The sequence below is a fragment of the Mytilus californianus genome, unplaced genomic scaffold (assembly GCF_021869535.1).
Source record: "Mytilus californianus isolate M0D057914Y unplaced genomic scaffold, xbMytCali1.0.p SCAF_5, whole genome shotgun sequence".
NCBI lineage: Eukaryota > Metazoa > Mollusca > Bivalvia > Mytilida > Mytilidae > Mytilus > Mytilus californianus.
The window spans coordinates 91,016,497-91,160,675 of record NW_026262701.1 but is presented as its reverse complement, the minus strand read 5'-3'; the positions used below and the strand labels follow the sequence as shown (position 1 = coordinate 91,160,675).

Below are 144,179 nucleotides of genomic sequence, written 5' to 3'. Positions count from 1 at the left end.
TTTGGTCTGTTTTTCTTATACTATATGCAATAGGTTAACTATATTTGGTGTATGGAAATATTTTACGATGTACATGTCAGTCTGGCAGGTTTTATTTGACCTTGACCTCATTTTTACGGTTCATTGCTCAATGTTTAGTTTTTGTGTTTTGGTTGGTTTTTCTAATACTGTATGCAGTAGGTCAACTATATTTGGTGTATGGAAATATTTTACGATGTACATGGCAGTCTGGCAGGTTTTATTTGACCTTGACCTCATTTTTACGGTTCATTGCTCAATGTTTAGTTTTTGTGTTTTGGTTGGTTTTTCTAATAATGTATGCAGTAGGTCAACTATATTTGGTGTATGGAAATATTTTACGATGTTCATGTCAGTTTGGCAGGTGTTATTTGACCTTGACCTCATTTTCACGGTTCATTGCTCAATGTTACGTTTTTATGTTTTGGTCTGTTTTTTTTTTATTGTATGCAGTAGGTCAACTATATTTGGTGTATGGAAATATTTTACGATGTACATGTCAGTCTGGCAGGTTTTATTTGACCTTTTCCTTATTTTCACGGTTTATTGCTCAATGTTAAGTTTTTGTGTTGTGGTCTTTTGTAAGGTGTACATGTCTGTCTGGCAGGTATCATCTGACCTTCACCCCATTTCCATGGTTCATTGGTCAATGTTTAGTTTTCCTGGTTAACTTTGTTTCTTAGATACTATAAGCAATAGGTCAACCATATTCGATGCATGGAATGATTTTAAGGTGTACATGTCTGTATGGCAGGGTTCATCTGAACTTGACTTCATTTTCATGGTTCATTGGTCAATATAGAATTTCCATGGTTTGGTCTGTTTCTTTTATACTATAAGCAATAGGTCATCTATATTCTGCGTATGGAATGATTGTATTAAAGGTGTACATGTATATCCGGCTTGGTTTATCTGACCTTGACCTCATTTTCTTGGATCATAAATGTTAATGTGATACTTGTAGTAAAACTTTATATGTACATGTAGGACTATCAACATAAAATCAATGGTCAATATAGTAGGCGAGACATTTAAGCGTGTGCACTCTTGTTATTATTTGTCTCATTTATCTTCTCCTTGACGTAAACCTGATATCTTTATAATGTGACAGCTGCTTACAAAATTTCAGAATTTTTTATATTTCTAGTTTAGTGTTGAATGTTCAAGCCATACCTTAGATTTGTTAAGAGTTCAGATAAAGGAAAGTCACTATATGAAATCTATTATAATAATTCGGTATATCGACAAATTGTGTGTTCAATTATTTATTTCGACTGCCACTGTCAATTGATAGTGTTTATGTCAAGGTGTATAAAAACTTATCAGTATCTGTGTAAATCAAAAATATTTAATAAAATTGAGAATGGAAATGTTTAAGTTCCATACAAAATGTATATAGCTAAGATAAGAAACCGATCTTGATGGCCGCATTAGATTTATATTGCGTCGACACTAATATAGTTTTGAAGACCATATTTTGGTCTCTAGTTTACTTTTGTTTTTGTTTTTGTTTGTTTGTGTCGTCCATCTAATTGACCGGTTGTAGGATTACAGGCCAGGAATTTATGACCCAAATCTTTGAGTTAGAACAGTACATAGTTATTTAATAGAGAATAGCAGAGAGGCGAAAGATACCAAAGGGACATTCAAAATCATAAGTCGAAAATAAACTGACAACGCAATAGTTAAAACAAAGTCCTACAGACAAAATACAACATAGACTTTAAAGACTGAGCAACACGAACCCAACCAAAAGCTGGGGTGATCTCATGTGCTCTGGAATGGTAAGCAGATCCTTGTCGACATGTGGCACCCGTCGCGTAATAAAATGTAAAATGTTGTTTTATGGTTCTGATGTCTAATTTGTTTTCTCAAGCAGATCAAGGAATTGTGAATAACGAGAGACGTCACAAATACGTTATTTCAGTACAGGGTGGAAATATGTGAGTGTCTCGCCTACATACGTGTAAGGTACATTTATAAATTAAGGCTTGTGGCGTATAACATTGAAAAATAATACATGTAATAAAAATCATTATATTGGCAAAGCCTTGAACAAAGGATATAATACATTATTCATATTCCCACACATAGACTTTGGGCTAAATCACATTCAACTTGTCCATTCGTCTATCCTTCCAACAAAATAAAAGTAAAATGAAAATTGATAGCAAAACTAGATACTAATAGTTCTGTACTAAGTCTAGTACTCTAACATTTGCCTTTCCGAGAAAAAATTAGCTTGCATAACATAGTCGTTAGAATATTGGTTTCTTGCTCCATAAATCAAATTCTTCGACAACATTTCAGCCACCGAGAAAGGTTTGATTACATTGTTATCCTAGCACGGTCAATAACACATACATTTCGACAATAATTCTTAATTAAGAATTCAGATGACAAGTGCAAGTAAGTATCCGAGAAACATACGTATCAGCAAAAAATGGAATACAAATGGCAAAGTAAATCGTGATCAAAGCTTGCCAGCACACACAGTTTACCATTGCATAGTTTCAGAGCTCATCAACGTTGCATTGATGATTATCTTACATTTTCTATTTTATTTAAACAGAAATATACCTAATTTCTGTGGAGTTGTGTTTTAACGATTATTTAAAAAAACAAAATGCCTGTGTTGGTTTTCAGTCAATTTCAAATTACATTTAAGTAAAACGAAATATGTCTAATAATCTATGTATCACAAGTTGTTTCAAATATTACGAGCATAAAAAGCATTTTTACGAATTTTCGATGACTATACATGTACTATGTTTCACTATGTGAAATATTCTGCATTTAAATATTGACATTATCACCCATAAGCAAACAATTGTAAGTTTACAGCAAAAGAAAAAAAATGTCTATTTCGGCATTTTCCATCAAGAGTTGCTGGTAAGTTCAGTTACACGTAGCCAAAAGGAAATCAACTAATGACAATCGTAACTTAGATACACATCTATAGACTATAAGCCATACGCGTTTCGATAATATGACGTGTGACAAAGTTGAAGAGTACGGTACACCTAATCACAAAAAAACAAAAAAGCACATACGCATGAGCATGTAATGGGACCGAGTAAACTTTGTTTTTTGATATCTTCCCTTTTTTCGTAAATCGGAGGTGGGAAAAAGGTAAAGATAAAAGTACAAAATAAAGGATGACCATAACAGAAGAAGAAGCATTAGTTTTATACTCCCACTCTTAAGTGGTTATGATATTGTGCAATATATTAAATGAACTAACAATTTTCGTAACAGATTTCGCTAGTACTATTGAACAGAATAATCTCGTCTACATCTTGACAGTGATCACTCGTAATGTGTAAGCGGTTTTCGGAATCTGTCTAGTTTATCGATACGTTCAGCTAAGTATTGGAGTATGTTTAGTACGACAAAGAGATGTACTGTCTTACTACGAAAATTAGGAGATGAGGTATGATTGCCAATGAGACAACTATCCACCAAAGTTCAAATAAAGTGGATGTAAGCAACTTTAAGCTACAGTACGGCCTTCAACAATGAGAAAAACCCATACCGTAAAGTCGGCTGTAAAAGGCCCCGACATGAAAAATATGAAACAATTCAATTGAGAAAACTAACGGCCTAATTAATAACAAAACAATTTACGAAAAACAAATATGACAGACATGGTCAAACGACAACCATTGAACTACAGGCTCCTGACTTGGGACAGGCACATTAAGAATGTGGCGGGGTTAAACACGTTTGTGAGCGCTCAACCCTTCCCCTAACCTGAGACAGTGGTGTAACAGCACAACATAAGAACAAACTATAAAAATCAGTTGAAAAAGGCTTAACTCATCAGATCGATACAAAACAGAAAAACATTAAACATGAACACAGACCGGACGTGACACGGTATTTATCCATCCATTGCTCATATTCATTTGTTATTAAAACAGAGCATCAACGCACTTCTGAATAAAAAAAACCCCTCAAAATCAACTCAGTAGAAGAATGCCCGTAGTTGTTATACGCAAGCTCATCGTACTAAATATGTTTATAATAAGATTAATATGTCTTATTCAGTTTTTATTTAGGTTACTAACAACAAAACACCAAAACATTGAAAAATAATAATATCATTGCATATTTATGTATCCAGATAAGCTGCGCATCCTGTTTTGAATATCAAGTTCTATGATATATATTCTTTCTGTTTCGTTGTTGGTATTAATTTACCAAAGAAAGGTCTGATTTCCGCTGATTAGTTGACATTTATGGTTATTTTATTAGGTCACCTTAGATGTCCATTAATCTAAATATTCAACTTCCATAATAAGTTTGTTACAAAATAGACATATATAACAAACTAATCTCTTTTTATAGCCTACAGTACGTTAACCAGAGTCAACAAAATATTTTATTGGTTTCGGTATGATTAATTCAGGAGCGACTAGAACATATTAGGTCTTATCCAAAGAATTTCGTCGAGTTTCTGGAGATTGTAAAAAAGATAAGAAGGAATTGACATGATGTTATAATTGATAAAAAGGAAGAAAACCTTTTGAGAATATACGACAAACAGACTATGTATCCTACAGCTTCTTTGGGATGTAAATTTAAAACTGGGAATGAAAGTAGTATATCTATATGGTGATTTCGTTACATATTTATATACCTTCAAATTTGAAAAAAAGATCCAAATGATGTAAGTGTATGAAAAGATTGTTGATTGTTTATTACAGCGATGAATTTATAATAAAAAAGCAAACTGATGAACGGCACTAACATTAAGATATAAAATTATGGTTAAGAATCGTTGGTCTTTTCCAAACAAATTAAATGCCAAACTTCCGGCTTCTAAACCAAATCTGTTTCGTCAACTGACAGACATTTCTGGATTATTTTTAAAACAGATATTAAAATTATAGTTATCTTGTTTTGCTTAACAAGTTTTGTTTTCAGACACCGTGGAATTGCTACTGTCGTTTAAAACTTTACATTCGTTTGACATTAAAATGCAATATTCTCCTCAACGGGAATGTTTTTTTTACAGGGCTATATTTAAGCCTGAACAATTCTAGCACTAAACACTAATTAATCCATATAAAACCCAATTTATCCTGTTTTATGTGTCTTGTTTCTAGACATGACATATATATTCCAGCACTGCATCAAGTGTGTTACGATTTTTCTCCACTCGAGACTGTTAAATTTTTTATATTTAAAGCGCGAAGCTTGCCGAGCGTATTAAATAATTAAAATTTAACTGTTGAGAATGGCGAAATATCGTTATACACGAGTCATAGTGGTGGAATCTCTAATGATTTTTAAAAGTCTATCCTTCCTTTTCAAAGATTTGAAGAACGTTGTGTTCTTTATATGTGACGTCATCAGGCATGGTCGCGTTTTTTCATGACGTCACAATAGGAAATTCAGAAGAAACCAAGAAAACTTGACGACATAAATTTAAAATTTCGACCAATCATTTGCCAAGAACAAATTTTTCTCTAGAGAGGAGAAATATTTTCCTCACACCGATCGAGAAATGTGAAAAAGCATGAAAATTAGAGAAATATTGTTACATGTATAACGTCCTTTGTAGGTTTTATAATAAATTCGGAACTGAAATGGCCGTTCTGAATGAATTCGTTCTGAAACATCTGAACTTGAAATTTCTATTTGGAGTTTAGTATTTAAGTCAATTTTCATACATTTTCACTGCAATACATACAAAATTGTTCTGAAATTTCGCTTGCAATCAATTTAAACCTCATAACTAATCAAAAACCATCAGTAGAAGAAAAGCAGATAACACCATAGTTAAAAGAAACACGACGAAAAGAAATAAGTATTTTACATGTATTTTTTTTATTAATTTTGCATCGCAGAACGTTCAAGACAAAATTTGATTAAGTTGTTTTTGATACATGTACATAGATTACTTCTGATAGACTTGTTGGTTTGATTGTATGTAACAATTATTCTTTTTCACTCAATCTGTCAAAATTGCATGTAGTTCTAAGTCATCTTTTAGTATTATATATAACCTGATAACAGGACTAGAAGTAAGACATAATGATATTGAAACCTACACGTACATACATGAAGCTGTAATAATGGAATTTTGAGTAAATATTTAGATAATTCGACGTAATATTTAAGACGAAATTCGGAGTAGTCATTGGCACCCTTATCATTATCTCAGCCCGGCAAGTTGTACTTGCTGTCTTTCTCTGTTCATATTGCATGATAAAAAAAACCGAAATGGGACACGCACTAGGACATAAAGTGTGTTTAAATATTGAACATTAAAAAGAGGTAAACTCCCATTAAGTAAAACCAGAGTGGACAAAAAATCCAACTAAGATATATTTGTAAAAAAAAACTATGCTATGTATCAAGAATAATATAAGGTAACACGTTTTAAAAAAGTAGTTTGAAAAATGTCTTTGTTGCTATCACAGGAAAAACATATGGAAAGTTGATGAAACATGATTGAATCTTAATATTAAAAATGATATAAAAACATTGTAAAAGATTTTTTAACAGTTTTACTCAAATCCATGCCATTAAACTGTTCATCGCTATGAAGTGATATTGCGGACAATTTTGATGAAAAAATGGATTAAATATCAAGGGGGTAATATGATATCTTTAGTAGAAGAAAACCACATACATGTAATTCAATAGCTAGGGGAAAAACGACGAAAAACAAACAATAAAAAAATAAGAAGATGTGGTATGAGCAAAACCCATTCTGCATATATATACCAAGCAAAAAAAGGCACCGCAATGACAAATGTAAAACAATTCAAACGAGTAAACTAACGGCCTGGATTATTTAAAAAAACAAACATATAAACAAACAAACAATAAACGAAAAGCAAATATGATAAATGTAGCAACAAGTATTTTACATGTAATGTTTTTTTTTTAGAATTTTGCATCGCAGAACATTCGGAAAACAAATAGATTCAATTGTTTTTGAAAAAAAACAATACCTAGATTACTTCCGACGTACTTGTTGCTTTTGGTTTGCAATCTCCTTCTTTTTCATATTCGTCAACTAAATCTGTCAGAATTGCAGTTCTATGTCATCGTTTAGTAAATGTAACCTGGTAACATGACTAGAAGTAAGACATAATGATATTAAATCCTACACGTACACACATGAAGCTGTGATAGTGTGACTTTGAGTTAAGATTAAAATAGGTTTTAAAAATTATTCAGAATATCAGTTTGTCATATCTCGTTAACTGAGTAGAAGAAAACTAATTACCAAAGCCAAAACAAAATGAGGAAAAGACAAGCACGTTTCTAACATGTATTTTGTTTTGATTTTGTATTGTAGATCATTTGGAACTCAAATTCGAAACAAAAATTGATGAAATTTGGTTTGAAAACCAATACCTAGATTACATCCGACAGATTTGTAGGTTTCGTTTGTAATCTTCTTTTTATTTATATTCTTGAACTTAATCTGTCAAAATTGTAGTTTTATGTCATCGTTTAGTATATATATATATATAACCTGGTAATATGACTAGAAGTAAGACATTATGATGTTAAAATCTGCACGTACACACATGAAACTGTGATACTGTGACAAATTGAAGATTAAAAAAGTTAAAATGATTCAGTGGGAGCTTGTTAAACATTTTTGTATCTTGTTTACTGAATTTTCATACAAGCAGTCTTAAAAAAAATTAACGCACACCAAACACGATAAAATAAAAAAATATTAAACACAACAAAACATCAAATAAAAAAAAATAAATAAATATAAGAATGCAAAAAGGAACATCTATGTTAGATTATGGTTTCGGTTTAATTATTTTCAAACAACCATGTAGAAGGTCGAGTAAGAGCCTGAGTTTGAGATAGGATCGATAGCCAATTCATACTTATATACAGCAAGATTCGAATAGTGATACAGGATTCATGATCCGTATGCTGGGGTATCACCTCCATAACAGTCTTGTTAAGTTTCAAGCAGAATTGGCGGCATTCAGAAGGAAACCAATCATGTTTTAAAAATCCGCCACATTCTGTATGACCTTGTCCAAAGTCAGGAGCCTGTTCATGTAATTCAGCGGTTGTCGTTTGTTGCTGTATCATATTTGGTTTCCGTGTATTGTTTTGTACACAAATCAGGCCGTCAGTTTTCTCGTTTGGATTGTTTCACATTTGCCATTTCAGATCCCTTTAAAGCTTGCTATGCGGTATGGGTTAAACCCATTGGCATCATACCACATCTTCCCTTATTCATATACAATCATAACTTTGTCTTTCCGATTTGTTTTTATACTTTTATAAAATGGAGCTTTCAAGAAAGAAGACCAAAGAAGTGATGTCATTTAATGTCACTTATGGTAACGTTTTCTTACACCCAACAATCTAAACTTTTCGAAATGATATCAACAATAATCACAGTTTTCTCGCCTGATTTTTAGACTTATACATTTGAATTTTACAAAACCTGTCATTTCAGTTAAAAAAAATCCATGACAAATGAGATACTTCCAATTTTTAAATTATTATAAAAACAAGAAATGTTTCACCTTAGCGACAATATATCTGATACCATATTCTTGTTCATGGACTATAATTTGTATTGATCGGCTGGTACAATATGCAAGAGCCTGACATTAATAAATTAATAATTTTTGAATCCCTGTCTTACTGCAAGGTTAATGAGTCAATGATTTGTCAAAATATTATTGTATATTCCATAACAAGTTCATTGGAAGGCACATTATATTTATACAAGTAAAAAATAATTCAGTTTCTCTTATGCAAATTATATATGAAGGTATTGATTGCAATGTAAGATATTTTTTAAAGTGTTTCACTGTTTGACTACCGGCATTATTCAATGTTGACCGAGTTGTGATCGATTATGATTTATTCTTTTATTTAAGTCACCAAAGAATATGCAACAAGGAGATTTTTAGAATTTTTTATTAACTTTTATATTCACTTAAGGCTTGTTAAACTGCATCTGAATATGGGAAAAAAATATACGTAGCATTTACACTTCTAGAGATACAATCAATTTAAACTTAAATGTAAGAGTTTAAGATATAAATGTATAGAATGCACGTTAATAGTGACATACATTGTTTTCTCTCTAATTTTCCATTTCTTGAAATTATGTCCTAAGAGAGAGGCGAAAGATAACAGAGGGACATTCAAAGTCATAAGTCGAAAATAACTGACAACGCCATGGCTAAAAAAGAAAAAGACCAACAGACAAACAATACTACACAAAACACAACATAGAAAACTAAAGACTGAGCAACACGAACCCCACCAAAAACGGTGGGCGATCTCAGGTGCTCCGGAAGGGTAAGCAGATCCTGCTCCACATGTGGAGAATTTAAGAATTTTGTTCAGAAATGTTATCTTATTGCTGTGAGCATTTCAATTTTAATGATGATATGAATGGAAAGGAATCGTCATTCAAATTTGTTTAATTTTCAACAAATATATGAAACAACATGGCCCCTAAACATTTTTCAATGTGAATGTACCATACATGTATCTTAAACGTGTCATTCTAAATAATACATATAATACATACGTTTGAAAAATCACAATTTAAAGTGCCAAGGTGCATTTTAGGACACGGTCTATTTTCATTCTGTCACGTCACAATGTGTGAGGAAACGTTATCAAGCTTGCTTTTGTTAAGCGTTGAACTGTCTAAGGTTCGAGGGGAAAAGATCAGTAATTAAACGATAAACAGATTATCGGGTTTCTTACGTATGTATATCTTGAAATATCGACACAATGTGAAACTTTATAGCTGCGCTCACTCGCCAAAAAAGTTCACATTGTGGCTCGCCGCTGATATTTTACAATATCAATGTGTAAAAAACTCGACAATCTATACCTAATGACCTGTTTTATAGCATTTACATAAATCTAGTCTTTAGATTTTAATAATAATTTAATTGCTTTAAACTCATCCCACGTGCATGTCATGTGTTTATCTCCTTTGTGTATGCCAAATCGGCTTCTCGTAGAGGTCGACCTTTTCACTAGTACGCAAGTGATTTTTAGTCTTAACGATAATTTCGATCTCAACATCACCTGAACAGTTCGATCTCAACATCACCTGAAAAGTCTGAACATTAAATCATTAAATCTTTTTCAGTCTTTCACTCAATTTTCAGACTATCAGGTAAATTCAGACAATACATTTGCAGTCATTTTAGTTCTGTACATTATCTTTTCAGACAATTCAGTATGATGTTGACGTGAACAGGTAAATAACAAATACTTAATAGTCTGAACATAGACTGAATAGATCCTAATTGAATGCAAGCGAATTATCTAAAAAGTACTGAATTTATTTTAAATTTTAAGCCTGGTATAAATGATGAGTTTTTATAGTGAATTAAAATATTGCCCAAAATAACTTTGAATATAAGAAAGATCGATCCACATTTTTTTTCAATCAAATAAATGAATGATATAACTTTATTGTAAGCCATGCCAATCACGACTTTTAACATAAACGTAACTATACTTTGACCTCTCGACAAACGTCCGAAACTTAGCAAAATTATAGAATCTACGTTATTATATCTTTAAAATGATTTATTTTAGAAATGTAGCAATATAAAATTATTTCTGTCTTTGATTATTTAATAGGTATCTTTCTCCTATTTTTGTTACTGTTTGCCCTAATCACAAACAACACTAGATTCCAGCACGATAGTACCCGAGACTAACCTACAATATTCCTCTTTAAAAAATCGACCATCATTGCGGCATTGGATTTTTATTTGAGAAAGTGAAAATGATAAAATGATATAGATGTGCACAAGATAAACAGCGACCATTGTCTTTCCTTGATCTCTTTCGTTTTATATAATCAGATCGGAAAACTTTAGTTGTTTTCGGTGTTGCTTGAGTTGACCAGTTCGTTCTTAAATATTATTTCTATGAAGTCTTATAAGTACTATTCTGATATACTTATTAATCATATCTTGTTAACAAACATAATTCAACAGAGAGCACAGAGACAACTTTAAAAATACGTTACATAAAACCGCATCACCTCGTATAACAATGTCATTGGTCGTTGATATGTAACTTCAATATTAAGTTGAGATCAATCTGTTCTTATAAGAATTCATTGCTGTATACTACATCTTCACTAATTCATATGTTATTAGTGAAATAACAATGTAAGTGGTGATCGCATCTTTTGTCGGCATGCTAGTGTACATATAGCGGGAGGATATACAAACCGACAAACACGTGATTATTCTCCTAATTTTTATTATGTTACGAAATAATATAATTTATGACATTAAAAAGTATAAATTATTTTTATCCGTTCCCTGTTCTTTATTTAACATTTAAATAATTGACTTTTAATACCGTGTCAAAAGTACGGCGATGAGACAGCCGTTGTTTCACAATAGTTTTAATCACAATGCGTAGGTGGAGAAACACACATTTTCAATTACGTTAATGATTGAATATTTTTCATCATTGTTCTAAATTGCACGAAGAAACAATGATTAAAGATTGAATTGCTGGTATAAATATGATATCAATGACTGATTATCTTTTATATAGATTGCCGTAGCTGTATTTGGCAAAACATTTCATAATTTTTGGTCATCAATGATCTTCAACTGCGTACTTTATTTGGCCTTCTTAACTTTTTTTATTCGAGCGTTTCTGGTGAGTCTTTTGTCGACGAAACGAGCGTCTGACGTACACAATTTTTAGCCTGGTATGTATGATGAGTTTATTTACATGCTTAGAAGAAATAAAATAAGCCACTACAGTACAGTATTTTTGGCAGACACATACAAACTAACTTTATTAGAGTCCGTTGATCTTGCTATTTTTTTTATATAAACCTTTGAAGTTATAGCAGAAGAAATCTGTCGAGATAGAAAACTGTTACAGCCAATTGAATACAAACTAACACAAATGAATCGAAAGCAATGTACCAGCTTTATTTTTTATCAATTTGTTAAAAAGTCAAAATAAGAAGGTCTTGGTTTTACTGTCGATAGAAATTGAATTTGTCTAATCAACATGCCCTTGAAAAACCAACGAGAAGCAATAAAGCAATTTATTAAAGACAATGTCTTTCCTATATTACCTTTGATTAATATGTTTATTTATTGCTGGTAACATCTCGGTTAGTTGCATTTTAACTACCATTGCCAATCGTCTGTATTCATCTAATATATATATTGTTTTGAAACGTTTTCGACTGTTCTGTTAAACTAAATTAAATTCGACTCAATGCGTTACATGGCAACAAATGACTCTTAAAATAATCAATGAAATTACGACATTTTTAAACAAATATGTATTAATCCCTAAGCAACTATATTGGGTCTTGTTCTAGTTGAAACATAACTCATATCATCAAGCATTGTCGTTTTTTTCTTCTATAATATTTGCAACTTTCCCTACTGATTTATGTAAACAGTAGAAATTCTGGTGACAAAGGGATCTCATCTACAAATTGAACTCTTAAATCTTTAGAACAGTGCTTTCTACTAGTTCAAAATAATCTAAAAACAATTAAAATCGTATTATTATTCTTTGAATACAACAAAGAAAGAAAGAGGAAAGAGTAGGTCATACGAGTTTGTATAAAACAGTTTATAACGTTGTAAATTGAATAACTGACTTTCGCGTTTTCTTTAAAGTTTTCTTTAAATGTTGTCAGATGATTTGATAGATAATCTTGCAATACTGCAATAATGAAAATTATCGCCAAAGTAATCCCTTATTTCAAATAATCTGTATTATCATTAATTTTATTTGCATTACATAGAAGAGAGGCAAAGGTAAACAAGTGTACATTTAATAAAAAGAAGAAAAAAAAAAACAAACTGACAATGCCATGGCAAAAAATAAACAACTATCAAAAGACAACATAGAAAACTAAAGACTGAACAATACGAACTCTACAAAAATCCGGGGTTGATCTCAGGTGCTCTGGAAGGGTAAGCCTTCTCTCCATGTGACACACATCGTGCAACTCCTAAATGATATGTTGATATATAGCTATGAGTTGAAATAGATAATCAGATCGGAACCTCTTGGATAATTCAATTCTTGAATAAGACATGATAATTCTAGTTAATACAATCACATAAAAAATTTTGTTATTCTTTTTATGTCGTGATAACAACCCACTAACCAATGGATTGAACGCTGGTATAGACCGAGGGTTGATGATACACTTTATAGACAAGACAAGATAAGACAAGACAAATACTTTATTAAAGTCTCACCTCATGTACATACATATAAAACATAGACATATATAAACAGCAGCGTATTCATTAGCCACCCTGAAAACAGTTATGAGAGACTGATTAAAACACATATTAATAAAAGAAATGTATATACAAGCATTAAACCTATTTCTTACATCGACATGTATAAAAGGTAAACACCAACTTATACATAAGCCAGTCATGAGAAAAATGATTAAAACATTTGACATTAAAGTAATGTATATACAATCATTAAAAATATAAAACACTTTTTTTTTAATAGTATATAGTTGCAGATTTTGGCAGTGTAAAATTGCATATCATCATTATTAAAAATAAATATAAGTTTTTCATCATCAAGCATATTCATAAAACTGTCGTCAAAGTGACTAGCACGATTAAAAAGGCTATCACGTAAATCTGCATATATTGGACATTAATATATATTAACATGTCATGTCATGATTTTTTTTTATATCCTTCCAATTAGAAAATTATCATTCGATTAAAATTAAGATTTTTATTTCATGAAATATCGACATCAACGACTTAATTAATATCATTATTCTACTGCTAACCAACAATATATGTATCTAAATACATTTAATTATATTCAAGAGATATGAAGTTCTAAGAATAGTAAAATGAACAAGTTGTTTTATCGAAGGCTTCTACGTATTGTTTCTACTTAAAAAAATAGATAAAAGATCCATTTGAATTATCAAAACCTTAATAGGTGAAATATTTGAGACTTTGTGACATTGAGAGCGGCTGAGAACAAAACAGTTTATACGAAGATTTTGCATTTCTTATCATGATTTCTTTGAAAGAGGGTTGCTGCTTACAAGAAAGCTCAAGAGCTCCAAATAGTGAAGTTGTAATTATCAATTCAAAAATTTTACGGACGCCATCACAAGTTGGTTGACCGTTATGGAATATCTGTTTCACAAACGACGACAGATATGTTCCAATTATTGACACCACAATCCGTCCTCTTTTCTTCGTATGAGACCTACTGCATTAGACTTATCACCAAATTTGTTGAGCAACACAACGGGGCCACATGAAGAGCAGAATTTTGCTTACCCTTCTGGACCACCTCAGATCATCCCGGGTTTTTGATGGGTTCGTGGTACTCAGTCTTTAGTTTTTTATGTATGTTTTTTGTACTGTTGTTCGTCTTTTTGTCGTTTTTCGTTTTTTGACATATCATTGTCAGTTTGTTGTCGATGTATGAGTTTTATTATCTTCCGCCTCTTTTTTTAGTGGCGTATACGTTTACCGTTTTGGCATAATATTCCATTAAATTTTGTTTCAATTTGGAATATGATATTTTTTTTCCTAATATTTTGTCTTTTATCCTACTGACTTTCGCGTTTTCATTTAAAATGTTACCTTGAAATCACCGAATTTATCTGGTAGCGACCAAATGATATGAAATAATCCTGCAAACATACGTGTCACAATAACATATCAAACAAATCGAAACAGTTTATAATACTTTCATAATGGTACGATAAGCATATTTTTCGAAAAATATTGAACCCTTTTGAACCTTTTTCCTCTCTTTCAGGTCTAAAACATCCTTTAATCAGTTTAGGTAAAACTATATGATGACACAGTGAATACTGTTGATTTAAGGGAGCTACCATTTGATTTTTATGGGGGGGGGGCTAGGATGAAAAATTTTGTCCTGCCTTTTTATTTTTCCCTCTATTCGGTCCTGCCTTTTTATTTTTCACTCTATTCGGTCCTGCCTTTTTTTTTTTAGTTTATCCTGACTTTTTTTTTTACATAAATTGTCATCCTGCCTTTTTTTTTGCAAATAATCTCATCCTGCCTTTTTTTTTTACTCAAAACTCCTGTCCTGCCTATTTTTTTCAAATTTCATCCTAGCCCCCCATAAAAATCAAATGGTAGCTCCCTAACAGAAGGAACGTGCATAGAATGCATGTATTTTCGAGTAATTGTGGAGAGCTTACGTAGGACAATAGAAGTGACTTTCAATAGAAATATAATAAACAAATATTCAAGTCTTATCTTATTGGTCCAATTATAAAACAGACCATCCTTAGGAGTAAAAACAATCGGAATTATATACATCGATAGCCCTCTCCATCTATGTATACCTCACACGTCGGGCAATTTTAGAGTCATACCAAGAAGTAAGTGTCAAAGACAGAAATATGTAATAGTGGATTTCCTGATAGTTTCAAATAAGCCTCTAACGTTAGTGTTAACTTTTTGAATTTTCTGACATTAAATGATGGACAATCTCATTGCATAACAGCTTTTGTCTGAAGAAACATCTGTTATCATCAATATTCAATACATTTTTTTCGTCTCTAATAAGATTTTAAAAAAGATTGACATATTTTGTAAGATAATAGTATTATTTTTCAATCTTCCCATTTGTAGCTTACAGCATTACAAATGATTTAGTTTTAAAATCCTTTACTGTCAAAGATATATTAATATAGATAAGAAAACCAAGTGCATTAAATACCTTGGAGTACAGAGCATTTGTGCATATATCACATCAAAGAAAAAAATGAGAAATAATTTTAGTGAAGTTAGTACTGCTTAGTACACATTGCATGTGACAGTGCCATTAGAGAAATAAGATCTTATTTAAACCTGGAGCTGATAAATAATAACTAAAATTTCATTAATGTTAATTAATGAGTGATATTGGTCGTTTTAATGAATTCTGACACACGTAATGAATCCTCGTGGACAAAGCTAGCTTTTCAAAATTCAAAATGTTAGGAGGAAGAAATTAAAATTATGTATGCTAGCTGACGGTCCCTATATTTGACGGCCCCCATAACCATGTTAACACGCATATAAAATGTACAGGTAAAATTACAAAAGACCAGTAAGATAAATTAAATGCAGATAAACAATTCCCAACTACGATATTTAATATTTGAAGTTTGAGATTCGAAATGTAAAATCTTAATTCTAAAATGACAATCTAAATTCCAGTAGGGATACTCCAATGACACTTCTTAGGAGAGAATCCTGAACAATCAAAGGTTTATTCAATGTTCATTCTAAATTTTAAACAGAAATGAAGAACTGGGTCTGTTACACTGTACTGCATATGAACATTATACAAGTGTCCTAAAACAGTTATAATGTTTGGAAAGCAAAAGGCTCCTCGAACATCCTTTCTAAATTATTAACACCTATTTGTATCAGCAATCAAAAACGGTTTTCAAAGAAATTGTTCAAACTTCCTACTCTCGGGGAAATGTTCATCAGCTGTGGATACTTATCCAAAAAGATTTTGAATTGCATACAGTATTAACTCTTTTACACTGGTAGTACGAGTTAATAATTTGGTAGCAGATTTAATACAGCAGCTCCTCGTGGCTTGAAGACAGACTGAATAATTTAGTCCAACTTCGTTTCATAAGAAAGAATGGACAACGAAAAAAAAAGATTATTTTTTTCAGGAAGGAATCGTGTTGAAAAAACAACAAAATACAACCCTCCCCAAAAAAAAAAAAAAAAAAAAAAAAAAAAAAAAAAAAAAAAAAAACCCAAAAAAGAACAAAAAAGAAATTGATACAAAGCAATTTTTTTTAGGCGAAACTGACATATTCAATAATCATGATTTTATGACTGACATTATATTTGTCACGTGTAAAGGACGTTTTTTTTAATCAACAAACAATTGGCATTCCTGTGAAAACCGTCTTTGTTCATCTTCTTGAAGCTTGTTCCTTTATTCATAGCAGACGACAGAAGTCATGCAAAAGTTTCTGGGGAAGACTGAAAACATCTAAAATTATTATTTGACTTCATTTTATGCGATATAGATGATGTCCTTTCATTTAATGATGAAAGGATCGGTAAATAAGTTAAACACATCTTTTCAATCGAACTTCAAATAAAGGCTACCACAGGTACAGTTAGGTCTGTCTGATATCTTGATTTATATCTTAAAACTCGAGAAAAGAGATAATTGAACCTTTCCTATTGCAAACTAATAATTTCTATTATGATTATGCATCATCATCAGCGCCTGCATTTGGAGTATATTTTTTTCCAGTTGACACGACCAAGAGCATGCGTTTCCTTTCATAATTTGCTTGACAAAAGGATTGCAACTTATTATGGTTCTATTGAACCATGGGTTTCGAATGGTAAAATTGGAGTTATGAACTTATCGTTTCAAAATGTTGGGGACGCCACGAAAATTTTGGTTGACGGTTACGGAATATCTATCACAGATGCCCGGGGATATGTTCCGATTGTCGTAACCACAATCCTAGGCATGTACTCCTCTTTTATACAATTGTGTGACATTACCGAAGTAAGCATTTCTACGAATGTGTACTTGCCATGACTAATACAATGGGTGCAACATGCCGAGGATGATTTACTTACTCTTTTGGGGCACCTGATATCTCCCAAGTTTTTGAAGGAGTTCGTATTGCTCAGTCTTTAGTTTTCCATGTAGTGTTTAGCGGACGGTTGTTTGTCTTTTTTATCGTTTTTGTTTTTTTCATGGTATTGTCGGACGTTCTTTGTACTTTTTGAGATATAAAAATCGAGAAGTATTAAAAAACGGAACTTTGAAAATTGGTATTTGATACACATGTAAACGAACCAATAAATGATTAATAGCAGAAAAACCTGTCGAAATATGAAACTGTTACCGATTGAATGTTGTTTGTTTTAATCAAATTGGTTTTGATGAAATATTCTTTATAAAGTTATAAAAATGATTGGGAGTCAATGAAACTAATTTATTGCCTTATACAATCAAAAGTCAATTAACAAAAAATGGCGGTTTGCTTGTTATTACAAAGAAACAAGGCCATGCAAATGTTAAGAATACAATTACAATGTTTCAAACGTCAGAACTTCGTAATAGTGAGCTTAAAGTATTTGTTGACACAACCAAAAGAGAGCACAAAGCAAGAAACTAAATGAAATATTCCTTTTTTTTTATACTTTTTCAATTATTGCTATTTTATGGTACAATCAATCGTTGTTATTGTATTCTAAGTCTGTTTTGTCTGCAATAATTTCATTCATATATATCCTGAAACGACTGCGTTTATTTTGTTACAAGATATTGAATTGAAATTGTTGCTTAACCTTTAATCGGAGACTCTTTAGAGTATTGAAAGAATTATAAAGACATTCATTTGTTTTTAAGCAAATATCAAAACAATTTCTCATAACGATTGTGACATGAAAAATAACACAGAAAACTAAAGACTGCGCAACAGGAACCCCGCCAAAAAAGAAACGGGGTTGAACTCTGAAAGGGTGAGCAGATTTGCTCTACATATGGCACCCGTCGTTTTGCTCATGTAAGTATAAATTCAGCGTAGTCTAATTCGACGATGTCACAATCGAAGATCTTTGCAAAACTCTTTCATCGTTTGGTACATTTTTTATCTTATAAATCGTTTCTCCATAAAACATTGATCATATAACGATATACATTTTATTCTGTTGTGTAAATCTTTGTTTTGGGGAAAAGTTTTACGATCAAATTGATATCGTGCCACTAGAATTGATAGGCAGCTTAAACATTTTTGTTAAAAGGTCAACCAAACATGACCCCTTACGCGCTTATATTATATACACATGTAATTTTATATCTACTGAGAGAAGTGAAAGATCTGAATTGTATCAGAGTAATTACCGTGTGTATCACGAGTGTTTCTTGAATAACCTCGCACGGTAACCACAAGATCCTGTTGAAAGTTTGAATGTAAAAAGTATGAAATAGAATAAAATATTAAAGATAAGAGCATCAAAATCGAAAGGGTCTAAAGATAACAACCAAACCCACGTATTATCAACTTTGCATGATGGAGTTTCAAAATATCATTACTTTGTATATACTTAAATATTTTAACCTTGATTGGAAGAAGAGTTTTTTTTTATTGATATCATATCAACACTTATCCACCTTGACAATGAAGATAAGAGATGAATTTGCATAACAAAAATAAAAACAAACAAAAAACAGTAACTGAAAATGGGGTTGCAAAATTGATAATGTCTAAATAAGTAAAGTTAACCAGATACAATGTATATCCAATATGATTGATGCAATCATTATATAAAGAGCCAGGAGTTGTCAAAGCTGAAATTTACTGAACCGACATTTTATGTGTCTCTGTTGAAAATATGTATGATATGCGTTTTTTATAATTTTAAAAACTAGTTTGTACCAATTCGTGATATCAGCATATGTCAATTACGTCCAACAATAATGTACTTTCCACTTTTGTAAAAGCATATAAAACTCTTCCTTTAAACTGTGAATCAGATGTGAAGAGATTTAATTAAATAACAGATGGCAACATTTGTCATTTATTTATTACTAAGCAGATGGTTGCTATATAAGTTTGTATATGTTATTAAAGACTGCAATAATGAAAAATTCTTTTCCAACCAAAGCTTTATTTCAACTAATCTCAAATATCAATAGCTGTATTTTCATTACATAGATACGAGATAGAAATGATTGATTAGATCGAAACCAATATGGAATTACATTCTTACATAAGACGCGATACTTCAGAGTTATTCTGTTCGTCTTGGAGGAGAGTTACATCTAAGTCTTTTATTCAATATGAAAAGATATCATTGCAATATCCAATTTAGTAATCATGCTACGATTATTCTTAGTGTAAAGGGGGAAAATGGTTTATTCTAAATTATGTATAATATAAATATACCGGAAATACTCTCATTGAAGTACAATGTAGGAGATGATTTGGTATTTCAGCACTATTTTTTTCAGAAACAATACTAACAATAATACCGAAATTAATGAAAGTAAGTCATCGGAAAGGGTAAAAATATTAAAGGGAAAGTCAAAATCATAAGTCGAAATCCAACTGACAATGCCATGGCAAAAAACGAAAAGCGACCAAAAGATAAACAACAGTACACAAACACAACATAGAAAACTGAAGACCGAGCAAACCAAAAACCGGTTATGATCTCAGGGGCTCCGGAAATATAAGCAGATCCTGCTCTACAAGTTGCACCCGTCGTGTTGCTCATGTAAGTATAAAACCGGGGATAAATATAATTCGGTAAATTCATATTAGAGGAAAAGAGGACGTGATTGTGCTTACAAAATCATGCCAAACACTCCAAACTGAAACAAAGTATCGTTTAAACCAGTAATTTTATAGGGATGTCGAATAATGTTTCCTATAAGACATCTGTTGTATTAACGAGTGGTCAAAACAAGAAATTACATTATCCAGGTAGAAATCATCTCCAAGTAGTTTTGTTTAATCAACTCGTAATGGTTTTCATATTATGATAAAAGAATACGAGCATGCATCAATGCCTTTCAATGAAATAGTAATAGGATACAAATTGGCCAAATCAAAATCCAATGTTGTGTAGCACAGTGGTCAAAAGAAAAAAGAAGATAAGACGATTAGAACAACAAAAAAAACCACGTAACACTACATTGAAAACTTTAAATTAAGCAACATTAATCAAACGTCAAAAAACGAGAGAAAATGCTGGAATTACTCAGCTAGTGATAATTGTCGTGTTGTAAGGACGAACTCAGTAAGAAGACAAGAATCAAACAATGCAAAACAATTTATCCTCGGGGATTGACGGCCATCAGAAGTACCAAACCTGTTTTCGTTATAAAACTTTTTTTTTTTTGTGTTTCGAAATTGGTGTCTATTTATATATACATATATCGATACTTATAGATGACTAATCGGTTATGATACCAGAGTACTTTTGGTATTGGGTGTAGATTTACGGGATGAGCGATTTTGTTCACCGGAAATCCTTAGCGAGAAACAAAACACCATATTTGTTTTAGAGAAAACACCATATACGTAATAGATACGCAACTAAAAAATAGCATTGTAAGTTGTCAACCTCACAATCAAACATAATATAAAGAGTAGTAAAGATATTTAAAATATATTATCAAATGTCTTCCATCAATTTCAAAATAACTTGAATTAGACCCCCTCCCCCTTAAAAAAAAAAAAAAAAAAAAAACAACACAAAATCAAACAAGCTAACAAATAAAACATAGAAACAAATTAACAAATAAAAAAAAAAAAAAAAAAAAAAAAAACAGAAACAAAACAAAACAAAACTAAACTTTAATATATAAGTCTAGCATTGTCAAGATTCAGTGCAGAAAATATACCAGAACAATCTTAATCTTGTTTCAAACTATAAGTCTGCGGATTGATGTTTATCCCAAAGTTCAGAAGTAATGATTTTAAAATAACAACAGTATACATGTAATTATAACTTTTATAAATAAATCTAAAAGAAAAATAAAAAAGACAGTTCGCAAATGTGTTCGCTTTATGAATGATATTACCGTCAAATTGTCTATTAATCAAATTTAAGACACATTTATAATAACTAGGTCCCTGTTTTATTTACCTTATAATGGGCCGACTGCAGAAAATATATGATTAATTCACTCTCTATATCTTAGAAATCCAAGACTCCCGAAGAATTGCTTTTTTTCTGTAAGTCAAGATAAATTTAGAAAATTTATCATATAAATAGGGCTTACAGGTAAAAATATATCACGTATGCATGATCAATTGAAAGGTAAAAATGTTTGGTAAGGCTTCAATATCTTAAACCTATACTACACTTAAAAAACGATATTGTAAATTCTCACTCAACCATGACTGACGGTGAGAGGCGGTTGTAGATAAAAGAACGCTGATCTCTCTCTCTCTCTCTCTCTCTCTCTCTCTCTCTCTCTCTCTCTCTCGGTTCTAATTATCCCATATCCCAGCATACCTTCTGCTCTTTCGTATTGATTTTGTATATCTCATTTGATACGTTACTTACTTGTATATTCACATTATACGGACTTTTTTTAGCAAGCGTATGCTTCTTACACAAAAATGCTCTAACGGAATTGTGAGTAAGAACGAATACAATCTACACTACGTAAGTTTTACGATCATCATCAAGAATTCATTGACCAATATGATGTGTGTGTGTGTGTGTTTCAACTTACTAACGACATGCTTTAACACTCTTAGATATCTACGTTACAGAATAATTAAAGTATGTTAAAATAAATGTAAGTATTTGTTTTAATTCCAACGTCTACAAATATAATTACAAAGCTCTTATTGACATTGATTGCAGTTCAGTACTCCTTGTAGACTTTATGTTGTAATGTAAAACAACATTGTTCATCACTAATTGAAAAAAGCTATGAAATAGAAACCAATTTATTAGTGGCGATATTTCAAACTGAGCCTTTTTTGGTAATATCACAACAACTTTGGATAATTCTTGTCATCAAATGTTGCATTCGAATCGTACTGTAGTGTATTATTCATACACTATTATTCCTTTATGATTTTTTTTTCATATCTACAATATACGTTTGACTATGCTATAACGAATAAACGAATAAACATCGCACTATCATTTTATTATTTTTTTTTTATTTTTGAAAGATTTTTAGCTCATCATCGAAGCTAATCATTAAGTTGGTTGTTTTTATTGTCTGAATTCTTTTGTTTATGGTTGTTCAATCTTGGACCTTTTGATTGGGATCGTCATGGTTACTTTGCATTATTTAAAATTCCAAAACCTTTGGCGTGATCTTCTTCATGTGTCGAACCTACCTGATCAATGTTATATTAGAAGCACGTGTCTCGAGTTTACCTGATCAAAGTTTTACCGGAAACACGTGTCTCAAGCTTACATAATTCCATTTATACAATCAACACGTGTCCTGCAATCTGATCAAACAGAAAGACGTGTCTTGAGCTTATCTGATCAGGGGTTTACCGGAAACACGTATCTAAGGCTTACCTGAATAAAATCAAAACCAGAACATGTATCATGAGTTTACTTCATTAAATTTATACAAGAAGCAGGTGTCGAGCCTACCTGATCAAACTTACATCTGGAACGCATGTCTCGAGCTTATCGGATCAAACTTATATCCGAACCACGTATCAAGCTTACCGGATCAAAGTTTAACCATAAACACGTTTCTAGAGCTTACATGATTAAAGCTTTTCCAGACACACTTGTCTCGAGCTTACTTGATTAAAGTCATACCAGAAATACGTGATCGCGGTTATACCAAAAACACGTGCCTCGAGCTTACTTGATTAAAGTCATACCAGAAATACGTGTCTCGTTTTTATACCAAAAACACTTGTCTCGTGGCTACCTGATATAAGTTATATCAGAAACACGTGTCCTGCTTATCTTATCAAAGTGATACTAGAAAAGTGTTAACAAACATACTGAACTCAAAGGTAAACTCAAAAGAGAGAAGTTCATAAAACTGACAAAATCAAACGTTAGACTCTACCAACCAACAGAACTCAAACTGTCTTGATCAATGTAATCCAAGACACACGTGTCTTGCACATGTCCTTTTCATTTATTGTTTTACCAGTTTTTTATTTATATTAATATTTTGAGTTATAAACATGATCAAAGTTATGTATTGTCAGCGGATTTTTTTTATGCAACAAAGAACTTCAAAGTTTTGTTTATTGTTCACATGCTGATATGTCCTCTAATTTATAGTATACCAGTCTTTGAAGTTCTCTCTGATATCATATTCTTGTATTATTCTATAGATTGTTAACATTCTGAATTGTTTGTTATACATTTTCTCGATATTCCTGTAATCTTTATTTGTCAAATTTGATAGTATTGCAAGTACAAATGTACTAAGAGCACTTTTAGCAAGATTTAAAATAGTACGAAGAAGTAGAGAACTTAATATTCACTGGAAGTCAAAATAGAAAATTCAATCAATGATTAAAACTAATTGCAAAGACTTCTTAAGAAGGTTCTATTTGAAGTGATCTTCTTCACTTTGTACCACGTTGTAGTCAACATTTCACCAACTTCTCATTTATTCCCCGTCAAAGCTCGTCTGAAAATAATCAAATAAGGTCATGATCAAAGACGATGTCATATCTAACCGATTTGAGACAAAGATATGTAAAAAATCTCTCTATATATAATTAGTTACAGGGATGAAAGTAAACTATAGAATAAGAGATAATGTTAAAAATTGAAATCTCGAAAAAAAAATCATTCTCAGCAATATTTACCAAAGACAAGAAAAAAAAAAAAAAACGAACAGACCATCAATCCTCAAAATATTTAACAGAACATTTAAGACTACTGAGTAAGACGATCCCTACTAAAAACGCAGTGGAAATTAAGTGATCTTGAAGGTAATCGGTACCTGTCAAACTATTTAACACGTTGTATTTGGTAAAATGGTCAATTCAATGACAATTCATATACGAGGAAATGGGGACAGTATTGCAGCTCAGACAAATGACAAATATTTGAGGTTATCTTTGATTCTTGGATAATAAAACCTAAAATACTGTTCTTTAGAAGGAACAACGAATTTCTAAAAATTATTAAGATTTTACTATTCGAGAATTAAAGATGACCTCAAAATATAGTCTACAAGTTGGAATAGAACTTCTAGTTCAGTGAATTGAAAGGTAGACTAAACTTACGCTGTGCGGTCATAGGTCAAACGTGGTCATTAAACTCCTTCTTTGAGACTTTTTACCTCATTGAAAAAATATACCATATACTTAACAATCAATCTGATACTTCTTGCTTCGAGAGGTCGAAACTGATAAAGCCTACATTTTTATCGACAATAATAGATACCAGGAGAATAGTGTCGAATTCGTTACGTTTGACCTCAGTGATGCTAAACTATTGTAACCATGTGGATGTTTTCGATGGTCCGTTCTCTGATTGACGAAAATGTCATTGTCGATGTTCCAGCATACGTTTATTAATATTTTGTTATCACCCATGCGATATTATTTCTAAACCAACAGGTTTTCAGTTCACTGTCATCGCGATCATCAATTATTTATGCCTGTTTATAACGTCTCTACAGGTAAATCTTAGTTTTATACCAGGTTCAGTAAATCTACAATTGAAGCTTTATGAGCTCAAATGCTATACAAATATCATTTGTTGACTCCTTTCAAGTAGATTTGTTACAGACAATTGCAAGTACGTGCGCTCAATTTTCAGACCATTAATGTTAACTTTAGTGCATTTAAATATGACCAAAAGAGTTTGCTCTCATCTTTATACCTTTTTGAAAGATAGTACTTGTTTAAAATAGCATCATTTGTGGTATTTGCAGTTTTTTAAACCTTTCTGTACTACAAGATTGTTATATGCATACTTTTAATTCCACTCAAAGACGTTATTGTATATCAATTGTTGTAACAATTTATCATCTTCTCTTCATGATATTTTCATAAATGAAATGATGCTAGAGGCCGTTCAGTATAAAATTCATTTCTGTGATACTTGATTCTATGCCATTTATAATCTGAGTGTTTTGTTTGTACATGTACAATTAAAAGTATAAAATCGGTGAAAAAATCTTTGATCTTGCTAATCACAGATATTTCAAACTTGTCGCCAAAAGAAAAGAGTAACCAATTTGTAATATTTGCGACCATTGTGACTAAATTTTAAGCACCGGAAATTTGATAGAAAAATATCATTTGAAAATTGATAGCATATGTTTTGCTGGTACTTTTTTTAAGGACTGTTGTTCAAAATTCAAGTTGTTTTCGCATTTGTTTGATGTGTTTGAGCTTTTGAATTTGCCCTTTGATGATGGACTTTCCGTTTTGAATTTTCCTTTGAGTTCGGTATTTTTGTTATTTTACTTTTTGATGGCTTAATATTGAGCATGATATGCAATGGTGACAAAATTTCTTTTTTTTTACATAGAAATTAACTTGATACAATAAATAACATTGTTCATAATTAATTGATAAAAGCTATGAAATAGAAACCAATTTATTAGTGTCGAAATTTTACACTGCTCTGTTGGATTGTTTCACCTCAATTAACCCTTTTCGGTATTTTTCACAATAACTTTGATATTATCAAATGATACAATCGAATCGTGTTGTTATCTTCAAGAACTGTATAGATCCTATTATTCATATATGTAATTCCTTTTTATACCTACAATATACATTGTACAGACAATGCTATGACAAATAAACGAAGTAAACAGTACTTTACCAATTTTGATAAAAAGAAAGATCGAGTTTCTCGTTCTACATAGTTTCCAGTGCATGGGCGAGAATAACAATTAAGTTAGGTGTCTTTAATGCCTGTAGATTTTTGTTTTTGTTTGTTCTATCTTGGATCTTTTGATATTGATGATGACACATACTTTGTATTTTTTAAAGTCCCAAACCATTGATCGCGAGCTTACCTAATCAAAGTTATACCAGAAACACGCGTCAAACTTACCTGATCAAAGTTGTATCAGAAACACGTATATCGAGCTTACCTGATTAACGTTATACGAAAAAACATGTCTCGAGCTTACCCCAATAAAAGTTATACCAGAAACACGCGATGAGCGTACCTGATCAAAGTTATACCAGAAAGACGTGTCGAACCTACCTGATCAAAGTTATACCAGAATCACGTGTCGCGAGCTTACCTGATCAAAATGATATTGGAAAGACATCAAAATTATGCCACAAACACGTTTCCCAAATTTACCTCATCAAAGTTATACTTGAAACACGTGTCTTGCGTTTTTACACATACACATGACATTTTCATTTTTGTTACTAATTTATGTTTTACTTTTATTCTCATTTTGAGTTATTTGCATGATCAAAGGCATGTCCTGTCGTTGTTTTTTTCTGCTAGTATTTTAAGTTTTGTTTGTTGTTTACATGTTGATATGTCCTTTTAATTTATAGTGTGACATTCTTTGGTCTGCTCTGTATTGTATGATTTTATAGATTGTCAATATTCTGATTTGTTTGTAATACATTTTTCTCGGTATTCCTTTAATCTTTACTTTTAAAGTTTCATAGTATTGCAAGTTCTAAAGAACTAAGAACGTTTTTAGCAAAAAAGAATTGTATTCAGAAGAAAACAAAACAATCACTGGAAGTCAAACCAGCAAAAACTATGTGCAATTAAAATTCACTGCAATGATTCCTTATTCAAAAGGGGCGCCATACCATGTTGACCTTCTTCACTTCTACTATACTTTCGTCAAAACTTCAGATACTTGACATTAATTCCCCTACAAGCTCGACTAAAAATAATTAAATCAGGTAATGATCAAAGACGATGTCATATCTTACCAATCTGAGACATAACAAAAAGTAAACATCTTTCGAACGAAAAGTAGTTTTAGGGATAAACGTAAACAATAGGATAACAGATGTTGTTATTAATTGAATTATTGAAAAAAATCATTGTTGAGGTTGTATTGATAGATTTATTGTCATCTTTGATTTGCAAATATTGTAACCTTAAATGTGTTTCTTTAGAAGGAACGACGAATTTCTGAATAGTATACTGTCTAAAAATTAGAACGGAACTTCCAATTCAGTGAAAAAATATGGGGGAGGTCTTAAAATATATATACATTATAAATTCAATTACTTGTCAAAAGATGTGTTATAGATAATCTCCCTTCGGCGTCCGTCCAGTATACGCGCTAAAAGGGTTTTCGTCTCTAATTGTTAAATTTATTCTTGTATAGTTACATGTATCATTGACATTTTTTCCTTGTTTTAAAACCGTTTTCTGTTCAATTGGTTAATATGTTTTAAAATGTATATATCATATGTTTTTTTTTATATTCACAGGCGCTTGTCTCTGATAAAATTCTCTACATAACTTTAAAAAATAATAGTATACTAGTATTTATTTATTTGTTAAAGACAAGTGCATGCGCCCAATTTTCAGAATTGTCAGACCATTGACGTCAACTGTAGTACATTAAAATATGATAAGTAAGTAAGTAAGTAAGTAAGTAAGTAAGTAAGTAAATTTAATTTAAAGTCGGCAAATATATACATAATAACAGACAAAACATGAGCTCTGGTGAGCTCTTTAACCGACTATCACATAAAAGTCATGCAGCATCATGCAAATACTAATAAATAAAAATGAAAAAGCATGCAAATATAATGAAAGCAAATTAATTTTGATTTCTGAGCCTCCAGAGTCAAAGCTCATGCGGCAAGCACCTCTATGTGCATTGAATGGGGGAACCAGCAAATAACTTAAATATCTTAAAATACTAACAAACTAAAAAGCATAAAAGCAAAAAATAAATAAATTATTAAGCACTGGCATTTAATAGCAGGTATATACAATAAATGTATAAAAAAACAGAGCAAAAGACCATAATAAAAAATAAAAAGAAAGAAAGAAATTTCAGCTTTGAGACAGCACTGGATGGAAACGGCATGAACTGCAGTTGCATTTTTGACCCCAACACCAGGGATTTATATAATTCCTAAATTGGTCAAAAAAGGTAATAATTCTAGCCTCATTGGGAAGGGAGTTCCATTCTTGTGCTGCCTCAAATCTAAAGGATTTTTTACCATAACTTGAGGTTCTAGGTCTAGGTACCTCAGCAGTGTTCACATACCTGAAATTATATGAATTGTTTTTTATAACAACTAAATCTTGAATAAATAATGGACATTTTTTATTAATTATTTTAAATGATTTTTTATGATCAAAAGATGTTGCTCCCATCTAAAGATATTTTTTTTTAAATAGCAACATTTGTGGTATTTGTAATTTTAAAAGTCCTTTCTGTGCTACAAGATGGTTATGGATATTTTAAACTCCACTCGAAGACGTAAACGTATATCAATTGTTGTCACCATTTATTGCCTTCTCTTCGTGATATTTAGATAAGTGAACTTTTGCCAGAAGCCGTGCTGTATTAAATGTATTTCCAGGATACTTTATTCGCTGTCCTTTGTAATGTTTTGTTTCTACATGTACAATTAAAGTTGTTTCAAGTAAAATGCAAAATCGGTGAAAAAATAATAAAGCTATCAACTTTAATGTTGCTAATTACAGATATTTTAAACCTTTCGCCAAAAGCGAAGATTTAAGACTTTGAAATATTTTCTATCTGTAAGACCAATTTCAAGCAACGGAAGCGAGATAGAAAAAAAAAACAACATTTGATTAGCTTATAACTTAACCTTTGCTATGCCATTTAAGGACGGTTATCAAAACTTTATGTGGATGGCCGAGTTAGTGAACGTTATATGCAATGGTGACACAGTTTCATTTTTTAAAATTATAATAAACTTGAACAAAATAAACCCTCCAAACTACAAGCGGCAGTACCGAACCAACAAATTATCTATCTAATCTAGCTTCCGGTAGTAGCGAGCATATTTTGATATTGTATTTTAATATAAATTTGAGAAGTGAAATGGGGAATGTGTCAAAGAGACAACAACACGACCATAGAGCAGACAACAGCCAAAGGCCACCAATGGGTCTTCAATGCAGCGAGAAACTCCCGCTTTTTTTTTATCCCCTTTTACAAGTAAGTTACCAGCCTGTTGGTAGCTACTCTGTGCATATTTATATTTGGTTTCTCAGTTTTACGAAACACGTCCTAGATAACTAGGATGATTAGTGACCTGAAGTAAAACTTGTATAACCCTTATACATTTTGTGCCTGTATGAAGTCAGGCTATCTGCATTTGTCTCTGTTTGTATGTAACTATATTATTTTTGGGAGTTGTCAGATGTTGGTGATATGATGTGGTCTGTTGTACTGTCAAGTATTTTTTATTGTTGTGATTTATGTTATTCTTTTTATTATACAATATGAATATGAGTCAATGTTAAAAAAAACAAGTAAATTTTCATACTTTCGACGCAATTTTTTGTTTCCTTTTTATTTTATATATTGAATGCTTGATCAATAGCTCTAAAAATATTACTACATTGCTATAGTTTATTTTAAAAACTACTTTTGACCATTTAAATTGTAATTGCTTCTCTTTAATTATGTATACAAACATTAATTTTGTAAGAAAATAAACAACTTTCTTTGTTAAAAGAAATTGATTCTATTATTAAAAACGATTCAGATGAAATCGTCCCTATCTCTTCCGATCATAAGATGGGTTATGAATAATTGATCAATACATTGTAATGTCGACAGTTATTATCTTCGACTATGATTCCTTGGAATTAAGAGAACAGTAACCTTTTCCTCACAATATTTGCACGATACAAGTAACCAGTACAGCAAATAGATTTGCCTGGTATCAATTAGTTTTATTGTAATTCATCGTAAATATATAGGCTTTAATACTTTGTCTGAAGGCTTTCTTATCTTATTAGTCCTTGCTTAAATTGTATCTCTAGTGTGTAATACGAACAATGATGCGATAATCAGCCTGTTACGTGACATCAATGTATTTTTTGTCCCTGCACATGTTGCTTATATTGATTTACTCTTAATTGCTTTTAATAAAATGGAATGTCTTTTAGATGCACTGTTATAATCTTGTTAGTGAAATTGAGAAAGCGTGTTGAAAAAGATTATACCTTTAGCTCAAAGTACTGTGTTTGTAAGATGTTTAATAGATATAGGAAGATGTGGTATGAGTGCCAATGAGACAACTCTCCATCCAAGTAACAATTTATAAAAGTAAACCATTATTGGTCAAGGTACGGCCTTCAACACGGAGCATTGGCTCACACCGAACAGCAAGCTATAAAGGGCCCCAAAAATTACTAGGTTAAAACCATTCAAACGGGAAAACCAACGGTCTATAAGCACGTGGATAACCTAGAAGTTGTGTTGTTAATAATTTTCTTTCCATTCCGTAAAATCATGATTATTAAATAGGGGTATAGGAAAAATAAAAAAGACCGGAGGTTGCAACATTGAATGAGGGTCACAATTACGGAATAGGAAATAAAAGGCAAAGCAGTAAAAGAAGTCTTACAAAAACTGTTATAAAAGGCCCGACGTAAAGACTTAAGTATTACAAAACTGACATATATAACAAACACAGGGCAAAAACAGAGATAGTAAGAAATCTTAGTAAAACCATAGCAGGGGGCAATAATCAAAAATAGCAGGCGTGGATGAGTATTTATACATCCAAACGCCGTAATATATAATAAACAATTAAGATTTAATACAAAGATAAAATAAACATGTGAAAGCTCTCTCACAGGCAAACAACCCATAATTGAAAAAATATAAGGGCATACACCACAAGCACAGGGACACATTCTACTGCATCCACACAACATTATATGTATATAAAGCAAACAGTTTTCAATCATTTCCCCCTTTAGTTCGTTTTAAAATTTCTTATGCCAAGTTTGAAAGATTCACAACCCCCTACCCTACCCCAACTCTATGTAATACAAGTGTACATGTTAGTCTAATAAAGTGTCACTTGTTATTAACTCAAATGAGATTGCAATATCGAATATAATCTTTCTAGGTAATTAGCAGATGCTTTTATATAAGAAAGAAACATTTAATGCAAAGTATCTTTAGGCCGTTGATTTCTTTGTTTTTGTATATCGGAGTGGACACAAACATTACATATTCATAAACCTGTCAAATTTCACGATCCTCGTCGGGAGTTTTCTTTTGTTTAATCTCGCTGTTTTTAGGGAGACAATTTCATGTTGAAGGCACATCTTCAACAGGTTCTATTTTTTTATTTCTATTCATATTATATGGACCCTGTTAAAGACTGAATATTGCCCTTTAGATGTCTGTTAATGTTGTTTTTTTCAATTTTGTAGCTCTAACATTAAGGTTCATGTAGATACACAAACGCCTTTTCTTATTCATATAAAACAACCAAGCAGTATAACTCTGTCTCAAGCAATGCAAAAACCAAATGAAATGCCTGCTTTTGTTACCTTATCCATTGGGATTGTTACTGAATGATACTTTTTTACTTGCCGGCCAGTGAAAATCATGACGACAATAACAATAACATTGAAGCAGTATTTTTTATTGGTAGTTTCTGTTAAGATGAATGATAAGAAATCTGGTGGAATTTATTTCCCTTTCAACAGGTCACGAATGGACAACTAATTAGTTGATATAAGAGATGTTGAACGTGCTAAATAATACAAATGTTCAAAACAAGGAGCATCGAAAATAGTCACCATTCGGAAAGGAATGAATGCATATTTGCCAATCACAAACAGCTTTTTCCAGTTTAAGTAATGAAAATGTTATTCAGGTTGTAAAAATCCTAGAAGAAATAGTCAGCTTCAAGGCAGTTCATATTTGGAAATAATTGTACACTTGATGGAGTTATATGGAACGCCACAGCTATCTTATGTGGAACTCTGATATTACTTTATGTTGTTTTATTATTACTTGATGATATTTTGTTTTTACTCAATATGGTTTTGACATTACGTAATGATGTTTTGATATAACTCAATATGGAATAATCATTACTTAATGATATTTCGATATTACACGATATGGTTTCGTATTGATTTGATATAGTTTTGTAATTACTCAATATGGTTTTGTCATTACTCGATGTGGTTTCACCATTATTTAATGTGGTTGTGTCATTAGTCAATGTGGTTTTAACATTACTTGATGTGAATGTGACTTAACGTTATGTAGTTGTTTCATTACATGATGTGGTTTTGTTATTTTGTAATGATGATCTGCCTATTATTTATATGGTTTTAACATTACGTAATGATGTTTCAAAACTTGACGATTTTACACTACATGATGTGTTTGTTTCATTATTTAATGTGGTCCTGTCATTCTTTGATGTGGTTATCCCATTACTTGATGAGGTAAAGTCACGTGACCAATTCGGAAAAGCCTGTTCTCTTTTTAGATAGATTTCCATGTTGTATGTGCCTTGTATGAGTGTGGCCATCCATCGAATTAGAGTTCAAATTAAAGTTCGGGTTACTGTTTGAGTTATACTTTGAGTTAGTCTTCGATTTCGAATTCAAGTCATTATTAGAATTAAAGTTTTAGTTAGCATTGAGTTTCGAGTTGGACTTCGAGTTTGAGTCACATTTAAAGGTCGAGTTCTAGTTACAACATTAGATTTGAGTCACTTTTTGAGTTTGAGTTAGATTCGAATTTAAGCTCATTCAGATTGATTAAGTTTTTGAGTTGAAATTCGAGCTATCTTATATGAGTTCGTAATTAAATTTTCTATTGCGGAACAAGGACTTTTGCTCGGGCTTCCGAAAAGAGGGCTCCGGGGTATGCGTACAAAAGATAAACTATGTTACCGTATACAAAACGCAACATAGAAGTTGAAATAAAGTTAGATGTGGTGTGATTGACAATGAGACAACTATCCACCAGAGTTTAAATGCAGTGGGTGTAAGAAATCATATATAGACAACCGTACAGCCTTCAACACACCGTATAGTCAACTACAAAAGGCCACCATGTACCATGTGAAAAAATTCAAACGACAAAACAAACGGTCTTATTTATATTTAAACAATCTACAAACAAAAATGACACACATTTATACAACGACAACAATTGAACTTCATGCTCCTGACTTGGGGCAGGTACATAAAGACCTGTGGCGGAGTTTACCATGTATGTGAGCGCTAAATCCTAACCTTGCATCGGACTGTTACAGTTGTGTAACAGCACAAAACGAGAAAAAAAAGTAAACTAGACAAAGTGATGCCCCCGCACTCAACTCATTTAAATTAACCGCTTATACCCCAAAAATGACAAAAAAAAGATCAATTATCTCCCAAAAGAACAAAAGATAATAAAAATAAAAACCCAGACCACATGCACACCTTTAAAAATTGTACAAACAGCCAGCAGAGTGAAAGCTTCCTAGCATTCAAACTGTAGGAGGAATTATCTGGAAACGCTCTTCTTATGCAAGTAAATTTCCCAAAAAATTACAAAAAAAAGTTCAACTATCTCCCAAAAGAGCAAATATTAATGAACATTAAACCCTGACCACATGCACACCTTCAATATATGTACAAACAGACAGTAAAGAGAAAACTTCCTCGGATTCAAACTGTAGGAGGAGTTATGCGGAATAACTATATATCTATAATGGGACGGACAGACGGACGGACGGACGGGCAGGGGTAAAATAATATGCCCCCAACTTTCAGTTGCGGTGGCATACAAAACAGTTTCATTTGGCTGACTCAATAGATCGGTATGACTGGGTAATATTAATCCATCGGGGTGATCTCGGATGCTCCAGAAAGGCACCCGTCGTGTTATTCGAGAAAGTACAAACCCAGTGATTTGGTTTTATTTGGTAGTTCACATTCAAGGAAAAGATGACAGTATTATGGTTACGACCACTGGAACATGTCCGTCGTCACATGTGAAACAGATATTCCAAAAAGTTTATTTTTCAATTAGTGCGAGGTAGATCAGGGAATTCAATTGATTACAAATAAAAGATTGATATTCATATAAGTTCAAATGATCATTTACGCTAAAAAAAAAATCGGAGAATTCTTATTTTATAGTATTTATGCTTTGTCGCTAAGTCCGAGCCCCCTCCCCCCGTTTCCCTGTAACTTTAGTGTGAGTTGATTTGAAGTGTTTCATTTACTAACAATAAAGTTCAAGTCTTTTGATTTGTGTCGAGCCTGCGACATCAATGTAGCGGCAGTGAGACACAACAAACTTATATTTCGTCGTCGATAGTGGCGTCAGCGTCTCCATCTCCATTTTTTTTTAATTTCTATTGAGTTTAACCTTTCATTATACATGTTACTAAACATGTATGCCATCATAATTTTATACTTTTAGAATATCATACTGTATTTGTTTACCTCAACTATTGTATCTGTATTTATATTGTAACTATGTTTCTCTGTAAACTTGTAATTAGTTTTTTAGAGAATAAAGTATCTATCTATCTATAGATCGTTAGGTTTCTAGTTTTTTACATTTTCCATTTCGGGACCTTTTATAGCTTACTATAGGGTATAGGTTTTGCTTATTGTTGAAAACCATACAGTTTTGTTTTAGTTAAATAAAACCGAATTAACCTGTTTTGACATGATAAATTTGTAAACCTCCATGAAGTGTTTTGAAACTTGTATAGGAATTATTCCTCAATTTCAAGAAAAAACATCTACAGAAAAACATTTCTTTTTTAATTTTGTTTTTACCGATAAATGTACAGCCGATCGACATGACGCTTTTACACTTACAGCAGCAATATCAGGCGAGACACAGGGTTCCGTGGAATATTTTACAAATTTATTACAAAAATACTGCTTCCGTTTGAGAACTTAAGATAATAAAATGCTCCGCTGGGCGCAGCTTGATACGACCGCAGAGATCGAACCCTGAACAGTTTGGGCAAGTATGGACACAACATTCAAGCTCGATACAGCACTGAATTTGGATTGTGATTAAATATTTGACACAGCATAGGTTTCTGACACAGAATGAATGTGGTCTAAGAACTTAAAAAAATTTAATTTACCTATTCAAACTATATCATTATTATTTGCTTTTATATATAAATCAGAAATAACCAATTTAAAATGGCAAATTTTAAAGAAAAAAAAGGAAAAATAATCCCCCTCAAATTTTTTGAACCCCCTTATGATTCATCACCCCCAAACTCAATCCCAGTCTTCCCTTTGTGGTATGGTACCTTGCAGTACAATTTCAGAGAGATCCATACACTTGAACACAAGTTATTGTCTGGAAACTAGAAAAATGCTTGTTTTTTGGCCCCTTTTTGGTCCCAAATTCCTAAACGTTTAGGGCAATTACCCTAAAACTCAAACCCAGCTTTCCCTTTGTGATATGGAACCTTGTAGTACAATTTCATAAAGATCAATACACTAACACAAGTTATGTCTGGAAGTTACAAAAATGCTTAGTTTTGGCCCATTTTTGGCCCCTAATTCCTCAACTGTTGGTACCATAACCCCCAAAATCAATCCCAACCTTCCTTTTGTGGTATTGCACCTTATGGTAAAATTTCATAGAGATCCATTCACTTAAACTAAAGTTAGAGTTCGAAAACCAATGTGTCTTCGGACGACGACGACGACGACGACGCCGGACGACGACGCCGGACGACGACGCCAACGTCATACCAATATACGACCGCAAAATTTTTTTGCGGTCGTATAAAAACAACAAGACCAAGTGGTTTGGAGATATTCCAACTATGTCCGAAATACTGTAAACTTTTTAATACTTTTTTTCTTATTATTGTCTGCCGTTCCCCTTTTTCACACCAAATAACTCTTAACAACCACTCGAACTTTAATTTTAATTTTAACTCAATGGATAGCGATACCCATCCAAAGCACATTAAACAAATGACATATTGAAATCTGTTTAAAAATAGAACATATTTTTTTCCGAATTGGTCACGTGATTTTACCTCATCAAGTAATGGGATAACCACATCAAAGAATGACAGGACCACATCAAATAATGAAACAAACACATCATGTAGTGTAAAATCGTCAAATTTTGAAACATCATTACGTAATGTTAAAACCATATTACGAAATAACAAAACCACATCATGTAATGAAACAACTACATAACGTTAAGTCACATTCACATCAAGTAATGTTAAAACCACATTGACTAATGACACAACCACATCAAATAATGATGAAACCACATCGAGTAATGACAAAACCATATTGAGTAATGACAAAACCATACCAAGTCAATACGAAACCATATCGTGTAATATCGAAATATCATTAAGTAATGACTATTACATATTGAGTTATATCAAAACATCATTACGTAATGTCAAAACCATATTAAGTAAAGACAAAATATCATCAAGTAATAATAAAACAACATAAAGTAATATCAGAGTTCCACATAAGACAGCTGTGGCGTTCCATAAAGTTAGGTTGTATAATTGCTTAATATTTACGTATATGTTTCAATAAGATGCTAATCCGAAACAGTTTTATAAGAAAGGTTGAAATACACGGTTTCCAAATTCATATTTCCCTATTCTAAACTAACAATGAAAACATGATAGATTTATTGTATTAGAAAAACACATGGTCGGGGTCATCCATGTTTAAAAAGAGACTAACTAAAAGACGCGCACGTCATAGTGCTTTCATTTATATATATGTACAACCAGTGACTAAATGTTTAATAACCAACGTTCATTTCAAATTTGATATCTTTTATTCTGAGATTCCCAGTGACTTTGTTGTACCACCTAATGACTACGCCGTTTCAAAGAGAGACGAAAGATACTAAAGGGACATTCAAACTCATAAGTCGAAAATAAACTTACAACGCCATGTCTAAAAAAAGAAAAAAACCAACAGACAAACAACAGTACACAAAACGCAACATAGACAGCTAAAGACGGAGCAATACGAACCCCCCCCCCATCGATCTCATGTGCTCCGGAAAACTGACTTCAGTTGTCATTTAGAGTAACGGCTTTTTATTCATTTTCCCTTCTTACCGTTTAATTCTTATAGCTCCCTTATCAGAGTTTCTCCAAAAGACGATTCAAACGAAGTGATTTTGTTATTTTCTACCTGTGTCTAGACTTCCTGTTATCCGTTATATATGTGACGTTTATTGAACGTTTTTTTTTTTGTCTTCAAATAGTGAATGGAAAGAAAAATGAAAGCCCAATATCATAGTGCGTTTTCAGAGGTAGAAAACCAATAGTTTTGATTCGTAAAGTTGACTAGTTCTATTTCCATTCTCCTTCTTAATTACAATTGTTCCCAAGCCAACACTTTATAACGTGTACACTTTCACAAGTATAGAAACGATTTCTTCAAGTTATTCCCAAATGATACCCTGTGAGCTATTTATCATGTATAAAAATTGAAACGATGAAGTAATGTGAAATTGACTTGAGAACTATATAGAAATGTTTTATTTCTTTAAATATTCAATATAATGCAGGTTTGAACCAATTTTTATTTTTAATGTCTGTATTTGAATTTTAATTGTATTGAACGTTCACATTGTTTTATTGTTCTTGTATCGATTTGCTTAACTTCCAGTGGCAAAAAGCAGTTCGAAAAGATCTCATCAATTGAATATGAATAGAAGGAGAAGCATGGTTAACTTTAAAGAGAGAACAACACTACAAACCAAGTTAAAATGGAGTTTGCCGCTAATATCTTTTCCTCCGTATTAATATGCCGTCGAAATGTACTGTATTTTCTGAATTGAAAAGATGCATACCATAACTCACTGATATAACATGCGACATTTGGAATTATGTTGTTTTGTTTAGTTTTGTTTCAGTCCTCTAATGGACCAGTTAGTTTCATATACAGATCACTTCCGTTTTGATTGTGATACACATACATGCTTGAGTCTTTAAAGATTTAAAAATGTAGATTGAGCGTTATATATTGTATAGAGATTTGCCGGTTTGGGTTTGTGTGCCACTGAGTTGCTGTCTAATTGACTGCTTCATATATTACATTTTATGCTCCTTTTTGTTTGTTTTATCATTCTTGCGACATATGGGACGGATGCCATCTTGAATAACACAATTAAATATAAGAGGAAGACGCATCATATCATCGTCCAAGTACAATATTTTGTAATTTTATAATTTGTTTATAAAATCTGTTCATAAAGGTTAATCCCAATATTAATTACGGCAATTTCGTATCTTAAGAGAGCCAACCTGGATTTCAGATGAACAACAAAATCACATTTTACGAGGACCATCAACATTTATCATATGTGTACAATATAACATCAGTCTATGAATAAATCATTGACAAAGGACTAAAGGTTTAAATTATTTCAGTTAAAGCGACCATCTTTTGTGACAGATCGGTTCCATAATCACATGTGATAGAATTTGCAATATTTTAGTAGTTCTCAAGGATACACTGTGAATACCATTTTCTCGAATGATGGTATACCCGGATTACCACATCTACTTATTTTTGGTATTGCTAATTGCACTAAGGAAATGAAGCGGTGGGTTGAACAAAAAAACTCAACAGTGGCAGCAACTTTTAATTACTGTAAGAAATCAAATTATATCTTTACCATACTATAATATTAATGGACTAGTTTTACCGAATAAAATGTAATTAGTTAACCGATATTTACATAAAAGATGATAGTCGTTTAATAAAATATCATTAAGGATTCGCCAATAGAAAAGAGATTATAGATTATCCCTAAGTCTATCACAGAGACAATTCAGTCATTACTGTTTTTAGTAAAATAGAGGCGAAAGATACCAAAGGGATATTCAAACCTATAAGTTAGCCTGAAACTTGGCACAACGACACGTATAATCCAGATAGATATATATTTATCATATTGCCCATTCTTTAGTTACAAATCAACTAAGTATAATGTTGCGTAATAACAAATGTACCAAACTTATTTGCATATATATAAACATAAAGTTCATTTACGTTTCCGCTTATTGCGGATAAATATCCATGAAGTTGTTTGGGACTTATTTGCCATTGACTGTCATATTTCTGACTTTGAACGGGTACTTTGAAATGAAAGTGGCGACCTGAGTCTGATTTTTCGGCGTACCAGCTACATCTCTTGTTGAACAGTCAATGCTAACACCGCTTTATTGCAAATGCATGCATCTTTGAGAAAACAACCCCTTCTTAAATCAGACTGACAAAAACTGTATATATGCAGAACAGCCAACCACTTATCTATCGCTATTATTTTAACCAATTCATTTTGATGCACCATATTCAGTAATGCGGTACTGCAATAAACATACGGATATTGTGTTATTAAAATTTGCTATAAAACAATTTTGGAAAATATTTTGAATTAAGGAATATATCTCTATCATGCAAGGCTCGATTCCTTGTCCGGCTTTGCCTATACATTTTCATCATTTTTATTTATAAGCTCTTCGTTTTTTTAAGTTTTTGATTTTCAAATCTTTTTGCCTCGAGTATCACTGAAGAGACATTTATGGTCGAAATGCGCATCTGCTCCAGTAAAATTGGCACCGTTAATGTTAAATTCGCATTCTGAAAGTATTGTATCAGTGTTGATGGAGGCCAAATATTCAAAGTAACAGAAGGATGTAATTAACCAAAAATAATGTGAAACGGACACCAGGGTTTCAAGAATGAACATTAAAATATTAACAAACTCTAGCTCAAAAACGGTAGATCAAGTATATCTTGTTACAGGTAATTTTCCGAGAATTGAGCCCAGTAGTAGTGGGAATTCGTGATGTATAATTACTTTGAACATTCAGTCAATCAATTCCCACTTCATAAATGTGCTTTTTTTGTACAAACTAAGTAAGACGAATAATAGACTTGTTTGATCAAATAAACGAACATTGTGAGTATATTTACAGTTTTATTGTTATACAAAATCAATACCCGTTTGATTGTCTCAATAAACATGATGATTTGTACATGGAATATATATATAATTTGATTTTACTACTTTCGTGATCAGTGATTTGAAAATTCTCATTTGTTTACACAAAACACCCATAAAATTCCATAAAAGTCTATATGAATTACCATAGCTCTATATCATTGAACTACACAGGAAAAGGAATCCTTTGTTTTCTCTTGTCAAAGTAAAACATGAAAGAAAATGTTTAAACGTCCAAATTAATTCTAAACATGAAATCTTTTATGTAAAATAAGACAAGATTTTGAAAAATAGAATTAGCAACAATTATATTTACCAGCATAACACTATCAATTTGGAACATAATGCCTAATATAAATGACAATCTGATTTTACATTAAATTTTTTTTTTCTCTCAAGTAGTTTGAATTAAAATATGGAAATTTAAACGAACTTCATATTAAAGAATCTTACTAGGTCACGGCCTACAGGAATCATGTCATTCTGCCGTGACACAATAGTTTGATGATCATTGTAAATGAAAACTGTGCATGACACTACAACCATTAAAAGTCTGAAATGGGCATTTTTTGTACTCGGTACTCGACTGTGCTGAATTGTACCTGACTATTCTGAATTTGTCTAAATTTTACTTGATATTACTCGACAGAAGTCTGGACAATACTAAACAGTCTGAACTTGTATTTGACCCTTATGTTGACCACACTGAACCCATTCTCAACCTGTTCTTGCCCTGTACTTAACCAGTTATCGACCTATTTTCAACGTCGACCAAAGGAGTTAAAAGTCTGAACTATACTCGACCAAAGTATGAACCATACTTGACCAAACAACCTCTACATTATCACTCTTGAATATATGACTATATTTTATTCAACAATACACTACTTTTTTTACATTGTAGTAAAAATACAGGTACATATATAGTACTCTTGGTCAAATTTCAAGCCATGAGAACTCATATAGTAAAAATTGGACTCTTAATAGACTAAAAACAGACAATATTAGGTCGAGGATTGTTAAGGCTTGGTTTAATACGGTTCACACTCTGTCCAGAATGGTTCAAACTTGGTCGAGTATGGATCAGACTTGGGTCGCGTATGATTCAGACTTGGGTCAAATATGATTACGACTCTTTAAAATGGTTAAAGAGTGGTCGAGTACAAGTTCAGACTGTTTAGAATGGTTAAGACTAGAGTTAAATAATATCAAGTAAAATTCAGACCAATTCAGAATGGTCGAGAAAAAATCAGTACAGCCGAGTTACTTATAAACACTGTTAGCAATATGACAAAGTAGTTTACATCAAAACATCATCAAAGCTTGATTTGCTTTTATGTTTCAGGTGAAAAAGTTTGCCCAGCATATCAATGGATCCTTTCAATAAAGAGTCTCTACGTGAGGAGACCACCTTAGGTTTTTCAATATCTGGATTTAGTCTTAACTTGATCTGTTTAAGTATTCCAACAAGTAGTTCATCAACCTTTACATTCAATGTTGCAGAGGTCTCTATATATTTACAATTATATTTTGTTGCTAATTTCCTGGCATCTGAAATATAAAAAATACACTTCTATGTACATGTTTTTGTATTGTTCATGATCACTTGATATTTTTATAATAGTGTGTGTGCGGTCCTTTCTTCCCTGAAACTAACATCTTGTTTATGTAATAAAACAGGGACACTGTTACATCTATGTCAATGTGAGAGTATAAGGAAATATCTTATTTCGTCATAATAAGTAAGGAAAATACTTTTTCACATTTGTTTTTTGAATATAACGTATATATCTGCATTGTTTCTTGCCTCTTTAGTAAAACCATTGTCTCCTTTCATCATCCGACAACTATTGCGACAAAATATATTTTCACAAAATTAAACTAACCTTCATTACTAATTTGTCTTTTTCTTACAAGGTCCACTTTGTTAGCTACAATAATTATTGGTCTATCACTGTCCATGTCATTGCGGATATATTGTATATACTGAACAGCAACTTCATATGTTGACTTCTCGTGGACAGAAAACACAACAATGTAAGCATCGACCTGCTGTTCCTGAGCCTGTCATTAGAAAGTAAAAGAAATTATGCTGGAAGTTTCATATTATGAAACAAATTGATGTGAATGTTTAAATAATGTTTAGATGAATTTGCTTGTCATATAAAACTTTTAAATGAACTAATTTACAACAATGTTTACTACCCGAAATTTAAAAATAAATATGCGCGTTTCCTTTTTTTCTTATATCATACTCATTAACCGACTATCGTTACTTTAGATGCATCTTCAGCTAATACAATCAGTTTAACATGCTAGCAAAATTATTGGTATTGTATTGACAATCGACAGCAGGCAAGCTAAAATCTTGCTGTACAGGAGAGCAATACAATCGAAATCAAAAACACAGATCCTATTGGATCTTCCGTGATGATTAGCGGTAATAGGAAGAAAGAGTCCACGTAACACAAGACCACCAGTGTCTTTTCTCTGATACTTCTATAACTTTCGGTACAGAAATGGTTTGCATTAGTAAAATCTAGCTTCCTAAGTGTCTCTAGTTCAACTAGTAGTTTATGTTTGTACACATACATTTGTATCTAGCATCATTTGTTCTTTTTGTCATTATAATAAAAACAAATATCATTAAAGTGCAGCACTGTTTTGCATAGCTTTGATTCTGCGGATATTATAATGGAAAACATATAAAAATATCCAGGTAAAACATTTTTAGTGACTCATCCTTATCGGTAATTTTCTCAATGAATTCACAATTATTGATTTCCGTAGTGTCACTATTTAAAAAAATCATTACAATGCTATTATTCAGCAAATTAAACGATGAATAATTTATTGACATATTCTGCCTATCAAATAAACTCTAAAAAGCAACACACAAGTGTTTATAAAAGATAATACAAAATTCGCGTCCAAACACTTTTATTACACTGAATTATATGAAATAAATCTTAACTAACTACAGTAGGCAATAAAAAAAAAAAGATGTATAAACATAAAATACTGGCCAAACATATGTATCACAACACAAAATACTCCACAGAAAAAAATGAAGAATTTGTTTACCCTACATATCATAGTAAAGTATACAGTTTTTATTCTACACTAGTTAAAGAAATTCACCTTCTCCTTATCGCCTAAACCTTTGTAGCATATCTATGAACAGGCAATAACGACACAAATTGAAAACGTTATTGAAATCCTTCCAAGAATAAAGAAATCAATTGAAACTAATCACAGCTAAAGCTTGGAGGGATTAAGTAATGAGTATGTGATTGAATTCAATTTTTTTCTCTCTTTCATTTTGCTCTTTTGTTTTCTACACAGTCGTACAATTAGTCGATAAATTGAATAAAGATCTCACCTTGTCCTCTGAGAAATCAACAAATTCTAAAGTGGACTCTTCGTTGTCTATTACTACCGTTAACAAATTGTCTTCAACATCGCCTAAAAGATATATTTTAACATTATTCAAAGATTAAACTTTGAGTAGCAACAAAGTTCCTAACCGATCGATTGGTATATTTATATTATTATAAAATCAAGTGGTCATGCAAACACTTCTAAAACTATATGAAGCTTTTGAAATTTATACATTTACTGAACTGAATCTAAATAAGTTTTTGGACAAAAAATAACTTTTTAACGCAGTTAATTTCTAAAATTTATTAAAAAACAAAATTGACCTATCTTTTATAAATATTTATATACATTTTTTGTGGAATAAAGATTCAGAACATCCGTTCGGGCAAACTTGACTTATCATACGACAAAGAAATGCTGACAGACAGACATACAGACAGAGCGAATATTATGGGACATCCAACGCTAAGTCGTCGGGCCAGCAAAAATAACAGACATCATAATTCACAGCTAAATTTTATCGGAAGTAATACTATAAATTGTCTTTTATATACAAGTGAATTCAGTTAAGTCAGCAATAGAAAATTTAACAAACAAAACGACGACCTCGCCTGTCGAAAAAATGGCTGACATGGCAAAAAAAAGGACATCGGGGTAAATTACAATTTTTGTCTGTTATCTTGAAAACCGCTATAGATAGAGAAAATCTAACAGAATCAAAAATGTTTATAATGATCATATCTACATAATAATTTACATTAAAACTGTCATACGACTTCTTAAAGGAGTTATTGCCCAGAAACGATGAATTTGATCAATTGTTTTCATTTTTGCCTATTATCTCGAAAAATTATAATAGATAGACAGAAACTTTGAATAGCAAAAATGATAAAAGAGACCTAATCTACAATAAGTCAAACATGACCGAAATCTTTAGTCGACTTCTTATTGAAGATTATACTCTTTAAAGACGATTTTCCAAATTTGTTTTGCATTGCTGCCCATTGAAAAATATAATAAAGAGACAGAAATGTTTAGGCAAAAATGACCAGCAAGACAAGATCTACAAACAAATTAGAGACCAAAATCGTTTTTTTGACTTGATATTGGAGTTATTGCCCTTATTTACCACTTTTTAGCCTTTTTTGCCTATAATCTTGAAAACTATAATAGATAAATAGAAATTTAAAAAAGGAAAAATAATCAGCAGGTTAGGGTCTACAATATCGTCAACATGACTGAATTTGTCAGTTAACTCTTAATAGAGTTATTCCCTTCTTATGATGATTTTTACTAAAAAGGCAGGTGAGCGACACAGGCTTTAAAGAACTTCTAGCTTATATAATTGAACCAAAAGTGTGAGGAGAAAATTATTGAGCTTTTATATTTTCCTTCAAAGTGAGCCTCCCTACAAAAAATGATACTTTACGCATAATAATGATCAGATAGCTCATAATAAAATGTACACAGACACGTCGCGCGTCTTCAATAAAATGTGTTTTGTCATTATAAAGTAAAACGCATTTTAATACCTGATGACATAGAAACTCATCAACGAAACTAGTTTTATCATTTGGTAGCAACACTCGCATTTCGTCTACAAAAGACTCACCAGTAGCGCTCAAATTCAAAACAGTTGGAAGGCTAAAAGCGCATCGGACGCATGAATTGAAAAAGTGTATTCAACTTTTTAGAGAGCATTAAAAACCTTAATTCCGAAAGTTGTGCCAAATAAGGCATTGTTCGTTTATTTGTTAATTGTTGTACTTTTCATTTCTCTTTTGTTTGTATATTCGTTGTATTGCATTGTCCCAAAAATACTTCAAATTAAAGAAGAAACAGACAAATAAAACGAAAATACTTACCTATTTCAAAAATATGTGAACACATGAAATCAGAGCTCATAAACTGAGTTGTCAAAGTACGTTTGCCAACAGCATCAGCACCCATCACACAAACCCGATAGTATCCGGACGAAGAGGTTGAGGAACACCCACAACACAGGGAACTGTCCTCTGATGTGTCACTTGATTTTCTTTGTCGGTTAAAGTCTCGAAGTGAAGTAACACTGACATTGCTTTCCCGTCTGTCCCCTTCTGTAGCCTTTGGAACCCCTTTTGATGTCGTTTTAAAAGAACGTATTCTTTTGCACTGTTTCGTTTTTCTATCCGTGTAAGGGTCTGGAAAGATTTTTTCTGTTGAAATTGGTAAACTGTTTCGTCTTCTTTCGTCCTCTTTCAGAATGTTTACTTTTGAATATTTGCGTATTGTCAAAGGTGAGCTCGGTGCTGACTTTGTTTGAATCGGACTCAAAAAACCATCGACAGAAACGAATAACGACTTAGGATCCAGTTTGTCCTCAAAAACAATATTTTTCATACTGATAAAGATCTTACTTTGTTTCCGATCTAATATAACAGTTTAATGTGTAACTTGTATTACAGTTACAAGTCCAATATTGATTTAGCCTTCAGCAGCATTTTATTTATACCAATGTATTGGAAAATCCCTGCATACACACGTGATATTGTTTGTTGCCAGGTACTAATCAACATTGTCATGACTCAGTTAAATTCGATACTTATATTTATGTACGTATATTTCATAATAACGACATTATATGGTAAAAGCGATATAAATAGATACAGAAAAAAATGAGTCAAATACAACGATTGACTAAGAAACTAGTCTGCCATAGAATTCTAAACAGGTCCCATTATTTCATATAACATGTAAAATGTACGGTTCTGTCTTTTTAAGATGTTCTTTATCCTAAGTGATCTGATTTTTGTCAAAGTTTGTACTTTAACATGTTGTGTTCTAACCTTTTTCGGCATACGATTATTCGAAAGACACTTTCACCAAATTATTTCTTAAGTACATGTCTTTACCTGACGGTTTTCGTTTATCTGGATTGCCATCGACTATTGACGGCAGTGTTCCCAAACATAAAATAAATATAAAAAAAACAATTGCTTAGCCTTTATTGAGAGTGAGGAAGGTTACTGTTACCCATTCCGTGTCGTAAAAGATACGTTTTTCATACTTTCTTCCCATTTATACAAGATTATCTGCAATAAAAATTCAGACATACATGACATATTATCTCTATGGTTTAATCGTTGCTCACGTACTGCAAGTTTCATAAAACAAAAATTAAAACACATCTACGAATTCCCTCTATCCTTTTTTTATATTTTAGTATCGAAATTATACATTTTAATTTTCAAAAAGTAGATTTCATTCAATTGCTTTTATTCTCTCTGTAAAATATACACGAAACGGGAAGTTACTTTGCAAATTCAAACACCAGTAAAAAATGAAATCGTTGTTTTTATGTCTTGATATCATTGACGAAAAAAGACGATAGAAACAAAATTCAATTTGTGCACATGTTGACTGAAACAAAATGCCTTTCTCATTTACTGTGACTTGACTGTACGTGTTGCTCTCCCCTATTGCAGTTTATTCAAACGTTTGCCCCATTTGAAATTATGGTTATCAATTCAAACTTTTCAACTGGTCAGAAATTTCAACCAACTGCTGTATAAAACATAAGTCAAGCCAAGTACATATTATTGCAAGGTGATACAATAATGCATACGTACAATCCCTTAATATAAAAAATGAGATGTGGTATGATTGCCAATGACACAAATATCCACCATAGTTTAAATGAAGTAATGTAAGCAATTAAAGGCAACCGTACGGCTTTAAACAATGAGAATAACACATACCGTATAGTCGGCTATGAAAGGCACGACGTTAAAATGTGAAACAGTTAAAACGAGAAAAATAAAGACATAATTTATAAAAAAAAAACATTTACAAAAAACAAACATGACTGACATGAACCAACGACAGCCACTGAACTATATGGTTATGACTTGGGAGGGGGAGGGTTGTCAGGCACATAAAGAATGTGGTGGGGTTAAACATGTTTGTGAGCGCTCAACCCTCCCCTAACAGCACAACATCAGAACAAACTGTAGCAATTGACCTTACTTAAAAGATCGGTACGAGGTACAAAACAACTAAAATAAAAACAATAGACACAGAGCACCGAAATTAGAGTACTTGCAGTTACTGGAAGCTAGTTAAAAGCCAAGTACAACTAATGAATAAATTATGTTCTCCCAGATTTCAGTATCAATAAGTACACATCCAACGAATGTAATAGTGTAAAGACGGCATAAACAGTCTGAAAAACGAATGATCTTGTGCAATGCCAAAATATAAGCCAACAGTATCTACAGGATGTAGGATAATCACATAACTGCACATGTATAGAAATTAATATTTAGTTAGATTTTAATTATTTAAAACCAAGTCAATCTTAGTACCAATAAAAGCAATATTTAAAGATTTTACTACTGTGCTAAATTGATAACCTTTAAGAATAAGTTTATTCAAAGGATCAATTAGTTTACATGGATCATATCTACATCTACGGGCTTATAAACAACATCACCGTAAAAATTAGGGTGAAATCCCGTTTTAGATAAGAACTGTACAGGAACAGCCAAACTTCCCAATCCAAATCTTTGTATCTATGAAAGAATTTGGAAACTTTTTAATTATTTGTGGTAACGAAATCCATGACTTAATAATTTATAAGTTACACATAAATTTCATTCATTAAAATTTAAAACGCGACTACAGGCACGGGCATAACGAACAATTTGTGAAATATACACACCGTAAGAAGGGACATAAGGATCAAAGGGAAAATTGGGAACGAAAAATCGTCTTTTTTGCCGTAATTTGTTTTAAAGATTTTCCTGTGCGAACCTGAAATTTCTAAGTCTTGGAAAGATCGGTAAGTGCTGTCTTTATTAGATTTATTTAAAGCAAGTTCCTTTGGGTATATTTCCGCACAAAAATTAAAAAAATCTTGATAATTCAAAGCAAACATATCATCAAGGTAACAGTAAGTGTTTTTAGATTTATCAACTAAATGTATAATTTGACGGATCTTTACTGAGTTTGGCCATAAACTGTGACTCATAACAAAACAGGACATATCTGACATTAAAGGGGCGTGATTGATACCCATAAGAAATCATACAACCTGTCCATGAACTTCATTGCCGAAACGTAAATAGATGTTGTTAAGAAGAAAATTTAAACCATACATCTCATAGCAGTCCAAGTTAGTATATCTAGCATATTCCTTTTTTTCATTACATAAGACGGCTTTATATGAGTTGCAACAAATTAATCTGTAAGACTTAAGTACCACTAAATTGATATTATGAAAATGAAGCTTTTACTCTTTCACGTCATCTTTATGAAAATGAAGCCCTTGTTCCTGCACCTCACCTATATATAAGGTTTTCATTACCCCATTGGAATCTTCGAACCTTCTCATAATACTGGTTAATAGAGACTCTGGATTATTCAAAGCAATAAAGGCAACAGTATACCGCTATTCAAAATTCATAAATCGATTGAGAAAAAAACAAATCTGGGTTACAAATTAAACTAAAACTGAGGGAAACACATCAAATATAAGAGGAGAACAACGACACAATAGAAACACAACACTAAAATGCAACACACACAGAAACGAACTTTAATATAACAATGGCCATTTTCCTGACTTGGTACAATCATATCCTTAAGTGTTGTAAAACATTTAAACAAAATATTTTTCGTGTAAAAACTGTTTTCAATTCTTTATCTTTTATTTTTTCGTTGTTTTTTTCATATCCCATCACTTTTCGTGTTTAAGAATCGATGCACTTTTTCTTTTATCACTATTATATCATGACAATGACAACATAAAGTGATTACTTGCATTGTTCTCGAAGGATTTTGCTTTTATTGATTGACTTAATTTCAAGAGTTAAAAATTAAAGGAATAAATGAATTGTAAATGTAGACTTAAACTCCTTGTCAATGTTTTTTTCTTTTTTCTTGTTAGAATATTTAAACTATCATGTTTGTTTCATTGATTTGAGTTATCGATGATTCATTACTTATTGCATAATATACACGATTTAAAAAACAATTTTTGTTATGGTATATATATTGATGTTTCAATGCATTCTTTTAAACAAAACAACATATAAATGTGCTCAGTTGCCTACGTTTTTGTGATTATGTGTTCATGATTAAGCATGCAATTATGTACACTTCAATGCCAACTCATCATCCATATTAATTTTATGAATATGTATGATAATGAAAAACTTATAGTAATGTTTAATAAAGATGATATTCAATTTTATACTGTCCAAATCTGCTACGATATATTATCAAAAAGAAAAAGTGTTTTATATGTTTAATGCTTGTCCATATTACATAATAGGTTAAGGTGAAAAAATACATTACTTTTATATTAATCTGTTTTAATCATTTTCTCGTTATTCATTTTAGAGTGGCTTATGTATACGCTATTGTTTACCTTTATACATGTTTATGTAACAAATGGGTTAAATACTTGTCTATATTTCTTTTAAGCAAATGTTGTTTTAATCAGTCTCTCGTAACTCATTTAAAAATGGCTTATAGTATACGCTGTGTTATATATATATATATATGTACATGAGGTGAGACTTTAATAAAGTATTAGTCTTGGCTTGTCTTGTCTGCAAAGAAATAAACGCAATATTTGGATAGTGGATAGGCAGTGACCACCCGAAGGTTTTTTTAACCAAATGTCTTCGGTGCCATGTAAGTCCATATTGCTAAAATACTTAGTCCATAAAAAAGTATAACAAAAATATCAAACTCCAAGGCAAACTCCAAAATGGGAATTCCATAAAAACTGAGAAAAAAAATCAAAAAAAAAAAATCGAACGCTATCAATCAAAGGAACAAGTGAAAAAACAAGTGCTATATTCCTGACTTGGTACAGACATTTTCCGAAGAAAATGGTGGGTTTAACCTTTTTTGAGAGCAAGCTAAACCTCCCACTTATATGACAGTTGTTTATAGTTCCGTTATATTGACAAAATTAGGTGAGCAACCCAACTAGACATAATAGGTTAAGGTGAACATAATTGGGATCCAGCAGCCAAAACTGTGTAAACATTCACCACAGACATACAACACACCTGATTAAAAAATACAGTTTTTTTTTGTACAAACAAACACACAATTTAATCTAACATAGACGCTAACAAAAAAGGTGAATTAGATAGTAAATTTCACAATGACGTCAACAAAAAAGTGTTTGGTAGTACATACTGTATATCATATACTTTCTCAATAAAGTAAACATTAGGTAAATACAAAAACAAGGGTAAATAAAAAAGAAACAAAACTGTAAAAACCCTTTGTATCAGAATCGTACCTCAGGACCCACCTGAATCAGGAATGCTGACATCGGACTCGGACTTCTTTTAAACTGAGTTTTACTGTGCGTATTGCTATGTGTTTCTTTATTCTTCATTAGTTAGAGGTATAGGGAGAGGGTTGAGATCTCACAAAACATTTTTGCGCCTGTCCCAAGTCAGGAGCCTCTGGCCTTTGTTAGTCTTGTATGTTTTTTAATTTTAGTTCATTTATATGTTTTGGAGTTTAGTGTGACGTCCATTTTCACTGAACTAGTACACAATTTTATTTAGGGGCCAGCTGATGACCACCTCCGGGTGCGGGATTTTCTCGCTGCGTTGAAGACATATTGGTGGCCTTCGGCTGTTGTCTTCTCTTTGACATATTCCCCATTTCCATTCTCAATTTTATTCACATCAGAAAGTCAAAAACTGATGGCGGGATGCATAAATACCGAGTCACGTCAAAAGTCATACGACCGCAAAAATCATAATAGCACGAAGACAAGTAACGGGGAAACTAAAGTAAAATAAAAATATACAGAATTTCAGCATGTAAAGTCTATAACTCAAGACCAGCTTGTGTTATATGTAAAGTAAACACTGAATATTTATCTATAAGGTCTTGATACTTTCCGATGAACTTTTTGAGATAAAGGACGAGACGTTCCTTGCAAAAACCTTGCTTACAAATGTTTTGCTCAGACACAGAGGACGTTATACAAAGTATGAGTTGCAGCTGGAAGTTTTGAATACCGTATGAGTTGAGAAATGTATACTCTATACGCGGTTGGTTTATTGCTCCTAAGATGAGGAAAATTTATAATCTAAAAATTGAAAATAACGTTATGATAACTAAAACCACAGCATGGTATAATCACTGATACATAATGATCTTACCAAACAGTATACGAATTTTAACAAATCACAGCTAATATGTAGAACGAAAACACAATACATTGTCTGAAAAAAACATTCAAATCGTCGTATGATCACTAGCCAATCCTCGATAATGTTAAACCCATGCAATCAGATTAGTAACTGGACGCCAAGTTATAATCCAATCATTTAAAAAAAAACCTTTGTAAAACAGTACTACAAAATAATTGCATGATCATTCAAAATCACTCCGCATACGCATATAAATCTATTTGCTAAGTTTCGTGAACCATTTTCCCATTTTCTTCAATACTGGAACAGGCAATTGCGTGAAATACATTTTATGATATGAAATGTAAATAAGGTATCATGTTTAAAGTTGATTTGATATCCCAGAAATTATTCCCAATAGAACATGATACCCGATGGAGAAAAAAAAATACATGAAACCAAGAGATATGAACATACACACAAAATAAAGGAAATGCTAACGATAAAGTAACTTAAAACTAAAATAAATAATGAAGTCATTTAGTAAAGGGTTTTCTTTAAAAATCTGGAAAGCTGCAATAATTAAAAAAATTAAACTAAACAACAAATTTGATATTCCCTCCTGGGTTAAGGGACAGTTGGTAAAAATGTTATGAACGAAAATAATGCGCATTAGATTTCACTTTAACGGGTTTTCGAAGTTGAACATGATTATTTGAAACTTGTATCCTTGAAACATATATAATCAAAGAAATATAAGAAGAAAAAAACAAAAAACAAACCCGGATACCTCATGTTTTAGTTCATTGCAGTAAATTGTATCAAGTAATGGATAATATTTCACACACCGGCCATTAAGAATTTATCAAATGAAGATCCATAAACAGAGGAAATCGTAATTGAAATATAAACATGAAGCCGTTGAATGTTGTAAACTTCCAAGTAAAACATGTATGGTGGAATTGTATATAGTGTATGGTATATTGTTTACTAGTGTATTGTGAAATTATATATTACGTATGGTGCATAAAGAATTACGTATTGTTTAAATTTAACTTCGTTTTAAAAAAGATGTTCCGAAATTTGCAACCAAAAATATCTAACACTGTGGATAAATTTTAATGGAGCAAATAAAATATGATTTAATCTGGAAAGACTAATTGTATATATTGTATACTGTATTCGGTATGATGTAATGGTGTATTGAATAAGGTGTATGGTGTAGGGTGTATGGTGCATGATTGAAGAGTGTACACGAGGGTAGTTTACACATGTTATGACACATTCTTTAATGTGACGGAGTATTACATTATGGAGTTCTATGAAAACCACTAATCAAAATGAAGATAAAAGTTTGAAATAGAATATTGACATCTATGGTTTACAGTAAGACATTATGCAGTCTTTATGAAGATTTATAATGATTATAAGAGGAGGAGAAGATATCAACCGTTACGCGCTAAGTCGTAAATGTGAAATGATTCTATTATCTACAACATACTACAAATGAGTGTATTATATTTTCAGCAACATGTGAATCCTCTACCAAATGAAATACATGTAAATTTACCACACACAATATAGAAATAAATAAAAGTAGTATAACATTAAAGTCACTCAACCAAACAAATATATTAAGGGGGTACCAAACACTATACCCCCCAAAAAAAACCTGTCGTTTAATTTTTCTTGTTTTTCTCCCATTGATAAACTAGGCTAGCTAAACATCTTATAAAATATTCAAAGATTTGAACCATAGGTTTAAAAGATTTGGCAACTCAAATATGTAATCTTTTAAATGCTAATACGGCAAGGCTTGGAAGTTTCAGAAATATGGGTACAGGGGTATATATGTTAATATTTAAAAAAATAATCCTAAATTGACAATATCATAGTTTATAGTGATAACTGAGGCGAATTTTAGTTCACCGATACCCTTAATTGTAAGTTTTTTTCATTCTGGATTTAAATTTTTGTCATAACCAAAAACCAAAAAAAAGAGGGGGGGGGGGGGGCTCAGATTCAGCCGCAAAAGTGAATATGATGGGTCCAGTATTTGAAGAAGAAAAAAAAAATGTGTCGTTTAATTTTTTCAAAAAAACTAACCATTTGTAGTACTATATCAGTCTGTTATTCTTGCAAAAAAATATAAAAATTTAACCACCAGATTTTTTTCTATTAAAGTTTAAAATATACCCCCACCCTGAAATTGGCTCAATAAATAAGAGCAAGATCCATTCTGATAGTAAATAATGGTCATAACTTTTTTGTCTTTTGATCTAGGTCTTAGATATTTGGTATGTGGATGTATCATCATGAGGCTAAGTGTATTGTATCATAATGATCTTCATGTGACCTTCAAATTTGACCTCAGGGTCAACTAAATGAATTTGTTTGCAAGAAACACGACCATGCCATAACTTCTACCTTTTTTTACTTAGGCCTTATATCTTTGGCATGTGGATGTATCATCATGAGTTGGTGTGCCCCCTTACAATTATGACCTTCATGTGCCTTGAACTTTGACCTCGAGGACGATAACTGTATTTTTGGCAAGAAACACTTGAACAGGCCATGACTTGTTGTCTTTTCACCTAGGCCTGCCTGAGATATTTGGCTTGTTAATTCAATTTAATTGAACTCAAGTTTTATTTAGAGTCAATATTTAGTAAACAAATACATTTTACACAAGCTCTAATGGGCTAATCGACAATACAACAATATAGACACACATTATTCCGTGCATACGAAATACATAAAAGTATCTGTTATCAAGACAAAAAATACATGTAGTTACATAAAAATTTTAAAAAGGCCTAGTTCCTATCAAGGCAAAATGTACGTACTTAACTACTCCACAGATTTTTTTTTTAATTTCACAGAAAGAATACATAGGGCAAATCTTAAAAATCGGCAGATATTTTTACATTATCAAGATTTTCTATTTTGTTGGTTCACAGATTTAAAAAAAAAATAAAGATATACGATTCAAAAATGAACGACGAATATTGGTGCAAAGAACCACGGCTCCTGGAAATTAAAACTAGGTGATAGAATAGAGCTGACCGTGCGAGATCCTTATGTATAATCAAGTTTGTTAACATAAAATTTGATATTTCTGATAGTATTTTCTTTCTAGAGGTTACGAAAATTGGATACAATTGGTTTTTAGATTAAAACAAATCAGTCTTTAAAATGCTACCAAAATGTAAGAGTTTAAACTCATTTCACCTCTCATTCTACCAAATATCAAATTGCAGTTACAAATGTCACATTATTTTGTTAGACCCACTTATACTTTATTCAGTCATAATCTTGCGTTTAGACTTGAGAAGAAAAACTTTACTTCAAAATTGCATTCACTACTTCAGAAAGATACACAAAAGCACAATAAAAGAAATCAAATTTCGCTTTCACTTCGAAATTAGAATTTGATAATTTAAAAGCAAAAATAACATGTTCTTTTTTTAACACACATGTGTAGTTTAATTTTCAATCATGGATAAAATTTAGATTCTACTTTCCCCAAAAATTGCGGACTGAATAGAAGACACCTGTTTATTTTCTACACATGTCAGGATAAAGGTTGAAAACTGAGAGTTGAATGACATAGTTTTTTCTAATTGAGATATATGTTAGAGTGCTCAATTCTTAATTTCTGTGTAATATTTTGTGGACTGAATCTAAAGTTTTTTTTGTTGTTGTTGTCTTTGTTCATCGATGTGTAAATGATGAACTAGTGGTTGATTATCCCCTTGGTATCTTCTTACTTTTTATATGAATATAAATCATGTTCTAAAATTTTCAATTGCATAAAAAACGAACGTGCCAGCGTTTTTCAACACAAATTCACATGTCATATATAAATTATTCGTAACCTACAATTTAACGCGACTAAGTGTATTTCATTCAAAACTACGGTTTTCAAAAAAAGTATTGTGGGGTCAATTCTGGTTTGATTTTTATCAATTTGGTACGAATAGAAGCAGAATTGTGCTTGGTTTATTTATCTATTTGGTTATAATTTTATTGATAGGCGTTTTTACTTTCTGTGATATAAACATGAGTCGTATTATGTACCCTCTCTGCGTATCTAAAACAAAAACGTAATAGAGTCAGACTAACTATAACAATAAGATACTCAGATTTCTGATTGGAGTCATTCTGATAATTTCAAAGAAGTTTTAAAACATCACAGGAATACGTTTTGGATTCGTTATAGACCGCAAGAAGTCATTTCTCTTTCGTGAGCCGATTTTTCCTTTCTAGGAGTAAGGGATATCATTAATACGCCGCTAAGCCCAAATAACTTTTCCCCTACTGATAGGTGGAGAGGGGAATTGCAAATACAAAAGTACAGGCCTGCTGCAAGCAGGTCTAGTTCAACTATTCTTCTCCCCTCAACCTTGGACTGTGGTTTCCTATAAAGGAGACCAACAACCCCAGTCTCTGCTGCTATATCAATGTAGTTATGAATATAGTTGTAGTGGTCATTAAAGTCAATAAAAATGCCAAAAGATGTCTGGGTCCTTCTGTTTCCCTTCATTTACCATTTGAAAAAATCTAACCTCCTGCTTTTCTTTCTTAAATTTATTTTGCTTTGAAATTTTTCTGTTTGGTCTCTTTGAAGATTTATTAATGGAAAATATGTTACTATAAATGGATTAAAAGATTAAACGAATAACAATAGGTGTACACCTGCTCTTAGCAACAATGTAAACATTCTGATCTGGATCTTTTAAATTCTTGCATATTGCATGTGATTTTAAAACGCTGCAATGATACAGACTATGAGTAAGAGTTATCTTTCTTAGGTGTTCTGTACCCCCTTAAGTAGAATAAGACAAGCATGCACCGTCATTATCGTGAGACATTGATTGAAGCGTGATTTACATCAATGAATTATCATATACATGTACTATGTATTTCATAAAGAAAATAGCGAAAGTGTCAATAGATGTAGCAACTGAGAAGTGCACGAAATGAGCGTTCTAACATCATATTTGTTAGGATGGATGGTTGTTTTTTAAGTGGCAAATATTGTGTTGAGTATTCACAACAGTTTAAACTTCTCTTCAAGCCCAACCATATATATTTGTGCGCTGTCAAGAATCTCACCAGCTATTTTCAATGACACTTTTGTTTTGTTTTCGTATCCCTATTGTATTGGGTCGTATACTGACTCGACATAAACAATTAAGATCTTAGTACATTTCAATGAAAGGAGATTTTGGTTAAACGTCAACGGGACGGCAACTCAAACACACATTTGGGACTCATGTGTCGGTTAGGGCAATGTTTAAACATGCGTGACATTATACAGTGAATATTTGTATTATAAAATAGCTGTTTTGAACGTGTTGATAATAAAGGCGAGTAATGGCTAAAAACTCAAGAACGTCTTCAATATTTCGTATGCTTTACTTGGAGTCAATGCTATACAAGGACGTCGGCAAGTGACGACGCTGCGGGCCTATTGTTACGTAAAATGGCACTAAAACTAAGAACTATTCTCTCGTGATAATCATCTTCTTGTGGTAGACGTGACGGTGATAGCGGTTCTGGATCTCGGATGTCGGACGACACATACTTAATCGGACGATCGTTGATTACACGTTCGATTTCTATCAAAATTGTTTGTAATACGTCAGAACTGACTTGTGATTTTCCGAGCACCTTTTTCAATGTCGTTTCGAAATTCCAACTTGTTTCTCCTAGCAACCACCGTACCCCGGTGCTGCTTTCGAAATAAATTTCCAATTAATGTGAATGTTCATTTCATTCGGAATGTCAGGTGAAGAGGAAACGAAGGTTGGCGCATTGTCGGAATACACAGTAATAGAAACTCTTCTTCTAATAACGAATCGTCTAAACGCTAATTTAACTGACTCGATTGTAAATATCTGTAACAAGTTCTCGATGTACGGCACAAGTATGCACACATGTGAATAGGCAAATATACGTTTTCGTCATAAGTCATTTTCCTTAACGAAGAGTGGTCCAGCGAAATAAACACCAGTTGTCGTAAACGGAATCATGTCGGTGACTCTATCCTTCGTCAGCGGAGGTGAAATTTGCTTTGGAAACGCTTTTACAGTCACTTTTCGGCACGTTACACATTTTGTACATTGTGGTTCACGCACTATCTAATAGACGGTATCCAATATGATTGGCGGATTTGCGTAATTGTCTGTCCAGCTCCTGAATGTAAGATCTGCAGATGCGCGTTCAATATGATTAAGTCTGTAAATTCTTTTTTTTTTCGGTAACAACACTGGAAATTTCGCTGAGTCGTCTAGCGGTGAATTGTGTATGCGCCCGGTGCATCGAATGACACCTTCTGTGTCTATAAACAAGCGCAATTTTCTTACTGAAGGTAGATTATATGTCCTTTGACTGGTTCGCGAGTTGCACCTTTTCACTACTGAATTTTTCATTCTGAATGTCTATAATCCATGTACGAGTTGCGCACTCGATTTCATCTTTCGTAATATATTTTTCGTGTCTAGAATTTTTCTTCAGATTATATGGTCGCTTTCCTTTACATTGATTCACAAATTTCAACACGTAGCATGTAACTCGTCGTAACTTCTTCAATAACGAGAATCTTGATAAATTGATTATTTTAGAAATTCCATTCAGTACACACGGTTTCATCTTTTCGCTGTCATCTGCTGTCGTCTACAAAAGAGTCTCTTGTTTCACGTGCGGGGTCCAAGTAGGCCAACTGTTCTCATCAGATATCCATGGCAGTCCTTGCATCCACAGAGTTGAATCTTTGAATTGTGTGGATGATATTCTTTGAGTTTGCAGATCGGCTGGATTTGAATCAGTTGGTAAGTATTTCTAGTCATAGTTTTGTGTCGTTTCTTTAATCTCTAACACACGATTTTGAACAAATCTTCCAAATGTTTTTGAAGATGATATCCAATGCAGTACGATCTGAATGTCACTCGGAATACTGTGCGTTGTAGTTCTAGGGTTTTTGTGAGTTGTTTAGCCATTTGAGCTCCTTTCACTGCGGCCATCAATTCTAGCTTTGGTAATGTTATTCTGGCGAACGGAGCAATCCGGTTTTTCAAAATTACGAGAGAAGAAGTGTTTCCTTTCCCCAAGTAGCCACTGGCTCTATAAGTAACTTAGCTCTTACAGTCACTGGTCCAAGAATTCCGAGTGGGTCGTAAATTGACGACGGTTTTCGCAAAACTTCTTCCTTTGTCGCTTGTGAGCAAATGTCAATCTGTCTGACTTCGCATCCCAACGCATTCCAAGAATTTTCGTCTCCCTATCCTTATCAAGTACGTTAGCCTTTGTAGCTTCATTGCTAAGTTGATTGCTATTAGATTTCCATGTTTTCAAATTGAATCCTGCATTTGTCACGAGTTCTCTAGATTCTTAAAAAAAATTTAAGGCGGCTTCTTCCGTATCAACACTTGTAAGTACGTTGTCTACATACCAATCACGCTTCAGTATTTCAGCAGTAGTACTTTTAACCTTCGATAAATGTTTCAATAATGTAGCGTTAAGAACAAATGGCGAACATGTAGCTCCGAATAGAATTACCTTGAATATATAAGTCTCAAGTCCACTCTTGGGGTTGCTTGGATCTCTAAGCCAGAAAAATCAGGTGAAATCGCGATCTTCTTCGTCTCGGTTGTCAGTGCGTATTTCCCGTAGCGGAATCTTGTAAGTATATTCAAGCTGTGGAGGAGTAAAAGAAAGTTCTCATTTAAGCTGGGCGATTCTGAATTTTGGCGACAACTGCAATCGTGAACTATACGTATCGGTGTAGTCGATGAATCTTTTTTCACTGGGTGGTGCGGAATATAATGGACTCCGTTTGTGTTGATAATAAAGGCGAGTAATGGCTATAAACTCAAGAACATCTTCAATATTTCGTATGCTTTACTTGGAGTCAATGCTATACAAGAACGTCGGCAAGTGACGACGTTGCGGGCCTATTGTTACGTAAAATGGCGCTAAAACGTCAACCAAATAAAAAAAGTATAAAATAGACTGAACTGAAACTTAACTAATTCACAACATTAGCCATCCAGATTTCCTGCTATTTCTATACAAACTCCCTTTAGTAAAGTTCACCTCATACAAATTGGGAGGTTGTTTATCTATTGTTCTTTTTGTTGTGTTGCTCTCAATAAATATTTTACCGGTTAATCCGAAAAAAACTTCCGCAAAATAGACACTTTCCCTAAGTTGACAAACATAAATCGGTACAACTGCTGCTTGCTGTTAGTCAACAAAAATACGACTAGTAGCAAATTTTTCAGAACAGGTTGCGATATAATAACATTCAATTAATATATTTTCAGTTGATAAATTTTATAATCGATGTTAAACCTGTTTTCAATTTTTCCATTCAATATTCGCTTGATGTTTTTTAATATCAAATTATGTTATTAATTAATCAGACCTCTCGAACTTATACATTTTACTGACGTTCAGTTTTGACTTGTATTTCAATTGGTGCCACATGTGGAGCAGGATCTGCGAACCCTTACGGAACACAAGAGGTCTGCCCCTGTTTTTGGTGGGTTTCATGTTGCTAAGACTTTAGTTTCCCATGTTGTGTTTTTTGTACTATTTTTAGTCTCTTGATCGTTTTTTGTTTTTTGTCATAGCATTGTCAGTTGGTTGTTTTCGACTTTAAATATCCCTATGGTCTCTTTCGCCTCTCTTTTTCAAAGAAGCAAATGTTCTATGATTCATTGTCAAAACTCAAATAGAATTAGTATAAACAAAGAAAATACAAAAAGTAGGACGAATTTCCCTTGTACTTGTTCTCTCTAAGTGTAAAAATTACAAAGTTGCATAAACCAATTCTACCTAATTTATTCAATTTTCTATTTATACAGATCTTTTGTTGTATTGGCACGCATTATAACATACGTCAAACGTATATTCGAATTGTCTTATACTTTGACATTTAAATTAGATGTCGATTAAAACTAAGTTAAATTATTTTTTTATGTCAAATCTTAAGTCTCAATTATCAATTGTGCGAACCAACAAAAACAAATGAAGCTTCTTTTAAGAACTCATGAAATACAAAGTTGGTTATTTCAATCTTACATCTTGCGTCATTCAAGTCCCATTTGGCATCCACAATATTTTAAATACGTTCCTTTTGTTCATCTTAAATGCAAGTCAATTTCTTTGAATTAAAATAAAAATTACAGAGACGTCAATAGACAAGAAAGGCATTTTATCAAAGAAAAATATTTCAGATTTATTACATGAAAACAATGTCATTCTTTTTATTTATATTCCTGAAATGATATCATACTGCCCATGCGGTATTTGCGCGGTCAAGATACATTGCGTTCGTGATCCAGTCTTTGACTTATGCTGTGTTAATAATGTTTTTTGTCTCGTTTTATCTTGTCGTCATGAAATGAACAATTTCGCAGAATGTTATGTCATTCGTTCCAAATTTATAATTAACATGTTCTTGGATTAATTTGCACTTCTCATGAGTGCAAATTGGAACCACACTTTTTTTAATCGTAGAATCATCAGATTTGGCAATAATGTACCTCTGGGGATAGGTAACACAATACAAAACATTTTTTGGTGTGGTTTGGTATGAAATCCTATAGGATAAAGTCATAATCCCATAGGATATTTTTAATATCCTATGGGATATTTAAATCCTATCGGATTTATTTATCCTATAGGAAATTTTATCTCCTATGGGATAAAATTAATATCCTACGGGATTTAAAATCCTTGGGATTTTCAAAAAAGTGTTAAATCCGATAGTTTTTTTTTATCCTATAGGATTATCATGAACGGCTTTTTGTCAGAAACAAATGTCCCTTAGGATTATTTTTTCTCCTAAGGGATTTATTTTGTCCTGTGGGATGTTTTCTCTCCCATAGGATATTTTTTCTCCTACCGGATTTTATTTCTCTCCCTTAGGATAAATTTTGTCCTGTAGGATACTTTGTTCTCCCTTAGGATAAACTTTGTCCTATAGGATAAATTTTTTCTCCCATAGGATTAAATTTGGATACGTTTTGTCATCTAAGATGGTTTTGTCAGTTTTGTTGGTATTTTACAAACGTTTACAATACGATTGTCAATGCAAATAATTGTGTGGTCCAGACTAAGGAGCATCACAAATCAATAGGAAAGATATTAAGACAATAAATACTGTTAAGCTTGTATTGTTGGATAGCAGTCTCATATATATCATAGCGATTCCGAAATGATTTACTTATATCAAATCATTATTTTTTTCATTCTGATTGGTGAATCGTACTAAACAAAATGAATGACATTTCAATATCATATAAAATTATCGTTAATGCAATGGCTATTTTCGGTAATTTCCGTTTCATGTATGGATTTTTTTTATTGATATCTACTGGACGTTCAGTGGCAAATATTTCATGCATGTTATTGACGACCTTGAAATCTTATAAAGACCAGACCATACGAAAACAGTTAAGTAAATCTCGCCAACAATTAAAAATTAAAACAGATTGTAACACAACTTCTAATCAAACAGACCTAGATGCACATGGTCCTTAAGAATATTCAGATAAATATAAATAAGAAGATGTGGTATGATTGCCAATGAGACAACTCTCCACTAGAGACCAAATGACACAGAAATTAACAACTATAGGTCACAGTACGGCCTTCAACAATGAGCAAAACCCATACCGCACAGTCAGCTATAAAAGGCCCCGAAATAACAATGTAAAACAATCAAACGAGAAAACTAACGGCCTAATTTATGTACAAAAAATGAACGAAAAACAAATATGTAACACATAAACAAACGACAACCACTGAATTACAGGCTCCTCTCATCAGATGGATGAAAATACAAATACTACAAATACAAATGGACGTGGCCGGGTACTTGTACATTCAAACAACAAAAAGACACTAAGTACAGATCTGAGAGTACTCGCAGTTACTGACAGCTAGTTCAAAGCCACTAACAACTAATAAAAAAAAATCATGCATCTAAGACTAAATTATCAATCCATACCCATCCAACATCCAATGGATTTAGTGTAAAGACGTCGTAAACAGTCAGAGAAAAACATGACCTTGTGCAATGCCAATATACAGGTATCGACAGATTGTAGATCCATGAATGTGTATATGTATATAACAATAATATTTAGTTTGCTTTTAATTTACTGATAACAAAATCAATATTAGTACCAATAAAAACAATATTTAATGATCTAATTACAGTGTTGAATTGGTAACCTTTTAGAATAAGTTTATTTAAAGGATCGATAAGTTTACCAGGATCGTTTCTAAATTTCCGGTTTTGATTATGTTCTTTTAAACCCGCTGCATTTGTTTGCACCTGTCCTAAGTCAGGAATCTGATGTTCAGTAGTTGTCGTTTGTTGATGTGGTTCATAAGTGTTTCTCGTTTCTCTTTTTTTTATATAGATTAGACCGGTGGTTTTCCCGTTTGAATGGTTTTACACTAGTAATTTTTGGGGCCCTTTATAGCTTACTGTTCGGTGTGAGCCAAGGCTCCGTGTTGAAGACCGTACTTTGACCTATAATGGTTTACTTTTTTAAATTTTGACTTGTATGGAGAGTTGTTTCATTGGCACTCATACCACATCTTCTTATATCTATTTGCCTGTACTACGTGACATGCAAGTGCAACAAGTAATAAATGTTCTCTGTCAAGTCCGATTGATAAATAAATATTGTTTTGTTTGTTTGTCTTAATTCAAACTGTGCCTGTTAACTTCAATGAATAAGATCGTATTGAAAAGGCCTAATTGTAATATATTTAGAATCAAGTAATGTAGGTTTGAGAGGCTCGCTCAAGACTGGTATAGATGAGATATTTTGGCAAGATTGACAATCGTTCTTAAATTGAAATACAATGTATTACATGAAAATAAACACTACTATTTTAGTTTTCCGTCATTTCCTTGACACGTCTTTACTAAGAAATCATCCCTTGAAAATCTATTCTTACATGTCTTAGTTCCATAATGAATTGACATAATCTCATATGATAGATCGTGAACAGTAGATCTAAGAACGAAAGAATTTTTTTTAAAAAAGAAGTTGATATTACTGTTTATCAATGTAGTGGTTTTCAAAGAGATACCTGAAAAAGGTCGTTAAAGTTTCCATAATTATCGAAACGGATACATGGAAATATTGCTTTATAGCATTGTGCAAATCTTGCCTGCGTATATTGTTTACATGGAATTATTTATGAGTTTGTTTGATAAAAGTTGTTTGTTTTACGTCCTGTGGCAAATATTTCATGTATGTTCATAACGAGAACACATTAATTATAAATACAATATGTAGGTCTTTTATAGCAAATATAAAAGGTCGACTGAGAGGATGGACATGGAACTTGGAATGCCACTAAAAAATTAGGGTATATTGGATTAAAACAGATATTTAGCCTTGCAACAGCTGGTCACACACGGATCCCTCAATTAATTGCTGCAAGAGTACCTAATGTGCAGGCAGCGTTCGTGCATGAAATCTACTCTGAAGTCGACCATCTTCATTCAAATGAAGTTTTCAATGATATCAATTGGTTAAATACTTTTTGTTGGCTTAGATAAAAGGGAGAGTTCTTTGAGATTGGATTATTTATTGCATTTTAGTTTTTTGTATGAAATTCTATTTTTCTGACAGCTTCGGATATCTCGTGGTTATGTTTTTGCCTCTAGTGTGGGAGGTCGTGGGTTCAAACCCCGGCCGGGCCAAACCAAAGACGTCAAAATTTGAACTTGCTGTTCCTCCGCTAAGCAAATGGCATTGATAATTAAAAAAAAAAAAAACTGGTATGCCCGAGTGGCTAACATGTCTAATGCGGACTGTTACCTTGTGAACTAGCACGTTAAAAATCTTTCTCACCGTATCGGTCTAGAACAGGGTTTATATTCAGATAACATTTGTATGTTCTCGTCCGGAACATGAATTTGTCGCTGGACATAAGGCATCATCCACGTTCATCGTCTACTCTACCGTTAATATATAGTGAAGTATTTTTCTTGTACTGATTTTTATTTCATGTACCTGCTTTGATTTCCACTGATTGAGATTATAAAAATGGTATGGTTAAACTTTTCATCCACACAAAATATTTCTGTGCCTTTTGGGATATCTTCAATGATACATGTAGGTAATATTAAATTAGATCCTTACTTTATTTATACATGGGACGGTTTTAAGCTTGATATTTTGTATAGGGTTCTCTCTATTATAAAAAAAACTGCATGTTGACTCTTAATGTCTTGATTGTCTGTGTGGTTGGGTTGTTGTCTCATCAATATTTACCCTTATCCCCTTTTTTTCGAACCCAAAGGATTGAATTGAGTATAGAAATATTGTCCACTCTTGACTTTTCCCGCTCGACTGTAAGCCTTGCTGAAAAAGTTACGTCTGTTTGAATAAGATTGATCTAATACAAGGATAAAAGTCACTAGAATACAGTTGAACCATGAATAAAACCTTACAGTAAGCTATTACCACTCTAATCCATCCTTTTTTCATTTCAACGGTAGACGAATGCCACCCACCCCTCCCCCCAAAAAAAAATTGAAAATGAGTTAACAGGCTATAACGGCCACTTTAAGTAAATGCTTTATGTTGTGTTTTTTTTTTAAATCAATGCCTATTGCAACTATAATTTTCCGGTTTTGGACAGAATAAAAAGAAGGAGATGTGGTACGATTGACAATGAGACAACTATTACACTATTACTATCCACCAAAGTTCAGATGAAGCTCATGTAAGCAAATATAAAAAAGAAGATGTGGTATGATTGCCAATGAGACACCTCTCCACAAGAGACCAAATGGCATAGAAATTAACAACTATAGGTCACCGTACGTCCTTCAACAATGATCAAAGCACATACCGCATAGTCAGCTATAAAAGGCCCCGAAATGACAAATGTAAAACAATTCAAACGAGAAAACCAATTAACGGCCTAATTTATGTACAAACATTCGTAAGGGTTCCGCGGAACCCAGTGTCTCGCCTACTTTTGCTGCTAGTTACAGTCTCAACAAAAATGGGGAAAAAATTATTAAAAATTTTCCTATAGATACTATCTTTTGATTGTAAGAAGCTTCTGTCCAAGTTTGGTAAAAATCCAGAATGGTTTATGAATCTAATAAATGTTTTAAAAACTTTAACTACAGACTGTATGTAATGTTAACTGGAAGAAAAACTAAGTCTATTTATAAGTTATGTAAGGAAAAACAGGAAATAATTTTTTACAAAATTCCCTTCTAGATACTAGCTTATGATCATAAACAAACTTCTGTCCAAGTTTGGTTCAAATCCAGGATAGTTTAATAAAGTTATTAAAAATTTTAAAACATTAACCACAGAGTGAATGTAATGTTAACTGGAAGAAAAACTAAGCCCATTTATAAGTAATATACGGAAAAACAGGAAATATATTTTTACAAAATTTCCTTCTAGATACAAGCTTTTGATCATAAACAAGCTTCTGTCCAAGTTTGGTACAAATCCAGGATAGTTTAAGAAAGTTATTAAAATTTTCAAAACTTTAACCACAGAGTGAATGTAATGTTAACTGGCAGAAAAATTAAGTCCATTTATAAGTAAAATACGGGAAAACAGGATTTTTTTTTTACAAAATTTACTTCTGGATACTATCTTATGATCATAAACAAGCTTCTGTCCAAGTTTGGTAGAAATCCAGGATAGTTTAAGAAAGTTATTAAAATTTCAAAAACTTTAACCACAGGGTGAATATTTGTGGACGCCACCGACGACGACGCCGACGGAATGTAGGATCGCTATGTCTCGGTTTTACGACAAAAGTCGCAGGTTCGACAACGAAAAACAAATATGTAACACATCAACAAACGAAAACCACTGAATTACAGTCTCCTGACTTGGGACAGGCACATACATACAGAATGTGGCGGGGTTAAACATGTTAGCGGGGTCCCAACCCTCCCCCTAACCTGGGACAGTGGTGTAGCAGTACAACATAAGGGCGAACTATAAAAATCAGTTGAAAAAGGCTTAACCGTCATCAGATGGATACAAATAAAGAACACAGAGTGGAAGTGGCCTGGTACTTGTATACCCAACAACAAAAAGACAAAAGAGTACAACAAAGTCTGGATTTGTACTCTGATACCGTCAGATTAACGATATAACCGGAAATAATCGAACAAAAGCACTTTAAATGTTTGAAATTAAGATATTTCACTTGCCTGTTTTTTCCCGATCCTATTTTGGACCCCCTGCATCTAGTATATTATATGTCTCTGGTGGTATAATACTTCATGAAATTTAAAATTAGATCCTTTTTTTTTCATTAATAGGCTATAGCAATAAAGATATAAGCTTAATTAAATAATTATTTCAGATTTTCACTCGTTCAAGAAATGTAATACTGGACAAGAATGAGTTTAATGGCGAAATACATTTTTTAAACAAAATTTGCATGTGTAAGCTGTTTTTATAATGTTCAACTCTATCAGGAGTTTCCAAAAAAGAGGGTAATAAAAACGATTAAAGACTATGCAAAAAACAGTCTAACTTGCGAAGCTCTCTTTGGTATTCAATTTTACAAAAATAGTGATTCTTTTGTAGATTTAGAATTTTGAACACAATAAAATGTCTGTTGAAATTGGTAGATGGCAAAATAATCAGAGAGAACATTTTATCTATTATACTTTATGTATAATTCCGGTGAAATTGAGGACGAGTTTCATGTTCGGCAACAGGCAAAAGTAGACTAACGCTGTTAAAACGGGGTTTTGATCCCTAAGGACGCCACATTTTTTTAATGAATTCGATCTATATTTGTTTAACTTTTTTCAAAAGAAATAAATTGAATGAAAAATTTTCCGACTTTTTGAAGATTTCTCAATTGGCTTCAACTATTACAAAGTTTAAACAAAACGAAAAATTTATTTAACGTTTTTGCAAAAACAATTTGTTTATTATTTTTATGTGTTTATTACCATCCCTAATCACAGTGACACACCTAATCATTTAATATCAAACGACCTTATCAACACGATAATTGGTAGTGAATATGATCATCGGTCGTGCATAACAAATCCAAAATGTCGGCGCGTGCCGATAAAAACTTTGAAATAGCTTCTCAAATATTGAATCGATTTTATCAAAACAAAAAAATTAAGATCAAAAATTAAATTTTCTATCGAATGCATACCTACTTCATATCCTGGGTGTACTTTTTATGAGTGCACCCAGTAAGTCCTGGGCGGTTTTTAGACGTACCGATCCTCAATATCTGACCCACATTGGCAAGAAAGATCATTTATAATATAAGCTCGAAAAAGTTCATAATTTTAGAATGAAGCTGAGCATCGCAATTGTGTTAAGATAATATTCAATTTCCTCGGGCCGTTCAAATAAAACGTTTCAACTTTACTTAGTAGACTATTGTTTTTCAATTCTTTCTTACATTTAGAAATAGAGTCTACACTGAGAATTTTTGGATCAAGTTTATTTCACTCACAAATTGTAGAGGGAATAAACGATTCAGGGAAAATGGAACCCTAATTCATGACTAAGTCAAAATACAGTATTTAAGGTGCATCTTATAATTCTTTATCTTTAATCTTTACAAATTCTATAGAAATAATAAATTATAACTACCCGATATTTCTCAACCATATAATAAATTTCTACTCTATTAAACCAAGGATTTGTATAGTATTTGCGAAAGAAATTTGTCTATACATGATTTACATGTATGATGCGGGAAAAACCACAAATGTTTGATATTAGTAGGATAAAAGTCACAAAAAATATCATCCAATAGTACACGTTGGGAAAAATCTGTTTAACATCTTCATATTTTTATTTATATTTAATCTCAATTACCAGATTAAAATTTCACACCTACTTAAACATCGAAGGTGTACGCTTACCACCATGTGTATATACCCAGAAACTGTTAGGTGTGAAAATAAAATAGATGTAAGAAATATGTGTCAATTTTATGAGGGTCTATATAGGGGTCCTTCAACACTGTATTCTATCATTTTTCAGTCTTTTTCTGTATTCTTTATATATTAGCACTTCGTCATTCTCTATTCGTTATTTTTTTTCGATTTTTCTGTATTCATTATTTATTTGCCTTTATTCGGCACTTTTTATTATTATAGCCATGTTTCTCTATTCCGTAAACCCCATCCAGACCCTCTTTTTTAATGAATCGTTAGAAAAAAAACCATCTTGGATGTGACATTAGCTTGAATTTACCTCTACACCAACCACAGGTGTTGTTTATAATCTTTTGTTGTAAATAACAGAGTGTCAGCTAAGATGTGACAAGTGAAATTATTACAAAACATTATTTTTTACAGGAACTTATTTTTACCACACATTATTTTGTTTTACTAAATATTTAAAAAAAAAAAACCGACTCCGCGTAACAGTGTGTAGTTTACTAGAAATACCGCAAAGGACTTAGTTTTATAAGTGCATTGAGAACAGAGTTTTTCCGCTAAGGTCACTTGAACGGTGTTTTAGGAGCACAACTAACATGGATAAAAGAAGATATAAGCATCTAAACAATACATATGAAATTTCGTATCAATAGATATTTTGATTTCAAGTGCAGTTAAATGACTTTTTAATCAGCGCGTGCCAACCGGGATGTGACACACGATAAAGTACAAATTTCAAATCGTCGTGTTGAATTAATCGATTACCCTATCTGGGACTATTATTCTCTATGACAACGCCAAGGCTAAAAAAGAAAAAAACAAGCATACAAACAATAGTACACAAAGCACAACAAAGAAAAATAAAGACGGAACATGAACCCCACCAAAAACTAGGCGTGCTCTCAGGTGCTCCGATTTGGTAAGCAGATCCTGCTCCACAAATATGATATATCTCATTCGATTCAAAATTGAAATAAATTCTCAAATATTTAGTTTGAAAATTGAAATAATTAAAATGTTTTGGGTCATACAGCAGCTGAAGTCTTATATGACATGCACGAACAATATATATTGCTAATTTGTTAATTCGACAGTCAATATATAGAGGGCAGTTAAAGATGAAATGGATTTGTATTTGTTTTCAACTGTTACAAAATATCATAGTCTTTTATGTAGAGTTACGTTTGAATGCCTTCGAGTCTAGAAAAGCTAAGTTTGACCGCTCAAGTTTACTCAACGTAATTATCATTTTTTTAGACAGTTTTATCAGTACTATATGTTCACAGTGTTAAAACTTTTTGTATCGTTGCAAATAGGCATGCATGATGAGTGGAGCCCTTTTCGACTGATTTTTATAGTTTGTTCGTAGGTTGTACTGTTACACCACTATCCAAGGTCAGGGGAGGTTTTGCGCGACATCAAACTAGTTTAGCTCAAATGCTCCTGTTATAGGGGATCGCCTTTGATTTATAAACTAGAATCAATATACTAATAAATTTTAAAGATCATGTATATTTTTTACAATTTCGTTTGTCCGTATTTTACCGATAAATGGATTCAGGTTTTTTTTCGCAGTATTAATTAACATTATATAGAATAGTACGTATAAAGTGATCAAAATTTTGTCAAACTTTTTTGGAATTTGTGAAGCTTTTTATGATAAATTATAGAGTATTTTTGTTTTATTTTCGATTGATCTTATCCATAATTTTATTTTATAAACCAAATACAAAACACGTGCTGAAATAGCATATACATGCTCAAACTGTATGTAAACACGTGCGTTATAAACTGTCCCTGGCTGAATGATCATGAATTTCAATCGATTACACAGATGACAATCAATATTGAACGTGGCGCGTGTCGATAAAACATTAAATAAATTCGTAATTTTTAAAGATGTATTATAAAATGTTGAATTATTTATTTTAAAATAGTTTACTTCTATATTTCATGTCCTTTGTGCCAATTATATCATATCATCTGGTCCCTTATACTTATCGCATTTTATTCAAGTTTTCATCAGAATCTTTCGACAATTTCGATCACAAAGATAAAATATCATTTTCACGAGTCAAGCAGATGCTTTCTTTATCATTTTCTACGCATGCGAGAACGTATTTTAAAAAATCTCATAGACACAAAAAACGTAAAATACGAAATCATTCAGTATAAAATTAAACGAGAGACACAAATATATTTCTTACTGAGCAACTTAATTCAAAAATGGATAATTCCCGCCTTTTTATTAAATTCCAATCTGTATATGAATCTGGATTCATTCTAAAGTTATCCCTTTCACTTCCTGATTTCATTTCGTTCAAAAATCGAAAGTAAACATTATCTATTCTTGATATTAAATTAAATATACTGTTAACGTGAACCTCTATACGTAAGACCTCATATGGGACGACATTTTATCATCTATGGGTAACATGTATGTAGCTCTGTAACACCCGTAAATATCAAAGTGAATCACTACCTATACAGAATGTACCGTGTCAACGAAACTCTCCCGATTTTAAAGCATGACCATTCATGATTTAAGAGGGGTCTTAGCATATATCACTTAACTGAAAAGAAAACAAATTTATAACATCCATGAAATTCATAGAATACTCCCTAATATCGGCTTCAGTTCTTAGTGGACAAGCCGTATTATTTTTTTTTAAATTTCAATGAATTAATATATAGTAACAACACCGAAATCAATTTGATAGTCAAAATTGTTTCCTTTAAAAATTACATATCCTCATTGACATTTGGTCTGAAAATTAAATGTGAATTTTGGAATACAGAACATGCAGAATGGTGAATGTAATAAAACCTTATTATCACGAGTAGATACTGAACACCAATATAAATATAAACCAGTAGATACGTGGAACTTCATTGGAGAGTACCTTACCATATACAGGTATTATACATGTAACTCTGCTGTAATACCCAAACATGTCAAAGTAAATCACTACCTATACAGAATATACCATGTCTCAGAAATGATCACGTTTGTAAAGCATCACCAGTCATCTTTTAAGATGTGTCCTAGGTGGGATAAATGTTATAAATTCTTACTCAACTTTAATAACTAAAATAAATATAATGAAATTACACCCAGGAACTATTTTTATTTGTAAATTTACGTTTTTATCTGTAACTTTCGATAAAGGTGTGTTTTTTTTTAATTCCCCTTTGGAACAATGCTTTTTATTTTCAGAAAAATTGCAATCATAAAGTAACTCTCCGTTTTAACAATACATACCCCATGCACCCCTCCACCCCCTAAAAAAACATGGAAAAAAATGTACAGTAAGTCACACCAAATTCAAATATTGAAAAAAAAATTTGTTGTTAACCAGGTATATATATCTCTTCAAGTTAACATATAACAAAAATATGTCCATAATCACGGACTAACATTTTCTATGTTTGTTGGACCGTGAAATTGGGATCAAAACTTTAATTTGGCATCAAATTAGAAAGATCATATTATCATAGGGAAAATGAGTATTACTAGTAAGTCTTAGATGCATGATTTTTTTATTAGTTGTTAGTGGCTTTGAACTAGCTGTCAGTAACTGCGAGTACTCTCAGATCTGTACTTAGTGTCTTTTTCTTGTTGGGATGTACAAGTACTCGGCCACGTCCACTTGTATTTGTAGTATTGGTATTTTTATCCATCATTTTTTGTACATAAATTAGGCCGTTAGTTTTCTCGTTTGAATTGTTTGACATTGTCATTTTGGGGCCTTTTATAGCTGACTATGCGGTATGGGCTTTGCTCATTGTTGCCCAGTGAAGGCCGTACGGTGACCTATATTTGTTAATTTCTGTGTCCTTTGGTCTTTTGTGGAGAGTTGGGGCTATAATTTCGAGACCGAGGCCTAACAGACAACGACCAGCAAACAGTGGATACAACACTTGATATGTATGGAAGACGACGACGTACACAAAACGAATTCAGTATATGTTTACTGTACAAACAGACAACAGACAACAAGTGATGGATACAATTCAGGTTTATATTGTTTAATTAATTATTAAAGCAAAATTTGATAGGTCGATTGTTGGTTGCTCAACGTTCAGTGGCAAACATTTCATGCATATTCAGGACGAGAAGTCGTTTCAGAAATAAATTTTGAAAAATTATATCTTTTGCTCTAAATTAACTAATACGGTTCTGGTAATATTAAGAACATTGTAACTTAGTCTCGGGAGTTATTCGTAAATTAAGGCTTTTAAACATGTAAACCCACTGTATTTGTTTGCACCTGTCCTAAGTCAGAAACCTGTTGTTCAGTAGTTGTCGTTTGCTAATGTATAGTTCATAAGTGTTTCTCGTTTCTCGTATAGATTAGACCGTTGCTTTTCCTGTTTGAACGGTTGTACACTAGTCATTTTGAGGCTCTCTTTAGACAAGGCTCCGTGTTGAATGCCGTTCTTTGACCTATATTTTTTTTTAATAGTCCTCAACTTTTAACAAAATTCCGCGTAGGTGACCATAACTTGGAAGTTGAAATAGGTCGATATAAAAAAAAATTCAAAGAGAACACAGAGTGTGTAAAGTTTGTAAAATTTTCGGTGAAGAGGAACACTTTTTCCTCTATTGCCAAATCAACTGTAATTTTAGCACTCATACCACATATTTTTATATCTATTTAGAGCATAGAATATCAAAGTTTGTTATTGTCGACATTTCTATTACTTTTTTCTTGATAAAACTTTTTAATACATAAACATTTTAACAAGCTGATCATATTCTAACTTAAGAGTTGACGCACATCAAAGCCATGCACACAATAAAGTTTATCGGAAGAGAAATAAAACAGAAGCAAAATGATTTGTTCTTTTAATATTTGTAAATAAGTACAAAATATTTGATTGTACATATTTAGCACTAGTCTTTACAATTGTTTATTACTTAAAATAAGAAAGATTATGTTTTTTTCATCAGTTGTTATGTAAGTTGGCTATCAACCGTTTACTGATTTGCGGCACGTTCCTAAATATTGTTCAATTGCTGATTTATTTGTTGTTCTTTTTCTATAAAAAATGAAAAGTATGTATTAAATATCAATCTTTACCAAAATATGAAAACAATGTACATGTAACAGCACCCTTTCTAGTCCTAAGTGGTATATCACAAGTCTTTAGTGCACTAAGGAGTTCTTAGCAGTGTTTAGACGTACCGGCCCCCTATATGTATACTATCGTAAGCGAACAACAATAATGACAGAAATAAACTGGAAATATATTTATGGTGTGTACAAAGCAAATGCGGCTATGCAGATTTTCTAGGAAGTTGAATAACTACTACTAACCACAGCGTACATGTACATTTTTTAAATGACTCCTTCCACTATTCAACCAAAAATTACAATTATGAAATGCTATAGTTGATGAGATGTTATTCCTATAATATGTGTGTATTCATTGTCTTTATATTTATAAACCAAATTATTTGTGTATTTACCCTTACAACATTTAAGAAAATTTCGTATACCCGTTCCTATTATGTACAGAAATATGTTAAATGTATGCAATTTATATGATTATTTTCTCTCTTATTTTTAACATATATTTTAAATTGTAACTATCTATAATAGTAAATTTCTATCTGTATAAACCAATGATCAACAAGTACATACATTTGTGTGTGAAATTATCAGCAATAATAATTAAAAAAAAAGAAAGTTTTAGTCACGAATAATATTCTAGTCTAACATGTTGATGTGTCTGTTGTCGGAGATGCACATAGATCTAGGTGAACAACACACTCTCTTTAGAACATCTAGTTTTTAGTTTCATAAAATTTGGATTATTATCGAATTCTGTTTTATGATTTATTGCTGTAAGTTAATGTAAATGTTCAGTTGCAAATACTACATGCATATTGAGGACAAAATCGAAGAAATATAGTAACTGGCAAAACTATTCAGACATTTCAACCTTAAATAAATCTTCATGGAATGCTACATATACTTAATAAAAAAAACCCACTTATATACGATTTTCAAAGGTTTTTGTTTATGTAATTGTAGTGTATTGGATAGATCTGTTGGACGCATATTTCCGTCTTGCCATTACTTTTAATAAAGAGCTGGTGGTATTCTTAGCCCAAACACCATGTGTTGTTTGAAATTGCTTCTCATTTTTTTCACAGTTTTGGTTTAGATGATAAAATGTAATTTATGACTTTTGGTATCTCAACCTGCCCCTGTTCCTTTAGCAAATGAGGAATAAACAACCATACTGCATAAAACAGGAGAAAACTCAATTTAAAAGAAGTCAGAGTCCGATGTTAGTATAGGTAACATAAGAAACTACGCAAATGGCAATAATAAACATAGAATAACAAAGGACCAGTAGCAGTAACTGAATGCAAGCTCCATGCTTGAAGTACAATTATCGGGAATTTGTGTCATTGGTAGTAAAATTTACATTTCTTGAACAATGAAATCTGGGGATATTTGGTCAAATAAAATAATACCTTTACTTACTACAAGAACATATAAAAACATTCTCTTTGGTTTTGTTCCAAAATAGATTTTTTCTCCCATAGGATATTTCTTTCTCCCATAGGATATTTATTTCTCCCATAGGAGATTTCTATCTCCCATAGGATTTTTTTCTCTCTTATGATTTGCTTTAATCTCCCATAGGATTTTTATTCTCCCTTAGGATTTATTTATAACCTTTAGGATTTTTTTTTATCCCACAGGATATTTTTTCTGTAATGAAATCCCTTAAGATTTTTATTAATCCTATCGGATATTTTTTATCCCACGGGATTATTTTATTAGACAAATATCCTATAGGATAAAAAATATTCTGTAGGAAATGATTTATTTTTCCTAAGGGATTTTTTTAGTCCTAAGGGAGAAAATATATCCTATAGGATATTTTTATTCTCCTAAGGGATTTAAATATCCTGTATGATATACAAAAATATCCTATGGGATTATGACTTTATCCTATAGGATTTCTCAAAATCCTGTAGGATTTTTAAAAATCCTATGGGAATAAAAAATATCCTACAGGATTTTGTCACTGTTTTCACTCCAGTTGCCGAACCAGGTGAGCCACACCAAATTTTTTTTTGTATTCTGTTACCTATCCCCAGAGGTACATAATTGCCAAATTTGATGATTCTACGTTAAAAAAAAGTGTGGTTCTAATTTGCACTCATGAGAAGTGCAAATTAATCCAAGAACATGTTAATTGTTGATTTTAACCGAAAAATTTCACTTGGAACAGTTTTAAAGATTGCAGTATACATTTAACAAAACAACGATGCATTGTATCTAATCAATTTTAAATCGATCTCGGCTCGAAACAGGATAGAAATGTTCGGCAATGCTACACATTCTACCTGTTTCAACGCCTTGTACAAGATTATATATTTTTATATAATTTACATTTTTTCTTTATGCTAACCATTACAATCTACCTGATATCTCATACGTTTCTGTATGTTTTTTGATTGTCACAAATTCATCAATTATTGATGTTTGTTGGTTTGATAAACTCATGCTTTTTTAAACTACTTATTGTGATTTCGTGTTGTATATATGCATATGTTATCGGAAAATTAATAAATAAATCAAGAAAAGCATTTTTTTTATCTGTGGCAACGTTACACAAACAACTTTAAGACAAACAAATGAACAAAACACTTACTAATTGAGTGCGTCCAAATTAAAGCTCTTCCCTAGATATACCTTCATTAAGGACCACACAAACCTATAAGAATTAAAATCCAGCGATGTAAAAGTACTTCAATACGAGTACAGCTATAAATATAACCAAAAAAGGACAGCAAAAAAGTTGTTCGGGTTACTCGGAATTCTGACCATAAGAAGTTACGAAGAAAAGCGAAATGAAATAACTGATCCATTCTGTATAAATCAACAATATTTCAAAACTCATTAAATATAACAAGGTGACAATGTGTTAACGCCAGACGGCGCGTTTCTGTTTACCGATGTTAAAATCTCATATATAAACTAAACTATTCTAATCAGGGTACCAAACAAAAATTAATGGATCGCATAAAAAAAAAAACTCCAAAAAGGATCGTGATCGGGTGTGTCGACAGGGTAATCGTTTCCTGCTATGCATGCATCAATCCACATGAGAGTCCATCCTCAGTTAATTGATATCATCGGGAATACAACACAATCGGTAAAATACCGAATCAAATGACTATTTGTGTATCTAAAGATCTAAGACATAGATACGTCGTATCGGTTCATACCAACACATTTTCTAACAAATTTAAAGAAAATGAATAAATTGAATGAAACGTCAGGTTGGGCATATACACACTAGCCTTCTGGACTGCACCCTACAAATGGCCACTCGGTCACACATACAGAAATAGAAGAATATACTGGTTATGCATATGCAGCAGTGACTTCTAATGACATGACAAATGACGTTATTTTCCCCAATCAGACCGAAAAATTGAGGTCAAATGTACATATATGGTTTTTTGTCATGAACCACTATTCTATTCCTTCTTTTTCTCAACTGTCCATTAAACAAAATTCTAGTAAACAACATTAGAAAACGGAGGCGGACTATACCAAAGGGATTGTCAACTCATAAGTCGAAAACAAACAGTCACATCGTAAATACGAGTTTTCCTTTTTATCAAATAGTGGAATACCTTGATGTACATTAACCGACAGAGACTTGATATTGCGTAGTATTGTGGGGGCATTTCTTTGCTTTTTCATCATTTCAGAGAGAGCACTATTTAAGAAAAGGAAAATAACGCTTTATACAGTTCGTGCGTACGAAGCGCTTTCTGAATTTAACTGCACCAGTAATGCTGTAATCTACATATTTGAAAGCCAGAAAATGTATAAAAGTGATAACTTTACTTGCGTTGACACGAACAAAAGCATAGGGAAAGTATGCTAATAAAGATAAACATCATTATAATTAACTATAAAAGGTGTATTAACATCAAATTATTAATAAAGGTGATCATTCAATGTTGAAAACAAGTTATATTGTATTATTATTTTAATATTTTTTTTCATCAACATTTTTATCACAACCTTATATTCTAGGGCATTTCATTAACATGCAGAGAAGACGAGTCTAATCTCGGTACATACAAACTTTAAATGAGTTTCTTCTTTTTGTTTACCACATATACAAATAAAGGTTCGACAAAAAATAGGACAATCGGTAATTTTACAGTAAACCGATTAAACATGTATAATAATAAAAGTGTCTTCGCCAAATCATGACAGGCGTTATAAAATAAAAATAAATTGAAGATAAACGAAGAAAATAAATCTAAAATATATATGAATATTGACTTTGATTCTACAGTTAATTGATAAATTTTGACCATATGCCAATAATCACTTCCAGCTGGGATAAACAGAGCTCTGTGTCGTACACTTTAATTCCGAACACGACAAAGGTAAGTAAAATATACCTATTTTCTCTTTTATTTTCATTTTCAATTAAAAGGTAAAAGTCTTTTCGCGTTCAATATCGTTTCTGGTGTTCTCTTTTAACCTATGCCATTTTAAAATTTAGACATAGAAATGAATTGACGTATGCTGAATATAATACATACAGATTTTAATCGTGTTATGAAAACTGAGTGTAATTAGGAGCTTATGAATTAATAATTTGCTAAAACTTAAAATTGAAGTTTTCTACTAATGTCAATGATATTGTTACATAAAACAGGTCAAAGGCAAGTATTATCATGTGTAATTGCTTTCATTAAAGTATTATTAACTTGAAAAATTGTGACAAAATTAATATTTTCTTATATGATCGATATGAAAAAGCATTCTAAAATGTTAAGCAATTCCATTTTGAAATCATAAGATACATGTTGAAATATTTAAATGATAATCTCAGATGGTTCTTTGAAGTAAAAGTACACATGAAAACACTTAATATAAAATGTACACATTCCAATCTGATATACAGTCATGTATTCACAAAAAGTACTTGTGCAACAATTTTGTGAATGAAAACCAAATAAATAAATCTTGATCTGACATGTAAACTTCCAAGGCCCGTCGATATAAAGCCTTTATTTATGGACTGTTTGAAATTAGAGGTTTGATATATTTTTCTCAATCTAGTTTTTATTTATGTAAGAAAGAAAAATACGAATATTAGGTAGATGTGATTACCATTAACAACTGTAAGATACAACCGTTTCGAACTTAATGAAAACAAGAACTCAATACATTGAAAATGATACATTGTAATAAACTGTGATTATTTGTACATCTGTAATAGTACACTCGACCACATACCAAGGTGTAAAGGTCCCGAAACTATGCACAATCCCGCGTACGTTTGGCCTGTATTTATTTTTTTTTAGATTTTACACAGCTCTTTTTCCCTTTTGTCCTTTTTGGATATAAGTAATGAAGTGTCATTTTGCAACAGTATCTGAAAAAATTGTATTCAATACACACGTCCTCCCATGGTCTTAACATTCTCCTCCCCCTGACACAACAGGGGTACTTTTTTCATAGAAAATGTTTTCAAATTTACGAATGTATCTCTCTTATGTATAGCTCTGATTCAATATCATTGAATTTGCTATATTTCAAACTTTGTACACAATGAATATGGTTTTAGTTTTAGTTTTGGAGCACAAATGAAGAGACATTCATTGTTTAAATCCACATCTGGCACAGTAAAATTGATAGCATTAGTTGAATATTTATATGAGAATTAAACACTTGTATTAAAAATAATAACTATTTTCTTTAAAATATTGGCACAAGCTACGATTAATTTGTCATGATATAAGCAATTATATGACTCTCAATGTATTATCTACACTGTAAATTAAAAATTTTGGTATAGGTTGAAGACATTGTTTCTCGTGTTACTTAAATTGGAGCGCTGAAAACCAAGTGTAATGAAGACAAAGCAGGAGCTATAAAAGAAATATGGGCTACTAATAATAGACAATAGGGATGGCTAAATTCTTGATGTTGACAAATCATTACTTGCACAAACGATCATCGAAAAAACCTATGTTTTTGAATATTAGTAAGTTGACGATGATCTAAAACAGTGTATTTCCCAAGTTCACTAAATTATTTTTAACTAACGTTTTTACTTACACCTCACTTACATTTTTTCTATTTTAAATTGTCCTTTTATAAATTAAGAAATTAGTAAGAACCTAATGTGTCCACCCCCTCAGGCAAAGTTGACCTTAAACACTATTAAATGCATTTGGCTATTATTTTTATGTCGGAAGCTTGAAATTTATAAAGTGCTTTCATTTTTTTGCAAGGGAAATAAAATTAAAAAATAATATATTATCATTAGACTATATGCATTTAACAATCTTTACTTTCAGAATAAAAGTTATGATTGCAGGTTTAATATTGCTTACTTTCTTGAGCAGTGTTAATTCTCGTAAGTTGTCTTATATATTATACAATATTTTTATTTTGTTAAAAGTTATAATATATTCAATTTCTATTGAATTGATTATCATATACTTTTAATGAGTTTAAATAAAATTAATATTAATCATCAGCAAAAACGACCTAAAACAGTTTGTTTATTATTCTACATGCCATGGTTCCTAAGTTATAATATGAAATAGAAAACATATGATTTATTTGAAAGTCAAGTTCTATGAAATCAAGTTTGTTTGTCTCATATGACGTGCACCTTAAAATTGTAGTTTATAGTTTGTAAGCGGCTTAATCGAATGATTAATGAACTGTTTGTTATTAACTATGTAAGAATGTTAACTATTATTTCGAATAATCCAAGTAAAATTAAATATATGATAATTTAACAAGTTTATTATTGCAGTTGCATAATCAATGTGTATTACCTACTGTCTTTTATATTGTATGTAATTTAGGTTTACACATATAAAACAGATGTACTTTAACTACGGATTTAACATTTGCATATGATTTTTTGTCAATTCTTTCTTTTGCGATGAAATAATGTATTTAAGGTATTAGCTCCTGATACCATTTTTTTATTGACAATAAACATATTTATAACAATAGCAAGCTTTTGTCTACATACTGTGTAGGTGGATGTTCTTCGACAGAAAATTATCTGCTATTTCATAACAGTACTATCATGAATTTTCATATGATTCATTTGATAAAACTCGACTACCAATTGTAATATTGTCTTCATTTCACTCAGAGTCATGTACATACGACGAATTGACATTGGCTGACGGTGATACACATACAGACAAATCAGCATGTAAAGAAATCACCTGTTCAGACGGAAAAGCGTCGGAAAAATTCATAGGTTTGTTTTTTGATATTTTCAATGTATTTAAACAAGATTTTTGGTTTCCACATCCAACCAGATCATCTCTTAAGTAAGTAGTTTCACAGAGGTTATTCTGGAATCCTGTTTTGATTAATGATAGAATGGATGTGAAAATGTGGTTTGTTAGAAAGGAACGAATTGTACTTTGTAAAAAAAAACCTGCCACTTCGATTCGAACAAAAAATCTCTGAAATTTGCATAAGATAGCTGCTTGAGTTTTTATTGACAACTCCTTTTTTTACGTTTTGATAAAGTCTTATTATACAAACAGTCGTTATTCATATGGATGGCAAAAAAAAAAAAAGAAAACGACTAAAAGACAAACAACAGAAACAAAAGACAAATCAAAACACAACATAGAAAACTAAAAACTGAGCAACACAAACCCCATTAAAAACCGGGGTGATCTCAGGTGCTCCGGAAAGGTAGACAGATCCTGCTCCACATGTGGCATCCGTCGTGTTTCTCATGTAAGTACAAACCCGGTGATAAGTCTAATTCGATAGTCACATTCGGGGAGAAGAAGGACGGGATTGTGGTTACGACGGTTGAAACATTCGTCGTCATCTATGAAAAGATATTCTATAACGATCTACCAATTCGTGATGGCGACCATAAAATTTTCGAATGGATGATTTTAACTTCACTACTCCGAACTCTTGGTTTAATAACTTCCCTGTGGAAGCAACCTTCTATTAATGAAATTATGATAGGAAACGTAAGACCTGGAATATCGTATCACCTGGAAGATATGTATATATTCCATATGTAGGCTCTGCTGGAAAGTTGCTACATACAAAAGGAAAGTTCACAATTTTAAAGCTGAAATCATCTCTTTTGTCGTAAATCTATGTTCTGAACCGACCCCTATTGTCAATTTCTAGATGTAAGTCAAGATATGAGGCAGACTTAACTGTATCTGTTGTATCCTTTATTTCAAGTTCGATGGGGAAAAAACGGGCACCACACTTTTTTAATTATTTAGTGAGAGGACATTATATATATAGCAAAGAGTGAAGCTAAGGATAAAGCTAGCTTCTTTTTATTCTTCTTAAGAAACTCCTGTATGAAGTCAGCCTCATATGAATTAAGAAACAAGTCAGAAAGAAGAGGAGCATAATTGGTTCCGATTGTTGAAAAACACGTCCTCTAAACGTACATTTTAACAAATATGTTGTCAATCAAGAAATCAAGCATCTTGATAATAAAGTTTTAGAGAATCTTTTGTTTGAATCAGAGTGTTTTTTTTTATGAAGTACGATTTATCCCTTTCTAAGACAAGATACTTGTATCTTCGTTGGTAATTTTTTTTAATAAAACAAAGCAGTACCAACTCTTTCAATTTGTCTCTTAGTTTGGAATTGGGAATTCGTGTGTAAAGTGTAGAAAAAGTCAAAATTTTAATACTTTTGCAAGACGCAAGAGTCTTGGATTGTATGTAATCTAACAGATATTTGGAAATTTTTAGTATACTCATCTGATTCACGCCGACTCTAGGATAGGTAGTTTCAAAATAATTTGAAGCCCGGCTTCGATTGCTGGTAAAATTGATGTTAATTATTTAGAAAGGGGTTTCGTGAAGCACTTGGAAGACCCAACAATATAACGTTGTTTGTAAGGACACTTTTGTAATTTATGTATCCAATATACTGAAGGAAAATCCAGTTCTTCATCGTTGGTTGAAATTCCTAAGTAACATAGAACAGACCTATGATTGTAACTGATTATGCCTTCATTCCTTTTTTTTTTTTTATCTCAGCACATTGAAAACAAGCTATATAACACACACATTTTCTCGGGTTTAGTTCAATGTCAACTAGATACAGACAGGTATTATCTTTGTTATCTGATGTGATATTTAATTATTACTATGACTTATACTTTGACAATGTTTTATGTCTTGAAATGCTCAAAAGACATGAAATACTAATTTAAGTGTGCTTCATTAATTCTATGGAGCTTACAATAGATACTTTATTTCTTCTCCCATCTGAAACATTTTCTATTTAGATTACAACCTTGATTAGTTTTGACCAGAAAACTTAGTGATGCATTCACTTGACATATACAACAATGATAAAATGATAATTCGGATATTTAGAATTATTACAGTTGGGCTATAATTATCAACATGCCAGATTTTACCGTTAAGAAGCCCTCTCCCTTTAAAACCTTAAATTCGTCAAAGTGGATTCACTGTTAGTTCCACTCAGGAAATGTTTTTTTTTCAAATTGATTTATCTAGTTACAGTCAAGTGAATTACGATTCTAGAGAAAATATAAAAAGGCACCTTAAGCTTGTATTATGTCTGTCGAGATTTCAAAATTATTTTTTGGTGTGTTTCGGAAGAATGCTGTATGTAACTTAGAGTAAAATAGGGGTTAACAGACAGAAGAATATGAAGTTGACAATATCTCAATGCCTATAGCTATTTCCTTTTTCTTTATTTGGCTCTCAAATAAGTTTTACTTCGCCGATGGAAGAACAGAATTGGAAAAAATGGCTTATGAAATATATTATAAAATGTATATTCCACTTTTTTTCTTTTTTCTTTTTTTTTCTTTCTTTCTCTATTTTAAGGGCGTTTGTTTGCTTATTAAATGCAAAATCCTAAAGAATACAAACACATTTCTCGTCTTTAATACACCTTTTCTTGTCACCTCCCCAAATTTTGAAGCATCTTTCGTCGCCAACGGAGAGCATGCGTTCGATAATTCACAACATACTAAATGATGTTTTTGCACAAACAAATAACTGTATCTAGCTGAAGTGACTGACTATGGGTAAGAGAGAATGTTTATACATTATATAGCCTTCATCAGATTTGGAAGTATTATTTTTATCCGCAAATCCAATACATTCCACAAATTCCATTGCACTGTCCAAAACATTCAAAAATGTCACATTCAAATAGTTTAGAACATATTATGTATTGGGTTATGAGAAATATGTCCACGACAACTGATATCATAAAATGATGCAAGCAGTATTTTGGCATGTATGATTGAAGGAATATACTGGTATATGTCAAGGAGAGTGCAATATAACCATATCAATAATCAAACGATATATGGAAACAGCATGCAGTTTTATACAATAGATAACAGTCTATTTAATATGAACAGTTCAAAATCATCCAATTCTATAAAAGATGACAATTAATTAGATAGAAACTATTAAAGATCTACAGTTCTTTTATTGTATTTGGTAGGGATCGTATTTCTCAGTCTATAGCTTTTTATGTTGTGTTTGTCTTTTGGTCGTTTTATGGGTTTTGTTATGGCGTTGTCAGTTTTTCTCTGACTTTTGAGTTTGAACATGTTTGGTATATTCCGCCTCTCTTTTATAATCGTCATTTATGACATTTTCCTTTTACCAGGAATTTAGTGAACTCTTTCATTAATCATAATGAAGCTGCAGAGAATATATCAGGTTCGAATACCGCATTTAGATATACTTTACTCCAAGGGTTTACTAAGTTATAACAGTATGGTCAACTCTCGACTTCTCCCGTTTAGGCAGTAAAACCTTTGTTAAGCTACAGTTAGGCATCGTTTATTTGTGTGGGATGAATAAATTCGTAGCCCATCTAGTCGGAATTGGGACATTGTATCCCATGTCTTGTTTAGAATGAGTGTGACGCCTTATGACATAGGCTATATATGTCAAAGAAACTTGCAACAACTATCCGAGGGATCCAAAGATGACCTGTTGCAATGCAAATGTCTGACTCGTATTTTCCTGTGGCATTCAAAGTTTCCCGCCTTTTATCCTGATGGTCCCACCTTGCAGAACCTACTATTATTTTAATTCGTAATTTGTTCTCGTCCTTAATATATATTTAATTAATGCCATTGGACTTTAAGCAAGTAAGAATCAATATATATAAATACTTACTGCAAAAGTGATGAGATGATCGGAGCGATTACATTTTCTCCTTGCCTTTTTAAAGCAAACATGTTCCTTTATTGCTATATATGGATCACGCTTTGAGGTCAAACTCAGTTGAGATCTGTCTAGTTAAAAAATAACACTTACAATTATCTTGGTTGTTTTGGCTTAAATTAATCATTAATCAAAAGAGCTTGGTGCATATTGAGTAGAGTTTATGTTATATGGGTTTTGATCAAACTTAAATTGCATTATGATGACTTTAACAGCTGACCATGTTTATTGAATAGTTGAAACCAGACAAATTATACTTTATTTGTTGTTCAGGGTGTTTAATTGAAGGCACATGTTTACAGTTTGGCGAATATAGAGATGATATTGAGACATGCAAGAAAACAACATGTCAACAGAAAGGAAACGGATATACATTTAATACAACATTATACGGTAAGAAGGTTAATATCAATTGTAAACAAAAATTACATCTGGCTTATTTTCACACTGACCAATATTATTTCAATATCGTTGTAAGAGTCATTAGTCAGTATAAGCAGAGGTATATTGACAAATCTTCCTGCAGTTTGGTTTGTTACTTAGGTCTTCTTAAGCTAGCGTTAGCTATGACATTAAAATATCCCCTTAGGATGTTAACTATCCGTGAATCAATTCAACCACGAACTGATTTTGATTGAAAAATAAGAAGATAAGTTTGAAGGCTTAAAGGGGACAAAACAATGATACATTGTAAACTAAAGACAAACATGCAGTATGAATACTTAGGGTAAAGAAAGAGGAAACGAGAAAAAATTAACAAATCATGTTAGCCGTGTCGACTTACTAAATATAAGATTAAAGAAACAGAAATGAGTTATAGATGATCAGAACTCTGTAACAATTTATAAATATTTCTGAAGGTTATGGTTATTGATGCCGATTAATATTGAAGCAAGTATTCATATCTTAATATAGAGTAAAAGTAGAGTTATCTTTCTTTCGCAATAGACTTCATTACGATATAAACCAAAGGCCCTTTACAAGAAACACTTTTGGAAATAGTTTGAATAGCAGTTTAGACGTACACGAAAAGATTTGTTAAAAGCAGATAAACTACTTTTATTCGAAAAATTTTGAAAGTCAGTAGAGATGTTTAAATACTAAATACTAACCTAAACATCAATCACACGTTTTATTTTGCTGCTACAGTACATTGCAAATTAATATGATAGATAGTAGACATTTGTTTTATCAACACTTACAATTCAATTTGATGGCGGTATAAGAATGAAATAGTTAAAGATCAGTATTTCAAAATTTTAACAAACGTTGGACAATTTGTAATGAAAGGTATGGTATCTGTTTTTTTTTAGCCAGTATCCCCAGGTAACATCTGTTTTGAAAACTTTTGAAATTCTTTATTTATTTATCTTATTTCCTAATACAGGCTGTACAGACAAGAACAATGTGTGTCATCCAGGCGGAACAACGTGGGAATGGAATGCCTGTTTTACTATAGGTTGTAGAGTCACGAGCGAACACACGGCAGAGGAATATCTAGTCAAAGCAGGTAATAACTTGACTGTGAGTTAGTCATTTTACGTGTAAAAAGTAAAATAACAAAAATACCGAACTCCAGGGGGAAATTTAAAACGGAAAGTCCTTTATAAAATCGCAAAATCAAAGGTTCAAACACATCTAACGACTGGAAAACAACTGTCATATTCCTGACTTGGTACAGGCATTTCATAATGTAGAAAATGGTGGATTAAACCTGGTTTTATAGCTAGCAAAACCTCTCACTTGTATGACAGTCGCATAGAATTCCATTAAAACTGTTTATATTTTGCATGGGTTTCTGTTTGATATGTGTTTTATTTTGTCGATACTTATTTCTGAGTGGTACATTAAAATATGTAACTATATTCTGTATACAGTAAACTAAAACAGTCAATTCAGGTTTGAATAATGTAACATTTTGTCATGACGAGCGTTTTATGGCTTGCTATGCGGTATGGATATTGCTCATTGTTGAAGGCCGTAAGGTGACCTATAATTGTCATGTCGGGGTCTTTTATAGCTAGTTATGTGGTATGAATTTTGCTCATTGTTGAAGGCCGTATAATGACACGTAGTTGCTAACATCCAGTACGTCATTTGGTTTCTGGTGGGTAGTTGTCTCAATGACATCATACCACATCTCCTATTCTATACATTAATAACAATACTGTTGTTGAAATGATTATGTAATGACAATCATCAGAATGGCATTTTATCATACACTATAACAGACTAACGGCTAAACGGAATATAATGGTGGCGCTACAAGTAAGGAATTACAAAAGTCCACAAACTTAAAGTGGTTTATCTTTGCGATTTTTAGTTTCAAACTTGTTTTTTTTAATGTTTTTCTTCGCCTAATGCTGGTTTGTCTTAAAAATCAACTTAGTTCGAGAATAATATTTTCGCGAATTATTCGCGATCGTTAACGTGAAATACGTGACATTATTGAAGTTAAGCCCCCATGGCGAGCATTCCCACTCCAATGTAAATAACTGAACTGAGCGAAAATAAAATATTAAGAAAGAAGTCCATGTTTTCAGGTTATTTGTTTACCATTTGTATTTCAGGTTGCCTCTACAATGGAAATTGTATAGATATTGGTCAACCGTTTAAGAGCAGCAAGTCGGAGTGTCTCACTTATGAATGCACGGAGACAAACAATACATATGGATTAAAATTAGTTGACGAAAGTAAGTCGGCCTTTCCCCCAAATCATACACAAGTTGATGGCTTCATGCGAAATAACCACTTGCATATTATTCTGTTTTTTTTTTATATAATATATCTCTACTTTCTATAATGTTTAAAATATATAATGATGCAAGGGTATATCCAAAACTTAATGATCTTTTCTGCACTTGAAAAAAAAGATTGATAATCCAAAATCATATTGTCAGTACTTACCGTACTTGTATTTTCATTACAAATCCAGCCTTTTTCGACAAACGTTAAAGTTTGTTTTAATGTTGTGCTGTAACACCGCTGTCTCATGTTAGGAGAGGGCGTAGCTGTCACAAACATGTTTATCCCTGCCATATTTTGTATATGCATGTCCAAAACCAGGAGCCTGTAAGTCAGTAGTTGTCGTTGGTGGCTGTCTGCAAAATTTGTTTTTCGTTTATTGGTTTAAAATAATCAGGCCGGTTTTTTAATAGTTAAATTGTTTTATATTTTGCTTTGTCGAAATTTTTTACAGCTTCCTTCGCGGTATGAGTTTTGTTCATTGTTGAAGGACTTACGGTGACCTCTAGTTGCTCACATTCACTGTCTGATAGTTGTTCTTGTTGGCAATTATACTAAAACACCTTATTTTTCAAATAATATTAGAAAAGAACTAATTTTATCAGTCTCAATTCAACAATCAATAACCGGTATTACTGATATACTATCCGAATAAGAAACAGCTCAGACAATACAAGTTTTCACAGTTTTTCTCTTTCTGTGTCAATGCACAGTACTGTATGGTCTAAGCTCATGTTTAGCGTTGAAAGCGTAATGCCAAATAAAAGCTATAGTGCATGCACTATACGATTTTAGGAATATTCAATGGTAAACAGCAAGCAATATATTTAGTCAGAGAAAATGTGAAATAAAGAAATGAACTGATGAAGATTCATTCAATAACAAGGCAAAATGTCGTAGCATAAACGACAAAAGTCTAATGATGGAACCATTTTCACAAACTTGATAACATTATAGATACTATGTCAGTGAACCAAAACCTCATGCAAGTTTCTTTGTACATAATGTATAGCTACAAGAAATTTGAAAGTGCCAAAAATAGCGAAATTGTGACCATGTGAAACAAGAAACATAGTCTTTTGTAGTCTATTATTATTCAAAAATGGTAAAAAGATTAAACATTTATCTTATAGATTTTGACACTGTTAGAAGTTTCGTGCCTTTATCACATTTCCAACATGTCATGCTCTGAATCATTAGTTTATGACAATTGCGCTAGTTTGTTTTTATGTAATTTGACAAGGTCTTTGTCTTTTAAAGAATGTCAAATCAACGGAACCTGTTATGAGGTTGGAAAAGAATTTGAAGTTGATTGTTTCAAGTATAAGTGCTTAAAAGTCGATGGTAACCACACGGCAGAACTTTTAGATGCAGGTAAATGCATATCCAGGTCTACTTATTGAATTTATAGGAATATACATAACACCTATAATCCAGGAAAGACAACTCTATTTTACAGTACTGTTGATCATGGTATTCGTACTATATAATTGAAAATGTGCATACTGTATGTTGACAAACTCGTATGATTTAGTATCGAATAGTTCACAAAGAAATGAAATGTCGAAGGCATTTAACGATGTTTACAATTTCAAATTCATAAACACTAGACGAAGTGAAACCTTGTCCGTCGATAGAGAAATCGTCTCCTCCTATATCATGTCATGGGAATCCATACTCTACCAAACATTTCAACATAGATCGATAGGGTACAATCAAAAAGAATGTTACAGATTAGACGGCTTTTCGGGTGTCTGGATCTTGAGATCTAAATATAAAAATAAGAAGATTTGGTATAATTGTCAATAAACTCTCCAGCAGAAACCAAATGACATAGAAGTTAACAGCTATAGGTCACCGTACAGCCTTCAACAATGAGCAAAATACATACCGCATAGTCAGCTATAAAAGGCTCCGAAATGACAAATGTAAAACAATCCAAACTTGAAAACTAACAGCCTGATTATGTAATGAACCAAATACAAATACGATATACAGCAACAAACGACAACCACTGAATTACAGGCTCCTGACTTGGGACAGGTACATGCAGAATGTGACAGTGGTTAAAACCACAAAGACAAGTCTCACGTGAAGCGATACAAATTGGTACATTCATAGATCAATCAGACGACTATTCGGATCCGCGAAAAATAATTCATGAAATTAATCGTAATAAATGCGAAGTATTGATCCATTGTGCATTTCTTCGAGAAAAAAAATAGTCTTCGATGAGAAAAATAACGTCTACCCAGCGTAGATTTCGGGCAACTTTGCTAAGCGTACACGGGCTATTTATATAAAACTATCTATATATTAAGGAGATGTGGTATGATTGCCAATGAGACAACTATCCACCAAAGTTCAAGTAAAGTGGATGTAAGCAATTATAGGTAACCGTACGGCCTTCAACAATGAAAAAAATCCATACCGAATGCAGATAAATAATAAACTACCTGAAGGACCAATCTTAAATTCTGCGTTCTGAAATATAAAGAATAAGCTTGGTAGATTCAAAAAGCTTGTAACACGTCAAATAAATCAGCATGATTTAAAAATCATTCATTATAAAAATCTTTATATTTATATTCAAAGGTTGCAATATCAATGGTCAATGTAAGCCATCTGGTCAAACATGGACAGAGGAGTGTACAAAATATACATGTGATAAAGGAACCATGGACGTGTTGGAACAGAGTAAATATATATAAAATATACGGTTTTGTATGTCATTTGAATTAATTTCGTATTGGCATGCAGTACATTATGAAAAAGATAAAATACGGAGGCAGATCAAAATTTTTCGATGAAAAATAGTAGAATGACAAAATATGAAATTAAACTTACTTTTATAGTCTACATTTAACAACTGATTGTGAAAAAGATTTTATTAGAAATTGTAAATGTTATTTAACGTGAAAGTCTGGGTTTAAAACAACTAAAACAATAAAAGGTAATGAATAGTTTTGTAAACTTGTTTAGTTCATTCTCTTCCTAGATACATATTACAAAATATGTTCGACTTCCTCTTTTTTACCATATTTTGTTTTCCTTTTTCGACTTATAAATTTTATCGGTTGATTGTTGTATTTTAAACGTCCTGTGGCAAATTTTCATGCATATTCGGAACGGGAACCAATAAACAAGAAATCCATAAGGTAGGTTCTGCAAAGGTTGTCGACAGAGATGAAGGAGGAAAGTTTTGACTGCCAATAGAAAATACGAGAGTGAGTTGAATAGATTAAGAACTTTGATTTTGTTTTCTTGAAAACTGTAATAATTATCAGAAGCAACAGGCGAAGATCTATAAAAAAGTTAATTAACTCTCTCAAAAAATTGCTGACCTTGAATGCATACGTGTGACCAATTATAGTATTTTACCGAATATCTTTACAAAAATAATTGATAGAAAATATTTGAAATGGAAAATTTTACGATATTTTAATGTGTTGGAATTTAGGCACAGCAGATCAAAAACATTTTTCTAAGCATTTTTAACACCTTATACCCGTGTTTTAGGAATAAAACTTCGCTGGAGTATATTATTGAGTAACAAGCTCACAATAGCATTGCAATGTTTCTTCTTGTCTAATTTCCATCGTCCTGAACATGCATGAAATATTTGACACTGGACGTTAAACAATCAACAATCTAATTTCCTACTACAAGTCCAAACAACATAACTTGAGTATTGAACAATATTGAGTCAACTTGATTTCAGGGAGGGTTGAGAGCTCACATACTTGTTTACCCCACCACCTTCTGTATGTGACTGTCTAAAGTCAGGATCTAGTGGTTCAATGTTTGTCATTGGCTGGTTACTGTCATACTGATTTTTCGTATAATATTTTGCGCAAGTCGGATGATGTTATTTTCTTAATTACAATTTGTCTTACCGTGGCCTTTTATAGCTTACTTTAGAGCAAAACAAACATTAAGTGTTAATAACAAATTCGAGCATGTTCTTTTCTACTGCTTCGTGTGTTTTTCCATCCTAAAAGGTGTGTTTTATTAATGATAACCTACACATGCATGCTGTGACAAAGAAACACCAGCAACAAATAAAAATAATAATAATTTTGATAAATTTTAACTATGATAATAAAAATAAAAATAATACAAAAAAATATAACTATAACAGTTCGTAACATAGCCTGCCTTAAAGATAATTAATGAAACATTCATGCATAAATTCTTTCAAATAATCTTACCAATCTTGCTTATATAAGCCCTAATCCAGATGTAAATTTGATAAACATCTTCAATTCGATTTTATATAGCTAATAACGTGTAAAACTTTTGATGATACTGTTTTACTATTATTGTTACAATGATGTGTAACCAAAGAAAAGTCCGGATTTCAGATTTTACCTTTCTGACCCTGAGTTATATTTTAGAGCTACAAATGGAATAAATATGATCCATTGGTGCGTTGCATTTTTATGAATAATTTGAGTTCATTTCATTCATAGTTTAATCCGTATGGATACCGATAAAGTTGTTGAATATTTCAAAATCCACCCAACCCCACCCCCGGGTATCTTCAACTTTCTCTTTTGAATAGGTTGTACTGTTCTCTCATACACAATGCTATTGATGTAATTGATATATTTTAGAATGCCAAAACGGGGATACATGTTACGCTGAAGGAGAGACTTGGACAGAGGGTGACTATAGGTACACATGTTCTATAAATGAAACACATTCTAAAATTTCTGGAGTGAAAGTGTCTTCTCCATCGACAACAGGTAAGTTAAAAGGGAATTGATGTGAAATTGACAATTACATGCTCTTCTTGCTATCATTATTTGCCATATTATTGACCAAAAAGGTGTATCAATCATTTTTTCAAACAGTATTTTCAGAATCGTTTAATACATATACATATAAAGTGACATTGGGATCCGTTACGTATTATTCACATGATTGATCACGGATGGACATTCCTTTACGTTAACATATATTATGTTACAATAAATAAATGATAGCATGCTAGCGCACATGTTACTTGTCCAGGGACAATACTTTGCATGCAAAACACAGACCGAAAGATTAAGAAGCCAATTAGACTAAAAATGCAACTCGGAGGACGAAATCATTCGCCAAAGATTGTCTTATAGTTTCATTGATTAGTTTTAGGAGAATGTAAACATAAGGGTTCTTAAGATTTTGTTTATAGTGTCATATTTTTTCTTGGAGATATTAAAAACATAAGGTTTGAAAAATTTCTTTTTATAGTTCATTGAAATGTTTCAGGAGGATGTAAACATAACGGTATAGACAGGAAGGTCGGTGAAATATGGAAAGAAAACTGCATTACAATGACGTGTAACCAAAACCACAGTATGACATTACCAGAAGGTAAGAACCTCTCCGTTATATTAAAAAGCACTGCAATCTACTGAAATGTTTTGTCAAATTTGAAAGACTAGACACATATTGCATAAACAATTGGTTTAATATGATTTTTGTTGGCACAAACGAACCATATTTCAAAACCAATATTTTCAATACAAAACTCCGTGTAATAGAAAATTACAGGGTAGATATACTGTTAAATGTTATTGTACAGACTGATCAGACACCAAATACATGCACTTATTCGTGCAAAACACAATTTGTGGTAGAAAGAGCGATGAGATATAAAGGGGCAAATCAAATCATAGACCAAATAGAAACATCATGGCCAATAAGAACAAAATTAATACTTTAGAATTTAAAAAAAAAAAATTGATCAACATAGTCTCTTCCTGAAAAAATTGCTTGAACGAAAGTCCTCTAAAAAGTTAGGCATCTTTTTTGCTCCAAAGTACAATTCTACGTTTAACTCGTCGCAAACAGAAATACGTTGACAATTACAAATGAATTAGCATTCGTTTTTCACAGTCGAAGATGAGAGGATGGAGATTGTTTGAACGATGAGTTGAGCATATTTGTTCTCATCTGTAACATCCATACTCTGTAATGGTCACCATTTCAAGATTGGGTTTTTGACACTTTTTAATTGATGGCTTTAATTTTATCTAAAATTCAAGAAGAAATATCAGTAAAATTTTAACACATATACCCATGCGTGTTTCACTGCATGCATACCTGTTAATAACGTTTTTACACAAAACAGGCTTCAGTTGTAAATCATCTTTTTTCAAAATTCCTAATGAAATATAACATGTATAATATTTCATAGAAAAATCTTACAGAAACGTAATATTTCAAATAAAAAGGGGATAGACATATAAAATGTTCATCCGAAAACAGAAGTTGCAATAAGATAGACAATACTTAACGACAACAGATCAAACACCAGTCCAAAGAGCACTTCGTACAAAACTAAATATGAGGCAACCACTTGTGATAACTATATTGGTGAGGAATTACATATACAAAATGAGTCTACACATACTGAAAGAGGATAAACACACTTACTTTTCCGAAATTGATAACACAGTAAAAATATTTGTTTCACACTTATTTCAGGGTGTCAAGATCAGAGTGAGAGCTGTATGCCTGTCGGTCAAACGAAATATTCAGTTGCATTAACAGACATCAGTAAGATTTTTTAGTCGTATCTATTATATCTTTGAATGATCATAACCCCACAACCAACATGTGAAGTTTACAAGAAATGTGATGATTTCGATGAATATATGTTAAAACAAAGTTTTAATGGTTTATACAAACGATCTTGAAAGTAATAATTCTAAGCAAAAACAAATGATGAGTCAAAGAATGAATCTGTGACAATAACTGTTTTCCGATAAATAATTGTCAAGATTGCGAATCGTCTATTTAATTTCGTTAAAATAAATAAAGTTATAACTTCGAAACTTTTACGAACATCAATTTGATGTGGAATAGCTGCGTCAGACAGATCTATGGAAATAATCCATTTGTGTTAGTCACAATTCTGTTTTTCTGTTCATATCGATGACTTTTACAAAATGCGACTTATCAATTGATATTTAGTTACGCGGAACACAACTAATGTCTTTAGTTTAGCAGGAAAAATCTTATGTATCTAAATACACCTTTGACATTCTGTTTTGTTTGCTTTGCTTAAGATTAACCTTCTGTTTGGGGGTGGTATGTGAATGATTGCTTTTTTTATGCTGTTTTTTTAGAGCAATGATGATGTTTGTCTTTTGCCGAGTGATATCGTTAAATAGCCGTGTTCTGTCTTTTCATTGTTACGTTGAAAATACGACAAATCATGTGTCTCGTATATAGGAGGCTTCATAATATTTTCACATAAACATGTTTTTTCTTGTGAGTCAATGTTTTTATAACTCTAATTGCTGTGTAAAATTAGATTTTCTTACGGACTAAAATTATAAAAGATATTTTACAAACATCTAAATGTCACATCAGAACTATGTATAAAGTCCCTAATGCATATATCCTACAAAATTATATTTAAAATTGAGAATGGAAATGGGGAATGTGTCAAAGAGACAACAACCCGACCATAGAGCAGACAACAGCCGAAGGCCACCAATGGGTCTTCAATGCAGCGAGAAACTCCCGCACCCGGAGGCGTCCTTCAGCTGGCCCCTAAACAAATATGTATACTAGTTCAGTGATAATGGACGTCATACTAAACTCCAAATTATATACAAGAAACTAAAATTAAAAATGATACAAGACTAACAAAGGCCAGAGGCTCCTGACTTGGGACAGGCGGCGTAGCTAATATAAAAAAGAAGATGTGGTATGATTGCCAATGAGACAACTCTCCACAAGAGACCAAATGACACAGAAGTTAACAACCATCCGATTCCCGAACATTTAACGTCAAATACTCTATTTACAACCCGTGTCCCCACATTTCTGAGTAAGCACGTTATTAAAACAAGTTAAACTTGTATGATTTTGCCTTAACAACTGCATAAAAGACTAAAATTTCAAATCTTATATTGAAGGCATCAAATTAATGCATTTTGCAATTTACGTCAAAATAAGGTTGGCCTTAATATTTCTGCTTTTTTCAAAGACACTTCATTTTCTGATATTAGACAATTATTTAATTTCTTTCATTCACAAGTAAAATTTGTGAATAACTGTAAAAATGTCAACGAAATTTCGTAGTATGTAAACATCAAATCTGGGCATCCCAAATATATAGTTGCTAGTCCAGATAAGCTCTGTAACTTTACAAATACATATAAAATGTGCATTACTGCTTTTTTCTCTGCCTGAAATTTTCATTTTATATAAAGTCATTGCTCTTCAGTTTAACGGATATATTTCACCATTGTCGCTTTCATGTTTTATGTGTCAAATTCATCATATTACAATATAATAATTCCTGTTAAAACCCGTTTCTAGAGTGTAATTATCAAAAGGACGGAAAAGACGAATGTGTTGACGATGGTTGGAAAACAAAGGAAGGATGTGCCATCAAAACATGTAAAGTGGATAAAGATACCAACAGCTGGAAATTTGAGTCGAGTTTGCGTAAATATACCTTCATATAATTGTCTTCGGTTTAGTTCATCGAACTGTATGATTTTGATGTGAAGTGTGTTTTTTGTTTGTTTTCTATTTTAATTTTCTAGATACATATTAATGTTTAAATTAAGATATGAGCCAAGTTTTTTCAAAAAATATTTTTCCTACAAAAGTTAGTTTTCAAAAAAGACGGGGAAGATACCAAGAAAACATTAAAAACTTTGAAGTCGTACAGAAACTAAAAACGCCATGACTAAACAAGAAAGGGGACGACGATAAGAAACAAACAAACCCACCATACACCCAAAGACACTAAAGACTGAGCAACACAAAACCATCAAAAACTGTAATGATCTCATGTGCTCCTGAAGAGTAAGCAGATCATGCTCCACTAGGGTCACCCGTCATGTTGATCATGGTAAGTACAAGTACTAGGATGTTTATGCAAGTTAAATCTTCTTTTATGGTTAGTTAATAGCTCATGCCTATTATATTTCAAACATTTAGTTAGTGCAACATTGACATTTAAAGTCTGCTATGTCAATTTTGACATGTTTATAACATCAAACATGTAGTGATATCACAAGAGCCCTGGCTTGCTGTACTATAAACTCCAGATTATATCAACCTGTTCACTTAATACAAAATTAATAAACTTGCTGGAATAAGTTGACTATCTTCTTAACACTTTGTTTGCAGTTGACCATACACACTCATTTATATATTACACATAAGTATGCCTGGTTTACGCTTGGTTTACCTCTGAACATAGTTTCCGAAATATTTCTCTGATGCTTGTTTATGGTATTAATTCTACTACTGGGTTCCATGTGATTCACAGGGTCACATATCATACAGACTCGTAGCAATCATCTTTTTGAATTTTAGAATATTTAACAGACAACTGTAATTAAGGCACAAATAACAAAAACAATTTAAGATTTTAATCAGCTTAATTGATTTTTGTTTATTTTATATGGTAGAATGTCGTTGGAAAGGTGATGAATGTGTACCAGAAGGAGAAATTAGGCTGGTTAAATCATGTATGCAATATCAATGTGAAATCTTTAAGAAAAATGGGAAGGACACTTCACAGATGAAGAAAAAAGGAAAAATAGGTTAAACATAATTTATAAAATGTTAATTATACATACTGTTTTATGTTCGTTCACATTAGTTTGATTTATTCTGTTCACTTGAGCAATATACTATATAATAAAGAGATATGACTGATTTATATTTTTTAATTGCAAACGTAAAATATAATTCCGCCGGGTAGTGTAATAGTTTAAGACAGGGCTTAATTATCATTTATTTAAAATCATTTTCTTTCTTTTTTCACTTTGTGTGTTCTTTAGAACAGAAGTTTTACAATCATATGATCCTGCAAATAAACACAAAAGATGATTTTTTTATATACTTGAAGGCTATGTTTTAATACATAACACAAATAGTACATAGACTTTATGAAAGAAAATGCCTTATTTATCCAATTTGTAGAAATATAGTCATTGCTTTATTGTCTTTCCATATTCGAATTCACAGCCAGCTTTTTGTATACAATGACCTATAACCACGACATTCTCGTTAAAATTCGGCAATGTCAAAGCGCAAAAGCGAAGGAAAAACATGTGACGAAAGAAAAAGTAAAAAGACATTGAAAGAAGATAGTATTAACCGATTCTGAAAGTAAAATTGATAATAAACCACACTGAAAACTGTAATGACAATATTTAGTTACCAAATGTGAACGCATAAACAAATATAACAAAACAAATAAATATCGTTCTATCATCTCACTTGTTTTTTGTGTGCTCCATGATTCTGCGTTGATTGTTTAATTATTTATAAAAGTCACGATCGGAAAACGTCGACAGCAAAACCACGATAGCTCATTTGTACTCAAAGTTTTCGAACAATAATCACCGAACGAAATATTTTTGTCGACTATATCTTACAAATTTATAGTAATAAAATGTAGAATACGTCCATCGAGATCTAAGTTTAGAATATATTTTGTTTCATATGATTTAAATATATAATAGTATGTTTTAAAAATTTAGGCTGTAGTATAAAAGGTGGTGAACTGTTAAAGATCGATAATGTGGAGAACAAAAAACTTGATTACTGCGTTGGAGATGGAAGCTATTTTACAATTCGCAAAAAGAAGAAATGCAAGGTTTTTAAGTGCAATTTAAAAGGAAACAACAAATGGCAAAAAGAAAAATTGAAAAATAATGGTATGTAACTGATATGATTAAAATTATCACAAAAACAACAAACCACCCAATACACTATGAATATGATAAAAGATAATAACTTAAGAAATGACTTTTTTTCGGATAAAAGGAGGTGTAGTGTATATGTAAACGAGACATCAACCAACCGACCAACATAAACAAAAGACTACTCTAAAATATAAACATGATTTAGTGTCAGAAGCACATCCTGCGAATGATATGAACACGATCGAGATTTACGTATTAATTAATAATGTATAAACGAGATACTATGGGCACAGGGTATGTTACCGGCGCACCTGAGATCACCCTCGGTTTTGGGTTCGTGTTGGTCAGTTTTTAGATTCTATCTTGACTATTGTAGACTGTTCTTTGTCTTGTCGTTGTTTTTCGTATTTTGCCATGGGGTTGTCAGTTTGTCTTCAAATTATCAGTCTGAAAATCAGTTTGCAATATTCCTCATCTCCAGAGCTTGAGCGTTACTGTTGAAAGTAAATCCAGGCTAGCGAAGACGCGCGACAATTATTTTTGTTTTTCATTTTCCAGTTTGTAGTGCATTATTTGTTAGTTTCATTGTTGATTGACATTCAATATGTAAATCCCATACCACTTGTATTTATAATTTAAAAGTTAATATTTGGACGTGTCGCGTTTATCTTTATTTCTGAAGGATTTTGCTTTTACAATTTCTTTTCTATTAGATATCATACAGAAATAAAATGCTGTTAAAGTATAACAAAAATACCGAAGTCCAAGGTAACTTCAAAAATTGAGAAGTCCATAAAAACTGACAAAATCAAACGTTATCAACCAGCGGAACAAGTAAAAACAACTGTCATATTCCAGACTTAGTACAGACAAGGGTAGTTTTAATATGACGATATGTTACAAAGACACGAAAGCTGAAGTCTATAACTGCCTGAAGCTGTTTCAAATTGCTTAATTTGATTGATTGACTGATAGGTGTTTAACGCCACTTTCAGCACTATTGTGTTATTTCGTGACGGTCACTTTTTATTGGGGAAGAAAGCCGGACTGCCCGGAGAGAACCACCGACCTTCGGTAGGAAAACTGACAATCCTAGTCGATCGAGATTGGAGTCGAGCGCACCTGTCACGTGCTGGATAGTGATACAGAAGTTCGACTACTTAAACCACTCGGCCATCGAGCCCACCTCAAATTGCTTAAAATGATCGCAATACAAATAAATGCCTTACGTGATATGTGAAATAGTTGTTTATAGGTTGTATGCTACAATGATGATAACCATTTTTCTCTTTTCTTTTTCAGAGGTTTCGGATCTTCAGACTTTGATAAATGGGGACATTAATTGCTAGTGTTTTTGTAATGAATCGTCAACACTTAAACTTGATTAATGAAAAAAAATTTATCAGAATATTGAATATTTTAAATAATCATATAGCAGGGAGAGGCAATACATGTAGTTTTTTTTAACCTTTAGTCTCTCTTTGTTTATCTAGGATTTTAGTTCACTATAACTTAGAGACTCTCGTTTTTATTTGAGGACACATATACATGTAGTATGTCTATTTAAAGTAAAAACATGTAATTTTTAAGAAGAAATTGTATGATTTCAATTTAGACAACTATCCATCAGACATTAAATGAACGAGAATGTAAACTTCTTTATGTCACCTTATAGCCTTCAACAATGAGCAACCCTGATACCGGCATACCAAAATGTCAAATAATTCAAAGAGAATGTAAACTTCTTTATGTCACCTTATAGCCTTCAACAATGAGCAACCCTGATACCGGCATACCAAAATGTCAAATAATTCAAATGGAGAAAAAAACATTGAAAGTACTTATTCGTGAAAACATAATAAAACAAAAACAAAAACGTAATGACAAACTCCTACCAACGACAACCACTTTATTAAAAAGCATATGACCTAGGACATTCATAAAAAGAAAATGGCTGGGCTTGACATGTGTGTGAGGGCTAAAGTGTTGTCCTAATCTGGGACAGTGGGAAAATATAAATAAACAATGCAAAAATTAATTGAAGTGTGCTCGACAACAACAAAAAGAACAAGCAGACACAATCATACAGTGCTTGTATAAAAGTACTCGCAGCTATTAAAAGCTATTTAAAATCTAATTTCAACCAATAAATAAACCCTTTTTTTCAAGTATAAAATTATAAAAAGAAAACTCCAACGAATTTAAGCAATTCATATTTAATTATTTTTAATGTTTTAGTATGGTGTATAAAAATAAAGAGATGTGGTATGACTGCCAATGAGAGAACTTTCACCAGAGTTCAAATTTGACCTGTCTTCCTAGCTGTCACAAGTCCTATTAACCATTTCAACTATATACAACCAAATGAAATTTGTTTTTCAAAAGTAATAGTTAACTTAAAACAATGTTTTTGTCAATGTGAACGGTGTGTTACTTGATCGACTACATGATGAACTTGTATACATATGATGGAAAACAATTCAGTAACCATCTCATCTAATTACAGTTTTATCTTCGGTCTAAACTTGAAAAGCTTGATTTGTTATGCATGATCTTTAGTCATCATTGATATCGATTCGACATTGTCGATATCAATGATTTTGACCCCTGGTTTGTCATGGATATGTCATGGGTGTAAAGTTTATCATCGATACTGTGTCGATATTTTCGATATCAACGGTATCAATATCTTGATTAGTCTTGGATACATGTTTTTTTTTAATTAGTTGTTATTCATGTTATTGGCTTTGAACTAGCTGTCAGTAACTGCGAGTACTCTCAGATCTGTACTTAGTGTCATTATTGTTGTTAGGGATGAGGCATGGATAAATACCCTGCCACGTCCGCTCTGTGTTTATGTTTGATGTTTTTCTGCTTTGTATCGATCTGATGAGTTAAGCCTTTTTCAACTGAATTTATAGTTAGTTCTTATGTTGTTCTGTTAAACCACTGTCCCAGGTTAGGGGAGGGTTGGGCGCTCACAAACATGTTCAACCCCACCACATTCTTTATGTGCCTGTCCCAAGTCAAGAGCCTGTAGTTCAGTGGTTGTCGTTGGTTCATGTGTCATATTTGTTTTTCGTTAATTGTTTTGTTATAAATTAGACCGTAAGTTTTCTCAATTGAATTGTTTCATATTTTTCATGTTGGGGCCTTTTATAGTCGACTATACGGTATTGGTTTATTTCTTTGTTGAAGGCCGTACGATTGCCTATAATGGCTTACATCCACTCTATTTGAACTTTGGTGGATAGTCGTCCCATTGGCAATCAAACCTTATTTCCTTATTTTTATATTGGACATGTACATATATGACGTCAGCATTCAAATGAGAAATGAGAAGACTATTTATGATGCTGATTATCGTAGTTGTAATACGAAAAACGATTGTATATTTTTAAGGAAAAATATACATGTATATTACCTTAAGAAGATTTGGAATTATTTCCTTTGAAACATTTATCGCTAAAAGACCAAACCAAAATAAATAACGATCAACCGCTTTATTACAATTACAGGTCACCGTAGGGCTACACAAAATATTAAAACTCGTACTGTAAAATAAACTATGAAATGCTCCGGAATGAAAAAAGAAAAAAAAAAAACCCAACACAGTGTAGTTTATATTACAACATTAAAAGAACAATAACAACGAGCAACAACCGCGACAACCAATATCAGGACATATTACTTTGACTCCGAACCGATCAGTCATTGCTCTTACTTCTAAATGCAACATGATTAGGGTAGATGCAGCGAATAATAATTTGTAAGTCTTTGATTTGTCCCGACAGTGGATCAAACTTACGACTTCCACGCATTCAAGACAAGCACAATACCACAAGAACTATGTGGCATTTTCAACAGCCAAAAAGTATACCTGATGCAAGGAAAAGTTTCAGCGCTAGTCTTACATGCTCTCCTGTTCGTAATGCAATTCCTGTCCATTAGCATTTGCATGGTGTCGCTTTGTCAAAAAAATGAAAAATACAGCGGTCGCTCAAAGGATTCAAACGTGTTTGTCTAATAAAATACAAGTGTTTGTGTTAGTATGTGATCGTCTTTGTTTAATTCATTCATAAATTGTCTTGACTCGATCAATTTGTTGACTGTTGCTTGATGAGGGCGTTTGTATAAAACATGTGTAAAATGAACATCCTTGAAATTTTTAGATCTAATTAACTTTCTTTACTCCTTTTCAACCGGAATTGTTGTTATTTTGGTTCCTATCTAATTGTCGTTTTCACCGCTTTAACTTTTCGTTATTTTAAATGATGGAAATATATCAAATATTTTAAGAAAATATGTATGTAATTGTTTATTTATATATTAATCAAATAACAAAAATATACCTTTAAATAGAATATATCTCCAAAAATAAATATATGATAATTTCATGATAATGTGCATGGAAAGTATTTCACTATTTCCATTTCCTTATATTCTTCAGTTTCAATCAACACGCTTAAAATGATTAGATATAATATCTAGTAATAATAGTACATAACATTGGATAATAGGTATCGCCAAATGTACCACACTGTTCAACAGGCCACATCATCCACCAACAAGCATCAAGCCATTTTGAATTTTGATTAAAACATTGAAATTACATAGTTTTCAATACAAAATCATGTTGTGACATTTAGTTCAGAATGCTTCATTGACATAAACTTTTTCCGTTTGTCCTGAAAGATATCGAATAATTCATTGATCATGAGTATTAACTAAATGTGTTTTTTTTTTTATCATTGAAGACTTTATAAAGTCCAACAATAAATATATGCTACATAGTACCATATCGCTGGAGAGGATGTGTTCAATTTGTATTTTCTGATATGTTGTGTTAATTATTGCAGTTAAGTATATTTATTGGTACTATATTCATATTGATTTCAACATTTAAAAATCAACTTTCTGCCTTATATACTTATTTGTTTATTTCTAAACAGTTTTCCAATAAATTAAGTAAAATTTAGTTGATTATTATTCAGTATGAAGTAAATAAGGCAAGTCTTTACCGATCTGTTCTCATATGATACAGATTTTCAAATGAAATGATAAATCAATTAGGTGAGTTCTGCCATGTATTTAAATTTGGACTGTCAGACGAGTGTAAAATTTGGTTTATTTATTGGTTGAAATTAGATTTTAAATAGCTTTAAACAGCTGCGAGTACTTTTGTACCAGTATTAATATTGTGTGTTTGTGGGCCACGTTCAAAGTTGCGAGATGAGTACCTTCAATTGCAGGCACTATGGCACTTTGTATAGGATTTAACTTTAACTTTAACTGAAAATATGTGTTTTTATGTATCCTTCAAAGCAAAACGGAATTTGACTGCATTTTCATTGTTAATAATGTTTGGCATTAGAAACAATGCAACCGAAAAGTATTATTAACTTTACCAAATTTGTATTTGAATGTCTTCGTTTTCCTACATGAAACATGCTAAACCAATGCATGTAATTATATCAATCAAACTTCAATTTTGATTTAGGAGGCCTTTCTTCAAGTTCAATTTACCATTCGACCCTTTTTATAACAGAAATATTATCTTATTTTAATAAATGCTCACATTTAATTTATATATAATTAAACAATAAAAACAACTGTCATTATCTGATCTCGCGCTGTAAAGACATTTAAGTTATCAATTTGAATATGAAAGAAGTTCAGTTTGTAATAAGAGAGATTCTGAATAAATAAAAGGAATATGGTTTCAAATTTAAACATCTAACATTATTTGTTTTTGTATCTTACAAATAATAAACTACCTTTCTCATTTTCTAATTCCTCATACAAGTTTGGTTTATCTTGAGCACTCAATGCTTCATAATGGTCCCCTGAACTAATACAAATAAAATTGAGATTGACAAAAAGAGATGCCATATATTTAGAAAAGCAGCACACATCTTTCCACAGTAATAATTGTACTAAATCACAAACTCATGGTCTCGAGCATTTCTATTGACGGTTATTTTACGAATGGGTCCGTGTATATTTGCGTCCATTTGTTTTTCATTTTGAAATATCAAAGACAAAAAACAAAAAACGAGAGTGTTTTCGTTTTTCGTTTTTGATTTCTCTAAAACCAAAACGGAAAACGAAAGTGTTTTCATTTTTTGTTTTAGATTTTTTAAAACCAAAATGAAAATCAGAAGTGTTTCCGTTTTTCGTTTTTGATTTCACTAATTTAAAAAATGAATTTTGAATGTAATTTTAATTATTCTCGTTTTATATTGTACAATGTTTACCTTTCTTGTTTCACAGTCATTGGTAGTAAATAATGCCAATGTAAACACCCTCGGTGTTCTTTCAACATAATGTAGACAAAATAGACCGCCTGACTTATGAATAGAACTACGGTGATAAATGAATCAACGCCTTTCAAATTACCTTGTTTATATCTTTACTAAAAAAAATATTATATCTAAATATTAAACGAATCATATATTTAAATTGTACAATATAATATTATATAATTATAAAAGATGGTACAAGTAGATAGATTGATTACAACATCACATTAACAAGGGAGGTTACTACTTTCAAAACAGATAAGAAAACTAGCCCAGTCGTTAAAGGAAGTATACATGCACAGCGGTTATCAGATCTATAGTATTTAAATCGAAGTTAATGTCGACGGATGCAAAAGTCTTTATCAATCTGAACAATAAGGGTGCGGGATCTTTACTTTTAAGTTTAGAAAGGTTGATCTAAGATGATAAGACAGGGCCGTAACAAGCCTCTATTACAAATGAAGCAAAATATATTTTGGTCGAGGGGTCTAAGGCTCAAGGCCCCCAAAAGATCTGGAAAAAATGACGCAAAATCGTGCATTCTGAACGTTTCTTTCGGACCCTTTCTTAATCTAAAACGTTTTGCTTTATTTATTTTTTCGACAATATATCAAAATATATAGATTCAGTGTAAGACTTTTAGTATTTAGGGACAACATAAAAAGACATATGTAGGATAATGCAAAACATTGTAATCTACATAGTCAGTTGTGTGTCTGCTGTTTTTAGGGTATGAATGGTTCGTTGCCTCGTTGAAGACCCTCCGGCTACTTTCAAGATGAAGAACAGGAATAAAAGCCCTGTTCATTGATAATTTTCATTTTTTCTATGTATTGTGTGCGATGTTGTCCCATGCACATTTACTCCACATCTCTTTATTTTCTATTTTAGGGCCTAAACAAGGCTCAATGCAAGTTTAGCCCTTCAATGTTAAATTTTAAGGTCATATGTTACACTGTTGTTTCGGGTAAGGGTGAATTTGGTACCTATTAAAACGTTTAAACCCGCTGCATTTGTTTGCACCTGTCCTAAGTCGGGAACCTGATCTTCAGTAGTTGTCGTTTGTTGATGTGGTTCATAAGTGTTTTCGTTTCTCGTTTAGTATATAGATTAGACCGTTGGTTTTACTCTAGTCATTTTGGGGCCCTTTGTAGTTTGCTGTTCGGTGTAAGCCAAGGCTCCGTGTTGAAGACCGTACTTTGACCTTTAATGGTTTTTCTTTTACAAATTGTGACTTGGATGGAGAGTTGTCTCGTTGGCACTCATACCACATCTCTTATATCTATATATGGTCTTTTTAAATGAATTAATGTCGGGAGATTGGGATTTCTAGCTTTAGTTTAACCCATGTCAGCTATTTATTTGTATTTACAGAAAAGAGAGCCAGTTTTTTATTCTTTAATATACTGTAACAGTTTAATTTTCCATGAAAAAGGGACAGTTTTTTCTATGTCCGGTAGCAACGTACCATATCTAGACATCGGTAGGCATATAAAATTGCAAAACCACACATGACCGTTCATTAGTCTTCGTAGATCTATTCCAAGGCTTACTAAGTCTACACAAAGCAGAAAATGCACTTTTACAACAAGAAATATTACACAAATGAAGCCATAGTCATAAAGATCGATTGACTGATTGGTGTTCCTATAACGTCGCCGCAGAACAAAAAAATATTATCTGATATTCATTCTCAACATCTTCAATCTCTGTTGTTCCCAAGGAAGCAACCATTTGATTCTCTGTGGTGGGGCAGGGATATGTACCCGAAGTTAATACTTTTTTTTAACCCAGACCATAAAACATGCCTTTATCCACGGCCACTCACAAACACAACTAGATATCATTGAGATGGGAGCCATCTCTGTGGGCCTCGCTGTGAATAATGTGCATTAAAAAATTTGTATCTTTACCATAGGACATAGGGTTGTCAACTGAAAACAAAGTTTTTGACCTTGACCTTTGACCTAGGAAGTTGTACATAAATTATGACACACCCTCTGGTGTTGGTTTATATACATATCAAGTATAAACTTTGAAATCATAACGGTTCTCAAGATATAGAGCGGACACGATCTTTACCATAGGACAAGGGGTTCTCAGCTGAAACAAAGTTTTTGACCTTGACCTTTGACCTAGGAATTTGTACATACATTATGACACACCCTCTGGTGTTGGTTGATATATATGTCAAGTATAAACTTTGAAATCTTAACGGTTCTCTAGATATAGAGTGGACACAATTTGTTACGGACGGACGGATGGACGGACAGACTGATCACCGAATGGCAGCGCCCTAATAATATTTTCAACATTTATTAAAAACTTTTTTTTACACTTTCATATTTTTTGTTGTCTTAAATTATTAATTTGACTTAAATTTATACGAGTTTACTAGATATACATGTTTATACCAAGCCAAGTCAGTTTATATCTTGTTTCTCGCCTGACTATACAAAAGCCTAGGAGAGCTTTGGCCATCATTTGTCGTCTTTGATAGATAAGGTTGACTTATAAGCTGTCTATACAAAGTAATGGGACAATGGCATGAAGACATCACCAAATCACCATATGCAATACACAAAAAGACACCTAGAGCTCACAATATGGTCTTCAACTACCCATCCTCAGTCAGTAAGCTCTGGTTGGCTCTAAACGCAAATCCAAGGGTTCAGCAAAATATGAAAATATCCAATTAAAACTGGGTGACCGTGGAGGAAAACATTGGAACTTTCCTAAGAAATACAAATTTCAACCCCCTCAACATTTTTTAAAAAGGAGATGTGGTATGATTGCCTATGTGACAACTATCCCCAAAGTTCAAATGAAGTGGATGTAAGCAGTTATATATATATACAATGTAGGCAACCGTACTACCTTCAACAATGAGAAAAAAACCATACAGTATAGTCAGGTTTACTAGGCCCTCACATGAAAAATATGAAAGAGTTCAATAAAAAAAAAAAATAACGGCCTAATTAATAACACAATAAAACAAAAAAACAAATATGACAGACATCAACAAACGACAACGACTGAACTACAGGCTCCTAACTTGGGACAGGCACATACAGTATGTGGCGGGGTTAAACATGTTTGTGAGCGCTCAACCCTCCCCTTAACCTAGGACAGTTTTGTTACAGCACAACATAAGAACAAACTATAAAAATCAATTGAAAAGGGCTTAACATATCAGATCGACAAAAACAGAAAAAAAACATCTAACAAAAGCACAGACCGGACGTGGCAGGGTATTTATACATCCTTAACAAACAAAAAGGGACACAAAGTACAGATCTGAGAGTAATCGCAGTACTGACAGCTAGTTTAAAGCCAATAAAACCTAATACAAAAATCATGTATCTAAGACTAAAATATCAATCAGTACACATCCAACATCCAATGGACTTAGTGTAAAGACGTTATTAACAGTCAGAAAAAGACATGACCTTGTGCAATGCCAAATCAAAGGTATCAACAGATTGTAGTACCTTGGTGTGTATAACAATAATATGTAGTATGGTTTTAAGTTAGTGATAACAAAGTAATATTTATACCAATTAAAACAATATTCAAAGATCTATTTACAGTGTTCAATTGGTAACCTTTTAAAATAAGTTTATTTAAAGGATTTATAAGTTTACACTGATCGTTTTTAATTTACATGCATACAATTTCTATTTATATTATTATTGATAAATACAATATTGCAGAAGTAGTGGAAATAGATCTCAGGTGGGGGAAGTTGTCTTTGACTTCAGGGAACTTTATTTGGATATGCCTGTTATGGTCTTATTGAGATTTACCAGACCTTCATTCAATTTCAGTACTTTTTTTATGTTCCATTTATGGACATTATGTTTTTCGGTTTGTGCGTCCGTTCGTTCTTCTGTTCATCCGTCTTTTCCGCTTCAGGTTAATGTTTTTGGTCAAGGTAGTTTTTGATGAAGTTGCAGTCCAATCAACTTGAAACTCAGTACACATGTTTCATATGATATGACCTTTCTAATTTTAATGCCAAGTTAAAGTTCTGACCGCAAATTCACGGTCCACTGGACATAGAAAATGATAGTGCGAGTGGGGCATTCATGTACTATGGACACATTCTTGTTCAAATCCTTTTAAAGAAGTTAGTAAATTTACTCCAGATAAAAATACTTAATTAGACGAACCAATCTAATTACAAGATAAATCTCTGATTTCGTTATACTTATATATATGAGCACGTTAATATACGTATGAATTTTAATAATATTACTGGACAAACGCGTTCAATCTTCGGATTTAATTCTTAACAATTTTGCCGAGCGGAGCGAGGCGAAAAACATTGACGTCTTTCAAGCTAAATTTTATATGTTTACTATACACACAAATATGTTTTTTAAACTTGGTAGTTAATTAATCTAAAATACAGTCCTAGATAATCAAAAAATCATGAAATATTTGGTCTAGTAATCAAATAATCACACACAAAAAAAAAAAACAGCCAAGTAATCACATAATCAAAAACTCCATGAGGAGGCTCATTAAAGATGACATATTTTGGTATTAATATTTATTCACTTATAGGGTTTTTGCATCGGTAATAACCACATTAGTTCCAAAACCAGTTGTTGGCATTATACGAGTCATTTTCTTCTCATATATTTTATGACGGTATGATACTCAACCCCTCACAGGATGGATTGTGCTTGATTTACATGTGATGAAGACATAATCTTTCAATCGGTTTAATTGAGGTCTGGAGCTGGCATGTCAGTTACTGCTAGTAATCCTTTGTTAAGTTATGAATCATTGTCATTTTGTTTAGTTTCTTTTGTTACTTATTCTGACATCGGACTCGGACTTCTTTTAAACTGAGTTTTACTGTGCGTATTGCTGTGTGTTTGTTAATTCTACATTGGTAGGCTATAGTGGTATAGGGGGAGGGTTGAGATCTCACAAAACATGTTTAACCCCGCCGCATTTTTGCGCCTGTCCCAAGTCAGGAGCCTCTGGACTTTGTTAGTCTTGTATGTTTTTTTTTAATTTTTAGTTTAGTGTGACGTCCATTTTTACTGAACTAGTATACATTTTTATTTAGGGGCCAGCTGAAGCCCGCCTCTGGTTGCGGGATTTTACCGTTGTGTTGAAGACCCATTGGTGGCCTTCGGCTTTTTTGTGCTCTTTGGTTGGGTTGTTGTCTCTTTGATACATTCTTCATTTCCATTCTCAGTCTTATTTTCACCAATGAAACTTTACATTATTTTTTGCCTTTGTATTAAATTAATTGTAAACTTCTTGGAACTCTACAATGACCGTCTGATTACAATTAGACTCGTAAGAATGTGAAATATGAAAACTTATTTGGCTTTCAATGCCTCAACCTTTTTTGATGTGGGTATCTACTTTGTTCAGTAAGATTTCGATTTTGACAATTATTTTGCAAACTACCATAGATTTCCGGTAATTGTTCTGCATAAAACCCCAAGGGAAAGCACATTGGCATAATTTGCTAAACGTTTATTGGAACCCAATAATTTGGCAAGGTGTTGCAACCTCTAATGTGAAGACGTGAATGAAAATGCAGAGTTTGTAAGACCAGGCTAAAGCAAGCAGCCACTCGATAGCAGCCACTTCACTAGCAGCCAGTTTTCAGATATTTATATAATCGAAATGTTGCATAAGATTCAAACGTTCTTCAGATGTTTTTATTAATATATAACCACTTTATTATCAGATTTTAATATATAATTAAAACATTATTCAATAATTTTAAAATTTCATTTCTTGTTCATTAATTATATAAATGCAATAGAAATCGCTTTCAATATATCACACAGCGTGCTGCACGGTTTACATTTTAAATAGTCAACACTTTTGAGTGTATATTGAATCGTAAATAATTAAGAAATTATTTTAAATGTTGGAAAAATTGCACTATTGTGTGAAATAGCTTTCCATATTAGTTCATGAAAAGTAACTATTGTTCTGCATTAGAAGAAAAGAAAATTTCACTCGTGCTTTAACTTTGTTTTTTTGCCACACAAAACTGTTTTGACAAAACATTCTACTTCTGAACCAGTGGATTTCGCTTACTAATGATTGGACGAAAGGTTTATTTTTTGTACTCAAAGTATGGTGGACAAGGAAATTATTTATCAGCTTTAAAAAAATAATCCGTGCTATACCTAAATTAGGAATTTTGATCAAGTAGGCGCTAGATATCTAGCTTACGTTTGCACCTAGTGCGGATAAAAGTATTGCCGTAGAATTTTTTTTAATTTATCTTTTCGGGAAGGGTTGGGTAGGGTATTTGACCTCAACTTTGGACCTACTTTAGAAAAAAAACTAAGCCGAACAACACCCTGGATTTTTTCTACTGTAAACCTCGTCTACCCAGCTTCTCTTTGCACCTAGTGCGGACAAAAGTATTGCCGTAGAAATTTTTTTATTAAGTTAATAACTTTTCGGTAATGGTGTGGTAGGGTGGGTAGCTGAGGTCTACTTGAGAAAAATCCAGGGTGATGTTCGGCTTAGTCTTTTTTTTATAATGTAATAAGCTGTCAAATTATGAAAGCTCACGTCTTAATTGATAGGCATAGAAATAAAAAGAAAACGTAAATAACAATCTACCGGAGACAAAATAACGTTGGTTTAGGCAACTAGTACGATAGTCTGGATGTGTGGTTCTTCATTTCTGTATTCTTTGATATGTTATACCATTTTTCTCTATTCTTTGATTAGTCATCATTAGTGTTTTAGGCCATTTATCTCTATTCTTTATTTCTTTTTACTTTTTGCCAATTATTTTGTTCTATTCATATTTAAACACCTCATTATTCTATTTTTTTATGTCTTGGTTCATTGTCTCTTTTATTTATAAATTTTGCCCACTATTCTCTATTCCGTAAACCCCCATCCACACCCTCCAGTTAAGGTCACCATATAGCTTTCACAAATAAGCAAAACTAATACCGAATAGGCTCCGAATGGCAAAATGATTGAATGCTAATCCCGGTTTGAATTGTGAAATTGCGAAAATTTGTTTTTTCAATCAATTGATCAAGCAAAACACATTATCGTCCTGAATGTTCGTATAATACTGGCAGATGGACCTTGGTCATCAATTCTAATCATTTTAGATCAACCTTTCTGAACATAAAAGTAAAGATCACCCACCCTTATTGTTCAGATTGATAAAGACTTTTGCATCCGTCGACATTAACTTCGATTTAAATACTATAGATATAAGAAGATGTGGTATGAGTGCCAATGAGACAACTCTCCATCTAAGTCAAAATTTATTAAAGTAAACCATTAAAGATCTGATAACCGCTGTGCTGGTATACTTTAACGACTGGGCTAGTTTTCTTATCCGTTTTAAAAGTAGTAACCTCCCTTGTTAATGTGATGTTGTAATCAATCTATCTATTTGTACCATCTTTATATAATATTATATTGTAAATTTAAATTTATGATTCGTTTAATATTTAAATACAATATTTATTTTTTAGTAAAGATATATAAACAAGGTAATTTGAAATGCTTTGATTCATTTATCACCGTAGTTCAATTCATAAGTTAGGCGGTCTATTTTGTCTACATAATGTTGAAAGAACACCGAGGGTGTTTACATTGGCATTATTTACTACCAATGACTGTGAAACAAGAAAGGAAAACATTGTACATTATAAAACGAGAATAATTAAAATTACATTCAAAATTCATCTTTTAAATTAGTGAAATCAAAAACGAAAAACGGAAACACTTTTGATTTTCATTTTGGTTTTAGAGAAATCTAAAACAAAAAATGAAAACACTTTCGTTTTCCGTTTTGGTTTTAGAGAAATCAAAAACGAAAAATGAAAACACTCTCGTTTTTTGTTTTTTGTTTTCGATATTTCAAAATGAAAAAAGAATGGACGCAAATATACACGGACCGTTGTGCGCACTATAATCGATATCAGAAGTTTACATCTTAGCACAAACCCTTCCATACTCATAATGTTAATTTAACAAACATTTTTTTATTTTAGTAAATTTTTAAGAAATGTTAGAGTTCAAAATGAAACGGTATCATTTATATTTATAAGAAGCAGTTTATAAATGTAAACATATGTTTCTGTGAAATTTGTTACAAATGTTTTTACAATTAACGTGTTTGATTGTAAACGAGAAGATTAGAGCTAGTGATTACTAACTGGCATGATTTACATAATACATTTGACTGTTAATTCAAATTTCATAAATGTTTAAATTATATAAAAATAACAGTAGACGAGTTTTGTTTAAAAGCTCTAAAGCGTTTATGCTTCTGGTCTTAAAACTTGCAGCCACGAGTGGTCCTTATAACGGGTATTTCAAAGACCTTATTGTGCAAGTTATTCGGTATCAAACTTGTTACGACCACTGGATCTGCACAGCATCTGGTGTTTTAGTATAACCATTGAGTGGCAAGTTTTCAATGAAGCGGTTCTTGCATAAATGGAAGATACTTTTTGAGTTTTATTTCCAGGTTTATAAACTATGAAGTTTATTTAAAACTAAAGATGCAACTCCATGAGGCAAGTTATGATTAGGATTTTTCTGTTAATGTTATTCTTTCAAACGTCATTTGTGGCTTGTTTTATTGCTTTCCAGTAGTGGTCAAATATAAGAACTGCGACGTTCAACGTAGGTTGAATATTACTGTTCGCTTATTAAAGATAAAAGATATCAGGAAATATAATTTGATTGTATCCAAATATTTCTTTATTTAATTTGCACCCCTGTATTTGTACAGGAAATGTCTGATTACAGGATATAGATATAAGAAGATGTGGTATGAGTGCCAATGAAGCAACTTTCCATCCAAGTCACAATTTATAAAAGTAAACCATTATAGGTAAAAGTAAGGTCTTCAACACGGAGCCTTAGCTCACACCGAACAGCAAGCTATAAAGGGCCCCAGAAATGACTAGTGTAAAACCATTCAAACGGGAAAACCAACGGTCTAATATATATAAAAAAACGAGAAACGAGAAACACTTATGAACCACATCTACAAACGACAACTACTGAACATCAGACTCCTGACTTAGGACAGGTGCAAACAATTGCAGCGGGTTTAAACGTTTTAATAGGTACCAACCTTCACCCTTATCTGAAACAATAGTGTAACATCACATCATAGAAAGACACACTATACAATATCAATTGAAATGGCTTAACTCAATCAAAAGACATATTAACACAATTGAACATACACTGAACGACAAAAATTTGATCTATGATACAATGTAAATACAAAATAAAAAAATAAGTGGTGAATAATTAAAGTAACAGTAGTATACCGATGTGAAATGTTAAACAATTTCATAAAAACAACAACCTTGTACAAAAATCCGCCATTTAAAGTAATATACACAGGTAGATGAAAATAATTCTATTGTTAGGTATACAGTTTAAATGGAGAAAGGAAAATTTTTTACAAAATAAATAATTTTGATGTTCATAGTACGAAGAAGTGAAAATTTACATTTGGCATTTAGACCAGATATAACCCTGAATAAGTAAACATTAAATAACAAAAAAGCATCACAAATAGTATCCACAGGTCAAATTAACAAGAAAGTACGATTTGAGAGTACTCACAGTTACTGACAGCCAGTTAAAAGCCAAAAACAATTAATAATAAATAAAAAGTCATGCATCAGAGATTAAAATCAACTAAAACACATCCCAGGGATTTAGTATTTTAACGTCATGGACAGTCAAAGAAGACATGACTTGTGCAATGCCAAAAATAAATGTATCGACAGGCAGTAGGATAGTTAGGAATTAACCTCTTTACAGATAAAAATGAACGTGGGTGTGTCTTTATACATCCCGTTTGAAAAGAATACAAATTTAGTTATGTTTCAATTTGCTGATGACAAAATCGATATTAGTGCCAATGTAAACTATATTCAAAGATCTAATTACAGCATTGGTAAGATAACCTTTACTAACAAGGTAGTTTAAAGGTTCGATGAGTTTACACGGATCACATAGTGATTTCCGCGCTTGTAGTACAATATTACCGTAAAATTTAGGATGTGAAATACCGTTTTTAATAAGTTTTCTACAGGTACAGCCAAATTTACTATTTGTATCTATGAAAGAAATTAGTAAAAGTTTTAAGTATTTATGGAAACGAAATCCCTGACTTAATAATTTACCAGTGATAGATTGATTACGTTCGTTAAAATCTATGACATCACTACACACACGGGCATAACGAACGAGTTTGGATATATAAACACCGTATAATGGAGCAAAAGGAACATCGCCGTCTAAAAAAGGAAAAATAACAACAGGGAATGAAAAATCGTCTCTATTGTCGTAAATTTTAGTATGGAGTTTCCCTTTAGAAATTGTCTAAATCTAGAAAAGGACAACTACTGCTGTTTATGTTAGATTTAGTTAAAGTAAGTTCTTTTGGGTAAATATCAGTAGTATATTTAGAGAACTCAGGATTATTTAACGAAAACATATCATCAAGATAACGGAAGGTATTGTTGAATGTATCAACCAAATGTAACAATGACGTGTTGTCTTTACTGAGTTTGGTCGTAAACTGAGATTCATAGCAATACAGGAATAAATCTGCTATCAAAGGGGCGCAGTTAGTGCCCATAGGAATACCTACTACTTGTCGATACACTTTATCGCCAAAACGTACATATATGTTGTCCAGGAGAAAATTTAAAGCTTCAATCATATCTTTACATTTCCAGTAAGTGTATCTAGCATACTTTCCTTTTTCGTTACAGAAAAAGTATTTAAAAGAGTTACAGCAAATAAATTTGCAATGAGAATTTTATAAAAAGACCATTTAATTAAAAATGAAAACTTTTTCTTGATAAGATTGTGTGGAAGTGTAGTGTAGAGAGTAGAAAAATCATAACTGTCAACAGAATTAAAACGACCATCAAAAGCATGTATTTTATCTAAAACCTCTAAAAAAAATTTAACACTCCAAAAATAATTAATACCATTATTTTCATAAGCTTTATTACAAAAGTTAATAACAATGCATGTTTACGTATACATTATTTGTCGGTATAAAAACTTACGGTATGGACGATGACAGGCCTGCAAGATATACAAATATCAATTGTGGTTGTTCTTATAACAAATTTTCTTTTATGCAATTTGTGATGCACATACAAGATTTGTTTTAAATAGCCAACTAATGCAGTTAATATGGAGGTATAAGTACAATAGGTCAAAGTCAGCTTGATCGTGTGTGTAATGCGGTAAATTTAATTAATTTTTGAAGAATCAATAAGATTTATAACAGCGAAAAGTATCATACTTACTATTCTGATATATTAATACATTGCATATCCTTTTGGTATCTACATGTAAGCATTATCCGAATGAAATTATGAGATTCACCGGCTACTAAATGTATACTGTTTTTGATTAAACCTGATCTAAGTAAACAACAATAAGTAATTTACTTCGAAGCCAATTTTTCTTGAAGTTCTTTCTTTATTTATTTATCGTTTGATATTTGTTGTTGTTTGTTTGTTTTACCGCAATGATTTGTATTCTGCAACTTACTCAAATTATATCAAGCTTACATACGTCTACAATTATTTGCGCATCAGATATACATGTACGTTTAATGTGTTCTACAGTTATATTCTATTACACACCTTTATGATTATCTAAATCATCATAAACTTCAACAGCGTCTTTGGTTCCAAGTGATTCGTAGGGCTTATTAGTTCTGCAATATGCACAGACAAGTCATATCAATTTATTCTTTATAAAAATGTAATAGAAATGGGACCACTATGAGTAAAATAGATGAATCTTGACGATTTTTTTGTCCTTGTTAAAAATGCAGCAAAGGCTATTTTAAATTAACAAAATCAAAAGTAGACAAGGTTGTCAAAGTGATGTAACTAAATAAAAAAAGGAAAACAAATATACTAACCAATATGATCACGTCAAATAGAGTTGGGTACTGTATATAATCAATTGCAAAGTAATACAAAATAAATTTAAGTCTTAATTTCATATTTATTAAATCTATAATTACTAGTATTAACAGATTAACTTATAAATCAAAAGCAGTGTCAATGTTTTTTTTTAATTTTCAATAGACAGGGAACCTTGTCATTAAAGATATGTTCAAAAACTTTATATTATATAGTATAATTCTATATTTGCCCAGTCTATGCTAGTTTCCTTTATTCTTGTGCTATATTGTGTGCATGGAATCGTTACCGGTAGAAAAGTACACCAGGGTTCTTAAAACATATTGGTTTTAATGCATTTTCCAGCTAATTACGATGAACTATATTTGTGCCATTGATCGAAAACGTGTTAATAATAAGATGAAGAGTGACTGTCGTCAATAAAGGCAACAGTAGTATACCGCTGTTCAATAGTCATAATTCGATTTAGGAAAATCAAATCCGGATAAAAAACTACAACCGAGGGAAACACATCAACTATAAGAGGAAAACAACGGAACAACATAAACACTGAACTACAATAAAAGCAAACACCAACATACATAGAAACTGCCATATTCCTGACTTGGTACAGGAGATTTTAAGAAAAAAACGGTGGGTTGAACCTGGTTTTATGGCTAGCCTCCCAATTATATGGCAATGTTAAAAATACCGCTAAAATGACAAAACTACGTGACAGGAATACAGTACAAACAAACGGAAGAACATTCAGCACAGAGAAATACATAAATAAATAATAGTACATTACAACATGTAAACCGCAGAATAACAACGGACACCTCTCATGAATTTACGACAGCACACCAGGACATCACAAACGAAATATGAACGGCGCGTCACATGAATGGATCAACGTCACAAAAAGTGACGTATTTTTTGTGACGTTTATAATATCACAGGTAAATTTCTAAAAAATAAAATAGATTTGTTTTATTTATAGACATGCACATTTCCATTCTCAATTTTATAGAAGAATATTAAATTGGGATTTAGTTTGTAATGGTTTTATTTTATGTATTTTCTAACCATGACAAGAATGTTAAAATGGAATTGTGTTTGTAATGGTGCTATTATTAGTATTTTCTAACCATCTGGGTTTTCTTCTAAATCAAAACTGTGTATAAACAAAAACAAAAATCCTGTGTATAAATTTGCTTTAAACTTAAAATCATATAAATGAAGTAGCTGATATTTTATCTTAAATTTTACATACATATAGAAAAAAAAATAAAATAACTGTAATATAAGGCAAGATCATGAAGACCAAACAGTTACACACATGAAAACAAACAGCATAAAACAAAAAACCCTGTAGACGAACCACGAGTAACTCGACTATACTGACAAATACGACATATGTGAAATGTACCGAAAATACAGAATTCAAACCAAAAACAAAATAAACAGACAACAACTCAGCACATAATGACCCATCGGACCCACATGTATAAGAAAATAACAACAAAATACCCGGAAGCGGGATATATAAATACTGAACAACGTCGTCTCCAACAGCCATAACACATAACAAAATATCCAACCGGACTTACAAAAGAAACTTCATAACTAAATACATGAATGTTGGATAAAATAAATACATAAGATTCAAGTTTTCACGTTAATCAGTTGAATACTGACTAATATGGCTATTTACGATTTCAAACCTTATATCTATCTCGACTGTATATACTATTTGATGACTTTAGAAAATAAAATTTAAGTGAAACAAATACTTAAGAATCACTTGTATATTATACGTCAACAAAGCAACGGAATAAATGAACAAATCATTCCAGGAAATTAGTCGCCATTATGCACTGGGCAATAATGTGTATTCATTTTCAACTCTTACCAGTTTGGACATAAGTTTTGTCTTGACTACTGAACACCTTTTATTTTTTAAACACGTTTTTTTCTAACAATGACAGTTATTTTAGTTCAAAGTGCATACTTAACTAAAAACCTTCCAAAGTTTATAGAGTCAATTTAACAAATAGTTATCATTTTTGGTTAGATGTCAAGTAAACTCCGTTTAATTTCATTGTAGTCAATAACAAATTACTTTATTATTATTAGATGATTTCAAAATTAAATGGTTTTTTTTTATTATACAATTAAACAGTTTTATATCACATGAATATATTCCAATGAAATTTGTTCTATAATGTTAAAATGAATATGTTTGATTGTAAAGGAGGTGATAAGATAAGATAAGACCAAGTGATTAGGAACTGGCATGATTTACATTATACGCAGTAGGTTTTGCTCACTAAAATATGACAAGTTCGTTTTCTTTTGCTAACATATAAAATTCAAGTAACCGATTTGATGCAGCAAGTGATCTTTCCGCGAGTTTTTGATTAATACCATTAGCGACGTTGCGAAAACAACGTAATATTATATGCCCTTTAGGCTCTTTTTATACTATAAATGTATTTTATGTGTTACAGCAGAGACCTTTAATATGAACTGGGACGTTATAACCGTAGTTTGTATTTCACTTTTCGCTTATAACAGAAGAACTAATAAGGACACGTAAATCTTTAGTACCTGCATAGCTCCTTATTTTACTTGTACTCCTGTATTTGTATATAAAACAAAACTTACGATTTAGACGATGGGAGGCCTACAATATAGACAAATAACATTATTTTATTGTTCCAATTTCAAATCCTTATTCAGGCAAAAGAGAAGCGTGTGTATTCATAAGAAATGCAGCAATCAATGAAACCTATTCAATATATACAACAATATGAAATTAACTGTCATGTTTTAGGTTGCTTTTCTTATCCTAGTTTGTATTCTGCAAATAAACTCATCATAGATACCAGGATTGAAATTGTGTACGCCAGACGCTCGTTTCGTCCACAAAAGACTCATCAGTGACGCTCTAATTAAAAAAGTTAAAAAGGCCAAATAAAGTATGAAGTTGAAGAGCATTGAGGACCCAAAATTCACACTCTTATTATATCAAAGTGATATATTTCTAGATTGCACATCAGATGTATATATAGAATTTTATCTTATAACATTATACAAGATAGATCGATAATTGATTTTATTAAAGTGTCACCATCCATTGCAATATCTATATATATATATACTAGTACACAAAGTCATAAACGCCTAACATTAAGTAAAAGTGTGCTAGCCGAGCACGAATTATGAGACACTTTCGTTAAAACAGACATCTTACATATACATAAAAGGACGAAATGTTTACATGTTAGTAGCATTTCGTAATCTTTTTTTTATACAGCTTCTAGATTACAACGTGTTTTCTTCGGTAAACCATAGAATAAAGGAAAGTAGCTAAAAGAGGAACCACATATTAAACACACCTTTATGATTCTCTAAATCATCATAAACATCAATAGCATCTTTGGTCCCAAGTGATTCATAAGTTTTACTTGTTCTGCAATATGCACTAAATAATCATAGCAATTTATTCAATATAGAAATGTAATCAAAATGGAACAACTTTGATCAAAATGGAGGAATCTTGATTATCTAATGTGTATTCATTAGAAATTCTGTAAAAGCTATTGATAACGTCAAATAAAGTTTTAAAAACTGTTAATACTGTTATAATGTTAACTCTTCCCTGCCCAGCGTATTCATTCTTGTAATCCTATTGCTGTCAAAACCCCCGTCCACAAAACCTTACCAAATTCTTTTTATAATTTATGTTTGGTGTTAATTCCTTCCAGATAAGTTTTATTTTTGGTATCATAGCTTGGTTAAAAGTCTTTTCGAAATGTATTTTGTTGTAGTAGAATAAACTAAGAAAACATCTTATGTTTAGTTTTGTTGTTTTTAGACCAACGTGTTAAAAATGAATAACAAAACACCTTGACATTTGATATTACGAAATCAGATATAATATGAAATGTAAAACGATTTGTTGCAGGAGTGCAACTTTTTTAATGCACCTTTGCGTATACTGTGTCAATGTTTAAGCAGCTATCACGTGTACTTACTGTTTTTGTTGTGTATCTGAAACAAATACATCCTTCATTTAATGAAAAACAATATTAGTAAATTTAACTACATGTATTTCAGGTAAATGAATTACTGTTTCACAACGTAATTAAAGCATTGTGTTCGAAAAGGCTTTTAATATTCTTGCATTGACAGTATCAAATGTAAAATTAAGTGTTGTATTATTGACGACAAAAAATCATATTATTATTTTAGTACACACGGTCTTAGTTAAATCGATTTATGACTATTGAACAGCGGTATACTACTGTTGCCTTTTTTTTTAGAAGAATTCTATTTAGTGCATTATATGTGACTTACCTGATTTACTGACAACGTCTTCGTACTCTTCTACAATTTGCACGTTCTGAAAGCTACTATTTTCATAAAATCCAGTTTTTCTTAGAAATAAATAGTAAATACATTTTGTAAATGTTGTTTTGTTATACAGATTAGTTGTTTCAAAGGGATCAATGTAATATTTACCTCTGAGGGTAGTTAATTAACACCGGTCATTTTGGTATAAATGTGTTACCAAGGACTATGAATTATCATTTTTAAACAGTAGTTACGCGTTAAATTTACTAGTGACATAGGATTGTCATACCTTCCGATACATACTAGTGCAGCCGTGATTATTAATGTTCATTTTTATATTTTTATTTGTTATCCCTTGTTTTTTCAATCTTTTGTCGTTTGACTATAGTTTTTCACCTCCCTCTTTGCTCTATTCAATTTAAGTTTTTAGTGATTGCATATATATGATTGCAAAATTCCCATGAATTACAAGAACACATTTTATCAGTTATAGTTTCATGCAAAGGGTTATAACTGGGATATACACCATATTTACTCTGCCGTTCTTTTTTTTCATCTTTTAAAATCATTCCTTGTGTTCAATCAAACAACAATACCCATGTCATCCAAGCAGTATGACAAATTATGTATTCGGCATGGGCTGATTACCCATACAACTATTTATACTGGGAGATCGAGATCGATTCTTTTGTATGATTATTGTGAAATGAAGGTAGGTTATCCAAAATGGAACAGCAGGGTTGAAGGGCTGGCATTTAGGATTGTTAATGGAAAACAATAGTATGTTGGACAGGAACAGATGTTTTGCCTTGCAACAGGCTACATACGGACCCTGAAAATTTGCCTCTAACCAAAACTGTATAATATATAAAACTGTGAGATTATAGCTTTGACATTTGAAAATTATATTGTGTTCATATTGTAATAATAATATTATTTTTTTGACCTTTGAAGATATAATAATTCGCAGTTTAATATGTTATTGTATTTGAACACATTCGGTCTGATTACTGACATTATTTTTGTTCTTTTGACTTGTCTCTTCACCTACCACTCCCTTACATTGAAACCGAGTGTAAAGTAATTGTGTAATTAGTTCACACACTTGCACACTTTGTAGTTGCGGGTCCTCTACTTATATTGAATCGAATTTAATAAAATTTGTACGAAACACGTGTTCATTATGTAATAACTAATCTCAATTCCAACGACGTTTCAATCGAGTAATATTTTTGTTCTTTTCACCAATTCAAATCGTATCATTTTAAAATCACGATAGAAGTACTATCTATGTATCTGCAACTCATCTGTATTTAGTTGTTTGGCTTAAATGAATTTTTTACAAAGTCTAGAGTTCAAAAAAGCGTGTAAAAACACGAGTTTTCTGTATTTCTTCAAATTAGAGTGCGTGCATTTATTTTGTAGTTGAAACAAACGCCTATTAGATACACGGTACTTGTTTGATTTATTTTTAATTTGCAGAACAAATTTATATTTGACACGAGTTTTTTTACATTTAACTGTGGTACTATTTTCCTTTATTTATTTTCATTTTTAAATTCAAAAGATTTCTGGAATGATATACCAAAAACAAAATCAAAATATTTTCAAATAGGGTAAAGGAGATATAATCTTTACAAGAGTGTCAAGCTTATCAGCTTACCATTGTTTTTTTTTTTTTCTATTTTCATAGTTTTGTTCCTATAATATAATGTTTATGTTATACATTTTTTCATTTTTTTCGAAAATCAAATCTCTTCTAATGATAACAGACAACTTTAAACATGACATCTATCTGTAAACAGTTTACCTCTGATACAAAATATATCAAAACATATTTGAACGCAAGAATATAGGTACAGCCTGAAATGAATATGCAAATTGAATGTAGCACTAGCAGTCTTTTCAAAACTGTATTTTCAAATGCAGGTATGATTTTCCAAAATATTCTACAAACGGTAAAACTCTTCAAAGGGACAATTGATAATAATAAGTCGTAGAAAAAGGGTAGCACCATGGCCTTACGGAAATAAGTTCTTGTATAAAAGTCGTAATGCAACCGATTAAGTATTTCTTACCAGAGTCCAAGATCAAGCTTAAGACTTAAAATTCTATTCTAGGCTACAAGTGTGAATGTGTCCAGATCATATTAAAACAGTGTTATCTCAGACAAGTCAAAGAAGAGGAATTTATAGCTCTGGACAGCACTTCAACTCGACTAGTCAGACAAATAAGTAATTATAAATTATATATACATGTGTATATACAACTGATATGCCCTATTTGGTTTCCCAACTACTTCTGTTGTTTCCAAAGTTGTGTATTTAAAATAAAAACCAATGCATCATATATGCCGTTAGTCATGTTAGTTGTGAACACTTGGTCTATTATTGCACTCCACCAGATTTTAGTATTCAAGCAGTGAAAAAGTATTGTGATTTCAATTGGGAAACCGTTCGCTTAACTGTTATTTTATCATTCTAATGTATCTACTTACTTTTTAGTTTGTTGCTTGCCTGTCAATAAGCGTACACTTTATTACGAATGAATCCAAATTAAGACACGAAAGAAATATTTTGATAAATGTATGATTCGCTAGAGAAACTTCATATTAGTAAATGATTTTCATTTCTGGGAACTTTTCAATGATATTTTATTTGTAAACTTTATGTAACATATAAACAATATATATTTGCATGCTTCGTAACTAATTATAAAATTATAGGCAATAGAATATTGACAAAAGAGACGGACAAAAAGATTTAATATAACAAATGCAATATATGCGTCCGAAGCGACCTCTAAATCTAACCTTCATCAGTAACGTCCAAAGCCGAATATTTCAAGACGATACCAAGGCAGCAATCACAAACTAGTCCAATGCAAAATGAAAACACCATAACAAAAAAGATAACCGACAAATAGACAAACAACAATGACAATACATTTCATAGAAAACTAAAGATTGGGCAACACGACCCCCCCCCCCCCCCCCCCCAAAAAAAAACAGTTGGTTAAACTCGAGTTCCTCTAAAGGCAGGACGTTTCTTTCCAGTAAGTGGCACCCTTCGTGTAACTCATTGTAAAAATTCGGCGATAAGCCGCATTCGATTATGTCACAAAGGAGCGATAAAAGAAGGGATTATTGTTTCGAAAAATGAATTTAAAAATAAAGAGATGTGGTACGATTGTCAATGAGGCAACTATCCACCAGAGTTCAACTGACAACGATACAAGCAATTATTATCAGTGGTCATCTGTGACACAGATATGCCGTAATGATCAACCAAATTATGATAACGTCCGTAAAACTGCCAAAATAATCACTCTAACTTTATTATTTGGAACCCTTGAAACAACAGTTGTATTGCAAGCTGTCACACTCTAGCAATCACCACTCAATCAATCAACCTATCAAAAAATCATGAAGGGAAATGCAAGTATGAAGTATCGTATCTGGCAGATACATAAGTTGTGAATGTGAAGTTAAATGTATTTGAACATTTCCCAAACGTGACATGCGAATCAGTAATGCTCAAATTTCCTCATTCCTGAGATCACTTCCTCTTGTGTTGTGATGACACTTCGCGACGCATAAGCCTTAGCTTAGTATACATTTTCGCTGTTGGTACTGGTCTTTGTTCTTGTTTGTCCGTTCATCTGTCTTTTTTTATCTTATTTTGTCATGTTCATGTATCAATCTTTGATAATGGTGACAGACTTACTTTTAAGTAAATTTTATTAACCGACTCTTCCATTGTAATATCTTACAGCCCACGTATTCAATTTTATCCCTGTTCATCTGAAACGAACCGAACGAAGGGTGGATGGTATTCAAATATTCTATCTGAATATAATTATAGAAAAGTTTACTACTAATTGCAGTGTAAATAAAATGTGTTTCCGGAAAAAGCTTCATCAAATACGATCGAAACAGAATGTTGTGAAAGTCGTGTAAATAAAAATCATATGAACAGAGAATCAGGGAAACACGTTTGGGGTTATTCGTTTTAATGTTTACAAATTTACCTTTTCTCTTTTTGAATATCAATATGCTTATGATCGTGGCGCATACAATCAGTGATACTACCAACACACCTGCTATGGCGCCAATAACTGCGTTTGAGGATGTTTGAGCCGCTGTAAAGAAGATTTATTTTTCGTTTTAAATAATTTATATAGAAATGAAATCGTAAACAATATAAAATATCCATGCTATGTACTATCCATATAAATATAACAAAAAACTCGCAATGACAAATTTCTCCTGAATTTATTTATTTATTTATCTCAGTGTGAAATCTGAACTCTGTAAACGTTTTTGGAATTAGAACATTAAAACAAAACATTTTGAATAATTTCACATTTACAATATGTATCAAAATGCATAAAAACAGAAAACAGTTTTGAAAATTCTGTTCTTAACTGCCAAAAAAAATATCTGAAATCCCAGAAATCGAACAGGTTATTTTCACCTAATACCTGACTTTAGAGTTCTTGTTGTCTCAATATCTGTATGTTGGCTCTGGTTGAATTTATTTTTTGCATACATTCGCAGTTCATATGATGTTTTGTCTTGAAGTCCTGACAAGGTGTAAATGTTGTGCGAGTCTAACTGGTTACTGTTTTTGATTTCCTGATGCACCCATGCATTAGTTCCACTAGTACGATATTGTAAGTAGAAAGTCTGTGTTTGTCCACCATCGTAGCCAGGTATCCATTGAACTGTAATACTGGTTTCTCTTGAACTAGTTATTGTAAAGTTTGATGGCGTTTCTGGTGGACCTAAAATCATAATTGTTTTCCATCATCTGTTTTTAATTGAAATATTTACTGCATTATTAACTTATCATATAGTAGTTAACCACGGTTTACAAACATAGACTGATTTAAGGGTCATAAGTATAATGACTCGAAAAAATTGAAGGAAATGCACTTTTTTTTTAAAGATATCACGTCACTTAAAAGTAGTTTAATAAAAATAATTCTACGTACAATAATCTTTACTTACTTGCAGATTCCAGAGTGACTTCATACTGTATATACTGACTACCGTAGTAAAGACGTAAAGTATAATTGGTAAAGTCAGCATCCTGTAGATCACTTATAGTCAATGTAACCCTGTAACCATCTAAATGTACATCTTCACCATGAAACACATCTTTAACTATTGCAGATTCTTCCGTGATGGCATATTTGTTCGATTTTAACTGTGTATTACCTATATACCAACTTATCCTGGAAAACTTCGGAAAACTGTACACATTGACATATACTTTAGTACTTTTTCCAAACATTCCATACTGTGTTGAATTGTCTTTGTTGTCAGCTGTTATCACTGGTGCAGCTTAAACATAGAAACAGAGTTCATTAACATTATATTTTAGTTATGTAAATAGACAAAATTGTAACATGAAAATTGACGGTTGAGCGAAAGTAATCAATGATAAATAAATTAATCATAGACATTGACTAAATGTAAAAGAACCAGTTGTATAGGAATTTAGTAAATACTGAACTATTTTCAGATTAAATGAATTTAGTTCTTTTTATGAACTACACATATATACTGTAACCGTATTTTGATAAGTCACAAACACATGCAATTTTAAAGTAAACACTTTATTTGCCTTTTAACGTGAATAAACTTAAAGAAATCTCCCTCTTCGAAAGTTTACAATCTTGACATTCCTTTATCCTTTTGGAAAATATCTTTTAGATAGATGTATGTTTTCAATGTTTCACTCAAAGTTGAACACACAATATATTGGGCAGACTTACGGAAAACAACCAATACAATGAAATCAAACAAGACTTAAAGATCTTAAACAAAAGATATTTATATGAGAAATATCAAACTCTAAATCGACATAGATATATTTCAAACGCGAATAAATTTACAAAAAGTTCTTTTTTACATAACATAAATAACGAAAATATCTTCTTTGTTTGTAAAAGAGAAAGTCCTACAAACATCTATGTTTTTGTATAATGAAAAACTATAGATTCTACCATTGTTTCAAGTGTAATATTTCTCTTCTCTAGACAGTTAAATTTTCAAATATAAAACGCCAAGCTTTTTAAATATTATAAATTTAAATGTCCAGAGCTGGGAAGAAATAACGAGATTCGGTGGTGGAATCTGTTTCTTTAATGATTTTTAGACAATATATAAAACGATCTGCCAACAGATGTGTTCGTTTTAACAGTTGACGCCATCAGGCCTGGACGCCTTTTTTCATAATAGGATTTTTATAGAATATTTAAATCATTTGAATAACTAAATTTTGGCAATTAACAACTGAAATCAAACGAGCTACACGTTGATTAAATAAAATATCAACTGGTCGGGGAGAAAATAAAGCGGTTAACAATTAGAGAAATTGTATTATTATTGTTGTATCTTTAGAATGATTTTAAAAGCAAATTATGATAAAAAGGGAAGAAAACATTGACAAAAAACAATGTGTGTAGTACTATAGAGTAAATATATCTTACCATTACTAAAAATATATCCGGATCCTGTTTGTTTAAATTGTCCATTTATTCCCATTATACCATTTTCAGTTGTGCATGCATATTCACCAGTGTCCTGATACCTCTTATTTTCGGATGCGTGCGGTAATGTCAATATCTGGTTATTTTCACTAAGCGTTCTTATATGTTCACCATACTTAGATCTGTGATGCCAGATACAAGTGTTTACTAGGGGATTACTATCTAAACTACTTTGTATCTGTCTGATTGACTGTGTCTGTGAAAACGTTTTATTCTGAACTATAACAACAGGTGCATCTGTTTGAAATAAAATAGGACTAAACTTGCACCAGACACATCAGCCACACGGAATAAGTGGGTGTTTTTTTGCTAATCTCAATGTTCAACTTATACTAAATTCGCATACATATTTGCCAATTCAGTATATACAAGATTTTTCTAATATCTAATGTGGTACAATCAACAGGATATTAGTACTTGTTTGCATCAATAGATATACAAAGTAAGGATATGCAATTTTAATGTAAATAATTATTCCATGTACTAAAAGTAACGTAAACAAGTTAAATATTATAACAATAAACAGTTGTCAGATGAGATTATCGATCTGTCAAAAACGCCACAACACAACAGGTCAACTATTTTGGTGACCGAAATATACCATGCTTGTGAAGAATGGATTTAAGTTGAAAAACCTGTCATTTAGCAATTATAGAGTATTACGGTAACGGATAGAACAACAGCTATTCATTTCAAAACATAGACGATCTGCAAAAATTTAAAACTGATTCGCCAAGTCGAACAATATAGATATCTAGATGTATAAAAACAGTCATACCAGGCTCATAATGTAGTTTGGAAGACGTGCTTTTCGTATACAGAAAATTTATTAGTGGCACTTGACGCAAAACAAATGGGAGGCTAAATAAGTTCAGATCATAATGAGTACTAAATGTTGTGCCACATTTATTTTTTATTTACAGTAACATTTTTAGCATTCATTTCATTCGTATTTTCCGACGTATATTTTGCGCGAAAGTGGGTCATACTTATTTTCACTTTTGCACAGTTGCTTGTTATGCGGAATGATCTTTCATAGTTACAACATAATTACCTTATTCAGACGTTATTAATACATCCTATTTAATCCATATTTATCCTTTTATAAAGTTAGAATTATCCCAAATCCTACTTGTCAACTAGAAGGCCACGTTGGTTTACTTTCACATTTGTGTACACATGTACTATTTTAGCGTGTATTGAGTGACGTCGTCTAACAGTCAGTTTCAAATAAGAGCCCAGACTGAACAGCTGATTTTGACAGTTTACAGTATTTTGTTATTCAGGTATTTTTGCACACATGCAAGTTATTTAAAATACATTGCAATTTATTTATAATAATTAATAACTATTATTAATGACATAAGCTTTTAATAAAGCTGCTTTTATTTATCAAAACAAATCTTGTTTAGACTTTCAAAACAGATTAATACTGTGATTTTATAATTGATATTTGCATAACATCTGCCAACCATTTATAGTATCGGTTGGCGCTTCACTAAAAACAAATACAAAATCCAAAACGCATTGCAAAATGTGGCTAAGGATATCATATGTGCATAGGGTTAAATAAACCATGGTGTTTCGCGTGAACATAACAAGCTCCCACCGTCCGTCGTAACCTTGCGTTGACACTTATTTTAACAAGATCACAGACACGATAGATTTTTTAATATTTGTAAAGAAATTTACAGTCGTTCTAATCATTTTATCTGTGAAAATATATTTTTCTCTTCTAGTAAATAAAATGTGAAGGTATTTTATCAACTTAAACCGCGGAAAATTCTATAGATAGCAAAAGCTATAGGCATGATATAATAAAGCATTAAGTAAAATCTTTCTTCCGCTGGTCAGCTGACGATCTTTAATAGACCTTATCGCTATTTGGAAATCTGCGCCGCTTGACCCAAGAATCTGCGCCGCTTGAAATTTTGATGCCATACAACAATCACTTTTCTGTTGTGGCGTCAGATATTTTCTATTGACGTCAAAATTTAACGGTAATCTTTGTGATGTCCAGTAATGGCGGACAAATAGCGATAAGGCGTATACTAACAGGCCATTCATAAATATCGATAACCTAATATTTATGATAAGAATTGATGAAACCTTATATCATTTATGTTTTATCCTACTCTTGAGCGGCATATTCATAAGTGGCACATTTTGACCTTGCTTCCAAATTATATGTAGTGTCTTTTTATATTTCCTTTTTTTCAAGTTATTTGTCACCCTGTGGGTAGCTGGACTGTTCATGTACTTTTTGTGTGTTTTAATTTTTTACATGTTGTTTAAATAGAAAAATAGGGAGAATGTTGTGCGCAAATAAAATTTGTTCAATGATATTATTGTTCATAATCTACGCCACCATAGATCTCACGGAAGAAGAATAAATCGTAATAATTAAATGTCAGGTGATCAGAAGTTAGCTTAACAGACCTGAAGACTTAATTTAAGAACAGTGTTAGACAGGTTTATTGTCTTTGCTATGTTCCCTACCCGTTAATAAAACAGTCAAAAAAAATATATCGAATGTAACATTGTATCTTTAAATAGTCCATCTTATGAATTTTCTAAATAAGGATAAACTTTTTTGTTCATCGGCTTTTTTCACACTCTTATAAATAAAAGCAACAGTAGTATACCGGTGTTCAAAAGTCATAAAACGATTGAGAGAAAGCAAATCCGGGTTACAAACCAAAACCGAGGGAAACACATCAACTATAAGAGGAAAACAAATGAAAAACAGGAACACCGAAAAGCAAAAAAAACAAACGCCAACACACATAGAAACGAATTATTTGATAACAACTGCCATATTCCTGACTTAGTACAGGACATTTTAAGAAAAAATGGTTGGTTGAACCTGGTTTCATGGCATGCCAAACCTCCCGCTTTATGACAATGTTAAAAATATCGCTAAAACACTACGTGACAGAAATACAGCACAAACACACGCAAGAACATTCATAACAGAAAAATGCACAAACAAATAATATAATAGTCGACACAACATGCAAACCACAGAACAACAACGAACATATTCCATCAAAGAAAAACACCATAGGATATCAAAAACAAAAAATTAGAATTATAGCATGTAAAACAAAGATAGAACTGACTACATCAAATAATATAGAGTAAACAATAAGTACTAGTATAAGAAAATTGTAGGGCATTTTATCGATTATAGTCTGAACAAGTTTTGACCAATTTCCTTTATATAAGCGTCCCTCTTAAAATTAGGTACAAAAATGATACTCACTATCATTTGCTTATTGCCTGAATAAATAATGAATTTTTGAAAGTTTCCAACAATTTACTTTAATATATACAAACAAAATATAACTAGTATTTGGAACTACATTTAAACAATAATGCAAAGGACCAGGTTCACTGTTGCCATAATATGACATTTAATTTGAATTTTGTCATAAAAAATGCGACCGAAGCACTTTTCTGGATTGACCTTTATCATGAACGTTCAAATCCAATATTTGAAAACCAGGGATGTATAAGTACCGAAACACGTGAAAAGAAATATGACCAAATGGGACCTACATGTACAAATAATAGTTAAATTCATTTTTTTTGTGTGAGGGAGAAGGAACCTTAGTTTCTTAATAATTTATACATTTATAAACGGACAATTTTTGAAATGTATCGTAAAATGTCAAAAAGGTAACAATTTTATTCTAAAAGACAAATCTTTACATGAAAGTACTGTATATTTTGAAAATTGGGTAACAATCCGATGATTTTGTGCATTTTGTTTTACATAAAAGCTTCAGAAAAACGTCCCAAATTTTTGTGACAAAAATGTGTTAGGGTTACACTTGTAGGTACAATTGTCTAGATCAGGCATTGCGGCTACATTTGCCTATTATGAAAACTCTTCTAAGTTACGGAACGATTGGACCAAACTGATTATTCAACGCATTCGATGCAAAATTAAGGGGTCAAAACTTAGAATCCATATGTTCTGTGACCGAAACGTGCCAAATTTAACCGTATTGAATTCCTACATTTTGAAGATACAATCTTCTACATCAGGGATTGTGGCCAAATTTGCCTATTCTTTAAACTATTAAAAACTAGGCGAAGGATACCAAAGGGACATTCTAACTCATAAGTAAAAAATAAACTAACAACACCATGACTTAAAGAAGAAAAAGACAAACAGACACACAACTGTCCACAAAACACAACATAGAAACCAAAGACTGAGCAACACGAGCCCATCAAAAACTGGGGATGATCTCAGGTGTTTCCGAAGGGTAAGCAGATCCTGTTCAACATGTGGCACCCGTCGTGTTGCTCATGTTAGTGCAAACCAGGTGATCAGTCTAGTTCGATAAGTCACATTCGGGGAAAAGAGATAGGATTGTAGTTACGACAATTTGAATAGATCCGTTGTCACCTGTGAGACGGATATTCCATAACGGTCAACCAACTTGTGATGGCGTCCGTAAAATTAACGAAGGGACGATTTCAACTTCACCACTTGGAACTCTTGGTTTAATAGCTTCCTTGTGAGCAGCAACCCTTTATCAAAGAAATCAATTTAGGAAATACAAGCCCTGGAATATCGACTGGGAGATATATACTCCGTAAACATGCAATTTCTAATTTCTAATTATAAGTCATATAAAAGTAAGACCAAAGTAACGTTACAACACAAATAATACACAATTAAGGGGTAATAACCTCGAATCTTATAATATGATGTGCAAAAAAAGAAGTTTTGTATTTAGGATATTTTAAAGCAATTATTTCTATGCAACATTTGTAGTACTTTGTCCAATTTAAAATAAGATATATATATAAAAACGCCAAGCAAATTATAAACCTTTGTAAATCTATTCAACTTTGTATGAAAGGAAATCATTAAACAATATCTATGGAACTTGAAAGACAAAATATAGCTAAACCTTTCATATAATATCAGTTTCGTTTAGAAAATCTTTAAATATTTTGAATAATTTCAAAATTTTTCACAATCTAAAGAAATATAGCATTTAGTAGAGGCTGGGACTATTATTTGCCATTTACGTAGTTCAACCATTTTTTAACATTGTCATGATAGCTTTATAACATTGTTGTTTAATATCAAAGTTTGGTAAAGTTGTAAAGTTCTAAGTAATTACTATGCGGATTTCGACAATTTCCTTTGCAACCAATAAAACAAAGTCGATATGAGCACCAGACTAGACCAGGTCATTCTTAAAACAATACCTTCATGAAAGATTAATCTCATGTACAAAGATACTACTGTGGATAAAACCTATAGATGTTTTAGAAAGGGTATGGCTCAGACTTAGTTCAGTAGGAAAACTTAGGTCAAATGGCCATTTACTATAAATCTAGGTAAATTGAAATACACCTTAACGTCATGTCAAAATCAACGTGTGAATATTTTTTAGTACTTGTATCACGTTAGTTCTACATAATTTCTAAAACAGGATAGCCTGGATATATTCAAACTATTTTGCTAAATATTTTAGTCTATTCTTCTCACCATCATTTTATTGATATACAGTAGAAACGAATATCATTTGAAAAGTTGATGTATCATTTACGTACGTATCATTTACACAATTCCTACAATCATTATAGTTTGACTCACAGTTGACATTTAATGTTAGAGATGTTTCCATGTAACCAGCAACATTTACAGCTCCACATATTAATTTCTGTCCATTATATCGTCTGTCCACTCTGTATATTATATTAGATGTCACGGTATATTTATTCGTTAATAATTCATGGTTAGATTTGGTTGTAGAGTTTATTGTGACATTAATTCTTTGTTGTCCAAGTACCCAATACACAGAGGCAGCAGGACGACTTCCATTAGACTGACATGATACATCAAACGATTTTGATTCTTCTGTACTCAAGGTTTCGATAGAGAAAGGAGTAATAACTGGTTTTACTAATAACGAAAAAAAGAGAAATGAACCAGACATGTCGTTTCAAGATCATCATTAGTTGTGTATTTGTTCTACATTTTGTTGTGATATTCGCTATAGTTTTACAAATTCCGGTTATGTTATTTCCATATATCATTAGATAAATTATTTCAATCCTAAATTTTTAAACATGTAAGATAGCAATTGATTTGTTTATCTATAATATATTTAAATAATGAAAATAATATGAGCGGTACCAATTTCACTGCACTTGATGCACATTTCGACAATTCAAGTCAATATGGGGATGCTCGAGGCTAAAACATTTGAAAATAAAAAAAACCTAGTACAAACTTTGAAGTGCTGAATAAATAAAACAAAAAGGACCATCTGTATAGCAAAACCCGAACAAGGAATTGTTGCGAGCATGAGGGTGATATATTTCTCATTTCAAATTTTTTACAAAATTTAAAAACATTAAATTTCAATAAAACAATACACATATTTGCATGCAAGCATAGATTTGGAGGTACTGGACACTGTGATTCCCAAAGGATGTGACAGTCCACCATAAGTAAGAGTACCAGTTTACTTTCACCTTGACAACAAGTTTCCATAAACAGAGTTTTCTCTCGTTTTTATTAATGATGAGGTGTATACTACGACATAAGTAACTCTATACATGTTTCTTTCTAAATGAACTTGTCTTATCAGAAATATAAAATTTAAGATGTGCACGATCAAATCCAAAATAAAACCAAAGGAAAGGAACAAGAAGAAAATCACCTGTTCCAAACAACATATCCTCTGGAATAAACACTAATATAAGCCTTACCATGGTTATGGTGGTCACAGAAATGCTGAAGAAGAGGATATATTTCGCTTGTATTATGTTGTGTTTTGAAACACTGACAATTGAATTATAGGGTTTCTATGTATTGTGTAATAGTATTCGAATAGAAACTAAAGAAATATGTCTATTCAAAACCTACAGGTAGAAAAATCGAAAATCACCAAACTAGAAAGGTTACACACGCTTTATCATGGAAAATTGGCCGTTTTGTTATGATATATTTTTCATAGAACGAGAACAGAAGATAGGATTATCTCAGATTTCAACGTCTGAGGAACTAATAAAAATTAAGATAAAGATGCATTACAAATACATTTACATGTATCATCGCCAATAATACGGTTCACAGTTTTTATGAGGTTTATTGTTGCTGTTATGGATATATCAAAACCCCCCTTTTAAAATGCTAGTAAAGACGAGGTCGAACTTTCAAAAATTGGGAAAAATTACCTAAAGCATTGGTTTATTTACTTCGTTTTTGATTTATTTGTTATTCTAATTTTCGTTGATCAAATCTTTTTGCATTCTTCACTCATATCAATTTCTACTGAAGTATTTGATGAATAGTTTAATTTTCTTCATAGTCTGCATAACATGCTAAATACTTACGCTTAAGATAAATATATGCAGTAGTATTCAATGGATGGTATCTAATATCTTCATATCCTGCTCGACATGTAACATCAGAACCGTCATTAGCACCGACAGGTTTGAATGTGTGCTGTGCTGACTGTTTACCAATATAAGTAGATCCTAATATTACAAGCTTTATATCAGGTGCCGGCTGACCTCCTACAGCTGTACATTTAATAGTCATATCTTGTCCTTCTATACCAGGTATCTTGTTGTCTGGTGTCACATTTTCTATAGTTATAGCTGATGGTCCAACTACAAAATATCAAATATAAAAATTTAAAATTTAATATATAAAAAAAAAAACCCATTATATCTACAACTGACTCAATGTTTGATGATTAACACTCCAGAAAAAATGTACATATGGTGATTGCTCAAATTCTTCAGTATAATTGCTTCTAGTGATTTTGACACAATTATATTTACTTAGACCCCCTTCTGGTCAAATACCTCTTTTGACAATCTGGTTTAATATGACATTTTCTGAACTAAAAATATGCAAAGTGATAATGTTTAGCATGCTTATACTATTTCAGGGGCATTATAACATTCTCTCTTTTTCCATCTGGTATTTTTAGATACAAGAATTTTATGGGTTTTTGTAAAAAAAAAAAACGTTTACTGGATGATAAAAGCAAAATGGAGACGGACATCAATCAATGTAAACAACTCACACTGGTCCTTAGTCCCAGGGTAACTAAAACATTAAACTGTTGTTTTGTTTTTTTGTTTTTTTTTTATATCACCAGACACTACTTTTAAACACATGTTGTTTATGATATGATCATCAATCATTCAGCTATCATAATTACATGAAAAAGAATCAATTCTTATATGCAATCATAAACATCCCTTTCGAATGCCAACATTTCTCTAGCCGCATCACATGTCGTATACATTCAAAGCTTCTACGGTTTGTTAGAATATGTTCTATATAGAAATGACTTTAATGAGTGTAACATTGCATTAACACAAAAGTTACTGTCACAAGATTACCAATATACAAGAACTTTAAATATTTTCAACAAATTTTACAGTCGATATTAGTACTATATATGTCTCAAATAGTTTATATTAAGTATTGATTATCCCTACCTTCAATTCATACGCCATCAATATAACTAAAACGTTCAAAGTTTATATTTTAAACCTTGAGAACGTTCAAGATTGTATCTTTCAACAACAGGGGTTACATGACTGATATACTAACTAATTAAGTTGTTTTTCTGACGATCTGAGAATTAAAGCAATTTTCAATTAATGCGATTTTTGTGTGTTTTTTGTTTGTTAAGCGGCAATTTTAAACTAACATTTTTGGCCACCATAGATAGGTTCGAGTGTCTTTTATTTCCGTGTTCAAGTTAGTGATCATAACTTTGGTTTAAAACTTTTGCGGGTTGTTTATTTTGTGTTTTACTTACAATCGTAAAAGCACGTAAAAGATTAACCCCATTACAGTTTTCCGTGTATTGGCTGTGTTTTTGTGGTAGATAGTAGTTTTAATTTTGGTGGGCTTTACTGTAAAATATTTTTGGCAATTCATGTTATCCTGGTTATGTTTTACTAAAAAGAAAGAAAATTGTATAGTTATGACATGAATACCTATATCAGTGATACAATTTGGATACTCACCAATTACTACCAGTTGCTGTGAATGTACTCTTGTAGTTTTTGAAATTGAACACTCATATCTTGTTTGATCACTTTGTCTGATGTCTAATATATTCAAATGGTATTCTCCTATACTGTGATCACCAGTAATTTTTAATCTATCTTTCACATTTGTATTTCCTAAAATTGTGTTTTCTGACAAAATTGTAGTACCCTTTCTCCAAAGGAGCCTTTGACCTAATCCCGCGTCTGCTTTATACATGCATCTAAGTTGCACCGTCGATCCCGTTAACGCATGTAAAGCATCTGTCACTACAAATCCTAAAAATGTAATTCCCCCAGCTTTACTGTTTCTGTCTTAAATAGTTAACATTAAAAGATGCATTAAGACTGGTTTCTGAGATGTATAATAAGTCAACAATTCTATCAGTCAACAGATGTTTTATTTCATCAAATTTATTTCGAATACAATTAGTGTTCAGATGGCATATCATTAACTTTTTTTGATATTTTTTTCCTTTTTTTTTTACTCAAAGTGTCAAAAAAGTCTTATTCGTCACTGGATGAAGAGATGTCACTCACGTTTTTACATTTACGGCAAAACCAATCCTCTGTTGAGTTTCCCAACTTTTCCCAATTTGTAATTGATAAGTTTATACATTTTATATGGTGGCAAAAAGAAAAGCCATATAAAATATCCCTCCATGATCTTTTCACACACCCTGCTTTGCAATTGCGCAGGTCCATGTGTATTCTTATATGTCGCTACTAACTACTAACAAAGGAGCCAAGCAGTGTTAAAAGATATACATGTATATTTTAATCTATAAAGAAGTCACTCCTAACTATCCTACTACCTGTCGATACATTTATTTTTGGCTTTGCACAAGTCATGTCTGATTTGACTCTTCATGACGTTAAAATACTTAATCCCTGGGATGTGTTTTAGTTGATTTCAGTCTCTGATGCATGATGTTTTATTATTAATTGTTTTGGCTTTTAACTAGCTGTCAGTAACTGCGAGTACTCTCAAATCGTACTTTCTTTTTAATTTGACCTGTTTATACTATTTGTAATGATTTTTTGTTATTTAATGTTAACATGGATCTTATCTATATACCAGCTTTGATTATTTGGTATTACTACAAATTTTCACTTCTTCGTACTATGAACATCAAAATTATTTCATTTCTCCTTAAATACTGTTCTTGGGTCTGTACAGGAAGTTTTATCTAGCACTTATTGTATAGTTTTATTGTTGATATTCACCCCATATGTACCAAGTGTTAAATTAGTTTTATTGATATTAAAGAAATTTCTTGGTATTCCTAAACGGAAGATTCTATACACACAGAAAAAGAAGTACACTTAACAACAAAATTATTTTCATTTACCTGTGCAAAATATGACGCAGGTTTTTTCAAAAGTGATGATTTTCCAAATATTGTTTAATATTTCACAGTGATATCATACTTTAACTTTGTTTAAACCTGTTTATTTACTTTTGACTTTAATTATTCATCTCTTATAATTTCCATTAACTATTTATTTGCATTCAGGTATCACAGATCAAATTTATTCGTTCATTGTGTGTTAATTTACGTTTTTTTATTGAATTAAGCCTTCCAATTTATATTTTATAGTGTGTCTTTCTATGTTGTGATGTTATACTATTGTTTCAGAAAAAGGAGAAGGTTTGGTACCATTAACACGTTTAATCCCGCTGCAAATGTTTGCACCAGTCTAAGCCAGGAATCTGATGTATCAGTAGTTGTCGTCTGTTTATGTAGTTCATACGTATTTCTCGTTTCTCGTTTTTATATAGATTAGACGGTTGGTTTTCCCGTTTGAATGGTTTTACACTAGTACTTTTTGGAGCCCTTTATAGCTTGCTGTTCGGTGTGAGCCAATGCTCCGTGTTGAAGGCTGTACCTTGACCTATAATGGTTTACTTTAATAAATTGTTACTTGGATGAGAGTTGTCTCATTGGCACTCATACCACATCTTCCTATATCTATATGTATGGTGTCTTGATGTAGCTAACTTCTTGTTTCTAAAGTTGATTGTAAAAATTGTTCAATAAATTTCAACAATTGTTATTGCTCTGGTGGAAAGATAGTGGTTGTTCAGTTACTTTAGATTTATTTGTTTTCGGTACCCGGAAATAAAATACAGACGGATTAACTGCGCTACAGAAGCATCAACTCATACATCGTAGTTTTAGATAACTGAACGAGTACAGGTTATCTAGGTAATATAAATATTAGCTATTTTGAAGTTATTAGTACTTAAAAGATACTAGTTGGTGTCGTAGTTCAATGAATATATAAAATTGAGAATGGAAATGGGGAATATGTCAAAGAGACAACAACCCGGCCAAAGAGCAGATAACAGCCAAAGGCCACCAATGGGTCTTCAACACAGCGAGAAAATCCCGCACCCGGAGGTGGGCCTCAGCTGACCCCTAAATAAAAATGTGTACTAGTTCAGTGAAAATGAACGTCATACTAAACTCCAAAACATATAAATGAACTAAAAGTCGATATATATATCACTGAAGAGACATTAAATTGTCGAAATCCGGATATGGTGTACAAAAAATCTTTGCACCTTTGTTTGCGGTATACCATCTTCGCCGCAAGTTTATTGTTTTCTGTTTGGTATTAAATTTATAGTTAAGATCCATTTATTATACCTTGTGATCCGTTTATTTGGCAATCGCCAATGGCAGTCAGCAGGATTTAAGAACATTTGTTGTTCGACCTGTTAGTCAAATGCGTTTTGTTAAAACATACTTTTTCACTTTTTTGGTCTTTTGGAAAATGTTGTTTGTGCTGTATTTAGACCCCTCTAACAAGAAATTTGTTTTGCACACGTATAAAAATTGCGGTTTTTATCCAACGCAATCATAGGTTTGAACGTTGTTTTCAATTTAGACTTGTATATATATATATATAAAGTACCTAGAAAAATCAACCTAACAAAGTCAGAGTAGATCTGATTCTTTACTTCCTCCCCAACAGAGTTTGGAACCTGTATTTTTCACTTCTCACATCTACAACACCGCCTAGCATTGCGCATACGCCTTATCCCCTCCTCTAACTATAGCTGATAAAAATCAGTTTTTGTTTCGGGAGGTGTTACCTTCTCGTAGATATTAAACAGGGACAATCTTATCACAAAACACGAAGCATTTTTAAGTGTACAGGAATGATCATATACTCATCTCTTCAGTATAATCACAGGTTGCTATTCTATTTTCAAAAGCATACATTCACTTTGAATTTATAATGAGATATGTCTGCCTATGTGTAGTGACAACTGTAAATTATACCTTGTCCGTCGGATTTCTTATGATTAAGAAATACCAGGCGTATGAGTATTTGTAAAGTACCTAGAAAATCAATATATGTGTATAAGGTTTTTATTTCAAAAGTAATCAATTTGTTTAAAGTTGTTTCACGAAAGCGTTTGCTGGGGTATACATCTGAGGCGCCTTTTGTTTATGCATATGGTTTGAAATTTTGAGAAATAGATGTGATCATGTGTTACCTTTGGTACCTAGAGTTTACACACGGTGTTTGTTCATTTACTTGTCACAGGTAACACATAAGAGCGTTGGTAGATAAAAAAGTTGCGTCACAACATAAAAGAAAACGTTTCCACGAAGTAACACAGATTCGAGCTTTAAAATGCAGTTTATTTAAAAAGGTGTACAGTCATGTACTTTTAGCATTTTAAAAAAAGTAATTGTTTTGTTTACACTTAAAACAAATCACTGTCAAAATGTTCACCCACATAAAAATTCAATAAATTACATTAAATATTGAGGTGCGTTGAATCAGGAATGGGGATTTGTGGCGGTGATGGCGGTGTTGAAGAGGGTCTCCAAATTGTAATTGCACATATCATGGACATTTCACATGAGATAACTTATTTTTTACCTTCAAACATGACACCCCACCCATTGCATGTGTATCTTCCCCTAAAAATAGAATAAAATAATTAAAATCACTGATTGAGAAGTATACAAGTATACACTAATCCATTTGGTGGTCTTGGGTAGTGGTTAGAAGAAAGGGTGGGAATATAAATAAGGTGGCAAAAATACCGTCTTTTGTTTCACCCACAGGTAACATATAGGTGGATATTCAAACACACGCTATGTTTTGGGTGCACTCGATTCTTTTCTTGTATATAAACACGTGTAATATGAAGTATTTAGTTTTTGAACTATGAATTACCTCATTGTATATTTACTAAATTATGGAGTATGCAAATTTAGCAATATAAATTACAAGTTGTTGGAGAAACATTGAACATTCACTGTGGCTTAGAACTTGAATATTTCCTAATAAAATATTTTCAACACCTGAATTGTAAAATTTACTACTTTTTTATGTGAAAAAATACCAGGCATACCATATTATTTTTAAATAAACTTATTCTGAAAGGTTACTTATTCAAGACTGTAATTAAATCTTTGAATATTGTTTTTATTGGTATAAAAATATTGATTTTGTTATCAGCAAATTAAAACCATACTAAATATTACACATATGTACTTTCACGGTACTACAATCTGTCGATACCTATATTTTTGGCATTGCACAAGGTCATGATTTTCTCTGACTGTTAATGACGTCTTTACACTAAACCCATTGGATGTTGGACGTGTACTGATTGATAATTTAGTCTTAGATACATGTTTTTTTTTATTAGATGGTATTGGCTTTGAACTAGCTGTCAGTAACTGTGAGTACTCTCAGATCTGTACTTAGTGTCTTTTTGTTGTGGGGATGTATAAGTACCCGTCCATGTCCTCTCTGTGGTTTTGTTAGATGTATTTCTATTTGTATCCATCGGATGAGTTAAGCTTTTTTCAACTGATTTTTATAGTTTGTTCTTATGTTGTACTGTTACACCACTGTCCCAGGTTATGGGGAGGGCTGAGCGCTTACAAACATGTTTAAGCCCCCCACATTCTTTGTGTGCCTGTCCCAAGTCGGGAGCCTGTAGTTCAGTGGTTGTCGTTGGTTCATGTCTGTCATATTTGTTTTTCGTAAATTGTGTTGTTTTAAATTAGGCCGTAAGTTTTCTCAATTGAATTGTTTCATATTTTTCATGTCGGGGCCTTTTATAGCCGACCATACGGTATGGGTTTTTCTCATTGTCGAAGGCCGTACGGTTGCCTATAATTGCTTACATCCACTACATTTGAACTTTGGTGTATAGTTGTCTCATTGGCAATCATACCACATCTCCTTATTTCTATTTTAAATAGATTTTTTTTTAATTCATGAACACGGTGTCTTTACTGATCTTTATTAATTTATTATGTTAGTTGTAGTGCTGTAGCATTGTCGTATCAACAATATAAAAGTATAGATAATAAGTTTTGAAAGCCGTTTGTTTAATTGGTACATTAACGGCATTAAATTTAAATTCCTTTTGAAAAATCTGTTTGCCGGTAGTACAAATTATTCGGAGACAACCATATCAGTTTAATATATCTATGTCGACTATACTGCTAAAAAATCTGTTTCTTATCTAACGATACAACATTAAACTTCCCGCATAAGTTTTTTTGTTTTGTTACATAAATCTACAACAAAAGGTCCTCTTGAAGGATTTACAATATCACCATTTTGGTTGAGATTTGACGTTTATCAGTCTAACATACAAACAACTACACATAACTATCTAATAAATCAATAAGTTTTACTTACTTTGTACATTACAAATTACAAATAACAGGTAGGACGGGCTTTCCATTACGCTATATCAATTCAAGTATTTACAATGTTATAACAGGAAAAGTTATTTTTAAACTTCCTTGATCGGAAATTAAAATACTTAGTACGTACATATGTGTTTTTAGATGAAATGTTAAAAAAAACACTTATTAAACGATAGAAGAAGTTAATAAAGACAGCTTTACTTTGATAGAATATATCACCATCTCATTCTTTTACAAATTTTATAGGTACTCAAACTTTGCACTTTCAGTACTATTGGCTTTATCGTTGCTGTCAGTTATCATTGGTATAGGAAGCTGGCCATCGTTTCACAAAAAATCGTACGACAATCTTAGATCTTACGTCTGTCTTAAGTCAAATCGTAAGTTTTTGACCGTTTCATAAACAATCGTAAGTAGAATTTTATCGTAAGTTTGATCGTAATCTTACGAGTGGTAACAGGTAGTCGTAAGTCAAATCGTAGTGGTTTAATCTGTTGATATTTCGTTAAAATCAACAACATTACATTATCTTACAGAAAAAATAAGTTCCATGGGATGAACAGAAGACATGTATCCATTTGATTTTGTCCCAATCATAAATAGCGAAAATTTAAATTCCTGAAATAATCGTAAATTTACCATTCCTAAATTTGAGTTTATGTTTATTGAACTAAAACGAGCGCCTTGCTTCCAAAGTTTCAATTCTTTGACCGAAGTGATTGAACTAGCACAGCACTAGGGACATCTGCTTTTAATCAAGGGGTACATTCCGTGTAACTTGGTACTAAATATTCTCAAAAAGGAAATTTTACACGTTTTTTTACTAGTTCTTTAATCGTATGTCATATACAGCATTATACACGGTGGCTATGAAGTTAACAATAAATATATATGTCAAGCTAAAATTGCAAGAATCCCCTAGAATGCATGTCCTGCGGTTTAAAACTAACGCGGAGGAATGTGCTCTTTATTTACTAGACTTTTTTTTAATAAAAATTACGATTATTTGCAAACAAATACCAGTCCAGAAATTGCAAAAACAATAATTTATATAACGTTACATGCATGTCATTAATGTAGTGGTAGAGTTGAATGCTATGAATCCGTAGTTTCAATGTAATTACACCAGTTGCTATGCGCTCTATCAGGTTCGCGTTTTCTTTTGAGGTATAAATTGAATGCTTCAATCCCGTACTCAATACCTGCTTTGTTCTTTTTTAATTAAAAACATTTCTATAATTCTAGGTATATTTGAAAACTATGATATTTCACTTTGCCATTGTGTGATTGTGTGTTTTAATACTTATGAAAATTTATTTTCAAATTTACAATGTATTTAGGTATAAAAAATGTAACTGAAATTTTCAAATCCTAAAAATGTTTTCTTCAATTTCATATTCTTGTTATAAAGGTGACGTTAAATTTGCATTTACAATCATATATCGTAGATATTTGTCGCGATTCTTATTATTAAGCATTCCAGTGGAAAATAAGATTGATTAAATGCAGCAATTCATCAAAAAATGTAAGGATAACGATAAAATGTACAATTATTATTTCGTAGTAATAGATGCAAATACATTTGACTTCTCTAATTTTACACAACTATTTTAATTCTTAACGTAAGACAGACT

The 144,179-nt window shown here is 31.9% G+C and overlaps 3 protein-coding genes and 1 long non-coding RNA gene across 4 annotated transcripts; 1 reads left to right on the top strand and 3 right to left on the bottom strand.

Moving 5' to 3' along the window:
- Positions 1-40,430: 40,430 nt before the first annotated feature.
- On the bottom strand, positions 40,431-46,316 carry LOC127703251 (GTP-binding protein Rit2-like). The gene is made up of 4 exons (XM_052207764.1): positions 45,714-46,316; positions 43,850-43,932; positions 42,354-42,531; positions 40,431-42,018 (listed from the first exon to the last, which is right to left on the bottom strand). The coding sequence occupies exons 1-4, from the start codon at positions 46,225-46,227 to the stop codon at positions 41,768-41,770; spliced, it is 1,026 nt and encodes a 341-aa protein (XP_052063724.1). The 5' UTR covers positions 46,228-46,316; the 3' UTR covers positions 40,431-41,767.
- A 32,035-nt stretch (positions 46,317-78,351) lies between these two features.
- On the top strand, positions 78,352-100,163 carry LOC127702352 (uncharacterized). The gene is made up of 15 exons (XM_052206492.1): positions 78,352-78,394; positions 80,321-80,379; positions 81,139-81,249; positions 85,493-85,612; positions 86,607-86,729; positions 87,790-87,912; positions 89,225-89,338; positions 90,560-90,661; positions 92,581-92,712; positions 93,221-93,325; positions 94,442-94,513; positions 96,290-96,418; positions 97,396-97,530; positions 98,476-98,652; positions 99,943-100,163. Exons 2-15 carry the CDS (start codon positions 80,331-80,333, stop codon positions 99,987-99,989), a joined length of 1,539 nt encoding a protein of 512 aa, XP_052062452.1. The 5' UTR covers positions 78,352-78,394; positions 80,321-80,330; the 3' UTR covers positions 99,990-100,163.
- A 2,782-nt stretch (positions 100,164-102,945) lies between these two features.
- LOC127702351 (uncharacterized) lies at positions 102,946-116,041 on the bottom strand. The gene is made up of 3 exons (XR_007982382.1): positions 116,021-116,041; positions 104,418-104,491; positions 102,946-103,328 (listed from the first exon to the last, which is right to left on the bottom strand). It is a non-coding gene; the product is annotated as an uncharacterized LOC127702351 (long non-coding RNA).
- A 559-nt stretch (positions 116,042-116,600) lies between these two features.
- LOC127702814 (nephrin-like) lies at positions 116,601-137,306 on the bottom strand. Its single transcript, XM_052207114.1, has 13 exons — positions 136,826-137,306; positions 135,167-135,445; positions 133,419-133,727; positions 127,733-128,029; positions 126,246-126,581; positions 125,717-126,019; positions 125,264-125,374; positions 123,732-123,750; positions 121,238-121,317; positions 120,916-120,931; positions 120,277-120,350; positions 119,543-119,561; positions 116,601-116,682 (listed from the first exon to the last, which is right to left on the bottom strand). The coding sequence occupies exons 1-13, from the start codon at positions 137,064-137,066 to the stop codon at positions 116,601-116,603; spliced, it is 2,166 nt and encodes a 721-aa protein (XP_052063074.1). The 5' UTR covers positions 137,067-137,306.
- Positions 137,307-144,179: the final 6,873 nt, after the last annotated feature.

Bases quoted from the DNA above. Each gene is read 5' to 3' on its own strand.
- LOC127703251 (XM_052207764.1), bottom strand. From the start codon at position 46,227: ATGAAAAATATTGTTTTTGAGGACAAACTGGATCCTAAGTCGTTATTC. The intron at 43,933-45,713 runs GTAAGTATTTTC...TATATCTTTTAG, and splicing joins TTCACATATTTTTGAAATAG to GCGATGTTGAAGACAATTTG. The intron at 42,532-43,849 runs GTGAGATCTTTA...TTCTAATGACAG, and splicing joins TTGATTTCTCAGAGGACAAG to GCTCAGGAACAGCAGGTCGA.
- LOC127702352 (XM_052206492.1), top strand. From the start codon at position 80,331: ATGATTGCAGGTTTAATATTGCTTACTTTCTTGAGCAGTGTTAATTCT. The intron at 81,250-85,492 runs GTTTGTTTTTTG...TTTGTTGTTCAG, and splicing joins AGCGTCGGAAAAATTCATAG to GGTGTTTAATTGAAGGCACA. The intron at 86,730-87,789 runs GTAATAACTTGA...TTTGTATTTCAG, and splicing joins GGAATATCTAGTCAAAGCAG to GTTGCCTCTACAATGGAAAT.
- LOC127702814 (XM_052207114.1), bottom strand. From the start codon at position 137,066: ATGTATAAAGCAGACGCGGGATTAGGTCAAAGGCTCCTTTGGAGAAAG. The intron at 128,030-133,418 runs GTGAGTCAAACT...TATTTCAAACAG, and splicing joins TCTAACATTAAATGTCAACT to ATGCACCTGTTGTTATAGTT. The intron at 126,020-126,245 runs GTAAGTAAAGAT...TTATGATTTTAG, and splicing joins AGTCACTCTGGAATCTGCAA to GTCCACCAGAAACGCCATCA.